The following is a 144,179-nucleotide window of genomic DNA, read 5'->3' as shown; positions in this document are numbered from 1 at the left end:
TTCTTTTGCTACAGCTGTAGTATGTTTGTGCCTTCTGTCTGGTAACAGATCTCTGCTGGAGCTGGCAAGACTTCTTAGCCATGATGTGGTGTGAGGGCAGGTTCCTTCAGGAGGGACAAAATCCTTTGGTGGACTGTCATAATGGAGTGACTCTCAGGTCTTGCCAGGAGATTGAAAGTACCCCAGGCACTGCCTGCCTCCTTGCATCCACAGAGTGGGAGAGGGACCCCTGGGAGAATTCACACCCTTTCCCAACTCACCTATTTCCAAAGAGAAGGTACCTGAGGAGCAGACTCCATTTTCCTCCATGCTGAAGCTCTTATTTCTTTTAGCCATAGCAAGGAGAAACAAGGAAAACACATCCCCTTCAGGTTCCCTCAGTAACCACATTAGCCAGCCACAGGGGAGCCTTAACTAATGGATTTTTCCCTCATGATGCCGCAGCATGAGGGGCAATCACACAACACTCTGCAATACAACGTACATTGGACTGTCATTGAAAAACAGCAGCATTAGTAATCCTGAACAAAATTATGAGCTTCTGTCTCCCTTATTTTTTGCAGAAAAAGTTGTTTTCAGTATTTCTATTTCAGAAATTGCTCACAGTCTTTTAAAATAGCACATGACTGTACACCTCTTTCTTAAACCCCTTCCACAAAGCCCAGGTATTAGTCCAAGTTAGGTATGCAGCTGCCTCCTTGCTTTCAGAACTCTGCTCTGGGTCATGGCCAAACCCCTTGCAAATAAATTGTTGGAGGTTTTCTGCAAGCAGTAAAGAGAGGCTACTGTAACCACCTCTGTTACTCATCAACTAATTTACTAGAAACCTGCAGACTTGTGTGACTGGCCAAATATTCTTTCTGCGGAGAGCACAACGCTCCCTTACAGAAGATGATTTAAAAGGCATTGCAGTTTGCCAAATGATGTATCCAGATTGATAGCTGTGTGAAGAACAGTCTTTTTGTTGACTGCCTTTCTAGAAAACTACAAATTCTGCCAAAAGCTTAAAGTATATGGAAATGGCACCAACTATTTAGTCATTCTGAAGCTTAGCACTCGGGATGAAATTTTGGCTCGTGAAACAAAGTCTGTCTTTTCTTCTTTTATCCTCTTGTTTTTTTAATAGGAGAATGTAGAATCAATAAAAGTTCAACAATAGTTCAATAAAACTTCAGGAGGTGAAAGTAAATCTAACAAATTGGATATAAGGAGTTCTAGAGGATTTCTCTCTAAAATATTCCTCATACGTTGGCAGGGTAGAAAGGCACAGACTGATAGCAACAAGTATTTGGTGCTCTAAGAACTAAAAATGTACTTGGGTTAAAAATAAGAAAAGCACATGTTTTACAGCAGATATAAAGATGATACCTGGAAGAGGTGTTTCAAATTAAGTCCAGACTAGCTGCAGAGTGCTTGCGTATTGCAGACTTTATAAGGAAGAACATCCTCTGAAAAAGCAAAGAGGAAAGCCCATTTAAAAAATGATAACTGAACATACAGAAATTTTCACATGCATGATGTGAAGTGAGGAGTGTGTGTTACTAAGAGGCAGTGCTGTAGCTGATTCTGAGTCACAAGGGGCCTATGTCAGACTCCAAATCACTATTCTACTCTAACCTAAAGTAAAGAGCTCACGTCTCAAACCAGAGATGGGTTACTAGTCCTGGGGAGACACTTTATAATGATGTTCAGATATGTGTGTTTTGACCTAAATGTTTATTATTTGAAAGTGTTCCTTTCATCTAGTAAGAAGCTATGGAGAAAAAGCAAACAGGAATGCTCCCAAATGGCCAGAAGAAGACCATTAACCAGCAAAACCTTGAGATTTCATAAAGGAAAATGCTCAAAGCACTGACTTTGAAAACTTTTGCACCAGTTAAGAGCAAACTTGGCTTTGCTCATATAAGCTGAGACTAGGAGCATCCAAAAGTAAAGAGGATGTTTTTGGAGTGAAAAGGACTTTCAACAGGGTCTCTCTAAGGAAGGAGAGGAATTTGGAAAAATCAAACCAGGAGTATCTGTAGAAGGCATAAAGGTTCCCTTTGCAGAGGCATTCTATTATGTGATGTCTACAGCTGCGGATACACTCCTGCTGGGCTGTCTGAGTCACAGGTTATCTGCCTAAGCTCTAAGGCCAGAACGATAAAAGCACAAAACCCTGAGCAGCAGGATCCTGTGCAGACAGCTCAGCCTCAGGTTATCCAAATGGATAATCCAGCCACAGCATTGCTTCTGTGCTGCAGCACGAGCTTAGCATGAGGTAGCCCAAGAGGTTTCCACAGGGCTGCGCCTTTGTGCTTGCTGAACTGCGTTAGTGGGTATAGCAGCTACAGCTGCTCTGAGGGAATGCACAGCCTGCCTGCTGTGCACATTTGATAGAATTTTAGAAAAAACCCAAAAGAACTGTCTAGACTGCAATTGGAGATTGTTGCCGGTGCTGCCTGTGTGTGAGACTGGGCTGCTCCTCCGTTCAGTCACTGAGATGCTGTTATGAAAAGTTGTCCCTCCTCACTTTTTCTTATTTCATAGGCTGCAAGTGGATCAGTTTGATGACCAGCTGTGTTCCTTTAGACCAGATGATACCACCATTACACAGAATCACAGAATCAATTAGGTTGAAAAAGACTTCTGAGATCATCAAGTCCAACCTGTGTCCCAAAACCACATTGTCAACCAGATCACAGCACTGAGTGCCATATCCAGTCTTTCCTTAAACATCTCCAAGGATGATGACTCCACCATCTCCCTGGGCAGTCCATTCCAATGTCTAACCACTCTTACTGTGAAGAACTTTTTCCTAATGCCCAGTCTAAACCTCCCCTGGTGCAGCTTAAGAATGTGTGCTCTTGTCCTGTCACTGCTTACGTGGAAGAAGGGGCCAAACCCCACCTGACTATACATTCCTTTCACACAGTTGTAGAGAGGAAAAGGTCATCCTTGAGCCTCCTTTTCTCCAGATTGAACAACCCCAGCTCCCTCAGCCACTCCTCACAGGACTTGTGCTCCAGCTTCATTTCCCAGTGGCATCTTATTATCTACACACTTTATTACATCTTCTACTCCACCCTGCACGTGTTGAGGCGTGTCCTAAGGACTGGGATTTGCCCCGCTGTGGTGGGAGTGATGTATGTATGTGTCTAAATCTGTAAGTAAATATATGTATTTTTTTATAATCTCAGCTGTTGATAGGAGCCCCTCTGCCAGTCAGGGACCCCAGCAACAGCCCTGTCCCCGGAGCGCCGCCGGTGCAGAGATGCCCGGGGCAGGCAGAGGCATCGTGGGTGGTGCACGGGGGTGGCCGAGCCCTGTCCCGGTCCGGTTCCGCTGCGGCACCGCCGGGCCGGGGCTGCGGGCGCCGGCAGAGAGCGCTGATGCCGCTGATGTGGTGTCCGGCACCTGCTGCACATACGTGTTTGCACACACTCCACACACCTTCTTCCTGCTGAGCTGATGGGTTTCCTTCTGTTTAACGAGGTACAGCCGTGGCCAGCATTCCTCCCCCTCCACCCAGGGCTGGGCGAGAGGACAAGAGCAGAGTGGGAGCTGGTGCAGGGACTTTTCGGCTGTCCCCATCCTCCCGCAGGGAAAGGCTTCACAATTCCTCTCTCGTGGCAGCTGTTTCCAAAGAAATGAAACGAGCACGGCCGTTCTAATCTTTTAAAGGAGTTTTCTACCAAGCATCTGATTAGTAAGTAATTACAGCGATTGCCATCACCCCATCCCTTCTGGACCCCGTTTTTTTTTATGGAAGTGTTTGGCGGGGTAGAGGTGGAGAAAAGATTTTTGTGCTGGTCCACACCTCGCTGGGTTTCGTACGGCACTCCTTCTACTCCCCCTGAAGTTTTCCAGACTGCTGCTTACGATGTATAAGCCTAAAGTATGCCCTTCGTGCCGTTTGGGGCTGCTGCAGGCTGTCTCAAGTGTGTTTTGTAGAGGCTGATTCTAATTTTGCCACCCAGGAGAGTAATAGTCCCAAGGAAACGAAGCGTCTTTCTGCTATTGTTATATATCTGAAGGAAAAATCCTGGCACATAATTGGCTAAAAAATAGTAGTGTGATGAGTCAATAAATTTCTATTGTGTAGCTTTCTCTTAGTGAACAATGCTATGTTCTGGGGTAGTGTTAAACAATTAGTTCACATATCATGCAAATAAGCACATCCTAGATGGATACATCTGGGGATAGTAGAAATTATTCCTCTCTGGCCAATCAGACAGCAGGTTTTTTTTATTTCAGTGTTTAACAGAATACCTCTCTGAGCTCTGGGAGACCTTGTGAGCAATTGAAAATACAATAACTTTACAAGGAGAGCCAGCAGTTTTTCCCCACTCTCCATCCAGAATAATAATACATGACAAAATACCCTATTCCCATAACAATTCTATGCTCAAGTGTTCAAACAGATAGCTGGGCAGGACTGACAGACCTCTTCACGGTCCTGCCATTGGGCCTCCCTACCCTTTCTCTAGTGGAAGAGTTCAGCAATACCATTTCTATGAGTACAAGGCAGAAAGAGAGATGAGTCTGTCCAGGAGTCCTTCAGAAATGAGCAATAAGGACAGAATCTTGGTTTGTGTAAATGCAACTGGCTGTGTTCAGGAAAGTAGGACAAAACAAAGTGCAAATCAGCCATATTGTTTCTTTTGTATTTCAACCATCATCCCTCTGTAGTTCTATTTCAAATTCTATTTCAAATATTTTATCTTTGATTATACACAGTGAAAGCATTTACAGGGAAGGTACCTTCATCTTTGGTACTCACCATTATGCTCGAGTGGTTTGGAGTAGTTCTGTGTAAATTCCTGCAGTTATTTTTATTGTTTCGTGTTACAATAGTGCCTAGAAATCTGAACTGTGTTTGTTAGACACTGTTCAAATATGTACTATGGGACAATCCCTCCCCAGAAGGTTTGCAGCTCTTTACTGAGAATAGAATTTAATTCCTGGATTTCGTTTCTTGGTACATTTGAGTTCTTGAATCTTAAGAAAACTTAATTTTTCTCTGTTCTCATTTAATCCCAGTTATTGCCTCATTAGAAGTTGATGTTTTTTGAAGGGGGACTACCAAGAGAGTTTTCAAACAATGTGAAGCATGCAGAATTTTGAATTAAGTCTCTACAGATGGTGCATGCCTACAGACCCCACTAGATCTCTCTAAGGCATTAAGGAAAAGTTTAGTATTTTTCATTTTGTGCAGGGAGATTAGTGGTCCCCAGCTGTGCCTAGACCATCCATTCTTCACAGCTGGCCCTTCTTATTAATCCCCAGGAAATAGCCTATGTTCTAATTTGATGATTTTTAAATACAAACTGAGCAAAATTCATTTAAACACAATAGTGGAAAAATTGAAATCATACTTTGTGGTGGATCACATTTGTAAAGAAGCAACTTTTGTGGGGGTAAGGAAGCAATATTCCAGGTTCACCTTTGGTGTTTATTTTGAAGTATCATGGTAAATGTAATGAGAGAACATAGGCATCCCACGCACACTTCTTCATGGGCCAAATGCATTTTTATTCTCCTATTGTTTTTTTGACTTTACGTGGGAAGAGAGATGTCAACACAGAAAAGCACTGAGCATTATGACAATTGAATTAACAGTCCAGAGGACTGTTATTGTTAATGATGCCAAAGCCCAGGAAATGAATGCTTTGTTTTTACTCATGCTCAAAATTTTGAAGTGGATTTCCCTATGAGTGTTTCCTGAAAAGGTGCAGTTTCTTAGGACTGTCATCTCTGACAATGAATGATCAGCAGTTAATTACAATGGAGAGCTCATTAGAGTCCTGTGTGCCTTCTGGCCAGGTAAGTCTGGCTAAAAACCAGTTCCAGCTTCTCTGTTGCCTCAGTGCATAGTCTCCAGCCGCAGGGACTGTGCCTGGTCATCAGTGTTGTGATGGGGGTCCTCTTAGTTTATGTCTGAGGGCTTGAAGCAGACACTAATTTTCTCCTAGCTCATTCCCAGCTGGTGCTTGCCTTTTTCCAAAATTCTAATTACTTGAGCACTTCAATTTGTCATCCTGCTGGTCAAGAACAAGCCACAGTTAAAGCAGCAAGTGCATGCTTTGCAAAACAACTTGTTAAAAACACAGGCTTTTCTCTTAAGACATGTAAAAGAGTTGAAGAGTGAGTTGCAGGAGAATACAGTCTCTCAGCCTTCACCTTACAACTCTGAGGGCTTTTGTCACTATGCCTGAGGAAAATATGCCGAGCTGTTCTTGTATCCCCAGATCATTGATTTCTGTCCAGCCCCAGTACAACTCACATCCTTAGGTAGCATCTGCACTCAAAGGTGTTTATTTGCGAATGCACTTCTTTTTCTTATTTTCTGTTGTGGAATTTTTACTGAACCAGTTCTTCCTTAGGGATAGCTGGGCAGAGAGTTGGGTTCTAACAGTGCTGAATCCTTGCCTTCCACCATGGCAGAGCCATTCAGCCGTCAATTGCCAATGATGGTTTAGTTTTATTTTAATAGCGTTAGCTGTCAAGGGGAGGCTTTAACACACAGTGAATGGGATTTCCCCAGGAACAAAAAAAATTCAAGAAACACTCTGAGACTAATTTATTTTTCTTTTTCTCCTTTTTTGTTTGTTTGTTTTCCTAAGGCAATTGAAATCTGGATTTTCCAGTATAAAAAACAAAAACAACAAAACAACTCTCTGATCTCACCATCACTGAAGATGCAAAAATGGTTGTGCACTAGGAAATAAAGGACCCCCACTTTTCTTACACTTGTACCATCTCTCTTGCAAAAACAGCAAATCTGGGAGAGATCTTATTAATTGCTAATTAGAACAAAGTGCTCTGACATTGCTTAGATAGGATACATTTGTACCTATTGTTTGTCAATAAAGTGTTAAGAATGCTTACCAACATCCCTGCAGTGTTAGTTCAAAGGTAATTATTTACATTTGTCAGTTTAAATCTTAGTAATGACACCTTGTATGGACCAGCACTTACAACTAATTGCCCTTATTATTATTATATTAGCTTTTTTTTTTTTTGCATGTACGCTCTTGTCCTCTGGTTTACCTTAGAAAGTAGCCTCAGAACTGATTGTATTGCTGCTGTAAATGCACAGAGAGTAAATTGAAGGCATACTGTGCCCCCAAATTAACTAAGTTAGCATTTGAATTTAATTTTTGTAGTTTAAAATACTATGAAAGAAATGCATAAGTACATAATCATAAGATCTGCACTTTAGAGTATCAAACAGTGATTATTAGTCTTTGAAATAACATTAATAAAAATGGAGGAATTCATTTTTACATGGTGAATTTTCACCAGACTTTAAATATACAAATTAAGTGAGTGGAACTCAGTGTTTCTGGGCAGTAAAAGTCTAAATCCAATCTTCATGTCAGTTTTGAGAGAAAACAGATCTGCTTCAGGAAAGTAGCAGATCAAACACCCAACCTAGCATTACAGTTCTAAGCTTGGAGATGTCCAGGCTTTTGTAAACTAGTATTCTCCAGTGAAGTTCATTTTGCTAAACTTAGTGAATCAAATGAAAAAGCAAATGAAAACTTGAATGTCTTTATTTCGGTTTATACTGAAAAATAATGTAGTCAACTTTATAACAGCTTATTACCTGGTGACTGCAGATAGAAATACCCTGCTGGTTGCAGCCTGCTGGGATCTTAGCTTTTCTGGGATTTTTTTAAAATTAAAGCCATGTATGTGGCAGTATAGCTACTAACAAGGGACACATCTGAGATGTAAGTAATGGAATTATTGAATCATAGAGTATATTGAGTGGGAAAGGACCCATCAGGATGATTGAGTCCAACTCCTGGCTCTGCACAGGACACTCCAAGAGTCACACCATATGTCTGAGAGCATTGTCCAACATTTCTTGAACTCTGTCAGGCTTGGTGCTGTGACCATTGCCCTAGGGAGCCTGTTTCAGTGCCCAACCACCATTTTGTCCAGAAGGATCCTGTGAGAGACAGTGTCAAAGGCCTTGCTGAAGTCCAAAAAGATTACATCAACTAGCTTTCCCATATTGGCTAGGTGGGTCATTCACCATGTCATCCTTCTCAGAGACACACAAAAATGTAAGTGCATCAGCCTTTGGGTTTGTCATCACATGAGCATCAGAGGAAACAGTGTGGAGCTTCAGGAAGAGCAACTCCCCTCTCAGCCCTGGAATGGTTTTGTTCCTTTACTCCAAGAAAATTATGATGTGCCAAATATCTGTAGACAATATCTTCATTTGCCTCCATAGAGTAATAGACTCTGAATTTAGCTGTTGTCCTCTTCCCTCATGTCTTGTGGTTCCTGTAGTGACAGTCACACCACCTTTGTTGCTTCCTGAAAAGCTAGCTAACCCCAAAACCTTGAAAAACACAGATATTCCTGTAACTCAGAATGACATCATATTAATTGCAAAAATATATGTATTCCTGATGTTGCCACCTTAAAAAGATAAGTTACAAGATTTGTTTGTTTACATTTTGTTTTGTGGGAAATATTTTCTTAAGTTTTGGATACTGATGGCACCCTACAACAGTTTGATGTCAACAAATGCAAAATTACTCTGCTTCTACTTTGAACTAGTCTGTCACTGTGGCCTTTTGGCTCAGGCAGAGCTCCTGTCTGCGTGCCTTTGGGACAGTTGCTGTCTTCCTTGGAGTGTGCGGTAGAGAAAACCTTTAACTCTTTGCAGTGTCTGCATGAGCATGGCCTGACATACTTTGCATATACACCTGTAATGCAAAGGAGTATTGACCACCTAACCAGAAAAAAACAAAAGCCTTTCTAACACGCCTCAACTTGAGCATTCTGAAACAAAAGCACTGTGAATGTCAAGTGTAGTTTTTGAAAACTTCTTCTTGAACTTAACTATTCACTTTTTCCCTCAGTTTCCAGGCTGTTGCATATTCTATCTTGCAATTCTTATGACACGATCACAATACTAATGTGTTAGCATCTATTCAAAAACCACGTCACTTATTATCCTGAAAGAAAAGAGATAAAAGAAAGGAATTGGAAAGCACTGGTGTGGCAAGTCCTAAATATTAATGTACAGTAATTTCACGAATACAAGCCGCAGCAATTTGACAAAAATTTTGGTGGAAACCCGGAAGTGTGGCTAATAGTCGGGGGCGGCTAATATGTGAATAATTTTCTGACATTTACAACCCCAGACGTGCCAGCCAGGGCGCCGAGCCAAGCACCTGCCAGTAAAAGCCGGCATTCCGCGATTGTTACAGTGTTACTGTGTTGCCCTGGCTCCCTGTAGGCAGCACGGGGGGCGGGGAGAGAGGCAGGAGAGCTCTCTTCTTCCCTCCTCTGCCGCAGCCCAGGGGAGGACAGGTGGGGGGGTGCGCCGCCATTGCCGCGGCTCAGGGAGGGGGGGTAAGTGCGCGCCGCCATTGCCGCGGCCCGGGGAGCCGACGGGAGCCCCGCGCAGCCATTGCCGCGGCCTGGGGAGGCGGGGGGAAGCGCGCGCCGCCATTGCCGTGGCTCGGGGAGCCGACGGGAGCCTCGCGCAGCCATTGCCACGGCCCGGGGAGGAAGTGGGGTGCTTTGTCCACGCCCGCCGCCGGCGCCACGGGCACGGGAAAGCTCCGTCCCCGCCCGCCGCCGCTGCCATAGGAGCGGGGGAAGCTCCGTCCCTGCCTGCCACCGCGGGGCAGCGCCGACCCGGGGTGACCGAGCCCAGTGGCAGCGGCGGCCAGCCCCGAGCGGCAGCACCGGGCTGGGCCACCTGGCCCCGTCAGCGGCCCCTAGCGGGCCGAGCCTGCACAGCCTTAGCTCAGCCAGTAAACCCTGCCCTCCCGCAGTTCTGTTACTAATTGCACACGGGTCCTCGCTGCGAACGACAGAGCGGCTTATATTCGGGTGCGGCTTATCTATGGACAAAAACCGAAATATTTGCCAACACCCAGAGATGCGGCTTATACTCAGGGCGGCTTGTATTCGTGAATTTACTGTAATTTTGTGTAATAACAAAAACAACGTTGGAAAAATTAGGAACTTCTGTGTGATTTGCAGCTTTATTTTCTTATATTATTTATTTTTCTTATATTTCTTATAGAAATTATATGAAGTGAGAATATTGAAACATTGACCTTTGTAGCCATTTACAGTGATTCCATCAGTTAAACTGTGCTAGTAAATTCCTGCTTTCCTCGTATGTTTTGGAGAATTTGTGTTATTATACACTCTGGTACTAAAGTATATTGTGTGTTCTGACTTTCACCAGTGTGGTTTAATCAGCATCTGAATTTTCTTGTGGAACTTAAAATACCTTAGTCACCCAAAACTGGATTTAGTCTTCTGTCTGGCCTGGTTGCCTAGATAGAGGATATATATCCCCAGTGATGAGGAAATATTGCTGTGGATTAGGAAGGGATATAATTCTGGCTTACCCCGTCAAAGGTCTCTAGAAATGTGTTCAGTTTTCACTCTGTATCCATCCTTAAAACACAGGGAACATGGCTCTTCCCTGCCTGCTGTCTCCCTTTATATGTTGTGGTATGTGGACAGCCCTGAGAAGTGCATACCATCCTCCCTTGTGGTCCAGAGTGCTCAGATTGCACCATTTGCCTCACCTCCCTTTGGGTGCCCCTTCATCTTTGCACGAGTCACTGCAAGGCTTGCTTTGGCTCTGTGCTCGCTCTCTTTTCAACATCTTTGTGGAATGTAGTATCTCTTCGGGGCATAATCAGTCAGGGTGCAAGGAAAGAACATGGGATAGATTAACAGAAAAATCACTGCAATGCTGATAACTCGCTGATAGGCAAGAATCTCCACCATCAGCAGAGCAAGTGATTTATTTCATTTAATTGCTGTATTTGCTTTTTGGGAAGCAATGTCTTAATCACAGTGAGTGCATTCTATACCTCTCTAGTCTTGTCACAGCTCTGGTCATTGAAGCACTGGGACTTTTTGGCAACTTCTGGACCTTTCAGGGAGCAACGGTTTTTGTATGGATACTCCACAGTGACAATCATGTCTTCCCACTGCTTCCTTAGCAGGAATTTCTGGCAGAGCAGGCTGTAGTTCAGATGTTCCATATGGTGGACACAGACCCTTTGGGGCTTAGAGAGCCTGTCCTGTGGGTTTATTCAGGACACAAACTGGGAGTTAAAAGTTTGGCCAGTACATCCCTAGTTCCACAGACATCCTGGAAAGTTAGAGTTTTGTAATTCTTAAAACCCTCTCACTGCTCTTGTTCAGAAGCAGAGGGAAAATGCCTCTTTCATGCCACTCTTGAATGGGAATTTGTTCTTTAAAATCTCTTTCTGTAGCCCTGCACATATAATCCATGAGCTTGACTCTGTGTCCTTAGACATTACCCACAGTTTTTTAGAGAGGTGTAAGAGAAACAGCCCTATAATATAATATAATATATATATAACAAACTTTGGTGTTAAATGTAGATCTAAACTCTCAAAAACAGAGGTAAGGAGTACTCTACAAAGAACTGCCTTTGCCTTTCATTTACAAAATATGTTGTCTTGGATGACCTCTAAGTTTGTTGGCCAAAACACTTTAGACCTCCTTTGGTACATTATATTGTTCTTCCCAGTTCAGACAACTGGGTTTAATTTTCAACACATAATTATTCCACACTTCTTTGTGCATTCCCTCTTCATCTCCCCAAAGTAAATGCATTTTGACAGTTACCACCAAGAAATAAAAAATGTTATATTCCATGGTTCGTTGGACGCAGTGCTGGAAAGTGAATCATTCCCTTCCTGCATGTTACCATATACTATATTTCATTACATTGGTAGAATATATGTGTGTGTGTATCTAAAACTGTGTGCTTTGCCTGATCCTGTATGTCCCTAGGAATCTTCTAAGTTTAAAGGCCTTGGCTAGGACATATGCTTGAACATTACTAGATCTGGTCCACGGTGAGTGGTTTTATAGCCCAAGAGTCTCCTTCAGACGCAGTAATTTTAAAAGCCTGTTTATCCAGGTTTTTATTTAAACACTGTTGAGGCATTTTCACAGTAACAGATTTGATACTCTTGAACAGTAATTCTTGGAGACTCAGTCAGAATATGCACTATTTCTTTTTTTCCCCCATTTCCTTCCTTATTCTAGTTTTCTACACCCCTTATTTTCTTTACTTTATTCATGCTGTAAACGTGAATAAAAACTTAATTTTGTATCAGCATCTCTGACATTCAGGGGTGAAAAAAAAATCTTGGTTATCTTTTAATCTGTTCTCAATTTGGAATGCAAGTAGATGTTTAGGTTTACACAGCTGTTGCTGACTCTCAGCATCATGCTAATGAAGTGCTCCTTTTTAATGTCTTCCAAAGTTCCATGGGAGATTTGCATATGCATTTATTAATCTGACACAGCACTGGAATGAACTCGTATGCTGAAATATTTTTCTCTTCTCTTGAGGATGTTTTTGAACTCTGTTCTGATCATATCAAGGTTAAAGAATCAGCACAACTTGTTTATGTGTGGTTTTCCACTTTCAATATAAGAGCCTTTTCCTTTGCTCAGGGGAATGCGTCCTCATCTTTCACAACATGCCCAAGAATAGTTCAGAAGAGAGCCCTAAGGTGAGAATTTATTCTTAATCTATTGGAGGAAAAGAAGCCCTCTTGCAGTCAACACACTGTGTTTCCAGGAGAATTCCTGTCCTGTAGCAGAACATCCCTCCGTGTTCATTAAGGAGCAACATGGCTTTGCATTTGTCAAGGTGCAAGAAAGCAAAATCTCTTTAGTCTTCTGGATGTTATACCTAGAATGAAAATGCTTCAGCTCAATATACACTTAAAAATTTATTTTAAAAGACCAAACCAATTGTTTCTATCTATGTTTGTAACCTGTTTTGAGATGGTCTGTGAGATTGTAACCCATGTGGACCTCTTTCTTTCATCTGTCCTTTATGCATCTGTATCTGGAAAGGATTCTTTCTTCCCTGGGGGACGATGAAGTACTCACTCTCTTCTCTCACTATTATCCCATAGGAGAAGTAGTTAAGTAATAGGGATCCCAACAAAGAGGAAGAATACCATTTATCTGTGAATGGAGTTTGGATGGGTTCACCATTCCCTGGAAAGATGTGCTTTTTTCCACCCATCCATCCTGTGTTGTTGAGATCATGGATTTGGACTTGTCTGCTTGCAAAGAACTGGGTTGGATTTTGTCTTGGTATGCCTTGTCCCACCCCTGTAGAGGGGATATTCTGGCTGTTGGCAGGGCAGAGCCTTGTACAGAGCTTGCGCTAGCTCCATGGACAGAGCTGTTTGCTTGGGGTGAAGGCAGTGCTGTTAATTTAAAAGTTTAGGAGTGGTGATTCATGACTCCTGTAACAAATGCTGAGGCATGTGCTTGTCCAGCCAAAAAGGCCCTCAGGTGGTGGAGAACATCTGGCAAACCCACATTAGAGAAGAGGCTTGCCCCCCTCATTGCTGCCTTGGGTTAGAGAGCACTGAAATGAAGACTGGGAAAAGGAACAATTAGTCTATGGGAGTGAGGAATTAAGGCTGCCTGTGCAGCTTTCTAATCTGCCCTCTTGTATATCCATTAGTGCTTAGAGCTTGCTTCATTACCTCTCACTAGTTCTCCAACTAGCTGTTTAATAGGTGTAAAAAAAATCCTAACACAAATATTTAATACATTACAGTCTTAAGGAAATGAATGTTATGGAGCATGTCATGCTGTTAGTGAGAAATGGAGTAATGTAGCAAGTTGCTCAAAATATTGTATGACTCTTCCCTGCATTCTTGAGATTTAATACACCTTTATAAGGAACTTTGTGTTTCCATGGTGGTGTAAATGCTTTTTAGTGTAAGTAAGAATGGAGTACTTTTCCTTCTCCTGTTACACTTTATACAGCTGACAATGAGCCATATTAAAAGCGTTACTTCCCATTTAATATCTCTACTTTATGAGTCAGATTTCCAGAGAGTTTGAATTAGTATAATCTCAATGATATGCCAAAGAAACAGCTCAAATCTACTGGCTCTACATCTCTAAATATGACTTATTTATGCAGCCCAAAGCCATGCGGAATTTTATAATTCAAAAAATTTCCAAATTAAACTAAAGCACTTGAAAGCAAGATACATTATTAGAATACACTTAAGAACATGCTTCTAGCTGTTATCATTTCCTATTACATTTTTACAGCTCTATCAAACATTATAATTCATTATGAAATGCTGTAGTCTGACCTAAAATCAGTTTCACAAGTGAGGAAGCTGCTTCTGCAGAGAAGCAAACACTTAGAGAATTACCCGTGGAGCCTGAGCAGGGTTCAGCTGGAGAAGATGGACAGTGATCATGATGAGGCTTTGACTGCCATGGATCTGAAACCATGGGAGTGTCAACCTGGCATCACTGGGAGCTAAGGCTGGTCCTGTTGAGGCACAGCTACATCTCTGGGTAATGTATTTGCAGATGTTTAAGACTGGGACAGTTTGACTTGCTATGAATTAAACTGTAGGCTTTATTATAGACAATAGACATCACTGAACTTTTTTATTAATTTGTTTTGAAAAGAATGCCTTCCTAGCTCTATGCTGAAGGCAGTGAATGGGTTGGAAAAAAGTGATGATTTTCTAAGATTTATATGCAATGTTTTCTAATCCAAATCTGTTCCTTTAAATGTTCTTACTTTATTTTTTTCCTCCCCCAAATTCTGAATTAGGCAATCAGGGCACATAAATTTCCAAATGAAAGTGAACAGCGCCCTTTCAGCCGCCTCCAAAACAGTTCTTGGACAAACTTTGAGGAAAAAAATGTTATCAATGCTTAAAGCTGCATTGACCCCAAAATGAAGTTTTCTCAGATTTGCTGCTCTAGTCTCACTTTTCTGCAGTGTTCTGTAGGAGGTAATTTCTGTGCTGGTTATGATTTGAAAGGCCTGGCCTGCAACCCAACCTCAGTCAAATTGGAACAACATGTCACCAAAGGTCCTGGTCCCATGGTATGTGCTTGGAAATACAACTCCCCAGTGTGGAGAGGTTTCTGGCAAGTCAGTGAAACTAAACTCGATTTCCATGGCTAGAAATTGCTGCAGGAGTATTTCATTGTGCTGCAGTTGATGTGCTCTGTATGTTTGTGTGGGGGTGTGGGGGAGGTTGCAGGCTTGCTTGTGGGTGTGTGTGTCACTGAGATAGGGCAACTCTGAAAGCTGGATTTGTGGACAGAAATGACAAATTTCTGTTAAATTATTGACACAGAAGGAAAAATACTTTTGTCCTTTGAAGCTAACTAAAACCAAATGGGATTGTTTCCTCAAGGGAAAAGTAGGAGTTTAGTTATGATGCATCCCCTCCCAGAGATCTTTCAAATTATACATACTGTACCCTCTGTTTATATAAATATGAATTACACGATTGTGTGTACAGGGTCATTTGTAGTTCAAATGGAAATGCAATGCTGCTAGGCAGAGGCTATGGAAAGATCGAGGGGATTCTCAGATCTGCCATTTAACCCTTTTCAAATATTCAATGACTTTGAATAGATCTGCAAGAAAGCTTTGGCCTGGCATTACAAGAAGACATCCTAGTTTTGCTGGTAAATCTGGATTTCTGTGAAGCTTTAAATGGAGAGAGGCTGATTGTCTCTCATTTGTGTGGGGTGCTCTGATTGTGCATTGTTGTGGATGGTGACAACCAACAGTTCATGCTCTGCATTAAATTTGCTTATGTGTTCTCATCCAGCTGTGAAGTTCAAATTTTGTAAGGGATGTTTTCCCACACGCAGGATAACAAATTTGTCATATTGACCTAAGGGTTGTTCTTTTCCAATTTGCCAGTGATTTCTTTTTCACTTCAGCTAACTTAATAATAGTTGGTTTAATTGTCGTTAAGCCATAAATAAATTGTCTTCTGAAACACTTGGGTTTTTTCCCTGTCATAAAATCGTGTTTCTGTATGTCAGCAGAAAGAATATTACTGACTGGGTGTCCTTCTATCTTTTAAGCTGAGAGTTTATCAAATTCAATTTTACCATAGGGCATTCAGTTATGGTTTTGCTCCTTTTATTTACATCCTTGGACTTTATACTGCCTTATGTCTTCTTGAAAATTCTCTGACGAAACTTAGACAAAATTGATAAGAGTTCCTTAACTTAATATCTCTGGGCAGTCCAAATATGCTTATAAAGTAGGAATGTCATGACTATTGCCTTGTATAAAAGTGTTTTGCTCCCAATCTATGCCATGCCATCTGTATCATGTCTTGTCATGTTCCTGTCCACCCTCCCCTCCCCAATTTCAGCAGTTTTTCCAAAGGCTTTATGAGCTTTGAGTAGTCTGTGTCCTATTTCAGCTCTAAAAGGCTTCCTCTACACAAAACTTCCCACTTAGATGAACATTTCCACTGCAAATGTGAAGTAATTACCATTGTCTATGTGCAGTGTCACGTGAAGATTTTAAGGATTTCTATGTCCTATCCTCCTGACACTTAGACTAAAGCCCAGAAAACTGTTTGACATTGCTCTTGCTAATTGACATCTTGCTAATTGGTTTTAGCAGGGGCAAGGAAGGAAAAGCATACAGCAAGAACCCTCAGCCAATTCTTCAGATGGCATCTTTGGGGTTTTTGCAGTGTTTGTGGCAAGCAAGAGTGCAGGGTTTGTCTGGTGTTTGAAAAGACATAGTTCAGCCTTCTGCTCTTATGGGTGGAGTGCCTTCCACTGTGTCTCCTGTGTCAGGAGAGCTGTCCATACCTCCTCACAGTGGAATAAAGGCTGATTGAAGAGCCAAATGCTCCTAAGAGCTTTCAGAGCCGGCCTCGGAAAGACTCCTGTTTTACCAAAGAGATTTGGGACAAACCAGCCTGTTACCAACAGGGAATGTTGGGTAAGTTACTTTTTTGTCACTGCTTCTGACCTCTTCACTGGCACGTGTGCCATTATCTGTTCTTTAGAAATCATTTTAGACAGTATCAAGGGACACGCCAACATTTCCATCAGCTGTGAATTTGCCAGAGGCACATTCATAATGGCCTGTTAATAAAAAGCAATGCAGGTGGATACAGTTTCAGAAAGCAAACTCTTGAATTAGATACACAGGTATCAGTATTGGATTCACAGGTATCAGTATCTATTGACCCAACACTGTATCTCTTCTGGTCTCACCTCAGGTAATGTTAGAGCCAGCCAGGTCAGTAGGCTTTTCCAGTTGAAATGGAAACAGGGCAGTTGTATCATCTGAAATTTGTAGCAGCTCCTCTCATTTGGAGATCACTCTTGGTTTTTGACAGACAAAGCTATGTAACTAATACAGAGGGTTTGCTTCCTCAAAGTTAGTTTTCCAGATGCTTTATTCATGTTATCCTAAGAGTCCTAGCCTCAACATCCTTCCACTGAGCAAAATAGCTGGGCTGTTTAAAGGTGTACATGGATCGCTGCAAACAGTGTCACACTTCTGCTTCTTCTCTCTTAAAAAAATTAATTTCTCAAGTATTTAGCTATATTAATGAACAGACTGTTTGAAATGAGGATGGCAGAAGTGTAAAACTTGGTGGGCTGCCTATGGGCCGTGATCATATGGATTATTTCTCTATTAAGTGATCAGTGATTCTTGGTGCTTGGCACTGTCCATTTATGTCTAATTACTGCAGAGATGCTGCAATGTGAAATTGGAGCACAACAGGAGAAATCAAGCCAAGCTGTTAAGCAAGATTATTTTTATCAGTTATTTTTGTCTTTCGCTGTGGTAGAAAAAGGGTTATAGGTTGGGATATTCAGCCAAAACCACAATGCAGAATAACACCTGATTATGTGAATACAGTCTGTACCACCCGGCAATTTTATATCGCCATCCTATTTTAGCCTTCCTATTTTATATAATGGCATTGAGCTCCTGCAGCTCAATATCCAGCCCCCTCTAACACTCCCAGCTAAAGCCCATTGTCTCCACAAATTTTTGCACTCTGAGCTCAACGGGACTAGCCATGGTGGTGCTCAACTTAAGTCCTCTGAAATCCACTGCTCCCTCTCCCTTTATCATCTCCCTGCGACCCCTTGTAGCTTGCCTGATTCTTTCCAGCTCCAGATGGGCAAAAATGGCAAGATTCATTTCATCTGTGAGGGGATGTTAGGGAGAGCTTAGATGGGTTGGAAACAGAGAGAATAATCCTGCCTTTTAAAAGTACAATCTGAGCATTTTACAAGCATTTTCACATTTGCGCAGTAGCTCTCTGAACCTTAACTCTCTCATCTCCTTCATTATTTAAATCTACTTTAATGGAACAGTTTCTTAATGAGCCACAGTAGAAGAAGTAATTACTTTTGGCTGGGCATTTATCAATGGTAATTTAAATGTTGTTTTGCCCTTTGTCAGATTTGTGCATTAATTCAAAGCTCAGTTTGGTTCTGAAGGGTGAACCAATAGAAAAGGCAGCAAGAAAATCTTCACATTCATGGACCTTCTTGCCCAGTTTTCAAGTGAAAAAAACAACATTTTCTGACTGCTAGTTCATTATACCTTAAACTGGGCTGGGAACAGTCTGCCTACATTACAATCAGTTACAGTCCCTATTGTCCCACTGAGTTACCTTTTCTCCCATACAGCTCTGATTAAATGGGAGTTGGTGTTACTGAGTTTTATTGCCACTGGTAGGTGTTTGGGATGTGTCACAGTCTCCAATAAGCTAAGCAAAGTGTCCTAATAAAAATAGAAACTACTCAAACCAAACTCAGGATCAGCATGCATATTAGTTGCAAACTGAATTACTGCAAAGGGTAAATTTGCAAATATTCCAGGTCAGGCACAGGTCTGAGGTCTTAGATGAAATCTCTGAGTCCTCCATTTCATTCTATTTACCCACTGAACTGTGTTTCTGTAAAATTAGTTTCTTCTTACTTTACCAAAATAGTATATAAATGTATATATATGTATGGGGGTTTAGAACATTTCATGAAAACTTTCCTAAGCATGGGGCTATTGAAAGAGGCAAGCGTGCAATGCTGGTGGACTGGAAATATCTCTTCTTGCCAACTGATGTGTTTTGGAGAAAAGAACCCTTTGGAGTCCTCTGCATCATCCCAGTGCACTTTTGAGAAAGTTTCTATAGAAAAGGCATATGCAAAGTATGTGGAAATGCACTTAGGTTCACAGTCACTTCTGTATACAGACGAACATACACAGATTTTACATAGGCAAAACCTCTATCTTGCTGTAAATGCCGTTCTTAAACTTACTGGTTTCTGGTTTGTATGTAATCTAGGTTTTCAAAACTTAAGGTTGCAAACCCATTTGAAAATAAGTCCTAAACCCTGAATTGGCACCCATACTTTTTTTTTGTTTTTTGGGGTTTTTTTTGGTTTTTTTTTTTGTTTTGTTTTTGGGTTTTTTTTGTTTTTTTTGTTTTGTTTTGTTTTTGGGTCAGCTTTTTAAATTGTCATTTTCTTAAGGTAAGCTTTGAAATTAAGAAACCTCACAATGACTTTTGTTAGTGCCAAGTGGCTGAATTTGAGTTCACCTGGAACATGTGTTGGCAATATTAGCAAGGGATTTTCTGAATATGTAGTCATCAAAAGATGAATGTAAGTTCTAATCAGTCAAAGCCATCAATAGGGAAAGATAGAGACAATTTTCAAGTGCTATTAGGCTGAGTTTGGGGAGGGATGTGAGAAAGGTCTATCATTAGTCCACTATGCTGTGGCCAAGATGCTGCTGAAAAGGACAAATACACTAAAAGTGACACAAATTAAAATTGGTTATTAATTGAGTTAAATACTCTAATTACTCAATGACTTTGAATATAATGCTGAAAGTATCTCTTATGTTTGCAGTTTGAACAAATAAATTTTGAGACAAGAAGTTATTTCAGTAGCTTGCTTTACTGAACTCTAATTTTTTTGTGGAACTCCAGTGCATCTCTGGTGATATCCACACTCAATTTTCCCTCCTGATCCAGTCCCTGCAGCTCTTGCACTCCTTGTATCTCATTATTCTTCTGCAATTCTTCCCATTTTCTCTACCCTGGAAAAGATTCAAAAGCAAATAGTTTACTTACAGTGTTACCATGTTTCATTGATGCAGTTACTGTTAATTTAAATTGATCAACTGTTAATTCAAATTCCTCTAAAGGTGTGCCTAGCAATTGTAGCCACAACTAACAAATGTCCTGCAACTAAAATTCTGTTAAGCTTTTTTTCAGTTGGGAGCAGACAATGAAAATAGAAATCAAAATTGTTTCATGTGTTTAATTAAAGTAAGGCACAAAGGATTATGATAGTTTATTCACAACTGAAACTAAAGGTCATTTGCCATTTTAATAATCCAGCAAAGCAAACCCCTAGTCCCAGTGTTTTCCTTACCACATCCTTGAAGGACAAAGATATGTGATAAATCCTGTGGAAGCAGAGTGCATTAAAGCATATTATTGATGTATTTTCTTCAATTGTGGGAAATTTGGTATGGAGGGGTTGGAGTTTTAAGATTATGGAGTCTCAGACGGGAATTACAGAAGCAAAGACAACTTTGAGGAATGGGGTGCTAGGAAGAGGCAGGGCTCAGGGAGGGGGCAGACACTCTCAGTCTCTCAGACTTGTGCAGCAATACTCAGTTCTTCTATTTTGAGCAGTAAAGCCCATGTCATTTTTGGAAGGAATCTCGGATGAGAAATAATAGCTGTTCAACAACTGCTGGAAATTATTTGGGATCTGGGAATTGATGGATCTCTGTCTCTTAATTTCCTGTCTCTCTTCTTTGGAGAGTGGCATTTTCATGGCTTATTGTATATACTTGAGTTTCCCACTGGGTCAACATATCCAGAGGTCACATTGTCTCCCATGGAACCATGCTCACCAGCAAATGGACAGCACTACCTACCGATTGTCAGAGGAGTTCAGAGCTTCTTACCAAACCAGTATCTATTTGTACCTCAATGATAATTTACCAGGAAATTTCATAGAGTCTACACCATGCTGATATGCCTTAAAAAAATTGTCTGAGAGCAAGAAGGGGAGAAGTATAGTCTGTCTCCTATGGAAATCACTCATTTGACATTTGTGAAGTTCCTTTGGTGGGTGGGGTAGTTTTCATTAGTTGTTACTATTATTTGCTTAGTGTATCTTAGCTGAATTATCTTAAATTCACGTATCATTTGCACAAAAAATATCCACATTTCTGAAGGTGGATTGCTCTAACTATACATCATATCTCAGAGTGTTGAACGCTTTGCCTTAAACAGCCAAAGATTTTAATGATGACAGTGTAGTATAATAACCATAATGGCCTCTGTGTAAAGGAAGTAGTTGATCAAGGAGGTATTTAATTATTCAATTGTTGGCAGTCTAGTTTGTTCTAATACTTTCTTGGATCTGAGTTATGGTCAGATATTGAAGATGATGATGACTGTAGGGGTTCCTGGGAACACAAAGCACTTTCACCACACTGACTTCAATGTGTTGTCATGTTATAATGATTACAGTTTATTCATTGTCACTAACCTGCTCAAATATTTGAGAACAAAGTGGTGTGGTTAGTGCAAGAAAACGCAACTCTCAAGATCACTTTTAAGCACTGCTGTTGTCATCTGCAGTCCCCTTTGATCCCAACCACATATGTGCGTAGTAGCCCTGAGGATCTGTGAACCATTTCTCTCTTTCTCCCTGTTTTGTGTTGCAGCTGCTTGTTAGAACACTTCAGGACATCTCTTTGAAGAAACATGGTGGTGACAGTGGCTTATCAAACCCCAAATGCTCAAAAACCTTGGGCTGCAGGAGGAAACCCATATGTCAGAATCCTCTAACATCTTGAATCAGTTATTGGAGGAAAAAGAGGCAAATGATTAGGAAACCATTTGGGAACCAGAAAAATAGGATTTAGGTCTTCATTTCCCATCTAACCAAGGAATAGATGTTCCATTCTTCTTATTCCTTAGTTCTCTGGGTGAAAATAGATCATCTTTCCTGCAGAGGCTTGTAAGAATAACTTCATTAAGTGCTGGGACATCTGAGTGCTCTGATGATGGCAGGAGCTCAGACGGGTGCAGTTGAAGGCCTAAAGGGTTATCCTCTGGTGTGAGAGTGATCCAGCCCCAAATTATGTTGGACAGAGGCGTAGCTGTGTGCCTACTGTTTGCAGCTCCTGAGAACTTTGATGTCAGAGCAAAGAGCACAGATTAGCTGCATGGAGGAGCATGTTGACCCTTGGAGTAATTCCCAAGAGTATAATCTCATCTCAGCATGTAATTCTAATACATCTCCAATCTGGAGAGTTTTTGTGGAAAGACAAGTCTTACTGCATGGATTATAGAGACTTACAGCAGGTCTCTATATTTTGCTTCTGACAGTTTCACAGAGCCAACAAGCTGGAGAGGATGTGAGCTGGAAACTCCTAGTCTATAACACAGATCCTGCATTTTACTAATTTATGACTTCTGTAAAATTTTGTTGATGACATCAAGTCTACAAAAAATATATTTCAGGGCATAATATGGACCAATGATAAATATTTAGGAAAGTCTGTGAAGGGCTTTGTCTGAGTCAAGAAATCCAGTCTTAGTTCATACGACAGACAAATTACATGGAAATGAGTATCAGATATCACTGGTGGGAGGAAAACACAGAGGTCAACAGTCCTTTTCAGAGTTATTTCTACAACATGAACCTGCAATTGACATTATACATAACTTTTTGCCTCTTCAAATGTAAAACTAAAGGGCAAATACTAAAAAAGCTTCCTAATGATAGTGCTCAATTGTGCAGAGCATTCCTGACTAATGTAATTCCAAGAAAATGTCTGTAATATATGTATGCATTTGTTCTTGGAAAGGATTCCTCCAATTGCTGGTGGTACCGTCTGACTGCCCAAATGAAGTGATCCCCCAGGAGCTTTGGATCTCAATCCAGGCAGCCAGCCTGGAGTCAGCACCTTGCCAAGCACTGCTCCACACACCCAGGCTCAATGTTGGATGACCTGCACAGGGAATTAAATGAGTTTCATGTGAATATTTTGACAATGCCACCTTTAAGGATGCTCTAGGCTATGCAAAAGTATTTATATACACGATAAAAATAACTCGTCATTTCTGTTTTTAGGGAGAGTGTGCTGTTTTTGCGTGTGATAATTTTTTTTTTTCACAGTAATTAGCATGGAGCTATATTTTGAGTATGTGCAGGAAACAGTGTCAGTAACATAGAGATGTTATCGTTATTGCTGAGCTGTGCTTGTACAGAGACAAGACTTTCTCTGCTTCTCAACTCCACTCTGTCAAGAAGTAGGCTGGGGGTGCACAAGAGGTTGTGGAGGGACACAGCTGGGACAACTGACCTCAACTGACCAAAGGGATGTCCTGGGTCATATGGCATTGTGCTCAGCCCAGGGAAGGAGGAGGAATATTTGGAGTTACGGAATTTGTCTTCCCAAATAACTGTTAGCCATGATGAAGCTCAGCTTTCCTGGAGATGGCCAAACACCCGCCTGAAAATAAGTAGCTGATTAATTCCTTGCTTTTCTTTGCTTGTTAAATTGTGTTCATCTCAACCCACAAGTTTTCTCACTTTTGCCCTTCTGATTCTCTTCCCCATCCTACCAGGGCAGAGTGACTGAGTGTCCGTGTAGGGCTGAGTTGCTGGCTGGGGTTAAACCACGAGAAAGGGATTGCATTCTTGTCTGCAGAGCCCAGCCTCAGAGGGCCCTGAATCCAAAAGTGAGGCCTCTTGGCCCTCTTGTCATGCAAACAGTAATTCAAAATATACATCTGGCACACTGCAAAGAGAGAACATCCAACATCTGTCACACTCCATTATCTTGCTTTGATGCTAATAGGCTATTATTAGTATTTAAACTAAATATATTTTCTCACAGGCTGCTGACCATAATACCTCATTCGAGTACCCATTCCTTTTATTGCCACAAACTGTTCTGAACCTCACATAAATGAAACTGAACATCACTTGATGGACTGTTATCATATTTTACTGCTTTATTTTATTTTAAATGGGAGGAAACAAAAGTCACCAAGTGTTGTCGTATGGTTTGAAGAAGATTAAATGGATTTCCCTATCGTTTTGGGTGAGGGAAGTGAACAGAGGCTTCTCTAATGGAGATCAGATGCAGGCATTTGGTTCCACACTAACAGGGGCCCATATGCTGTCACTGGTGTATCAGTTTTGTCTTGGGGCTGCAAGACTCTGGAATGACTGGTTATTTTTTTTTTTAGACTGTCTTTTATAATTAATTATCTGACTCCTCTATCTCTTCAAAGCTGAGTGAAATAAAGACGTCGTAAGAGAATAGAATTACTCTGAGCCAGAAGTTAGCTTAGAAATGTTTCCTTCCCCAGCCAAATGCTGTATTTCTAAAAGAAGATCTGCTCAGCAGTTTGAAAATAACTGTCCCAACCCTCAGGTAGCATTTTGAAATGAATAGTGTTTTTAATACATATCAGCACAAAATGCAGCTGCTTGCCCAGAGCCAAGAGCAGTGCCCTTCCTGAGGCTGCCATGAAAGATGCTCAGGAAGCATCCACCCTGCATCACAGGCAATTCACACTACATCTGTTCCCATACATTAAGCAGTGACCACTTACATTGCTTGGTCCTGGGGCAGAATTGTCCTTGTGACTGAACACAGTGGTCTCAGGTATTATTTCAGCCTGGGAAAGGCAGTGACATCTCAAATGGCTCCCGAGGTGTGTGGATGCTGGTACTGACTAGAGGCATCCCTTACTGGGGAGTAAGGGAGGAGTGCTGTGGCCATGAGCCTCCCCTGTCTGCTGGGAGGTCAGTCCCAGAGAGCAGTCCTAACAACATTTAATTTCAGAATGGAGAGTGTGAGAGTCCTGCAGGCATTGGTGTGCCTTCAGAGGCTGTCCCACCACCCAGCTCAGTGAGATAGAGAGTAGTCATCATGCTCCATCCATCTAGAAAGCCTGAGCAGAGCATCACGTCAACACAACTCTGCAGGTACTGCTGTCTGACCTCTGGCATCCTACACACTGGAGGTACTCAGTTTTAAGCTAATCCTATCTTCTCATTGACATTATTTATTAATTGTTTTACATTATTTATTTTAGTACTGTACTTGTCAAATATGAAAACAGTAACAATACATTAGGGGCTATTCTTTCCACCCCATGTGAGTCATCCTTTTACAAAGACCCACATGGACCTGGAGCAGATCAGCCGCCCAAGTCCTTTCTGAATGGCTTGCAGGGGCTGGGTCTGGCAAGGGAAGGTTTTACCCACTTTTCAGTGCTGTGACTGTGAGCCTGCACCCACAGCCCTGCTGACCTGTGTGGATGGGCTGGCTCCAGGGAGCATTCATGCTGCCCAGTGGCACCCAGCAACCATGTCCCAAATGGTTTACCCATCCTGAGTTGTGGCAGCCGTGGCTTCTCAGCTGCATCCCCTGGGGACCCAGCAAAGTCTGGGTTGCTGGCATTCTGCAGGAGGGATAGAGGCTTCAGAGCTTGTGTGCAAACTGGCTGAGACAGAAAATTTGAGCTCTTCTTTGGGCCAACAGTGCAACAAAGACAAGCTCTGCATTACAGGCGTGCTGTCGCTCTGGAAACTTGAAGCCTCTCATAAGCAATGCAATTACTAGCTGCTTATCACTTTTGCTTCACCAAGGAGGAAATTTATTAATTTAGAGAACATTAAGGACACAGAAAATGTGTTTATTTCTTCTACAAGGCTTCCTTCTAATAGTCTCTAAAGAAACCACATTTCTTTCTCTGTGGTTTCTACCTACCTCCAGAAGTCAAATGTATAAAATCTCTTTTATCAGCCTCTAAATGTTTCCTGTAGAAAGAAAAAAATGGCTCTTTTTTTCTGAGTTACCTCATCTTGAGCTGGCATGGAAACTTGTTTAGTGCACAATGGCAGCTGCCTCTTTTCAGCTAAAATTGATATACAGCTGCCGCTTACCTCAGCTCTTCTCCTGACTTGTTAAGAAAATAATTATTGCAATGTGAACCTCTCAAATCTAAATGTTAAATGGTGTTTGGGAACAATTCATGTCCTCTTTCTTCTTAGATGAATCAGTTCCCTTAAGGAGCTAATCCATAAGGCTATTAACTGTCACAGTAAGTACAGGTAATGAAAAATATTCTCTTTGGGGCATGAGGGAATGTTTGCAAGAGAAGTGTATGAAAGAAAAGGCTCAGCTATAAGACAACAGGGGTTTAAAAGTTTTTTTAAGCTGCTACAGTTCTTGATGTCTAAAAATGCCTTTGTAGACTTGCTGCCCTATGCAATGTCTTCTGGGACCCTGCTTTTTCCTAAAATACCATGTTTGATTTGGCACTGTATGAGGTGCCTTTTAAAGCAAAAGTGAATGAAAGCTAGTGGTGTATACTGAATGTTTGTAAGTGGCAAAGAGCTGTAGGAAATGCGTTCTATTCCCCAGAGCTTGAGGAGACCACAAGGCAGAAATCCCCTTGGTGACAGCTCCGCTGTAAGAAGGGGTAATGATGGCAGTGGGGAAACCTTGGAGATGGCTGAGGACGGGAAAAGACACCAAGTTGCCCGTCAGGCTTCCTGCATCTGCCCCATCCAGGAAGGAGATATCCACTGAATTTAGGGTAGAATGGGTGTAAGGCCACTTGGCTTTCTGGTACAAAACAGCAACTGAGCCTAAAGCAGCAGGGAATGGTCTCTGACATTTATTTTTGGAGGGTGCTTAGGACCCTTTGTCTTTGAAAACTTGCCCCTGTGTGCAAATAGATAAGGGAAAAGCAGTCTGAGTACAGTTGACCTTACAATAGGATACTGCTGGGAATGGCATTTGCATTTTCAAACTTTAATAATCTGGCAGTCCCCACTGTGGCCCCATGCTATTTGGGTCTATCCCAATTTTATTGAAAAGTGTTGTTGAAAAGACATATTTTGCACACTGGTAAGAGCAGACCTCATCAGAGTTACTTTAAATAAGATTTCAGAACCTCTTTTTTTTTTCTTCTCGAGGATATTTTCCAGCCCCATTCTGCAGTGTTTGTGAGCAATTTTAACATCTGCTCTTTCCTTAACCATTGTCATTAATCTTGATTTTTTTTTTCTTTTTTCTTTTTTGATCCAAGGCAGAAGGTGATGGCCAGGCCCTTGCATCAATACACATTTTTTCTGTTGTATACAAATGTGCACCTCTGCAGGTGAGCGAGTTCAGATGTTCAGCCCTGGGAAACAGCTGTAGGTGCCTCTCTGCAGCACACCAGCCACAGAGGGGTGTGCGTGCTCACAACTGGCAGCAGGATGAGGCAGAAGTGGAAGGGAGTTGTTCCAGTGAAGTATGCTGCCCAATCCTCCTCTTCTGTTGACAAGGAGCTGGATAGTCAAAGGGGTGAGCAGTGAGTACCCAAGAATCATGACGTGGGAAATACAGCTGGATCCTTTCCTTACCACCTTGAGGTACAGATTATGCACTAATTCCAGTAAGTGGTTAATGCAGAGTGCTGCAAAGTGCCACTTGCTAAAACCGGAGTCTTACAGTTCATCCTCATGTGATGAGCTACCACCACTGGTGTTCATTTTTTCTACTCAGTATGCCAGACAATGGTCATGGAGGGACACTGGCTGATTGATGGCTCACCAGAGGACACCAGCAGAGAATGGACTGAGTGCCTCTCTTCCTCTTGTCATCCCTTTTTGCAACATTCACATTCTTGCAGCCAGGTACCTCTCTAGTTTTCATCGTTCAGAAGAAATTCAGTTCTTTCTCTGAGATACCACTAATGAAAAATGCAATTAAAAGCAAATAGCATGAAAATACCCAGAAAAATTATATCAATGTTAATATCAATCCAAATTAGATCAATGATGCAATATATTAATATTTACTTAATTCCTTGAGATTCCCTTGATACTGTTGACTTCAAATAAAATTTAAGGTATAATTGTTCATACATAAGTACATCCTTGATAGGGTGAAGATGGTGGCCAGAATTGGAACAGAGTTGGAATTGTTTGTGAACCTCCTACTGGGACTTATTTCACTTCTAACTGTTTGCTTTTGCAGGGATAGCAGTCCGGTTGTGTTGTTGAATTGATATTTATAACCATTTTTTAAAGCGTCCTGATTTGGGAAATTACCATTGCATATTTTTAGATCAGATTTCTGAGTAAAGAGAGTAGTGGTTTGCTATGTGCAAATAAGATGATGTTACTATTTTTCAACTGCCTCTACTTGCAGTGGAGAAAGTTCGTTCAGCAAGCAAAAAGAAAAAGTTGAGCTTTCATAGCAAATGCTGTTTTTAGCCTGCTTCAACCTTTGAACTAAGATTATACTCAACCACTCTTTCTCATTGCACAAGTAGACTTTGGAAACTGATACACTAAAATTAGGAGGCATGTTTGCATTTTCAACCTCTCCAAGTGCAGCGCTCCAAATAGTTCATTCCAGCTATGTCATTATTGTACAACATAAGGTTTGGGGTTTTTTTTAGAAAGCAAATGCCATTACTTACATCTCTTCCACATGGCTTTAAATAATACACATTTTGTTTGGCAAAGTGAGTGTGAGGACCAAAGCTGCCCTTACTGCAGTGTCCTTGCTGAACCCATAAGCATAGGAGTCTGGGTTTGTCACAGGCACTTTGGCAGCCAGTGGTTCATCTGAGGAAAGGTGTGAATGCAAAGTAGTGTCTTTTCTGTGATCAGGAGATGGAGAAGGGATCACTAGACTAGTAAATTCTCCACCCTATTCAACAGCATATTATTAGTCCTGGAAAAAAATTTAATTTAACATGTATCATTCTGCTAGGGTTGTGTAATCCCTGTTCCTGGGACGATTGACGAAGATTTTGCATAGTTCTCCTCATGAGTACAGGTGAGATAGTGTATTTTAAGGCATTGTGATGAAAACTCTATTTTGTTTTGTTTGTTTGGGGGTTTTGTTTTTTTATTTTTTTGTTTGGTTCTTTTCATTCTGAAGGCTTCCAACTAAAGTGAATTACCTCTTTACCCTTTTGGTGCTTCACGTGCCTTGATCTGCTCCTCACAACTTTTGCATAAAACAAAAAGCAAAATTAATTTGCTTAAATAAGAGCAAGGAATGATTTGATAAAGGTAGACAATGAAAATCCATTCAATTTTCTTTGACTAGAAACAGGTAGCCCAGCTTTTAATTGCATATGACCTAAACACTGTCACTACCAAAAGAAATTAACTGCTGTAGTTAATCCTTGCTGGCACCATGCCACACCTTGGAATGGGTATTCTGTGGGGTACAGGCTCTGTTCATGGTCATGTATAAAATACTTTCTTCATGAAGCACTGAGCAGGTGTGGGATTGAATAATGACTAAAGTTTGGCTTAAGGAGAGACAATTACATAAGGATTGGTCTGGGGGAGGGAGGAGACCTTTGCATTATATAGAGGGGAGGGTGCTTATATTTGGTTTGGGGTAGTTGGTTTCTTTTTTTTTTGGTTTGTTTTTTATTTTTTTTTAATTTTGGTTTGATTGTGTTGTTTGTTTGTTTGTTTGAGAGACAAAGAAAAAAAAATTCTATTGCTAACTTGACAACGAGGAACTTCGAGGAACAGACCCGAGTTTCTCCACTTTGCCACCAGATGTCCGTCATGAGCAGGGAAAACTGGTGACTTGCACGATACCCAAAAACCTGGATTGGTAGCATTTTTGAAGATCTGACAGCGAAAACTCGAGTGAAATTGTGTTTTACCATAGAGTTTTGAACTGCCAGTATGCTGCGAAGGCTTCTTGGCAGCAAAAAATCCAAAATCCTGCTGATAGCTCTAAAATATATGTTTAACACATAAAACGTGTGTCTCAGCCTGCAGCAGTTGTAGAATACAGAGCCTTTGCGCTCCAGAGAATGAGGCACGCAGCTCTGATCCAAAGTACTAAAATCCTTTTGGGAAACTTGCGCTTTCAGGTGGCAGAAATATCTGAAAGCAGTCACTGCACGTAGCCTCTGTAAGGATATCTAGTCCTTCTCAGCCTCATTGAGCTGCTGAGTGATGCTGTAACTTTCACAGCATTAACTGAATCCCACAGTAAAGCATTCACATCCACAAGCAAAAGGCATTTCCAGGCATAAGTAGCGTACAAATCTGGAAAGCATTTCTGGGAAAGAAGTGGAACACTTAAACCTAACTAGGTGCAATGACTTCTTAAGGAGGGCATTAGCTTCCCACCTAGACGAGGGAATTTACCTCCAGAATAGGGAAACTTAAGAGGCAAGCACTGGAAGGTGTGCTGTGTGTCCCTGTCCTCAAACTTCTTTAAACTCAGATGCCCGAATGCTTCCAGCTTTGTGTTTATTGCAGTAACCCCTATTCCAGATTAAAAACTTAAAGGTGATACGTGTTTGAGAATCAGAGGAGCAGAAACACCCAAGAGCTGCTCCAGAGTCGCTAAATGTGCACCATCTCCTCCTATCTTCGAGAGAAGCAGGGGACACTTCGGATGGAAGGGTTCATTCTTCAGCAATAACCGTGTAATGGGACACTTCCCTCTCTCATTGTCAAAACAGGAAGCCGAGGCTACAAAGCTCTTCTGGACACAGCGACAGCAGCTACACCCAAACAAGCTCAGAGACCGGAAAGCGAATGTCTATGGGAAGTGGCTGCTCTCCTCCCCCACCACCTGCGGGATAAGTACCTGCCTAGCAAGCGTCCCTCACTCACCTAAGGGCTCCTGCACTTCCTCCCAGCCTCCAGACGCCCTTTCTAAGGGACATAAAATGTCCTGCGTCCCTCTCAGCTCACCGACGGGACAGCCAGTGCACCAGGCTCTTCTCCTGAAAACCTGCGTTTTCCTAGCAGGATCCCACATTGCCTTACAGAAGGAAAGGTATGTTGCTCACCTCTCTGGGAGTGAGCCCTAGTCTCCTCATCTAATAAAAGCAGCCTCATTGCTCTATTTTGAGAAAAGTGAATAAATGAACCAGCAATACAAAAATTTCCCTGGACATTGCCTTCTTGGGTCCTTCCTGGGAAACAGACCTCTTTCATGAAGGTAGTGAGATCCACTACAGCAAAAGGAGCATGTTGGGTCCCTCCTGTCGCATGCACCCCCACTTTCAAATTTTGAATGTCTTCACAATCTGGGGAAAAAAAGAAAAAAAAAAAGAAAAAAAGACAGTTGCAAAAGCAACTTGCATACTTACTCTTCCCTCCCACCTCTGTGACTGCTATGCTCAAATCTCCTTATAGATTCGCTTTTTCCTATCAAAACAAGTTTTGAAATTCCCAGCATTACAGTGTTCCTTGACTGGTGCAGTTAAAGCACTCATCTGTAACCTCGCTTTCAGAGATGTGAAGGCTCAGTGTAACCTTCACTTCTGAAAATACCGTATTCTGCCCTGAATATTCTCAGCTGTGTCTCTGGGAAGCTGAGTATGAGCTTATTGCCAGATTCTGATTCTAATAAAGTTAATGGAAATTTTGCCAGTGACTTCAAATGGTCCAGATATTATTCTCGGGCCAACTCCTACGAAACCTAGAGCAATTGCACTGAAATCAGTGAGACAAGACTGGCTTTATTCATCCAACTCGAGGAAGATCCATGAACTCAGAGATCAGGGTATGGAAGAGCTGCCTCTCACTCAACTAAACTGCTGTTATTGGAGTGTTGTATGGTGTCTGGGTTTGGGAGGGTTTTTTTCACTCTTTGATGAAAGTGATGAAATCAGAGCCTGCAGCATTACTGTAGGAAGGGGTATGTTCTTTTCTGGCATTATAGCCTTCTTCACAGGATGCAGACCGGTACTCCATCGATCAGGACTGGCGGGGGTAGCTGGGTACACCCAGCCGTGTACCACAGTTCCCTGTTCAGCTCTGCAAGATACTCCAGAAAAAAAACCCCATGGAGTATGCCGTAACCTGCTAAAATGAACCGCAACGCTTATTCAAATTTAGAAAACTCCACCTATTTTCAGGACAAATAGCCAACACCCTCTGGGGGCAGAAGGGGTGGCCGAAACCCTTCCTTTAACAAGGAACGAGCCGGCAGAGTCCGCAGACGGCCGGAGCCGCAGTTTGGCGGAGCGCCGCTCCAGCGCAGCGAGCCCGTGACATCCGACGGGGCCGGCGCTTCCCAACCTGCTCGGCCGCCCCCTCCCCGCCCGTCCGCCCCCGCGGGGCCGCGCTACCTGCGCCGCTCCCCGCCCCGGAGGAGCGGCCGCCCGCCCCGCCGAGAGGCGGGCGCGCTGCTCATTTGCCTTCGCTGTCAGCAGCCGCGCTCCGGCCAGCCCGCGGGGACCGGGGCTGCAGCCGCAGGAGCCGCTCGCTCGCTCTCTCGCTCCCTGGCAGCGAGAAAAGTTTGCTGCTCTTCACCCTGCTCCTTCTGCCCCCGTACGCAGCCCCCGCGGCCCGGCGCGGATCCCCCGGGCAGGGGCATGGCGAGCTGAGCGGCCGGAGCGGGCCGGGGGCGGCCCCGCCGCACCTGAGCGGCGCCGGGCGCGGGGGGCTCCGCAGCGCGGTGCCCCGCGGGCGGCCATGCGCGGCGGCGGCGGCGGTCAGCGCTGAGCCCCCCCGGCCTGGCCGCCCCCCGCCGGCCCGGGCCGAACCCGCCGCCGGGGGGCAGGGCCGGAGGGCGGCGGGCAGCCCCCGGGGACAGCGGGGAGCGGGGACGTCGCCCGCCCGCGCCCGGCCGAGCGCCATGCCGCGCCGGCTGGCCTGGCTGTGCTGCTGCTGGGCGCTGCTGAGCGGCGCCTGCCGCCCCGCCGAGCCCGCGCTGCCCGCCGAGGGCGGGGAGCCGCCGCCCGCCGCCGCCTCGGGCTTCCTCTACCGGCGGCTGAAGTCGCACGAGAAGCGGGAGATGCAGCGGGAGATCCTCTCGGTGCTGGGGCTGCCCCACCGGCCCCGGCCGCTGCCGCGGGAGCCTCCTGCCCCGCCGCCGGGACGGCTGACGGCGGCACCGCGCTTCATGCTGGACCTCTACCACTCCCTGGCCGAGGGCGCGGAGGGCGGGGGCCGCCCGCCGACCCCTGCCCCGCCGCTGCCCAGCCCGCAGGACAGCGCCTTCCTCAACGACGCCGACATGGTCATGAGCTTCGTCAACCTGGGTGAGTGAGGGCAGGAGGGAGCGAGTCCTGGGCTGTGCGGAGCCCGCCCGGCCACTCGCCCGGGCAGTGCGGACCGGCGGCCGCTCCCCGGTGGGGCGCGACGGGGTCGGGCTTTGCCGGCTGGGACCCACCTTGGAGTGCGCGGGTTTCGGCCAGGAGGGCAGCTCACTTCGGGGAAGGGCAAAATCTGTCGCGAACTGTAAAATAAGAATGTACTCCAGCATGCAAAACTTTGGGGGCGGGTGCGTGAAAGGAAGGAAGAAAAAAAGAATTTTTTTTTAAAGTAGTTCTTGTTCTGATGGTAGTGGTCAGAGCCTGTAGTTCAGAATTAAACACATCTTCCTCCTCTGCTTCTTGGGCAGCTGAGCTGGGGTCATGCCAGAGTACAGGTTGAACTCACTCTGTGCAATGTCCAGCAGTGCAGAGATGCCTTTCGGGCTTGAATGAAGTACAGTCACTCTGTTTCACGATGTCATCGTCTTCTCCTTTTTAATTTCTTTTTTTTCTTTTTTCTTTTTTCTTTTTCTTTTTTTTTTGTTTGTTCTAAGGGATCAGGGCTAGTGTAGCGGTGTAGGTTACTCTGTGTAGGTTATTCTGGTCACTGAGTACAGGAACGTGATTAAAATCTGTGTCGTGGAAATCTTGAATTAAGTTCTGTTAGACGTCAACCTGCTCTTCAAACAAATCATCTTGTTAGCGTTGTGAAGGGCTCTGAGGCGGGCATTGCAGTGGGAAAGTCATTAAGCTTTTTTACTTAAAGGAGCTCTTAGTACTTTGCAGTTATAAGGAAACAGTGTAATTAGATTCAGCCTAATCTGGCGAATGAAAGTATTTCAGTTGGCAAATTACAATTCCATTTTTTAGGGAATTCCTGTGAAGCTCAAGTGTCTTAGCCGATCAGCTGAGAACTTTGCCTTTTTACTTGTGCTGCCAGAGCTGTGTGCCAGAACGAAAACAGCTTGTCTTGTTTTACAAAAAACACAAAAAGGACCAAACCCAACTTGTGTGTTTACTCGTTTGGAGCAGGGATATGACACTGCAGCAGGAAATTTCTCAGAGCTCCTAGTGCTGGTACAGGTATTCAATAGCTTTGTACCATGCTGTGTGCACCTAGAACAAGTGCTGATTAATTTTTGTACCTGATGGGAATCACGTAGTAGGTCAGAAGCGTTGCAAATAGTTGTTGAAGGATTTGTCTACATCGAAGCCAAGGCGACCACTACTCAGGCAGCTGAGCTGCCTTAGGTGCTCAGGCCTCCCAGGAGTGTGGAGCCCCGTTGCCTCCTGGTACCTCAGGTGTGTACCTGTCAGGGTCTCAGCTGTCTTGTTTAAAGTCAGCTCGGGGATGTTTAGGTGGTGCTGCCATCTCAGAATTTGGGTGCTTTTGAGACATCCTGAAACTGTCCATCAATTAAACCAGTGGGGTGTCAGCTCAGAAGCTGAGATCTAGGAAATACTGTACAGGTTTCAAATCCAAAGGGCACCTGCCTCTGTTTTTCTTCCCTCTCAGGCTCCACAAACCTCTCTGTCCTTTGAATACAGGGAGCTGCTGCTGTCTCTTTTCTTTGCTTTGGGGACTTTCAGGACCTTTACTTGGAGCTGTGAATTTAAGCAGTGTGCTGGCTGTAGCTGTTTGTAAGCAATCCCCATGGCACATTTTACCTGAGGGATGTGAAACAAGGTGCCTGCAAGGAGCTAGGCAGCTCCCAAAAGAGCTGATTTCAGGGATAAGTGTGAGCATGTGGTGTTTTAGTAGGTAATTAGCTGTTTATAGAGCACTAGGAGAGTATTAGATGGTAGACCTGAAAGTATAACCCCTTCCACTCATATGATTCAAATCAGTTCTGATAATTTGGATCCAGACACTTATGTAGCAACAAGGAAAATTATTCATGTAGTGCAGTAATATAGTGCAATTGCAATGCTAGTTATGTGTCTCAGGAAACATGAATCAACTGTAGAAATTTTTCATCAACTTCCAAATCCCGAGTCATAAACTGTAATGCCATTTAATGTGATTGTTTGTTACCAGAGTGTTGACAAATGGATGGGCTGGGACTGAACAGCTGTTTGGCTGTTTTCTGTGGCTTCTCTGACATACCAGGGATTTTCTGGGGTCTTTCACCTGTGTATTGACATTTACTTTTCCATTTAACAGCAATTCAGGTCAGAAAACTAGAAGAAGCCTAAGGTTATATTCCAATATGGAAACCAAAGGTTAGATGGGAGAAAGCCAGCTTGTGATCTGTCAAAGTAGCTTATTAGATGAAGTCAGAAATGCTGCAAAATATGGTGGGATCACAGCAGAAAGGGAATAATTCTTGATTTCAAGCACACTGGCTATTCCAATGAAGTACATGTCAAACAACACTAAAAACTCACAGCTGGAATCTGCTAATAAGTGGACATTGCCAGAATTATTTTAGTTTGGGCTTTTTGGATGTGGCCATACGTACAGTTACTTCTGTTCAGTTAAAACTGACTTCTGAAGAACTTTGTGTTCAACCTTAAAGACTTCCCTTTCCATTATTGAAGGGACAGCTACCAAAGAGATGTGAGGGGCCCTTGCTCTTCTCTCAGGGTGAGGAGTGTATGATGTCACCTGGGGATGGAGGTGCATGTGACTGTGTGGGTGTCATGTCAGCGTGGGTGACCTGCCTTTAGGTGCTGATGCTGCTTCTGCTGCAGCTCAGAACTAGACAAAAGTTTGATGCATCTCATTGTGCTGGAAAACCATCATCTATGCCAGCTGTGCAGAAGAGTCCTACTTTGTCATGAAAGTTTGCAGGTGTTGATGTTCTTATAAAAGTGCATTTAATTTTTCCAGCCCTGTAGCCCAAAGAGAGTCACTAGCTTGGAGTCACTGCTGATTTTAAATATGTAGAGCTCCAGCCCTTCCTGACCAAACTACATTCTTCATTCTGGGGCAGCAGATATGTTTTCTCTTTGGGGAAGGCTGTGTTTCCATATGTGCTCAGGGTATGAATCCTCTTTGCAAAGGTCTTGCAAAGCTGAGGGACTTCGGTTAGGTCTCTGATTATTCAGGCAGTGCAGGTTTATACCAGTCTTAAAGGTGATGGTGTTCTTGGAGATGGTTTCTATTTTGTTTTGGGGGGTTGCTTTAAGTGAAAAAGGAAGGTCACAGAGGTGTGGAGATTCTTCAGACACAGGGAGTTGCTGTCTTACAGGGAGGACAAGAAATATCAGTCTTTGAAATGGGGAGTCTGGGATTTATCTTGCTTACCTGGTGGTGTCTGTCTTGTAGTATGGGCTTGCAGGGTGTGGACAATGATTCCCAGAGGGGCTGATTACAGGGGAGCTTGGTGTGTCCAGGGTTTCCAGGAGGTGCTTAGCACTTAGCTTTATAAAGCACCTGGACAGCAGTATCTGGGAGGATAAATAATTTTTTGTTCCCATTGCAAGCAAAATCACACGAGATATAAACCAGTTCAGATAACTTAGATAATAAATTTAATCTATCAGGTTAAATACCAAAAATAATTTGACAGAAACATAACTTGTCCTTGTAAATTTGATCTCTTTTTTTGGGAAGATTATCCTAGAAGTGTCTATTTTGGGTGTTTTCGTTAGGATGAGGCATCCGACAAGTGCCTGTTTCTTTTCATTTCCCACATAGGAAGTCTGGATAGCCAGAACAGATGGAAACATCTGCATGAATTCCCTGACTAAGCTGGGTACCAACTTCAGTGCTATGGAAATGGCTGTAAAGCAGGGTTATGGGGCTGGGGTGGGGGAGTGCATTATGGGCCAGCAGGCATTTTTGTGAAACTATTCAGCTCTTCTTGTAGGAACAGCCTTGATATAAATGTGTGGCATGTCTTGACACAATACTGTTGGGAGAATAGCAGGTATTTATGTTTCCTATCTGGAAAATATACCTTCCTCATGGCACGAGATAAGGTTATCTCCTCTTGGCAGAGCAACCTGGGGTTGGTATGGAGATCCCTCTTGAGGCAGGGATGCTGGATTGACAGCTTGACTCCAGTGTTCTCAGGCACATCAGTGCTGATGTGAAGGGGATCTGCACTCCATCCTCTGTTTCACCAGCTGGTGTCTTTAGAGTAGTGCATGCTGTGTGAAGCAGCAGAAAACAAGACTCTCAAAGACTTTGCTACTTTACCTGCATTCAGAATTATTTTTGTATCATGAAAGGTGCTGTGTGAAACAATCCTATGTCAGAACACGGTCTTCACCCATGTCTTCCTATCCTGGCCTCCAACTGGGAGGAAAAACAGCCATGTACTTCCTACAGTCAAACCCAAGGAATTCAGTGGCAGTCTGAGTTTCTGCCCTGACCCAAATCTGGGGCTGTTGATAGCTGTGCAGGAAAAGTCTGAACCCATCAAACCCGCCAAAGATAAGGAATCATAAAAGGTGTGCTTTGGGGTGTGGTACCTGGCTATTCAGCATTGTGGCTTTTTGTGGCAGACTAACAGCACTGATTCACTGTATCTCTACTTTTGGAGAGAAGGTTTTCCTTTTTATCCTACGACCAACAGGTCCCTTGGGAGGGCTTCATGCAAAAGGTTGAGGGGAAGCTCACCTTTTGCCAGGCAGTCCTGCAGTCAGCACTGAAGCTTCAGCACTATCTGAATTGGAGTTGTGGTGAAAAGCCTCTTCTATTTTTGAATCCCTGAACTCCAGGCAATCCCCATCTTACCTGCAAGATTTCAAGTGTCTGCTGGGGCAAGGGTGCACCCTGTCAGTACAAGGAAGTTGCTTGGAGGTAAATATAAGATCTGTTGTACAAGTACTCTGTCTCTCTCTTTCAGTCTCCTTGCCTATGAAGCAGCACCTTATGGATCTGATGTCTTACAAACTGGCTTTTCATCTTTTTGGCAGTGGCCAACTACCAGATTTCCTTCTAGGAATGATCTTGCACAAATCCATAGCACCTTAGGTGCAAGCAATATGCCTTTATTCTGCACAGCTTTTCACAGGAGGGAAGCAGTGCTCCAACATCCTTACATGTGTTTTTAAAGCAGGTGAATTTTTTCATCTGAAGGATTTTGATCAGCCCACCTGCCTTTTTCCCAGTACCATGCTTGCTGTTGGGAGATAGGAAATTAGGCAACCAAGATGCATCAGGGATGTTGCATGATTGTATTGATGGGACCGCACCATTCATACTGTCATCCCATCTGTTTATACTCTTGGCCACGTGTTGTAAAGGTCAAGACATCTACTCAGAGGGAATAACTGGAGTGTGTGATGCTGCAGATCTGACTGTGCTGCCAGCTGGCTGTGTACAGCCTCACTTGCTCGGCATGTGAGCAGTGTCCCCCACGTGTGTCCAGAGCAGGCCAATACTAGAAATCATGAAGCTGATGATGGGAATGAGTTTACTGACTTCTGCCAAGCCTTGTATAGTGGGCTTTGATGCCAAGACAGTTTCCCAAGTGCTGAAGAGCGACCTTATATTTACTGTTCAACTGATGCAGTTCGAGATCTTCATTTATGTAATCTCCTTGAAGTAGCTGCTACTTGCAAGCTGCCTGTTAGTGTGAAGATGTCTGACAACATGATTACAGAAAGGGCAAATGGTCTTTTAGAAGTCCTCAGCTCCTCTGGACTTGGAGTTTGAGGGACTGTAGTCATCCTTCTGCCTTTGGCTAGGAGCCCTTGAAGATGTGTGGCTCCTGGAAATGCCACTCCTCAAAACCTGTACTGTTGAAACAAGAGGAGGGTCATGTTCATGTAAGCAATTTGTTCAAGTCTCATTGTCATCTGGACTAAGCTACTGGGACCAGACAGTGACATTAGTAGGATTATTCTCTGTCTTGTGAAAGCTTTTCAGAGCTTGAAAATTTACAGTCTTAGACTTCAACATTTCACACAAATTTTTCTTCCAGCAACAACAATAACAACAGCAATTTATTTTAATTGTAAAAAGCTAGTATTGCCAAACCAGTCTTGAGTACTTCAAGCCAAATTTTTAATCTGTAAATAAACGAAAATTTGCATTTTGAATTAGAAACCCAGGTGTGGGGCTGGGTTGGTGGTTTGGTTTTATTTCATTAGTTTGGTTTTTAAAAAATTTTTTGTAAAAATATAAACAGAACTTCCCAGTTCTTTCCCTCAGGAAAAAAAAAAAAGCTAAACCAGTTCTTATAAAAAGGTTTTCTTTAGGCAGTTTTCTTCCAGCTCAACATGGCTTTAGCAGAAAATCACTTGGGCAGCTGTCATGGATGTCTTGTGCTGAGCTCCTGCTGGGACTGCTTACTGCAGACTTGTACCTCTGCCAAGGAGCTGTGGATCCTTGCTGGGTCTAGCCCGGTGCATTGCAGTGGTTACACTCTCTCTTGTAGTTTTAAATATAAACTTCTAAGTGATGTTTGTGATTTAGGAGGAAGGAAGGTGGTGTTTAGACTTTCCATGCCATGGAGTCACAATTCTTTTTAGATCATCTTGCCTCATTGCTAACTCATAGGGGGTTAGAGGAAGGTATGATTTACTTGGGTCGTAAACAGTCCCATTGTGTGTTTTTGCTGTATCCCAGCAGATGCACAGCTCTGCTGTATAATACAGCCCACCTACTAATCATTTAACATTTCCATTTGACCATTTATGTAGCAGTGTGAAGCAAAGAGCAAGCACTATTGCCCAAATGGAAATATGGGTTATGGGTGAGATTCCCATTTGTTACAGCAAGTATCAGACCTCAGAGCCTAGGAGATGGAGGTTGAAGACTGGAAAGCTGTCTTCTGCCCACTTGATTCTTGGAGCCTGGTGTTGGGTCACACCTAGATTCCCTGTTTGATGGGGAAACAGTTTTTAACTCTAAAAAGGTAGGTTTAGATTGGATATAAGGCAGAATTTTTTCAAACAGAAGTAGTGAGACGCTGAAACAGGTTCCCCAGAGGAGCTGTGGATGCCCCATCCTTGGAGCTGTTCAAAGTCAGGTTGGGTGGAGCTTTGAGCAATCTGTCTGACTGCACAATGTTCCTGCCCATGGCAGGGGTTGGTCTGGATGACTTTTGAAGATCCATTCCAGCCCAAACTGCCTGGAATTCTAAGTGGGAATTGAGAGGACACTCGGGATTGGGATTCTGTAGCTGTGATATGCTAAGGCTGAGGAGACATGCCTGAAGAACATTCAGTGAGTTGTTTCTTTCTGTCTTTTTTCAGTTGTGGCTGGCAGAGGATGAGGAGTGGTGCCTTCTGCAGAGCTGCAGCACTTGCAGCAGGCGTGGTTGGACTTGCAGCAGTGCACAAAGTGGCCTGGTGCTTTGCATCCAGAGCAGGCTCCCACACAGTGGCTTTGGGAAGGGCATGGGGCTGCAGCTGCTGCAGGGCTGTTGCAGGAGAACAAAGCTTAATTAAAGAAGCTGAATCCCTGTGGGGTTGCAGGGGTGTTTAATACCTCGTAATGGACTTTGATTCTGAAAACCTGCAGTGGACTGGGGCTGGCATTTCCTGAACTTTCAGTTACTTAAGAAACAGTCTTGTAGTCTTGGGCAGAGTTTTGGAATGGATTTTTTTGTTTGTTTGGGTTGATTGGGGTTTTTTTGGTGATATGATGAGATGATTTTTTTGTTGTTTTGTTGTTAAGGGCACAAAGATTTTGACAACACTGCTTTCAGCTCTTTTTATTTTACGTAGCAGTGTTCATCATAGCACAATGACAGAATTGAATCAGTGGTAGCAACAGTGGGAACTTTTGGCAAAAAAGGATAATGTAGACAGAGCCGAAGTGTTCTGCTAACTAAAACAGTAGCTGTATTTTTCAGAGAGCTAGACATGACTGTTTTGATCCAATGTGGTGTTAATCACAAGAATACATAACTGCTTTCCTGTGAACTTTCCCCTTAAAAATATCCAATGATATCACCTGATGTTTTGCACGAATGCTCAGTATAACCAGAATTTAGAACAGCTGGCTCCATATAAACTTGGAACATTCATAGGTCAAATATTAGTATATAAATAAAAAACATTTTGAAAATGAAAACAGAAGCACAGTATTGGAAATATACTGAATGTGCAGATGTACTTCATGGCTTGAATAGCTTTACAAATTAATCAAGACAGTGTTAACACTTGTTCTGAAGAGTCAAATTTCCTGATAGTAAAAGAGAGAGTGTTTTCAAGCAGTATTCCAAAGATGTGTTATTCTATGCCTGTTAATGGTTGTTTGCAAGTGGGAGAAATGTATGAATTGGCTATTTGAAGCACTCTTTTAATGAATATATATTTGTTCAACCCAAAATCTTGTCAAATGCAGATCTACAGTTTCTTTTATCAAGTGTAGGTTGTAAAATGTGCTGTGTTTAAAGCACGCACAGAGATGTTTATGTTGAAGTGTACTGCTGCAGCTTTCTTATCTTGTCACCCGCCGCATCGCATTCGCGTGGTGTGTTATGGTCAAGGTATTAGACACTCTGTTTGTACAAGGGCTAAGGGGTGACATAATGTCTATTGAAGCACAAGTGTTAAGCTCCGCACCAGGCAACAAAGAGCACTTAAAAAATGAGAACAGATTAGAGCTCATGAGCAGGGCCTGATAGTTGCACATGTAAGCCAAGAGGTGTTGGGCGGAGGAAAGGGTCGGCAGCTGTGGAGTGAAACGTGTGCCTTCTTGCATCCTTGTCTCTCCTGGGCTTTCCAGACCATTTGAGAGAGAAATCTGGAAGAGTAAAACTCTTAGCAGTCAATTCCAGTCTTTTTACAGGGAATAAAATTATCTAAATAAGTTGGAAAATAAGGTTTAACCGTAACTAATGTGTACAAGATGCAAAAGACTTGTCTGCCTCTGCCTTTGTAAACACTGTAATAATACAAAGTTGGTTGAACATGAACACTCACTGTGGCCTAACTTCCCTATTTTTCAAGCTGCTTTAAAATATCTGGATAAAGGTTCTGTATCAGGAATTAAAGAAGTGGTCAGAGCTTTAATTCCTCATGGCACACAGGTGCAAGCTCCCTCTGTTCAAATTCAAATGAACAGAGATAGAGGCAGAAGTCTTTAATTGCCAGAAAAAAGGAGGAGGCATATCCTTTGTCACTTATCATGGGCTTCCCATTCACATTTCTTCACTTTTTTTGGCCACACAGGCTGTATGGTACAGGAAGAGGCCTTACACCCTTTTAATATATCTGAATCTTCATAATGATGCCAAGCCTGGTTCTTCAAAACATTTGTGTGCAAGCAGGTAGAGGCTTCTCTGCAAGCCTTGACATGTGTGTGGAATTTTGATGCAAAATAGTAGGAGGATAGGCCTAAAATTTAAGCCTGGTTTGAAATTCATGTTTTAATATCTACACAAAGATTTGATCCACAAGTACAGAATCCAGGTGCTCAACGTACATGATGAAGGTTGGCAAAGAAACCCTTCATTTTAGAAAACCAGCAGCTTCTCTTGCCCACAAACCGTCATCCTGAGACAGCATTTCAAGCATGCAGACCTTTTTGCTTAATTATTGTAACATCAAACATCTTTGACATGAAAGGGACCAAGCAGTGGCTATGCAAGATAATGACTTGTTTATAAAAATAATTTAAACAGCATATGAAAAGGATAAACATGCATGTCCTGCCAAAATTCACTGTATGTTCTGCAGGCTTTGGTGATTGTGAATCTCTTGGCTTGCTCTTTAAATTTTTTTAAATTTTTTTTTAAACCCACAAAGAAAAAAGGCAGAGGGGGAAGGGAATGAAGAGAAATGACGGGAGACTTTAAAAAAAATTCTCATATATAAGGAAGTTCCAACTTATTATACTATGGAAGATAGCTGGAGAGAAAACACATTTGTTTAATGTACTACAATAGATTTTCTCTTTGAGATGTCTGTGTCTTGTCTCTTGCATGTGATAGTTTTTACACTTTAATGATTGTAGCAGCTGTACTGTCCAAAAATGTTCCATTCTGCAAGATATGTAATGCTCGTTACTTGCTAGACAACGTCAAGATACTGCTCTGTCTCTTATTCAGAACCTCAAAACACTTCATAAGCATTGAAGTTTCACAGTGTGCTCTGACAAATGTAAATCACTCTTATACTGATTTTCCAAATAACTAAGCTGAGGCTCAGAGGTTATGGCTGGACCAGGGCTGCGATGAGGTCCCTGAAATTCTTGCTTTCAGTCTTGCAATCTCACCATGAGCCTGCGTGCTGTTCTACTGACCTGGCCAGTCCTCCAGGGCTCATGGAACCAGTGAAACACGAAGATCTTTTTTGGTGAAACCTGTCTTTTCTTCAGGTGGCAGTATGAATCAGCTGGAGCCTGCAGGCTCTCACTTGGCTTAGGCTTTACTTCTTCCTGCTTGTGAACCTTGCTCGTCAGTGTTGGACGGTTTGTGCCTTCTGCAGCCATGCTCCATTAGGGACATGGCTCTTCAGACATGCTTGCCGACAGCTGAACATAGGAAAGATGAAAGAGGGCACAGGCTAGCATCACATGTTTCACTTAAAACTGTTGAAGAGTAAAGGTTTGGTTTACTTTTGGTAATGTCTACACTGCAGGGAAGTGAATAGTAGATGTTCTTCTGACTTAACTGACAGTTTTGTTGAGAAACTCCCCATAAAAATGCAGTGTAACAGCTGAAGCAGGTATAATGACTCTTTTATATTTCAGAAACTATTGAGATTGGGTCTGCCTGATACTTTTGCTATCTCTAGTCTCAGTAAAAACAGTTTTATGGGGTCCCAAAACAGTCTGTTGCTTCTGGCAGCCAGAGAGCTGGCAGCTCTGATGCACTGAAGCTTGAAGAGATAGTTCATTAATTCATGGCACTTTCCAGAATAAACATGGCAAACCTCCTCTGAAATAACACACGGTAAATCCTCCTTGTCACTCAAGACTGCACATTTGTCTTCCAAAGGGGGCTGTGAAAGAAGCTGTCCGTCTCCTAATGAATGAAAAAATAAATAGAAGAAGAATTGTGCATTGTGTCGTACTTGACATGGTGAAGCTTTGGGGTGGAATAACAACAAACCTTTCCTCCCATCTTATCCCTGTTGGTTGTGGACTGAAACCAAGCAATGCCCACTGGGCAGGCTATCAGATGGCATAAACTATTACAGCTCTTTGCCAGGGATCTCTGGTGGGAATGGCAGCACTTTTTGCTCCTCCTTTGACTCTTTTTGGAAAGGTTAGGTGTCAACATCTCTCAGCTTCAGGTCCTCAGGGATAGACCTCTGGTCTCTGTGCTGGGAGACTTGTGAAGGTTGCTGCAAGCTGGGGTTACTCGCAGCGCACAGATGTTTTGTGCAGCTTGTTATTTTCTATGTTGGAGGTTATGAGTCAGATTACTGTTACCAAAATGTTTATGTGAAATCATTTCTGAGTCATATATTTGCATCATATACAACCTGTCTGACAATCAAAACATTCAGCACTCGGCTAATGATTATACTAAGTTTTCCAACACTCTGCTCCAACATAACATAATTACACGGCAGAGTGCAATATATTACTTTGACAGGGTTCTTCATGCATCTTGTGATGTCAGAACATCATCATTGCTATTATTTTAAATTATCAGAGTTTGTTGCATGAAACAAAGTTAAAAATAGTGAGAGGCAGTTCCTGAGAAACAAAATGCCCTGCAAATGTTCCTGGGTTTTTTCAGTTCCCCAAAAAAGGTATTTCAAGAGATTGCATGGTACTTCTAACATTATTCTCTCCAGAGTGGTGCTTGATCAGGACTTATTGGTTTAATTGACAGATTAGCTGTGGATATTTGCCTGCAGGACTGTTTGGTAATTTCTCTAAAATACAGTAATTTCATGACTATGACGCGTATCCTTTTGACTAAAATTTTCCCGCGAACCTGGAAGTGCGCCTTATAGTCCGGTGCACCTTATATGATCTACAAAGTTGCGAATTTTGCCGACTCCTGGGGGGTGCACCTTATGGTCGTGAAATTACTGTACTTTTTAAAGATAGAAGCAGAGTATTTTTAGCAGCATAAAGTCTCTCAATTACCACTTAATGCGCTTTATGATTGTCTCTTGTGTGAGTTCTAACATAAACAGGAAATGCTTACAAATGTATTCTAAAAGGCTGAGGCGAGCATTTAAAACTGCACTTACCTTCAGTTGTGTGAGAACTCAGCAGGTGTGTTTGCTACCCTGCTCCAGTGAATTCAGTAACTCCTCTTTAACAGTTTATTCTAAAGCAGGATGGGGAAAATTCAAGCATCCCTCAGCTCTGTACTAAGGTAATCGTCAAGGAGATGGAAAGTGCATAGGGGCAAAGGGCTGCTCTTTTGTTTGTTATGAAATACATGTCAATGAAAAAGCACATGAATGTTGAAATGGAAAATGATGTTAGGGCTGACTTATCTGAATTTGGTTTACAATCTTTTGGAACTGGCTTTGGGAGCTCAATTATAAGTGTGAAGGGCACAGGCAGGTCCCTTAAAATATAAAATACCATTGCATTTCATCGCTTTTACTAAGCTGGTAGAGTGCAAAGTGCAGGATGGATTATGATGACATTCTTTATGTTCCTAGTGAAAAAAAATGTATGGACAATACAGTAGTGGACTTTCCTGGCTACAAGTGACTGGGCTGTGCTTAGTAATTAGGGAGCCCACGTTTGGAGCAATAAAAGCATCCCTGTGTAGTATTAGTGAGCACCATCTTTGCTTATGCACTCTCCTTGGCCAGCGTCAGTGGCAAATACATAATTGGTCTATGAGGACCAATATATTGTGAAGTGTAGTGGAAAATGCCAAAATAAAATTTCAGTTGGATGAAGTCCATTTGTCCTGTGCTAATTTTTAGCCCTGTAAACAAACACAGCTGCTGAATGTAGAATCAGTGCTCAGAGTGGTTAAAAACAGTGATGCATTGCTAGTGAGATCACAGCAGAAAAAAATATGTAACACATGAGGCTGCAGTAAGGATCAAGACTATCCTCAGCTCTGAATAATTGTTTCTGTTTATATATTTTCATCTATTTATTATGTTTAGAATGTAAAGATTGCCACTGATTGTCAGCCCATTCAGCTGGGACAGTCAGAGTATTGATGAGCCAGTCATCATGAATTTTTGTAAAAGAGTGAATTGGCAACCAAAGGCTTGATGAATATATGTGTGTATATATTTTATATTTCTCTCTTTTATACCAATGTATCACCCATTTGGTTGTCTGGGCTTTGTTGTTATTTGTTTATATATATGAAGGATCCATGCAGGTTGTTTTGCCTGTCACTTCATCTTAATTAAAATGTCTTTAGAAGTACTGCAATACTGAACAAGGAACGTGAGACTTCAAACATTAGAAATCTCAGGGTCAAGCCTGCTAGGTCATTGGCAAAGTAGCAGTACTTACACTGTAATTTGTCTCATGGCCCAGTTATATGTTTTGACATCCCTTAGCTGACTAATTGCTCTGGAGAAAAAAAAAAGAATCTTGGTTACTGTAGTAGAAGAGACTGTTTCCAACCTCTTCTGTCCATCAAATCCATTATCTCAGGACTGCTGCCTGGTCATCCCCAGAGCTAGCAAAGTGAACAGCATTAGTTTTAACGTTTTGGCCATTTTGTAGCCATTCTGGGGCTTTGACTTGTGGTAGGTGTCTTCATTCCATGCTCTTGTGCAGCACGAGTCGGTGCCATCCTCTTCAGAAGCCTCCTGGGGCTTGAGGAATTATTGGGTGTTTGCATGGCTGTGTACTGGACTCATGCCATCATGGGTTTTATCGTGTCTGCAGAACACAACTGGGGTCCATCAGTGGCCCAGGTTCTGGAAATTTTCCTAGCCCCTACCCCAGTTCAATCACAGGCTGGCATGGAGCATTTAAATCTCAAACTGTCAGTCTGGCACGTTCCATAAACACTAAATTGACTCAGAGTGGCTAGGTCTAGTGCTATAAAACATACCGTTCAGGTATTATTGCCAAGGGAAAAAAATTACCTGTAAATAGCAGACTTACAGCATAGGGGCTTATTTCTGTGCTTATGCTTTTTACATTTCCATTTTTGCAAGCTTGGCAAGAAGTTAACTTAAATGTCAAAACTATTTTTATGTAAATATATGCATTATTGAATCTCTTACTCATAAAGCAAATAGTACTTTAAACCCACACAAAACTGTTGAAGCTATATATATTTTCTCACTACTGAATTTGGCTTTTAATAACTTGGAGTGAACTGTCCAAAATAAAGTTAGGAATCAAGGGCACTTTATTTTCCAGCTAGCAACATATGTATTCTTGGCTTTGCACTGTACCAATCTGAGATGGAAGAAAACCTGGATTTGTACTACAGATCCTCTCAGCAATTGAGGAGAGAAATATCATAGTTAAATAAAATCATTATTTTAAAATTAACAAAATTTTCTAAAACTGTATGAAACTACAAAAAATATGAAGGGCTATTAAGAGACTATGAAGGCTTTGATATCAAACAGCAGTTTTCTAATGTCTTTCTCCTGCTGGAAGTGCAACCTTGTGCCAGAGTCAGAGGCAGTAGTTACCCAGAGAAAAGATTTCACTGCTGCTATTTGAGGAGTAAGGACAGAAAAACTTGCCCTCAGCACGTACAGACCAAACCTCAGCTGAAGTTAGGGATTGTGTACTAAGCCCAGGTCATAGTGGCCTGGAAGGAGATGCTTGCTGTCCTTTATGGGTTGTCTCCTTGCCCCATTGCCCTCTTGCCTGTGGGAAGTTACTCGAGGTCTGTTCTGGATCCCAAGGATAAGGTGGGAAAAGTCACATTGGGAAGTCATGCGGACAAGAGCTTGTTGCTGAAGAATACCTGGCCAGTGTCCTGGTGGGATCCAGCTTTTGCTGTCTTACTGCTCCCTGCCACATGCTCAGTGTCAGAGCCGCTGTAGCAGAGGTCTCCCCTGGTTTTGCCTCGCCCTCTGCTGCAGCAGGAGTTCCCTGAGCGTGTGGGTGTGTTCAGGCTAACTGGGATGCAAAGATGCAAGAGAGAGGAAGAGGGGAATCCTCAGCAGAATTGCCTGTGATCTGCCATGCCAGATTTCAATTCAAGCTTTTAAGTCAATTATCCAGCAGATAATTATTCAGATGATCTCTGACTGGGTTGCAGGGTATTTGCCTGCTGCTGTGTGTGGCATGAAGGGCACACATTGCTACTTCTGCCCTTTCTTGTTGAATAAACCCGAGCTGTACTCGAGGAGGAAAAAAAAATCCTGGAGTGCTTTCTTGGGCAGCTGAGCTGTGAACGCTGCTTTGGTTATCTGAGGCTGAAGTACATGTGAAGCCCCACTGGGGAAGATCCCTGAAAAAAGCCAGTCCTTGGAATGGTGGATACAATCACAAGCGAAATATGGAAGGCTCCACCAGAGTTGTAGTAAATGCAGCAGCTGGTCATGGGTGGGTCTTGTCCAGCAAATCACTTGGGCTGGCCATGCATACCTGATTTCATGGGCTTGAAGGAGAGGAGAAACTCTGGAGAAGGAGGAATGAACTGGACCAGAGAGAGGGGTCATGGCTCTTGCCTGTGTAGGCAAGTGAATTTGAGGGATGGTGACTAAGAGATTCTGGTTTTCTAAAAATAATGCTTTCCACTGACTGAAACCACAGCTCTTGCTGATGCAGCTTTTGATTATTTTACCTCTTATTCCATCTTTCCTAGTTTGCATGATTCAGACTTATGTAAACACTAGTAATGGTGCCTCACCGCGGTGAAAGCAGCACTGTGTGAAAGAGACAAGGCTCGTGGGGGCAGGAGATTTATCCTGAAAGTTTTTTTTGTCCATGAGATCCCCTGTGCATTCTCAAGCAGCTGCTGGAGTGAGGGGTCAGATATCTGTTTAGTGGTGCTAAGAAGAGAAGTCTGAGGAAAATGATGCTGCTTTCTTTTCTTGCCCTGTCCTCTCCTGCAAAACTTCATCACAATGACTTTTGTTCTTTCTATTTAAATGCAGTGTATGTGGAAAGGCTGCTGAGAGCAGGGTGCTTCATGTTGTCTCTAAACATAAGCCTTAAGGAAAAATTGAAACAACAGATGAATAATGTGGTTATGATTTAACTTGAGCCATAAATACTATTTTCCTTTTAAAATGCATTTTTGGAAGGTGAAGGGAAACCAATTATCATTGAGTTCAAAGCAAATAGACTATTCCCTTTTTTGACTGAGATGTGTGATTCATCTCGACCATCTTTTTCTTAGTTTTTAAGTATTCTGCTTGTGTTGCATTCATTCCCTGAGCTTATTTTGTTAACCTTGCCACCTGAACAAATTAAGCACGTGTCTTCATGTGGTGTTCCCTTAATTATGTACCTGCTGGTCACAGCAATTGGGACACCTGTATTTGCATCTGCCTCTTTGTGTAGCCAGAGGACAATTAATGATGCAGGTTTTTTTCCAGCCTTTGAAAACTTTTTTGTGTATTGTGCAGATTATGTTAAATCACTTCAATGTCCTGTTTTTCCATCGCTTTGGTATTTCTTTATGTGCTTGGAGTGCAGAGGTACTGAGCTAGAGTACAACAGTTGGTACTTTCATTAGCAGTGGTGGTGTACACAAAAAGTCCAAGTCTGACCTAGAAAGGCAAATTCATGGTAAGACTAGTAAGGACCCTCAGAGCTATTGAAAACAAAAGTGTCGTAGGCATTTTATCCAGCAAGCTCCACAGAAATCTGTTCCAGTTTTCCTCCATGTCTCGCAGGTCACAGGACTCTAGCCAGCTGCCCTGGAAAAAAAAAAAGAAGGAGTGAAGAAGTGTAAACCAGCCCTTGCAGCTGTAAGCTGCTGGGGAGATGTGCTGGGAGCAGGAGAGATCAGCAGTGTCACTGGTGTCCTGGCTCGTCCCAGCAGTGCAGCAGCTGTTAGGGGGTGCTCCCAGGTGGATGTGAACTGTTCTCAGTGTTACAGGGGGGAAGAGAAAATACCTAACATGAAAACTCCTCCTGCTGCTTTGATTTGAGGAAAATTTCGTCGCTGGTCCTAGCCTTAGAATGTGAGAGATTGTCAGTAATTCAGTAATGGGGTCTGAGCAGGCTCTTGCCCCACAAGAGACACTGAGGCTCTCTAGTTTGGGTCAATACCTGATGCTTCTTCACAGGACCACAGGAAAAGGCTCAGATTGGTGATGTAAGTCGTGAAATGTGGGACTGATACAGTGTAACTATGGGCCAAATGAGCACGGGAAAAAGAATGATCACCTCCCGCTTCATTGTGCTCTAGCAGTAAGGACAAATTTGACACCTCTGTCCTCATTTCCCAAGTTTCAAGCTCCCATTTCAGAAGCTGCAGGAGCAGTGGTTAAGCAGGACAAAGCACACCTAGCTCTTCTCCCAGTTTTTCACGTGGATGCTGTGTGCATGCTGTGCTCACGTGCACTTCTCCTCCTGCTGAACACCATCAGCTTTCTGTCAGGAAAATCTGAAGTTTGCAGTGTGAAGGTGTTGGAGGTAGCTTGTGAGAGATGCAAAACACAGGTACTGTGTATTGGCTGTGGGGGGAAGGCTCTGCTACTTGAAATGTGGGTTTTTGTTCTGACTTGTGACATCTATATTGGTATAAGAATACAGGCATTACTATTGCTAGGAGCAGTGACTGAACACTGTTCAGTGAAAGCCCCAGAGACAAGCGTTGGTTTAGATAAAGTTTGACTTTATATCCTTCTTAGGTATATGGTGGAGAACAGACTCAAAGATCTCCAACTCCATGCAAAATTATTTTGAGTGGTATGTGGCCAGTAGGTACCCTGTGTGAGAGTAAGTGGTGTGTCAAGAAAATGAGATAGTGGGGGGAGATGCCCTAGAGTTTAACTGGAACAGCATTAACAGATTGTCTCTTGGAATGCAGTCAGCAAGCAGTAAGGGTTGTTAAATAGATATGAAATTCAAGTGGCTTTACTCTTAATAAAGAAACAGCTAAATAAATATTTCAAGAAAACAGTGAAGTCAAATTGCAATAAATTTTATTATTTAGTGCACTTTTAAAGCCCCAGGACGGGAATATATCTGCATTCAGGAAAGCACTTAAGCACATGCTTTCCTGAATAGGGACAGTCTAAGGCTTATACTTAAGTGCTTTCCTGAATTTGGGCCAAAGCCTCCTAAGAGTTTATTTTAAAGACACTCTGCCCTTAATTAAAACACTTGGTCAAATGTAACAATTAGGTGTCAGCTTGCTTACTGTCACACAGCAGCTTTCTGTAACAGCAGGCGGTAGCACTCTACAATGACTGAGGTCAGGAAGCAAAGACTACTTCATCAGTTGACACTGAGAGGAAACTCAATTTTTATGGGCCTCCCAATAGTTCCCTCTGGCAAGTACTGGCAATCTAAAATAAATTGAAGAGCTCTGCCAAGAAGTGGCCCAAAACTGTTTGCAGGGTCTGCAGTGGAACCAGCCTGAGCTCGAGGCTTCTTCTCGCCGCAGCAGTGCTGAGCTGCCCTGGAGCTCTTGCTGGTGCTGCCAGTACGTGTGCTTGGACCTCAGTCGTTCTGCCAGGTGTTCTGTTCCATCTATTCAGATGTTAAATTTTTATTTGATCATTCCTCTCAAGCATCCAGTTGTTCTTTTTCTCACTCAGGTGGCTGGGAGCCAGTTGTGCTAATGGCACTATCAGATGTGCTGGGGAAAGTGGAGTCATTGCAATGCTGCCTCTCCCCAATCCAGGGTCCTGGCTGCCTCTGAAATGTAGATGAAGCAGAGATGGCTCCTCCTGCCCTTTCTTGTATTGGATGTTCGGTGCTTCCCACCTGGAGGAGCAAGAGTTGCTGAAGTAGTTAGGAAGTTGCCTTGCTGGGAGGGACGGTGTGACCTGGTCACACTAGTAATCATGGAAATTAAGTTGTTTTGGAACATGTTTTCAGGGAGCTGGCCTACAAGCATCTCCTGTGGTGCCAGGAAACATGGAAAAGTAAGGGTTCTGTTCTAGCACCTTGGAGGCAGACAAATAACTTTGAAGAGACAATGTCCATACAGAGCTCACCTCAGGTCCTGTACTTGGAGCATCCCTGTCCGGAAACCATTTTGGTGAAGTACTGGAAGTGGTGGTGGATTCCTGCCTTGTAGCAGTCTCAGCTGTCCTATGAAAGAGGAAATTCACTCTTGGGTTTTCCTGAGGAATTGTACTTTATAAATACAAAGCATGTATGGTTTGAAAGCTTATTGCATTTCTTTCCCTCATCTCAGGATTAGTATGCCTGCCCTCTACCTCATAATGAAAGCAGCACAGTGTCTTCCCCGCTTCTGCTGTCTCTTTGAGTTGACTCAGTTATTACTATGGTTGCCCTGACTCACTTGTTTTTATATTCTTTGCTCCAAATTTGTGATCTGTAATTGTGGGACAGTTCACAGCAATCCAAGCTGTTGCCTCTTTGCATGTGGTTCTTCTGAGTGACCCCTCCATAGAGTTTTCATCAGGTTGCACTAACCTTGATTTTTACATCGGTGTTTAATTTCTGACCTCCAGGGATGATAGATGTGGCAAGGATTTAAAAGGTAAGGTGGAAGCAAGTCCATGCCACATTCAAAACTACTCCTGAAAGATTTTCCCACACTAAGATTTTCCTGCATGCAGTTGTCCCTTTCTTGTCCTTTTGGATGTGTTTTTAACTTGAGCTTAGGAGGACCTAAAGCTTGCTCTTGGCTCTTCCTGGGAAAGGGGCAAAGAACAGAGGAGAATTTTTTTTTTGTGGAAAAAGATGAAGAAGGATGTAAGATTTGGTAAAAAAAGTCTGAAAATTACATCCCTGATAGGTTGAATTTTCCATTTTATGGAGAATGTGCCAGAATACAGTAAAATACATAATGTGTTTCCTCTGCCTTCCCATTGTAAAACTTGAGAGTCATGGCATATTAACCAAAACCAGATACATCCATTGAGTTTCCATACTCTGAAGCAGTATAGGGTGGGGTGAAGCTGGTATTAATAGGTCTATTCATCACAATAAATGTTCCTGGTAGATGTGGGTGGTTCAGACTCAGTGAAGAAATGGCTCAGAAGCGATCAGTCTCCACCCAGGGAAGCAAGAATTTTTAGCAGGGAGTGTCCCACATACCGGTAATAAAAAAATGATGGCTAACTGAAGAGTCTTTTCTTGAAGGGTTTTATTTTAAATTCAGGTGATCTGAGGTTTCATTACCACCAGGAGTCATTTTGGTTTTTGCTAATGCAACTTACTAATTATTGGCCTGTGCTCCATAGGTAAATCTGCATTCGATTAAGGGCTGGCTTTAGGCTGTCGTCTTCTCACTTCTGTCCCTGAGCGCCATAAAAAACCCTATAAAATATGGAGGTTCTTGAGGGAGTTGGCATCTGCAGAGCTGACTGACACGAAACCAGCATTTTTGTGAATTTGTGTCATTATGTAAATTGTACATTCTCTTCAGAAATTTATCTATTTATTCATGGGCTTAATTGCTATTTCTTTTGCAGCAGGGCTCGGAGTTCGTAATGAGAAGTCTGTGCTGGGCGTTGTACCAATACATAACAGAGAAGGCAGCTCTGCCCTTGACTGCTAAGAGGACATGACGGGATGACAGGAATAACAAAAGGGGTGGAGGACAGAGGAGCAAAATGCTCAAAGATTAACAGAAAAATATGTGTCTAGCCACATGAAATAAATTATTTGAAATACAGTGTGTTATGTACCAATATGCAGGAATATGCATTTTACAGTATTTCATACCACATTTATGTATTTACATGATTTTTAAATATTTAAGGAAAAGTAAGGATTGTACAAAGTTTATTTCTGTACAGGCAGAATAGTCTTCTATACCTAATCTTACTTCCATGTTCCTGGGAGATATGTGTACATGGAAATCATTTTTAGACTGGTGCAGCTGAAACAGAAAATGAGACATCATTGGTGTCTGGGTTTAGAACTTGGGTATGTGCTCATAAATGGATGTTTTGAACTCTCTGCTTGGTGGAGAACAGAGGGATCGTTTCTCGTGTTGAGTGATGGACCTGTATTGATGGTTGGTCTCGGCAGAATACTCAGAATCACGTGGCATTTTGGAGAACAGCATGTAGGGGATTGAGTCAGTCAATCTGAGCAGGAGAAAAGCAAGCACATTTCTATTTCAGTGCAAAGCCTAAACTTGGACAGAAAAGAACCTTTCCCCTTAAAGGTATTTTTTTTTGGGAGGATACCAAGAGTTCATATAGGGTTTGTGACACAAAGCAGTCACTGAGGTAAAGATAACCTGTCATTTGCTGCCCACATTGTTTGCTGTGGGCATTTTCAGAGGCTTGTAGGCATGGCTTTACATTTAATGATATTTTCTACAGGGGAGCTTATGGACTCCCTGGGAATGAGAGGAGCACATTCTTCCTGTGTCTGCTAAATGGGCTTTCTGGTCATTTTGAAGTCCATACTGAGAAATCACAGAGACCAAGTGGGTTGAACAATGGACAAAAGTTGCCTGAGACGGCTGGAAATGCAAATGCATTCCCATTTCTTACACTAATGCGGATGTTTGTCTCAGCTCTGAGTTTGTTTGCTGTGGGCTTTCTGCAGAGATTGAGGACAGCCCATGCCTCGGTGGAGAAGCATTGTCTGTTCAGCTATGCAAGGGCTTGTAATTTGATCAAGTAATTCTGAGGTGGTCGCATTTTTGTGGATGAATGTGGGAGGCTGTGTGCCATGTCGCACCCTTGCTGTCTTGGGTTTTACCATTTAAGCCTCCTGTTTGCTGATTACACAAATGCTGAGGTGTCAGTCTTAGGGCTTCATTTCTGTGTCTTCCTGTGCTTAATTTTAAAGAAAGCAGCAATCTCCACCACAGTCCAGCCAGTGTTCACAATGTGACTTCTGGGTTGGCTTTGTACACACTGTGGTTTGCACTGATGAACTGCTGGCCCTCATGGGTGAGAGGTAGCTAGTGCCAGGGTGAGTTTGGATGCTTGTGGACTCCTCTGAAATACGTGGCAGTGAAGAATTCAGATGGTAAATCATGTTCCTCGTTGTTGGTGGTGAGCACAGATGAGTAGTAAGTCAGGATGAAGTGGAAAAAGTGGCCAGAGGCTGGGGCCATGATTCTACATTGGTCAGTGACGGAGGGGAGAGAAATGTGGGATTGGTGAAATAGATGAGTTAGGCAGGAACGTTTCTGCACAGATTCCTGGGTGGAGGAGTGAGTGAGGTGGATCACTGATGCACTGTGTGAGCAAGTCGGGGTGTAAGGCTGCTGCTGAGCTTCTGGTCATAGCTGGCACAGCACTGCAGAAGTGCAGTGAGTGCTTTTTGTGGAAACAGTGATAAATGGTGGCATTAAAGAAATTGAAAGAGTATTCTTATGAGTTTAAGATGCTGAATTATCCTACAGGTGATATTTTGAGGGAGTGGATGTTTGCAAAGAAAATTGGAGTAATTTTGCTGCTGTTGGCTTTCATTGGTACTCTAATCTAATCTAAACATCTGCAAAAAGGAGGAAAAGACTCTTGAGCGCTGGGTGCCAGAGTTCCTACTCTAAGTCGTCTTTTGTCCTGTCTGTGGCCAGTCCTACTTGGGGATGAGCTGGGTGCCTGGGACGAGCCTGAGCATCCCTGCCATGGATATAAAATTATTCTGAACCTTGTTGCAGCATACCAGATTGAGGGGGAAGGCTGGGCATGACCTTTGCTTGCCTCTTCTTCTGGAAGTGCTGGGGGCCACCAACTTGCAGTTATTTTGGAGTCTGAGTTAACTCACAGGTACCAATTGTGAGCAGATGCAATTTGGCTTGTAAGTAACCCTCCTCCCCAATTTTTTATGAGTTCTAGCAAATAACAATTTTGGTATTCCGTAAGTATGTCTTGTCATGAGTTGCATTTCTGGGTTTCAGCATTATTGTTGGTCAGTCTTTTTTAAAAATTAACATTTTGGCTTTTTTAACAAAAGAGCTAAAGTGTTACGGTTTGGACTTTTAAAGGACATTATTCTTCTTTCTATTGAAATAGAAATTAAAAAGGGGAGAAAAAAAAATTGTGTCCCATTAAGAAAGATTCTTTTTCTGTCCTTTTACTGGCATATGAGATGGTTATTTGCAAAAGTTTCTTTCATTTTTTTTAAGAACCCCAGCCTCTTTTTCTTGAAGGAAATGTTTTAAATATGGAAAACATCATTTTCATTAACTTGACTTTTCATTAACTTAATTTTGGAGAGTTTTTCTTGCTGTGAGCTCACTTTACCAATTGGAGCTACCTAGTTGGTCTCTTGAATCTTTTCTTTTTCAGTGGATCTCTGCATAACAGTTTCCCTCTTCTTTTTTTTGCCAGAGTAGGATTAGAATGAAAGAATCAGCCAAAAGATAGAGAGTGCGCATAGATTAAGCTGTTAGTCCAGATGAATTATGCAGAAAACATGCATCTGATGCATTATGAAAAGCACTGGGGTAGAAAATATCGTCTTTTGAAGGTTAGCTTGGAGAGTGCAAAGAAAATAACCAGATTGCAGCACCTTGGAGCAAATTTTTTGCTTCCTTTTTAAAATAACTGAAAAATCAGTTATTTTCATACAGTCATGCAGAAGTATTTTAGTGTTGATCTTGCCTTTTCATAACTTTTTCTTGCACAGTTCTTCAAAAATTCCTTTACTGTTTTTCTCTGATTTTATCTCAGAACATGTGTTTTTGTCATTAATGTCATTCTTATACCTTCATTGTTTTACCAACTTTTTGTTGGCTTACAGCCTCTGTGTGTGTCTTACTATCAGTTCCAGTTCGGTTTGTCCTGTGAGCATGATTTCTTCTTCTTCTCTTCCTCCCCCCTTCTTTCCCTTCCAAGACTCCCTTTGTAGTGCTAAGCTGATGGTTGAAAGGCTGTGACTGGGTGCTGATCCTCTTGCGTTTGTCCCTGAACATATCTTACTAGCCTCCTTTGGAAACAAGGCTCTGTGCTTCCTGAGTTGTTGGTCTGGTCTAGTAAAGCTGTTTCTGTGATCTCATCAATCTGACTCTGTCTGGATAGGGCTGTAAATAAGTGTGACTTGCTAAGTGCCATGTCACAGAAGGATCAGCCTCAACCCTCCATCAACCTTTGTTATTTTGGTTGAGCAAATGAAAAGGAGGCAGATCCTTCAGTTTTTTAGCTTGTCATGGAGCAGTATCAAGAGGCTTTATTGGAAGTTGTCCCTTTGCTTGCATGTTGCTGGTTTTCTTTTCTGAGAATCTTTGCTCACATATTGCCTCACAGCACCTGCCTCCAGGGCACAAGCTTGTGAGCAGACTGCCAGGGACCCATAAGTACTTCTGCGCTTTTTGCCCCCATCAGCCCTTTCCCACATAAAATCTGTAGGGAGTGGATTGCCAGCCTTTTTTTGTGTGTATTTCTAGAGCAGAAATCTGCAACAGAGATCAAACTCCTCAGGCAGCTGTCTTGACTGAAAAGAACAAGTTGGTTAATATCTTTGTTCTTTGCTTTTCAGTCTTTAGTTCTGAATTCTCCTATAGAAATCCGAAAGATACCTTTCTATGTGTCATTTATTACCAGAAGGAGATGGGCTCAGTTTAGTGGCTGACTCAAGGATTTTGAATATATGGCAACAAATATAAGTGTATAATACAAGACTCATGATAAAGCTTCTCAGTATGGGAGTGGATGAAGTGCAGTATTGATGGTACAAGGGCATCAGCTGTACCATGGCTACAGGAAACCCCTTCCCGTTCTTCTGCTGGACAGACTGTGCACCAGGCAAGCTGTGTTACACTGATGAGAAAAAGAGGGTACCAGTAAGAGCTGTTTCAGTTCTAGACCTGTTCATTAGAGGTCCTTGAGCAGATACCCAAATGGTGAACTACAGACCTAGGAGAAAAATAAACTTGTTACCAATGTGGACTTTGAGTTATGAGAGCACTAACAGGGGGTAACCTTTTGAGGCAAGATTGTTTGGTTTGGACATACGTACAATTAGAAAAACAAAAATGTGCAAACAGATGTTTCAAGGTTTTGTTTTGTTTTGAATGAAAGTATCCAGTTCTTGCTCAGGGCTTTTTTAGGTTAAGTTCTGGTTCAAGGCAGATGGGAGATCTTACAACTGACTTAGAAAGGCCTGAAATGACTCAAAAAAGTGAGCACCAGCATAAATAGTAGTGATACCTATGGATTCAGAGTGGAGAGGGGGGGTGAGCCTCTGCCAAGTGGCAGTCCTGCAGTGGGGCTGCTTTCCCTGATGGTCTATGCACTGTGCATTATCTTTTGGGAAGTAATGCTTTGTTTCTGTGTGCTTTTTGGATCCTGCAAGAATTTTATTGTTTTGGTTTGGGGCTTTTTTGTAGTCAAGTGAGTGGACAAAAGAGAAATCTGTTGTTGGCATAAGATTTTGGTAGGGTTGTATATGTGAATGAATAGGAGCTGCAGATTTAGTGTCCATTGAACAAGTCAATGGGATGGCAGTGAATGGCTTGTTTGCAGCTGACAGGCCCTGGAAATTAGTTGTGAAAAATAATGGAATGAATTATTTCAACTAACAGATCTGGAGTGTTCACAAGCTACTCACTGACAACTGGAAAATGGAATAAGATCTTTTGGCTGGTTAAATCATTGAAGGATTAGTAACCTTGAGAACAGTAGTACTTGATGGTGGGAGGACTGCTTCAAATAAAGAAACTAGTTCAAGAGTTTTTGTTGCTTTTTTTTCTTTCATAAGTTGAAATTTGGAAAGACACCTTCCACAGCAACTGTCAGGAAAGTGAGTGTGATATGAACTGCCCTCACCCCCTTGAGAATCCTCAAAGAGCTGGCTGATGTCAATCTGAAAACCTTTCCTGATCATTTTGGGCGATTGTGTCCTGATTTTAAAGGGCAGGAAAGAGAATGCTGGAAATTACAGGCCTCTCAGTCTCACTTCAGTGCCTGGTACAGTTGTGGAGAAGATTATTCTTTGAGGTATGGAAAAACACCTGAAAGACAATGCAGTGATCAGTCACAGCCAGCACAGCTTCATGAGAGGAGAGTCCTGCTTATCAAACTTAATTTCCTTGTGTGGCAAGGTAACCCACCCAGCTGACCTAGGGAAGCCAGCTGATGTGACCTTTCTGGATTTCAGTAGAGACTTGGTACTGTCACAGGATCCTTCTGGACAAACAACACATCATGTGATGGGTGAACAAATGGCTCACGGGTCAGGCATAAAGGGTTGCAGTGAATGGAGCGACATCAGACTGGTGACCTGTCACTAGTGGGGTTCCACAGGGCCCCATCCTCAGCCCTGTGCTCTTCAAAACCATCTTAATGACTTGGATGCAGGGCTGGAAGGGACACTGAGCAAGTTCACAGATGATACAAAACTGGGAGGAGCTGTTGAACTCCCTCGAAGGCAGAGAGGTCCTGCAGAGAGACTGTGACAAATCAGAGAGGGGCAATCCCCAACTGTATGGAACTTAATTAGGGAAAGTGCCGGATTCTGCACCTGGAACACAACAACCCTGGATGTACAGACTGGGGAATGAGAGGCTGGAGAGCAGCCCCATGGAAAGGGACCTGGGGGTTCTGGTCCACGGCAAGTTGAACACGAGTCAGCAGTGCCCTGGCAGCCAGGAGGGCCAACCCTGTCCTGGGGGAATCAGGCACAGCATGGGCAGCTGGGCAAGGGAGGGGATTGTCCTGCTCTGCTCTGAGCTGGGGCAGCCTCAACTCCAGTGCTGGGGGCAGCCGTGGGTGCCACAATGTGAACAAGAGATCAAAATTTTAGAAAGCACCCACAGGAGGGTGACAAAGATGGTGAAGAGCCTTGTGGGGAAGCCTTAGGAGGAATGACTGAGGTCGCTTGGTCTGTTCAGCCCGGAGGAGAGGAGACTGAGGGGAGTTCTCACTGCAGTTACAACTTCCTCATGAGGGGAAGAGGAGGGGCAGGCACTGATCTCTTTCCTGTGCTGACTTGTGACAGGACCCAAGGGAATGGCCTGAAGCTGTATCGGGGAGGTTTAGGTTGGATATTAGAAAAGGTTTATTCACCCAGAGGGTGGTTGGGCACTGGAACAGGCTCCCCAGGGAAGTGGTCACAGCCCCAAGCCTGAGAGAGTTTAGGAAGTGTTTGGGCAGTTTTTTTGGGCACATGGTGTGGGATGGTGCTGTGCAGGGCCAGGTGTTGGACTCAATGATCCTGATGAGCTCCATCCAACTCAGCATATTCTGTGATACTCTAGTTCACCTGTGAACCATCAGAAATGTATCATCCTCACTGGGCTGATTGATTTCCAAGATTTACTTCTTCCATACCTACTTCTCTTAGATGTTTCTGACACTTCATCTCAGACCCTGAGTTTTGTTTTGACTGTACTTTACTTCTGTGAGTTCAGAATATAGATGACACAAGTTTGGGTTGCAGTTTGGGGGATGTGAAAGGCACTTTGGAGAACTCAGCAGAGCACTCTGATCTACTCAGGACAGCAGGGCTTTGCAGAGGCGTAACTTCTCTGTGGATCAGGTGTATTACCCCAAGGAAATACTTGCATGGATTAAGGTGGACATGCCAGTACCTGACCTTACATTGTTTCACTTGAAATATCTTGGGGTGCTGAGCTGCTGGTGAATCTAGAGTCCAGGAGAAATGTGTTGCATGTGGCAGCTCTCCCCTGTGGCAGGAGGTGCTTGGGAGTGTTGTGGTCCCCAGTTCCAGCATAGGTATTACAGGAGGATCTCAACCATGATCCCCAGCAGCAGAAAAAGTACATCCAATTTAGCTCAAAACCATACTCAAAAGAAATGAAAATTTCCTGACAACTGGAAATGCTGATTTTCTGCCAACTCTATACCTGGCTCCAGTTTCATCTCCTAATGGAAACAACCTGCAAGATCCTAATTACAGGCTGACAGCCTGGGACAGAAGAGGTAATGGCACTGCTAAATGCAGGAAGGAGATTTCATCAGGGCTTTGTCAACTGCCCTGCCTATTCATTGATGTGAGGCAATGACTCCACTGTGGATCTGTGGTCTGGCTCCAGGTCCCTGTCTTGGACCGGATCACTCTGCAGTATGGATGTGATCTGGATCAGCTGTGAACAGATGACATGGGATATAATGCTACCTCGGTGCTTTTATGTTGGCCTCATGTTGCCTGTGGAGAGCATAGACTGACAGATGACTTGGCCAGGAGCCTGCCAATACAAAGTTGAATAGCTAACAAGGAGTGGAGCAGGCTTCAACCAGCAAAGGAAATTTTTTCTGTATCTTGGTTCTTTATTACATTTCTGAAAATTTGGTAGTAGCAGATTTAAAGCTGGATTCACCACACCAGTAAACCACAGCATCAGCATTACTACTGATTTTCATCCCCTTTCCTTCTGCTTTTTTAGCTAGATTGTTTTGCAGGTCTGACCTGGAACTTGGCTTCACAAACACTTCACTCAGCACAACAAGGGGCCAACAAGAGCCATTGAGGATGTGATGTCTAGAATGGCATCCTGGAAGTAGAAAGGCAGACAGCAACCTCTAAAGTGTCTGTGTCACCAAGGGATGTAGAATCTGCCATCCTATCTTTCCAGGTGGCTTCAGAGGTGCTTCTTCTGGTGCTGAATGTTATTCCTTTCAAAATACAGCTTGTCTTTCCTCTTCTTCTGTTCTTTTTGGGGTTGTTTGCTTTTTTTGCTTTTTTTTTCTTTTCTGGTGCTTAAAATCAGTTTTGCATATTTTTTTCTTGCTGGAATTCTTGACAGTTTATCACTAGAATCACAAGTGATATATTTGTTTAGAAGCCCTATCTAGAGATCTTTTTTTGTTCTAATGAACCTGAAGAAGTTAACGTAAGCGATTTTATAGTATGATGCAAGAACCTTAAAGTGGTTTTTGTAGGCTCTTAGATGTGTTCATAAACAGTTACCCCAAATGTTCTCTATTAAATTTGTGCCCCAGAAAATGGTAGGGTGGGTTGGCCTTACTCTTTCCAGAATTCTTCATTCCTGCTTGTAGGCACACGTGTACAGATATACTGATGTGCCTAATTTGTGTGGCAGCTAAATGTTTACGTGATTTCATTGCAGCTCTTGTAAGGTGACTCTCTCTTGCTTCTGCATTGCCAGAAAATCTTGTTGGTTGTGCTGTTTTAAGATTAAATATAGGTAGACCTAGTAAAGATATTGCACATATCAATCTATGTAAATGCATGTATGTGTAGAAAAATGAAGTACAGCTGTGCAGAAGGCAGAACCTTGTTATTTTTTTTTCTGTATCAGCATTGATACATTAAAAACAAAGGGGAAAAAAAGAAAACAGAAAACCAAAGAAAATCTCAAACCCCCTCCCAACTCTCCTTGACATCCTGTAGTGTGAAGACCCTCTGGGCTTTGCTCAAATCTGTTCTCCAGGTCTGAGTGAGAACAGGCTCAGAGATTTGTTGTTTCTTAACTTCTTTTAAGAGGGTTTCCTTTAAAAATCTGTTTATGGTTGGGGAGGACATGCCTGAAAAAATATTTGCACATAAAACAGCTGTTAAGTGAATCTCCACACACTGAGATCAAGAGAACGTGAAGAAATATGTACTTCCAAAGGCCTCTCTGCCAACTTGGAGCCTTCTTCAAAAAGTAAATAAAATCTCCCTACAAGTTTCTGGTAACTTAGTTACTGAAAAATAAATTGAGCTACTTAGACCCTTGAACCTTTTTATTTTTTTTCTCCCCCTCCCGCTAGGCCTGAAGCTAATGCATAAAATTGTGCTGGAATGATATGCACTGAAGCCAAATAGATTGATTTTAATGTTTCTTTGGTATGTTGTCAGCTAGTCAAGTGCAGGCAGCAGTGGAGTTCATCTGTGTGTGAACTAACCACTTCCAGTGGTGCAGCTGCCAGCCTTCCAGCAATGAACTAAAATGTCACACAGCCCTTTTTAAATCTCCCCTTGTTGCCACTCGCTGAAAAGATCATCACCTGTGCAGGGCTGTTGGAGGTGCAGTACAGTCTTATTAAGGACTTTTTCTTGTCTATAGTTTTAACTTGTCTTTCCTTCTTTTGACTGACCCCAAAAGCAGAGGGTTCACTGTGGTGGCACGACTCAGTTTTGCTCTGTTTTTATTTGTTTGAGGATGTCACTTGGTCCGGGTGTCCTTCTAGTCAGGGTGCTTAGGTCCCAGGTCTCTGCTGGAACTTCATGGCCCTTTAAAGCACTCTGTGGCCACAGCCAGAAGCAGTTGGTGGTGCTACAGATGTTTTTACAGTTCGTTTCCGAACAGCTGCTTTTTCCTTCTTTCGTCTGTTTTTCCTTTATTTATCAAGTCCCTGAGGAAGGCTGACTGCTCACAACCCTGGCAGGGGTCCCTCTGTAAGAGCTGTAGCACAGAGCCTGGGGGCAGACCCCCGGCAGCACCTGCTACTGCTGGAGGGGTCACTTCAGCAGGTTGCAGTGAGCCAAGGCATGGGGCTCTGCAGGCTCAGCCCTGGGCAGATAAGCCAATGTACCCACAGCTTCTGGCAAAATGGTCTGGAAAAAAAATGGAAAAGCACTTGAGACAAGGGTCAGTCATGCCAGGGCCCCTCTGTGGTGGTTGGAGCTGTCCTCTGCCTTGAGGGCACGCTATCTGAATAGCTTTAGTCCATCTAGGACCAATCCAGGTTCTTAAATGAGCTCCCTGGATTAAAACATCAAGGCATGTACCCTGTCTGTCATCCTGGAGAGGAGTGCACGCTGGCTCACCTGCTGCTGCCGTCCACCCACAGTGTTCCCTTGTGCGCCTTCAGTAGAGATTTGCCCTGTACTGAAATTAAGAGTTTTGATTGCAGGTAGTGGGCAGAAGGAAGAATAAAGCCAAGCCAGAGGACCCTATTTGGCCAGCTGACAAAAATCCGTGGGAGTTTGCAACCAGTCCTTGGCTCGTGAGACGGATTTTTCCCATTCATATTCCCTTTCAACAGGCAGATTTCTGTGGTTTTTTTTGGGGGAAGAAGTCCAAAGATGAATCCTTTCTCCACTTTCCTGCTAGCAAAGTTGTTTGTTTCTTAACTTGTTTGCAAAATCACAAATGTATTTCGTCTACTGTTCTTTTTTTTTTCTTTATGGCAGTTCCTTTCTTGTCCTGCACTCCAACAAGTGAATGCTATTCGGAGGCTCCAGGGTTGTCACAGCCATGTTTGCTTCTGTTGTGTGGGCCAATAAATCCAGGGCTGCTTTTTCCCAACAAAGTTTCAGATTTTATAACAGCAGATTTCAGATGTCTCCTGGACTGGAGGATGCTGATGGAATTGGCTGGTTGAGGGTCCGGTCCAGCTTTGTTAACTCGAAGGCCTGTCAACTCTTTCGCCATTGTTTTGTCAAGTCTAGGCTGGGCAGATAATTACTTGTGACAGCTTCACAACTCTGAGAGATAAGGCTGATTTTTTTTTTTTTCAGTTCAGACTCTCAGAGCAGCAGCTGGAAGGTTGGATGCCAAACCAAAGGGCTTGCTGGATAAAGAGACAAGTGGTAAAATGATTTTGCATTTTGCGATTCTTTTGTTAAAGAGCTCAGCTGGCCACCCCTAATGATGAGTTAAATTAGCTGTGTGGTCTTGCAAAAGGAAGTACAAGACACTGCCATTCTCTTTTAATAAATGGCCATCGTGCTCTGGCTTCTTGCAGAGCATGGGGAGTGGGGGCAGCTCTGGCATGGAAGGAAGAAGCACTGAGAAATCAAATTTGAATAGAGTCGATTTTATGGAAGCTGGCAGGGAGCTTTGTGTCCTGGAGAGGAATGACAGGGGGCCTGAAGGATAGTCTGCTGGAGCTGATTTCTGGGGATCCTCAGCAGTGGGTGAGGTGGAGGCTGCCTGTGCAGGGGAGCAGCAGACAGCACCACTGCTGGGGGTCCTACCTGTCCAGGGACAGGGGGGAAATGCATGAGGTTGGGTGAATTGGGTTGGGCTCCTGTCCAATGTGTGCTTGTGCAGCAGTGAAGCCAGAAGGTTGCAAGGATACCTGAGAAGAGAGTCAAGGCAGGAATGTGGGGCACTCATCCTCTGGACTGGGGTCAGAGTACCCATGAGAGAATGATGTGTGCGTAAGTTGTGGAGGATGTCTGTCCTTCATGCCTGTTGCCCTGTTTCCTCACTTAGCTGGATCAGAGATGGACCCTTCTCTTTCTTCCACTTGAGCAGACTACTGTTCTGCAAGTGGTTGGAGGTGATTTCTTATTTGAAACACCTTCCAGCTTAGCTTTGGAAAGAGAAAGTCACTTTTTGTTGGCATTTGAGTTGTGTCACTCCTGTCAATACTGCCCTTTCTACATCACTGTCACTGATCTGCATCTCCCATGCCACATTAAATGGGTTGAAGCTGAACATGCCAGACTCATGTCGTGTCATGCAAAAATGAATGCCATTTCTTTGTCTGCTGAATCAGGAGGGCCAAGAACAGGGATGGCATTTGCTAGTTAACTCATTTCTATACTTTGGGTATTTTGCAGTAGCTTTGAGCTCTTTTCTCTTTCTGTTGAAGCAGCTGATTTATTTCAGAGCTTATCGCCTGTTGAAGTAAACTCTTCAGAGTTAGCATGGTGGAACACATTTTGATATTAGCAAAAGTTACGCAGCAAGTTTTTCCTATGATTTTATCATTTTTATGGCATTTGCAGCATGAGGAAAAGCGCTATGAAAAATATTATAAGGCTGGAAAGGTGCATTTGGCTTTTTCATTTTTAAACGTTCTTTAGGACAAAACCACTTTTTAAGGTTAACGAAACAGTAAAAGTTGGGATTTTTTCATATCCTGAAGTGAGGTACCTTTATTCCTAATAAATAAGAGGTCTGATTTCATTTTTCAGTTTGTGTAGGTTTACCAGTCTTGCCCAGATGCTAGCTTAGCTAGACAGCTTCCTTTTGTCTTTGAAACCTACTTGCTTCTGATTTAGGTTTGAACACCACAGAAACTTAAGCTGATACTTAAACCTGTGTACTCAGAAAAGACCCATTAAAACTTGAGTGGATTGTAGATGACTTGGAAAGTTGTGCACATGAATACCATTTTGGAGGACCGATGGAGCATTTGGGTTCAACTGAATGAGAGCACTGCTTTGTTCTGTACTGCTTAAGAAGCATAACCATGCATCTTCTTGAGAGCCTCTTTCTGCAGCCCCTCTTATAGAGCTGTTACCATCTGACTTCAGTGAAAGAACCACACTGAGAAACTTCGTCACCCATGATTGTTGCATTTCAATTACTATTTAAAAACACTGTGTGGAAGTTCATCCTTTAGAGAAGACTATGGGAAAGCACTTAATATCACTTCTGTTCAGGATTATTTTTGACCAAGTTTTTTTACCAAAAAGGGCTTAGTTTCAGAATACTAAATGTGAAAATCTGTACTGCATGACTTCATTTATTAACAACAGAAAAACTGTCCCATATGCTTTACTGGCAGGGAAAACATATTTTTACATAATAGAATTAGAGTATAAAATATTGTTCCCTCTTGGAAACATCATAGCATATTAAATATGAACTTGGGAGCTACATTTCCAAACAGTTTGATTGTAAAAGCTTATTACAGTTTGATGTATGCCGTAGTATCTTTCACTTATGTTGGTTGCAGGCATATTAATTAGCTAAGAAAATCTCAATTGATGTCTGTAAAATTATGAGTGTGTATCTTGCCACTCCTGAGTCTTCAAGCATTTCTCAGGGACTACTTTTGCTTTTGTGGGGCTTAAAAGTGGAAAGGCAGTTTTCCAAGCTAAATGAGTGAAGGAAGTACATACACAACTGGCCTTTTACGCCTTAAGAGCTACTCCAAGCATTGACGTTTATGAACATACTGTCTTGTTTGGTTTGTGCTGACATCTGGAAGCCTTGATCTGAACTGGCTCTCTCCTGTTGTGCAAGGCACTCTACATAAGGATCAGTCCTGGTCTAGGAGAGTTCACAGTCTAATTAAAACTAGATGTAAGAAGTAGCTTTGCCAGAAATTCAAAAGGGGATTGGAAGAGGGAGATGGTAAGGCACTGTGGTTTTTGTTGTCTCTGGATTCTCATTTTAAAGCCCCCAAATTCATAGGAAATGGTGAAAGCAGTATTTTAAGTTATGAAACTCATTGTTTTGCTGGTACACTTTGCATTTTTTCACAGTTGGATTTCTACAGCTGTGTTCAGAGGAAGGCTTAAAGGTTGCAATGGTAGAAAGATTTCCTGGTGGGCGCCTGGACAAGTGCAGAGCTCATGGAGACACATCTGCTGGGGTCTTGGACCTAAGTGCTACAGCCTCAACTGTCAGCAGCACAGTCTGCAAAGAAACACAGGCAGAAAACTAATAAAAGTCTCTGCATTATTACGCTTCCACTGGGCATCCTTGACCAGACATTTAATATATGTCTTGACCTGTTCACAATTCCAGTTGCTCCTAGTCCTCTCTCTGCCTTTGATTACAAGCAAGTTGCAACCCATGTTGCTGGTAGGAGTGAGCCCTGCTGGAAAAATGTAGGTGTTGCCTTGTAAAACAGGAGGGCTAAACCTCTACTTGGTCCTCCTTAGGAGTGCTGTGGAGCAGCAGCAATACACACTCTGCGGTGTTGTTCCACTGGGGTGTCTTCTCTCCTCCACTTGGGGACATGGTGGCTGCATCCCTCTTGTCTATTAAGGAGCCTTTCCACTGGGATTGGCAGGAAGGACTTCTTCTGAAATGGCTTCCTGAATGGCTAGAACCTGAACTGGGAAAATCCACTGCCCTTGCCATCACTGTCCCCCTCTAGAAAGCTTACAAACACTTCATCAGGAGTTTATTTGTTCAGGGCATGCTTCAACAAAGCAGGGCCAGTAAGGAGAAATCTTTGTGGAAACACCTGCATCATTACAAACCTACTGTCATTAAGAAAAGGATGAAGTTTCTTGTGACTCTGGATGTATGAATTAAATTTTCTATTCAGTTTTTTATTTAAACCCCCACTATTTTTAATATAAACTATTAAACTATTGGAGATGGGGAGGAAAGAACTCTCTTTGGAGATATGCCTTCAGGCAGTAAATGGAGATCAGAACAAGTATTTAAAGACTGGCCTAAGCACGTTTTAACAATACTAAAAGAAACCAAAGGCAAAATTCATGGTGTTTTTTGTTAGCATATTAAGTGAGCTTTTGTTATCATCCTGACTGTCTGGTCAGAGAACGTTTTATTCATTAGGCAGGACAAGTTGGTTATAAAAAAGTTATAACATTTTTTTTGTTCTGTCTTTGTGTTGCATTGTGTGTTAAATGCTCACATGTGCTTTCATGAACAATGAAGACAGTATTTTGGGTCCCAAATAAGGTAGGATTTGAATTAAAATTTTTGATGCAGAGCATGCACAGATGAGAACCAATGAATGCCTCTGTCAAATGGGATTGCAGGGAACTCCTTGAATGGCTTCAGGTGTTCTTACAATCACATCCATAAAAGACTTCCAAAATACCTCTTCCCTCTGTCTGTCACAGAAATCTAGGAAGTGGTGTGAATTGTCATGAAGCTGTTTCAGTCCCAGGCTCTCTGTGACAGCAGCAGCTTGCAGGCAGATGGGTGCTCCTCTGATTTCCTTCGCTTGCCCAGACTTCAAACGAGGCTCTGTGTAGAGTGAGATTTAAGAGCACCAGAAGCTGAGCCCACATGGCTTGACTTAAGGAGGTGCTGGGTCCCTGTGACCATCCGTGGTGGCAGTGGGGCTTGTAGGTGGCACTGCTGCCCAGGTGTGTGTAACTGAGCCCTTGTTAAGGCTGCTGTGGGCATATTTGTCCAGACTAGACCCTGTGTTTGGCAGGCTGTAGTTAATCATGCTGTCACTGAAGGACAGCCTATTTGTTCTCCACAGTCTTCCCATTACCCATGTTTATGGACTGTCAGCAAGTGCCGTAGGCTGTTAGCTGCCTCTCCGTGCCCACGCTGTCTTCATAACCAGATATTTCCACAACAGAAAAGGGGATTAGTCACAGGACGAAGCAGGTGTGCCATATGTAGGAAAGAGCATGATTGAGCAGTGGTATTTTCTGCTTAGGCTTCTCCGTGAAATGGAGAGGTCATCCTCAGCACAGCATCCCCTGTGGTTTAGCTGTGAGGCTCAGGGACAGGAATACCCTCAGGCTAACACCTGCATTTTAGACAGAAGCATGCTGCCTTTAACTAACCCATGGGAAGTTTTCTCCTTTCTGCTTGTGAGCCTTTGGAGGAGGAGAGAAAAAAAAAAAGTTATTGAATTCACAGCAAACATGTTATAATTCTTTTGTCCTTTTTTATCTAAAGGCTTTCCCTGTCTTCTTGAAATTGTTGGGTTTTTTCCTGCTGAGTTTTGCCACTCTGATGATGGCTTGGGATCTGAGCACTCCTGTCTGTCCCTCATCCTTCTTACTTTTCCCTATATCAGAGTGGCCACATATTTCTGCTTTTCAAACCTAGACTGCAGTTACTGTGGAAGGCTTTGGTTTTTTTCATTTAAAAGCTTAATTTTTGATTGTTATGTTGCTAGACCAAAGTTGAGCTCTTTGTCATTGGTTTTAGAGATGTTGAAACATGTTAGAGAGAAACAATTTGCACGGTGAAGCTGGTTTTTGCCTGGTTGGGTATGGTATTGCCTAGTATCTTCTTAAAGAGAAGCAAATCCAGATGAAGGGAAAATTGTTTCCTCTTTACCATCACTTTAGGAGTAAATTTCACCTTCAGCTGCACTTGTATTACAACTACTCCCCTGGCAAAAGGGGGCAGAATTTAGGCTTTAATGCTCTGATCTACTACGAGACAAGGTTCAAATGGATTTTCTCTGGTCACGTATTGCTTGCATATTTATTTTTCTAATATACTCGTCAATAGTTTTAAGAAATGTCTGAAAAGGTTCAGAATGTAAGTTTATTGTTATACTACTGTTGTTCAGGCAATTCAGAGTAAAATGCTACATGTATTTTGAAGGAGACAAAATAAATAGTAGAACTCTGTACCTCACTACCCTTCCGCACTTGCTCTGTATATCAGCTGCAGTAATGAAGTAATAACACAAAGACAGTCGCCTCTCTGGAGTGATTTCTAATGTGCAAGCAGAATTTGTGGGGGTGCATTGTTTAGGAAACTTATTTTGTCTATAACAGATACTGTAACCAAGTTTATGAAATTATGCGTCGCTGAAAAGAGTCCCTTGTATTTTGACTGCGGCTTCTGAAACCCCCTACCTAGTTCCAGGATTATCTTAATCTGCATCAAGAGGTACAGGTAAGAGTTTGTAGAAGGCAAAAGGTATTTAGGGGTGTTTTATGTACTTCAGGCAGCTAAAGAGAGGTCATGGACAAATTTTTCTGATATCTGAATTACAGTGAGTATCCAAAATGAATAAGGGTAGATGCCATGATTGGAGTGTGTACTTAATCCTCTGATACAAATGGATATTGCTAACAGGGTCTCTCTTCTGTCTGATGGTCATCCTGGGACCACTGTGCCATGCTTGTAGGGGAAGAAAATGGTGATAGAAGCAACAGGGAAGCAGCACCTGGGAATGCAGTTATGTTAGGAGGTGTTGTTCTTGTTCAGAGGAGGCATGGGAAGGTAATGGGATGTGTTCAGAGACCTCCCTGTTGCTGCTTTCTCCAACCTCCACGGTTCAGAGATCCTATCATGAACATGTGGCCAAAATATTAGGTCACTAGTAAATGAAAGATGATTATGAGGAGCATGGCATGACACAAATGATATGTGGAGGTTTGAATGCCAGTAGCCTTTCACATTAGTATGAACTGGGGGGTTTTGCTCATAAAGCATAGCCAGTCAGCAAATGGGATGGATGGCATTCAAAGATGGTCTCAGAGTAGTTTTGTATTCTTTCCATCAGGGGCGGGAAGCAGGCCTTCTCTGTCAGTAAAATTTTATGGAAGAAAGAGCCTTGTTCTAGCTGGTGACAGGCCCAGCATCATCCCTCAAGTAATTGTATGCACCACAAAAGGGATTTTGTGTCAAAGGAGCCTGACCCGATTCATCAGGTGGGTGAGGGGCTCCTTTAATTGGTCTGAAATTATGATTTTGATGATAGACATGGAGAGCAATGAAGTTAGGCTTGGCTAATTGCAGGCTTTCTGAGCAGCAATTAACATGTCAGAAATGTAGTTATGCTTGAGGGAAATGCTGATACTTTCCTTACCCCCTATTTAAAAAAAACAAACCCAAAACAACAAAACCACAAATGGAAGTCTCCTGTAAACTAATGCAAACAATCTGGTAGTGCTTGGGTACCTGTTTGTCAGTGGTGTGACCCAATGGCTGTAAAGTGGGCTACCAGCAGCTCTAGCTAGCTTTGCTCTTACTGAAAGCAGAGAGGATCACGCTGTGTGTATGAGCCTTGTTAATGCCCCTGGCAGCTGTAAGAATTGCCAAGTCTAAAAGCAGCTTATCTCCTGAGGAGGAGAGCCCCCTCACCAACCCCCTTCAAAATTAGACAGATTAGCTTCCTAAAGAAATGGAGAGTTATTCTGCCCCAAACCTACACTGCTCATTCAAGCTAATCTCTGGAGGACTGAAAGGCCTCTTGTCTGTGATTGGAATCATATGATAAAGCCTTGCTTGCTTTCTCTTTTATTGTGCCAAGAAGTTTTTCTTGCTTTTGATCTAGCTGAGAGCTGAAGTGGCTTTTAGTCTGTTTATGTGTCATGTGGAGCATTTTGAGACAAGAATTTTGGGTCTTGTCTCTGAGTTTCTGGCATGGTATGTCCTCATACCCCATGTGTGCTCTCCTCAGGCATCAGCTGTACCTTCCCCTTCCTCGTGATGGTTCAGAGCACCTCCCAGGGAGCTTTTCCACTGACACAGTGGGGCAGAATGCAGACTAAACAAGGGTGAAGTTATCTCCATTTGCAGATTATATTCTGTAGTCTGAGAAGGAGAGAATGCTACAAGAAATTGTGGTCACTCCTCCTCTCCTGTGTCCTGACCCCACACTGGGGAATGATGCTTGTGTCTGCTGCTGTTCTCAGGCATGACCTGTAAAAATACTGTTAGTAAACACTGAATTGCACTAGCTGCATAGTAATCAAGAGTAATCTTTGCCCCACTCTTCTCTGTGATCTCCTAATCCTTGCCTGATGAACACCAAGTTCACTTATGAAGAGGTCTAACTTTGGCATAGATGTGTGAAGGCTATAAATGTTGTGAGGTTTTTTTTCCCAAAAAAAGACTAACTTTCCACTTTGTTAAATGCTTGAGAGTCTTTTACATCAAAAATCTGTTACAGATTTTTTCCTAAGAACAAGCACTCTTTCCTCCTCCCACACAAAAAAAGTCCCAAGGAAAAAAGAAATCTTTCCAATGTTCAATACATCAGGGTTGTAAAAAGGCAACAAGCCCTGAGTGCATGGGTGACTTCTATGCTCCCCAGGACTGGATCCTCATTGCTCTGTAGAGCTATAGCACATAGGATTTGCTTGGATGTGCTAAGATTAATTTCAGAAGGGCAGGAGAACTTCCTCCACACTGTATTTTCAGTGCTGATGCCAGATGCTGATGCTGAGGTGTCCCCGGTGCTGCTGCAGCTGCATGTGTCTGTTGTTGCAACCTTCCCCTTTTGGCATGAAGAGCTGAGCTGGCAGGTTTATGGCAGAGCCAGAGTGTGCTAATTCTTGGCTGGTGCTGGGGGAAGCTGAGGCACTGATTATGATGATGATGATGTGGGCTACTGAGTCCCCCCACAGCTGGTTACCCTGTGCTTTCCCAGGATGCAGTAGATTGGTACCACTCCTGCTTGCTTTATTGCCAGCTGGGATTGAGGGTCCTGGGAAACACTTCTCCCTGAAACCCCTGAAGGGAGCAAGAAAAGAGGAATTGCAGGACGTGTGGTTAGTTGAGCACTTAATAATTTGGGAACATCAAGGCAGACTCCCAGGCTCTCCTCTGATAAGATGAAACACTCTAAACTGTGTCAAAAATGAAGCTTCCAAAAACATCTGAATTTGGATCATGGCTCAGACCTTGGCTCCCTACTGACCTTGTGTAAATCATGTAATTTCCCCTAAGAAACATAAGGGACCTTGCCCTTTGAACCTGTGATTCTTGGCTCATCCCTCTTCTGGCTTTCCTGTTCAACTCCTGGAAGCCATTCTTGTTTGCTGTCAGGTTGGGGAACTGACTGCTCTGTCTTCTCCTTGCAGAGCGATGGGAGAAGAGTCATTCATTCATCTGTAAGCTGGTTTCTGTCGCAATGAAGTTTTTGCCTTCCTCATTTTTTTGGCCTGCCTTGCTGGTCTAAAGTCTGAAGGAAAATTAAAAGTTTGCCTAGCTAATGTCACATGAGGAGCAGAACATTTTGGAATAATGGAGGGAGGATTGATATTGTTTTCCTGTACCCTGGAGACATGTGATGTTTTGGGTGGAAGCCTCTTATCACTCACTGAGCATCCTGACACTCCTCTCTGTATCAGGAGAAGAGCAGAACATCTGCCTTGCTCACTTCATTTGAAAGAAACAAAAATACTTTTTGCACACAGTCTGTCCCATGCTGTATGCACATATTTGTACCATTCAAAACCACAGTTTTTTAAAAAACCTTTGTTGTTTGCCATTAATTGATCAGAAATACAGTAACCAGCATCACTTCAACTGTGCTTTGCTTCCTCCATCAGATCTGTGAAGGCCAGCATGGATGCTTTGGTGGTTGTTTTAATGGAGGCTGTCACTGAGGGCTTGCCTTTCTTTTTTTTCTTTCTGTGATGATTATAAAAGCTTGATGTTTCTTAAACCATCTGTGACATTTAGTGCCCTATTGTTTTCCTGCATTGGAAGCAGGAAGGGAGAAATGTATATTTTCCTTTGCAACAAACTGACCTTTGTCAGATGTTGACTCACTTAGTCTTGACGAGCTGGACTGCCACAAATGGGCTCATTGTAAATGTCTAACAATGTGTAGTTCATGCCTCATGTTTTTTGAGTTATGAAATCATATACTGATATACAGGTATGAGAAAGGCTCTGGATCCATTCAGCACAGGTGAGATTGTTATCTAGACTGTAATTAGCTTGAATTGGAGACTAGACTTAACTGTTTCCCTATGATAGCTTTGCAGAGTTCAGACATCGAGATGCTGATGTTGGGGGTTTTTTTGCATTACACAGGTTGCTTTTCTTCTCACAACTTATCTCTCTTTTAAATATTTCAACATAGATGGCATTTTAATTGTACAGCTGGATCAGATACTCTGGAATGAAACCAGATCTTTCCCAGTGAGGGTCATGCTGAAGTTTTCATGCAATGTGAATGACTATGAATCAATTACTTGGGAGTTCATTATGACGAAGGAAAACAAACATGGCATCAACAGTGAGCTTAGCAGCCTTTGTTTCAAAAAGGAACTTGCAGAACCATTTAAGGCAAAATAGAATCCCAGAGAGAAGCATCAAAGGGTTCAAATGAGAGCATAAAATACTGTACAATGAAAAATGTCATAAGAGCTTCAATGCCTTAAATATGTATGTGAAAAATTTCAGGCTGAGCCTTCCCACACTATGGGAGGTCATCAAGTAAGGCAGAGCTAGCTCTGTTTATCTCCAGTCAAAGCGACACATGACTTCATTTGGGTTTTAGTCTCATTATTGCTGAAGTGTGAAGTGTCAGGTTAAAAAGACTACACGCTTTTCACCCCCAGGGATTGCTCTGTTTTAATGGGTCAGGTCAACGCTATGGCTCAAAACATTTCAAACTATTAATGTTTAATACATTTAAAGCTGAAGTCCTTGAGAACACAAAATTAACCCTGTGGATGTCTGTGATTGGGGCTTCTTGAATATTCAGCTGTTTCAAGGAATATGGTGTGCTATTACTGCTGGCAGTGGAAGGCTGAAACAAAACCAGAACATATTTTTCTCAAACCCTATTGTTCTTCACAGAGTGGTCCTGGCAGTCTCTGTTCTCTTGCATCCTCAAAGGTTGCCAGGATGAATTACATTACACAAACATGTCAGTCTAGGGCTGTGAGAGGAGAGCAAGTGTCCAATCTAAGTCAAGCAAGAAGGTGTTGCTACTCTTCAGCCAGGAGTTTTCCATTTCTGACTTTACCTCCTCCTGTCATATACTGAAAAAAAACCCCAAACCAAACAAAACCAAAGTCCCCAAAAGCCCTTAACCAGAAAGGTGAAGGTTGCAGTTTCTGTTGCCATTTTAATGGCAAAAAATAGGGGACAGAGTGCCCTCCTAGTGCCCACAGTATAAAAACCTTCTATGAGCTTTTCCAACATACCACTCAGTATCTGTGGTGACTTTTGGAATTGTAACTGTAGTGGTAGATGTCTACAATGAGTAACTAAAAGAAATTGGTGTCTTCCCCTATCTTGTCAGGAGTATCACTTTTGTGGTTGTTCATCATTCCTTGCTAAGTCTAAATAATTCAGGAAAGACTGGCTAAGAAACTGCTTAATATACTGCCTTTTTTGGAGTGGCATGTGGACAATTTGCCTTAGTCATAATTTTAAAGGAATGCAATAGTCTCTACAGTATAAAATCTTAAGAGGAACACATTTCTATGATGGTAACATTCTTCATTCAGGCCTTTTCTTTAACCTAGACTACTGGCACATTTATTTCAGAAAGGCATAGTTTATGTCAGTGTTGAGTTTGTGGCTGTGTAACACAGTGGGAAGATGAGTTAAATTCGTGTATATTGCTTTGTGGCTTACTTTTTATATGATTTAGTAAAAGGAAGCACAATTAATTAAATGTTTCAAAATTTAAGATCAATGTTCTTCTAGGTGTATCATCTCTTAAGGTCCTCTCACAGCTTTTGTTGTTGAATGTCAAAGGAAATATTCTGATCAGCAAGGCCTAACGGAGGGATATTTCTAGAACAGGATTATGAATCTTATAAATTTTTCTTTAGGAGCCTTTTTCACTGTCTTGAACATTAAGCTGCTGTGTCACAATATGTTGCTCTGGAGTCAGTGGAGCAAATAGCTCTGTTGAGATCCTGGTTTTGAATTTTATTTCTTTTTAATTGAACATTTGTTCTTAGGAAACAGAAAGGCTTAGAAATACGTTGATATTTCCCCCTCACCACCAACAGTGGAGTTGTCTATTTTTATTTACTTTGAGAGGCAGGGAAATTGGACAATTGGCTGAACCACAGTAACCAGCATCACCCGCTTCTCATTATTTCTGATGCTTCCTTAAATTTCTGAAATCTTGAGACTCTAAGGAAAGCATAGAGTCTTCGTTTTTTTTTTTTTTAAATTTGAAAACCACATATAATCTGGCAAAAATTCCAGTGCTTTCAAGCAATGACAGGATATACACTGTTGTCTTTGATCCATACATTGAGAAGGGCCTCACCCCCTACCCCATCCCCCGTCCTCCTTTTTGCTGTTTAACTTGGACTGTCAGAAGTGGTTGCAGTGTATAATCCTTTGCAGACAGAAATAGATCTACATCCCTACAAGAGTAATTTGGCTGGTAATCCTCAGAAAATAAAGCTTATGGTCCTGCTGTTTGCATCCCATCTTACCTTGCTGTGAGATGAAGCACTTTTTAGCAGATTAGCTGTAGAAGAAGTAGAACAGCAGCTCTCAAGCTGGGACAAGAATGCACAGTGTGGATGTTGTTTTTTCTTTGTGGTTGGGTGCAGGCAGAAAAAGATGAAAATGTGGTTCAGAAATCAAACACAGACAACCTCTGTTCTCCTTGGAGGACTGCACAGAAAGTGTGTGTGTGCAGGAGATATTGCTGACCACTGACCACATCCCACTCACCACCCGTTAGGGATTTCCAGAGTCCACAAGAAAGGCAATGGCAAGAGACTTGTATCCTTTTATTTTTATTTTATTTTTTTTTTTTTTTTTTTGTGTGAGGGGCAGTTTATTGTGAGTATCTCTTCTAAGCTTTTGCAGCTGGCGAATTGAGTTTGTATCTGAACTTGTGGACTTATCTGGGCTGGGAGGGGGTGGGAAAGGTTCCATAGACAAAGAATGGGGAGTTTATTCTGGGCATTTGCAAGTTCTTCCTGGGGATTTAAACTATTTGTCGATCTAAACCTCAGATTCAGCTGCCCTAGGGAAGGGGATTTGTCTTCTCTATTTTCACTGCATCCCCAGCATTTTGAGTACAGTAGCATAAAGCTTTGAAAATACTGCACTGAATAGTCTCAGTCTTAAAAGGCTTTATTTCAAAGTGTGGTTGGCTAAGTCTAGACAAGTGGCTTAACCCTGTTCAACTCTAACATGTTGTATGTTTCTAAACTTGCATTTAGAAGTTAAGCTCTACCCTCCTGGGATCTGGGCTGGTGCTTCCAACCCATGTCCTGGCCCTCCAGCATGCCAGGGGCTTGCACTGAGTTGGCAGAGCACTGGCACCTCCCAATCACCCCAAGCTTGCATGAGCTCTGGTGTGGCCAGTCAAACCTCTGTAAACAGACTCTAGCATCAGTCCTCTCATTAGCCTTGACCACATGTAAAAGAGGCTAAAATTCACATTTTCACGCTCAGAGGGTTTTGTCAGCTTTATCAATTCTATTTCATGTGCTTTCCAACTGGGTTTGCATGTATCATAAAAACCTTTTTCCCCTTGTCCAATTAGTCAAAGCAAAATCTAGTAAGCAGAAGAAGTTCTTATTTCCAAAATTCCTATTCCCTTGATGAACCTCTGTGCTCTGTGCTCAGGTCCTTGCCACTGTTCTCCTGGTGAATGTGCTGGGGGTGACTAGGGAACCAGTAACTTGTTTCCCTCTCTGACTTTTCAGGTGCTTGAGAGAGGCAAACATCCCCTCCTCCCAGTGTCTCAGCAGTGGTCCCTGACAATGCAGTATGCAAACATCCTGGTCCAGGTAGCCATATTTTACTTGATGTAAATTTAGTTTTCAAGCAGTTGTCTTAATCTCTTATTTGAGAGGTAATAGAAGTGGATGGGGTCTATGTGCCACAGAGGTGCTTCTCCCTTCCCGATGGAGGCAAGTATCTGCTGCTGGAGCTAACGCAGCACTTTGTGCCAGCTGGGTACAAAGCCATTGCCCTCCCTAGGTGATAATTGGTGGTATGGAGGACCTGAGACCCTGAGTGTGAGTGCCAACTGACAGACAAGACAATGGTGAATTTGAACATCTGTGCAGACCAGCCTAGTGCCAGTCTCTCATCACCCAAATGAAGGCAGGAATTTCTACCCTGTCCCACCACTGTTGGTTTAGTGAGTGTGTGTGCAAGAGCAAGGGATCACACACTGGGAAGGAAGCAGCTCGGTTGGAGGGTGGAAAACCCACAATGTTTCATGAGTCATGGCGAAGGTGCAGCCATTGGGCAGGAGGAAGAAATTTAAGAGCTGCAGGTCATCTGTGATTATGCTATTGCAGTATATGCTGATCAAACCAGAGGGAGAGTGCCATTCCTTTATTATGGTGGTACTTGGCAATACCCCCTGCTTCAGAGCTCTTTCCCAGCTATAAAACAGTTAAAAACCAGTATTTTTCTACAGGAAAAATTGGGAAATGACCTGAAAACACATTTTTTGCGCTATGACATTTGTAACCTGGATAAAAGTTTAGCAAGTGCCTGCATGTATACTAAATGAGAATAGATTTTTAGGAGTTAAAATAGCTATTGAGTAAAGTAGATTATGCAGTATTTGATCACTTATTTTCTAGTCTTTCTGAATGTCTGCTCCTGTGCCTTGTGATGTGGATGCTATTTTCTGCAAATGCAAACTTTTGTTACAGTTTTCTGCTATCTATAGTAAAGCAAAATGTACTCTAAATATATGGAAACTTTCTATTACCTACATAGACCAAAAAGCAGATGTTAGTCTTGAGTTGGTGGAGGTGAACAGCCAAATAAAGTTCAGCCAATTTTATTGGGAAATGAGGAAAATCAAGTAGAATATTTTCCACCATTAAATTGCCTTGCTTCTCCATCATGCTACTGGTATTAAAAATATAGATTTGCTATGGCTGCCAGCAAAATATTTCATCTTGTAGAAAGAAGAGCATTGTGAGGGAAGCTGCAAAATAATTTACATTCTGGTTTTCCAGGGTCTTTCCAAGGTCTTTATTGAGGGAAAAAAAAAAAGGCAAAAAAGCGAAGTCCAGTTGGTAAAATAACTTGGAGAGAGTTTTTTTTTTGTAGAAGGGGTTTTCACAAGACCCTTAACAACGGTTTAAGAATGGAAAGAGGTTTTCATGGGAGTCTTTACCTGTCCATTGCAGTTTTGTGAAAGGTGTGGCTATCCTAGCACTTAAATAACTTGTCCTGAAGAGCTTTTAATTGGGGCACAGTTTTGATTGCAGAGCTTCAAATAACTTAGAAGTGTCAGGCATGGTTTTGGTTGAGCCTTCTTGTTCAAGCCAGAAGGGTCAAGACCTTCTGTATTCCTGATAGTTGTTTCAGCTCAGCTGAATTCTTTATGAATTATCAGGAATGGTTTAAGTGTACTTTTGGATTCTACCTGATAAAGCAGCAACTTTTGATGAAACCAGGACAGGTTTCCCTGACCTCTGTCCCTTAGCTTGCTCTGCCCTCTAATGAGGTGAACTTAGGCCATTTGCATATCTTCATCTAGTGATTTGTGTTTTTCTTACAAGCTGGAGTTTTTATGTACTGTTAGCATGAAACCTTTTGCTTTGATGAAATATGATTTCAATGGTTTTGATTAATTTAGGAATATTTTGGTTCCAGTCTGATATTAAAGAGCATCCATTTGGAAGTGTTGAGGTTTTGGGAATGGAAGCTCCATTCTAACCCTATCATAACTTCAGGATCCCAAGACTGCTGGGTGTGCTCCTGTGACGTTCATCTTTTAATGCTTCCCTGGAATGCATCTGAGCTGTGATGGTATCCATAAACTTTGTAAAGTATTTCAAACTGGAATATAAATAAGAAATATTTTCTCCTCATTCAGTAACATTCCCTGTTGAAGCTCTGTTTTCCAGTTATGTGGAATTCAAGCAAGACCATGACTTTCCTAGCAAAAGTGGCAGCATTTGAAAGGGGTTCTGAAGGGCAGTTTCTTGCTGTTGCTTAATGCATGAACTTGTAATATTTGAACTTGTAAGCTGTATCTCCTCGGACAAGGAATGAAAGGTAGGGATAGAAGAACTATTTGTTGTATTCTGAATATGACATCAGTCCAAAAGACTTTTGATTCAGCCTGTGCTGGTTATTTAACGGTGTGCAGCCTTTCAGAAACTTTTAGTTTTAAGACGAAAACTATTCCATGCCAGAAAGTAAAACATTAAAACTGCTTATAGAAGAAATGCAAGTCTTTGAAGAAGAATATAGTGAAAATACATACCACAGCTGTACCTGAGCCATACAGAAATGCAGCTTTAGCTTCTACTGTTGTTCTGCATGCAGGACATCATGAATATGGAGCACAGAATGTTAACTTGAGGATTGGCTGTTTGTCTCTAACAGCAGGTGGCAAGTGTTAAGGCATTGAACTATTGCATTCAGGTTTTTCTTTATTTAAAGATAACAAAACATTCTTTTAATTCAAAGTGGATTGGCATGTACTTGATTCCACACTTACATATGTACTAGTTAGGGAAGTTTATCAGTGCACATTTTGCTGTTTGCAATGTAACCGAAACAAAAAAACTTAGCAAATCCAGCTAAACTTGCATTTATTTATGGGTAGACTAGATGATATTTCTCCCTTCATCCATTCTGAAAGCAGAATTCACATTTAACTATCTCTTCAAAGCCTTTAAATCACACTTCCTTCTGTGTGCAGAGTACAGTTGACTCCTTTTTTAAAAACTAAATAGTAATAGTCCTACTGCTTCAGATACCTGACTAAAGACCTTGATGTTTGTGCTTTGTAATCCCACAGTACTCAAACAGGGCTGGTCTGTGATGCACTGAGACAATTGAAACATTTGAGTGTAGCAAATCTCAGAGGGGGTAATAACCTTATCTCAGGTCAGTCAAGCTGTCAGTTTTCAGACCACTGCCCATGCCCAGACCCCTTTTGGGTGAAATGTAACTTTGGTAGATCCTATGACAAACAATGCATTGGGTGCAGGGCAGCCATCCCAGCTGCTGTCCTGCTGAAGAAACAGCAGAAAGGCAGTGGCAGAGGAAAGAAACTTTTCATAAAATTGAGCTGGATGTATGAGGCTAAAATAGGTACTCTAAAAGGTATCGTTTTTGCTGTTGAGTATCAACTTTTTTTGGTATAATGGAATAAAACCTTGTCTTTGAAAAACATTTCTTCCCACAAAAAAACTGTATGTGCTTTTTTTAAAATTTTGTTTTCCTTAGTAGAAAAAATATTTCAGATTCCAAAATATTAAGAGCATAATTATGAGAGAAGCATTTCTTATGGAAATACTTCTTAGAAAATATTTTGTCTTTGCCAGGATTTTTTTTAGGTCCCCAGCCTTATCTCAATGCCTAGAGCAGAAGCTGAGAGCTCTTTTTCACCCAACCTCTTTCTGGCTCAGCCTAAAGCAGAGTTGCTCAAGCTGTTGATATTTTCCACATGGTAAAGGCAGAAACTTTTCATCTCATAGAAAAGATTTTCTAATACTAGATGGAAAGACCTTCTATCACTTTGAATGGATGCTATCCCCAGTAAAATAAACCTTCTATCTAAAATATTTTCCATCTCAGATTTTCCTCTGATGAAAAGATATCGAGTGATTCTTTCCATGCATTTGAGCACCGGGGTGAAAAATAATGTTGCTATAAGCTCTTCAGGATCTTGAAATACAAAGTCGATATTATTCAGGTTAGAGTTGTTGGTTTTTGGTTTTTTTTTTTTTATAATGTCTTCAGATGAAAAGTGTGGGTCAGAAATAATCTCAAAAGTTATATACATCAACACCTCACTAAGACATCAAGCATGTGGAATTCAATATTGCAGTGATTATGCTTGAAAGAATGCTCAAAAGAATTCTCCTCAGCTACCAAAACAAGTGCACATAGATCAGGTAGTCACAGGTCTCCAGAAAGCAAACAAAAAATTCTACCAAATAATAATTTCTTGAGTTGGTTTATTTCCTGTAATTTTCTAACTAGCACAGAGTAGCCACATTCTGTGGTCTCGACTGGTTTGTTCTGCAAATTTTTTTTTCTTAGGGATTTACAAACCACAGAGAGTTGGAATGGATCAGAATAAATATTTGCTCATGCACCTACTGATTAGAGCTTTCAAAGTCCCCAGTCTTGTTACAACACACGTGAGCATTAGCATTCATATAGGTTAGGTAAATATGAGGGGTTTCTTCTCTCCCACTTCTCCCCTCTTCAATTTCAGTTTCTTGGAGACAACACTTTAAATGTGGTGTGTTTTCCTTTTGGTATCCCTCAGTGTTTTCTGCCTGGCAATTATCTGAGACTGTTACTGTACTGGGAGCACATTTTTAGAATCCTTTTTGTCCCCCTCCCTTAATATCAAGCATATTATTACTCATCTTGGGGCACTTCATCACTGCTGTTTCTGAGTTGGAGATTTCTCAAAGTATGATAGCAGCTGCAGCTAATAACATCAATTATACAACACTGAGGTTCCTGTTCTCTGATTATGACTGGAGGAAGTTCTTCACTAGGACATGCCATATAATTAATTGCCTTTTTGTCTGCATGCAAACATTATAAAAGCTTTAGTCTTTCTGTGTCTACAAGAGAATAGCCGTATAAAGATTCATATGCTAAAGCCACAACCCCACTTGTTAGGGTGGCTTAGTGTGCAGGGGTGAAAAAGATTTAGTAAATTTGCATTAAAAAGGTCTGGTGCTTTTCAACTCTCCCCGCTGTCTATATGTTTGTAAAAAGAGTGCTTTGATGTGTTAACCTGATCCAAACTTTCTTATGGTTGATGGTTTTCTTATTAAAACACAAATAAAAACTGTGTAGGTATGGCAGATGTCTCCATGGAGTTTTGTTAATACTCTCAGATACATAGCATTACCCTCCTGCAGTAACTTTAAAAAAAAATATTTTAAAAGACTTAAGAAAAAAAAGCAATTCTTTTAACCAATGTGTCTAAAGTCATAAACTAAAATAAACAGTCACAAACTAAATCATAAACTGAGTCATTAACTAAAATCTGTGTCTGGGTAATTTAGTTGTGGACAACATTAAAAACACTTCAGGCACGATAAAAGATGTATTTTAAGAAGAAATTTGTTGTAGGTATTTATTTAAATTGATTTCTCTCCATATATTTATGTATACTCAAATTTGAAAGAGTTTTGGTGTTTTTCTCCAAGGATGGCATGTGACCAGTCAAGGCAAGAGAAGAGGGCATTACTAAGAGAGAAGAGTGGAAAAATAAAATCAGTGATGACAAGGCTGGATTGGGTGGGGCAGAAAAATTCTGGAATAGCCAAACAGCCAGGACATGATTGCAAGGAGTGAAGATATAGAAGCCAAATGTCAAAAATGCTGAAAATTTTAACACATTCTCTCTTTTTTTTTTTTCATTTTAAATTCTAGCTCCAGGAGTCTGACAACTTACAGAAAAGGGGCAAGATAAAGTGAAAGCCAGAAATGGCAATATTATTTTTTATTATTTTTTAATTGTTATTTTGTATTGTTTTTTAAACCAGTGAAGTTTATTAATTTCCTATTTGTTAGCCTGAGACCTTTTGGAGTCAACCTATATGCTTTCAGAACAACTGTAGATAACTTTTGATTTTTAAATGCCTGGAGCCCCAGGATTCCTTTGGTTATTTGGTAAAAGTGAGGGGGTAGGGAGAAATGGGAGAAAAAAAAGTAGTACTTGGCAGCGTCTGTAGCTTTTCCTGCTGGATGTTTTTCAGGTGAACTACCCAGCTATGCTACTGTATGTAAGTCAGGCCAACTATGTGAAACTAAGGATTATTCCACAAATCCTCTTTTAGTAGTTCTTCTAATGGTGCTTTTCCTCAAGACTTACTTTTTCCCTAGGATTTCCTACCCTGACTGGAAGTCTCCCATCATTCCCAAAGCATTGCATCTCCCTGGCTTTCACCCGGGCTGGGTACTGAGCTCTGAGCTGGGAACAGGAGCTGTGTCCCCCGCAGGCACAGCGCAGGGCTGCTGCCACTGATGGCTTTATCAGATGGACAGAGACATTCCAAGTATGCTTCTGGTCACTGTGGGATGTGGGAATATAAAAAATAATGAAAAAGGAAGGCTTAGACCAAAGTCGTTAGTCAAACTAGGCGTTTTTGTCAAGGTATTTTTTTTCTTAAATTTTTTTCTTAAAGAGTGAAATTCTTTACTCTTAAGCAGATTGTTAAAGCTGTGTGATGTCATTTTCTTTTCTTTTCTTTTTAAAGCTGTTTTTTGAGCAGCTGAAATCTGCAGGTTAGGTAAAACTATTAATGACCATTTTTTGACCTCTGCTCCAACCGCCCACAGCGGCTACAAATTTTTAAATGTCTGATGGCTGCTTGGCTCTCTGCAGCATCATTATGTTGGTTGACAGCAGATGAGGTTTCAGAGGTAAAAAAGTCACTTCCCAAATTGCACCCTGCTGGCATGACCAGTAGACAGATTAAAAAATGAGAGTTCAGTGGCATGGTAAGGCAGGAGAACTGGGTTTTTATTGGCAAGGCATGCCAAGAGCTCCCTCTGGTTTTCTCTGGCTGTGCATGGTGGGGGCAAATCAGGGCTAGTATGGGGAGAGTCCTTTGCAAGATGTTATTGCCTCAGAAAGAGGAACACTTACCTTACATTGCTGTAAAGAGCTGTAAAATATCCTGGGATTTCTGGGGTTTTTTTCAGTTTTCATGGTTACTGCTCTTGAGCACGTCCCAGATGTGTTAGGGTTGCACAGTGAGCGGCTTCACAGCCCTTCTGCCTTTGCTGGAGAAAGCTGTGGAAGTGCTGAGACTTTCTTTTGCCTTCTGCCATCCCTCTTTGCTCATCCTTCCCTCTTTGCTCATCCTTCTCTCTTTGCCAGCTTCCTGGGCCTGAGAGAGTCTTGCCTGAAACTTCAGAGAACCTGTCAGGATCACCAGTACAGAAGGATGTGGAGAAGGGTGTGCTAAATAAGAAGGGTGACAAGAGGAATAGTGTGTTTAGCGAAGGTGCTTTGGTATTCCTGTCTAGATCAATGTCTCCCAAGGTGCTGTCTTGTCCAATTGGTACAAGGAGTTGTCCTAATGCTGTGGTGGTTCAGCCCTGGTGGTGGTTGAGAATCTCCCATCCCAGTGACATGTTGGAACCCCTTCCTCTGGATCAGTGTGCCAAGCCAGCACATAGTGAATGGATGCACTCAGGGGAGGTTCACTTACAAACTGTGCTGTTCCTTGGACAAATATACAAAACCAGGAATAATAGTCTTTAAAATACTTCATTGTTTCTTCAGGCACTTCTTGCATTTGCTCTCCTCAATCTTCAGAGCTGTAGCATCTGGTGTCCTTTGTGCTCTATTACAGAGTGCCCTGTCTGTTCCCCAAAGCCCATGATGCTCTTTTGGCTGGGTGCTGCTTAATTCAGTCATTTGAAATTGTGTAAAACACTAAACACTGAACAATAAGTGAGGCAACAGCATTTCGTGGTATCAGCTGAAGTCACAAGTCATGTCAGCAATGGCATTGCCTTTACAGTGGTGGCGCAGTCTCCAGGACAGACAGCCTGGCAACCTCTGGAGTCTTTTGTGCATCTGAGTCTTGAGTGCTGGATTAATTTTTTCGAAAAATTTATAAAACCTTAAGTGCTTTGGACAATATTTTTATGGGGAGTGGTTGCATTGTGCTCAGGAGGTATCTTTCTCAGCTGGGCTATTACATGAAAAGCTGAAACCTGCCTGTGATGCCAAGAGGTGAGTGCTCAACAAAGTGGAAGTGTGAAACTTAAATTGCAAACATTTGTCTCTTGCCTGCTTTCCTACTTGCTGCTTCACAGTCATACTGATAAACATAAAACCTCACCTGCAAGAAAAGCAGAGAGAAGAGAAACTTCTCCACTTTGCACAACCTGCATTTTGAAATTTAACTGAAACTTGCAAGTGAATTGGTTTGTCCTGCCTTGAATTCCTGCAGAAGAAGAGATAATTTTGAGACATGGTGCAAGATGGCTATGGCCATTTAAAAAATTCTGAAAATATTTCCAGGCCCACTTGGTGCACCCAGGGCAGCTGTGCTTCCAGGGAGCTGCGTGCCAGTGGCTGTGCCAGCAGGAAATGCAGCATGACCCGTGGCGAACCTGGAGGGTGGGAAACGCTGCTCTGAGTGTCCCAGGCAGTTACTGCGTGGGTATGGGCACAGGAGCCAATGCTAAGCCAAGGAAGCAAGCAGGAGCAGTAGGAGAATTCTCTTCCCACCACGTGCAAGCTGCAAAGCATTTCCGATAGTGTCTCTGTGCCAATGGGGTGACAGCATCGCCTCCTCCCCTCCTACGAGCTGGCTCTGCACGCATGAAGCCTGGCTGTGAAATAGAAATGCTTTTTGGAAAGCATAATATTATTTTAATCATAAATTATTTGGAAACACAATACAGAAATAGCTTCAGATCACTTCTTCCAGAGGGGTGTTTTTGCAGTCAGGGTCTTTATCAGCTTCTCAGTGGGAACTGCATTAATATTGCCACAAAAATGCAAACAGTAGTGCCTTTGATAAAGCAATTTGGCATCGCTTAAGCAAAAAGATGTTTTGTTTTCCTAAGATACAACACTGTTTGCAGTGCAGGGACCTGCCGTATGTGCCAGCATATGGAAAGAAAATACCAGTTTTGTTAGCATTTGTGCTGGGGAGCTGTGGGGAAGGAACGAAGGAGGTGGCTGTGGAAGCAGTTGCAAACTGATCTCTGTTATTGCAAGAGGAGCAACCCAGGAAGCCCAAAACTGAGTGTTGGTGGCAGAGGTGCTGGTGGACTGCAGTCAGCCTCCTGGCTTAGCTGCCCCCAAGCACTTTGCCAAGAGCTCTCCTTCTCCTCAGTTTTGCTTTAACTTTTCCCACATGTGCTAGAGCAAGCCTGGTTCCCACTGCTGCCTCTTCCCATTGCAGAGTGGAAAAGCTTTACTGGCCATACAGAAGGCACCTTTGTGAAAATGTGAGAATGCCTTTTTAGTACTTTCTGGTGTCACATGGGTATTATGTATTTGATTAGGGCATTATTTTGGTTTTTAGACTGCCTTTGGTTCAAGAATCCTGAAAGGAAGCTGTTGTGCAACTATTTTAATCTGATTTTACAAGCTGATTCCAGTCTGATTCCCAGCACAAAGAAACAAATAAGAGCTCAGTTGCATTTTTCATCCAAAAGTAAAAACCCCCTCCTCCTTTGAAGCTCTTCTGTAGAGTGTTATGTTTAGAGAGAGATTTGCTATTGTTTAAATTTAATCTCCATAATTACACTGGGATTGGATTAATGATGGGTTATTTTCTGAGTCATTATTTTCTGGCACACACAGCTGTTGAGCATAAAGCCAGGTCTCCATTGGCTGTAAACTGGCATCACTCCACCAAAGTCAGTGGAATAATTCCACTTTATATTGTGTTGGCCCAGATGTGATATTAGAGCTGTTTTGAAGAAAGCATCCTTTTGGAGTTTTTTGTCTAGGATTAATTTAAAACTGCATTAGATTTATGGTCATTGTGTCTAACCCACCTCAGCTGGACCCAGAGGGATCAGCAAATGGTGCAATGCCAGACTGAACCATACGTATCTTGACTTTTTTTTATGTTTAAAAACTGCCTTTTATCCCTGGGATGTGGGACAAGTTCATCAGGGAGGTCCGGCAAACTTTTACATGCTCTTATCTATGAGAACAAACCTTGATCAGTTTGGGATACTGTACTGAAAATCTAGGGGAGATGCCTGAGAAGCAGATGGACTGCTTCTTTTTGGAATTAGTTACTTTACATGCTGCTTTTCAGAAATGGGTGAAGGAGGCAGGGGGAATTTGGGAAAATCTGGCATGTAGAAGAGCAACACCAGGAGCAGTAGGCGGTGGACTTAATGTAGGTGATGAATCCCTCATCGTGATTGGGGTGATAGAAAGAAACAGGGGAGCTTTCTTGGGAGATTCAGGGAGGCTGTGCAGAGTTTCTGTGATCACAGAAGGTAGTTGAAATTGCTCGGCTGAGACCAAGGCGGTAAGAAATTATTTCCCCACCTTTTGTGCATTTTGACCAGGGAAGGATTTTCTTTCAGACCTTGTCTCACCTAGGTTTCTTTTCTTTTAAAGAATTGTTCTTTTCACCACCTGTGAAATGACTTGTTAATAAATCATAGTTTTGAAAAGGGGAAGGTTTTGCTTTCTTTTGGGTCTTTACAGTAAAGTGGTCTGTCCTGTCTGTAAGCAGTACTGGATTTAGGATGTTGCTGAAGTGGGATAGACCACTTACCTCTTTATCTTAGTGCCCAAGTGACAGTGGCACACATTGGGTATATGTAAGTGTGAAAAACAGGTAGCAGTGATCCTTTTCTGCATCCTCACTACTTCCAGGAGCCATCTGTTTTTGCTGCTGGCCTGCTTTTGAGCTTGCAGGTCCACCTAGAGTAAGGGAACTTCAGAACAGTAGAAAGTACCTGTGAAGCCTTTTAGTCTTCTTCCTGTTTGAAGATATCAAACTGGTACATTTTGCTCTTTGGGTTGTACTCTGTAGTTTTAGGAAATGCTGCTTATTTTAGGAAGAAATGTCAACTTTAATCTTTAGCATTAACAGTGCTTCTGCAGTTGTGATCATCTGTCAGAGATGTGGGACTGGATGGGAGACTTGGTATCTTTTTTTAGATTGACCTGATGGATTTGGAAAATGCAGACAAGCCTTCAGGCACATCGTGGGTATCTCTTCAGGGTAAAAAGAATGCACTACAGACCCCATCCATGTAGATACACTGTGAAACAGAAAGCAAATAGTAAGTCCCAAATGAAGGCAGTCTTGCTCTGAAGCTGGGCATCCCTCAGACTGGCTGCACAAACCTCCACGTTCTTGCCCCCTTTTGCTTAAAGAAGCAACTAGCAACTATGAACCAAGATCAAGGAGGAGAGGTTTAAGCTAACATAAATTTTGTTCTGTGCAAGCTATTGTCAGCCAGTATTGAAGAAATTCTGGTGATGCCACTCTAAGTTCACAGCAGTAGATCAGTCACATGTGTACATGGTCCATTTATTAGAGGGGACAGTTGGAGCTTTAGTAATGCTGAAAGCATTTGAGCCTAATACACTGCTTCATTGCTCCAGATGTGATAAATGATGTTGACTTAGAGCAGAAATTGGTGATGTAATAAAGAGGAATTACCTTTGTGCTGATTATGTAGATGTGGTGGTCAATCTCCTGTTAGCAATTCCAGTTTTCAGATGTTTTCTCATTTTATTTGGGAGTGGGTCACGTGTGAAGGCTGAGAAGAAATGGATAGGAATAGCTTACATTTGTTCTCAAGCTGAATTCAGGAACACTTATGCAAAACTCACTTTGCATAAGCAGGCTATGAATCCTGGCTGCTTTTCCTGGACCATGGTAGCTGTGGCTCTGCAAAACCAAGTCACCATTAAAGATCTTTATGTCCAAATATTATTCAATAGTTTCAGCTTTGCTGGGGTCAGGACAGATGCAGAATGACCTGTCCTAAATAGTCCTATCTTAATTAATTTGCAGCCCCACTCCTTCTCTGCGCCCTCCAAGGAACCGCATTGTCATGGAAATCATAATTACTTATATAAGAAATTTATTTTTAAAAAATTACTTCTGGAGTTGTAGGTTAGTATTTTATAACCTAGAGTTTCACTAGAGACTTTCTAAGCCAATATTTTAATTCTCACCTGAGCACTTGACCTAACACTTTTCTCAGCAGCTGAGAACTGGAGAAAATCACCACATATCATGGTACTTGGTGCTGCTGTTCTAAGTGAAAATTGTGTTTCTTCAGGAAAGGCTCTTGACTTGTTATTTCTGCATACTGGTTTAATTTAGATCCAAAAAGAAATGCTTAAAATTCCAATGCAGAAGGAGAGTTTATTTCCATGATTGTCACTAGGCTTATGTTTCCTTTGGTCCAAGGTGTGTGCTACGCAATCAAATGGAAGTAGGATGGGATAGTTGCCAAAATAGATGTGTTAATTTCTCAATTAATTTTTTTTCTGTACTGTGTTTTTAAAGTAGCAAGTATTGTAAGCAACATGCTATTTTTAAACTAGGGACATTTTGTGCTTGAAATTGGCTATTGCAACACTGGGTTAGAATTAGAATACACAAAATTCAAAACCACAGTAACCCTAATTTTGCCATTATTGCCTTTTTAACTGCTCAACAATAGTGCTGTGTTTGTATAGTATTTAAAAATATTTGTTAAGGGGAATGTAAAGAACTACTGGCAGGCTTCTCTGTTAACTCTGCACACTCTGCCAGTCTGCTCAGAAATGGCTCTTGTGAAAACTCAGGGTGAGTCCAATGTCCAGAGTTCACACCTTGGTTTGCATTGCAGGCAAAGGAGCAGCCACCAGCCAGGATGGGGGAGACTTTCAAGGTGGAGTTGGCAGTCCCTCTGACTCATGATGGGCTAAAATCTGTTTGACATCTCCTTTCCCAACTCACCCTGATATGTGCAGACCTGGATTTGTAACCTCCAAGGACTTACTCATGCAAAAGAATAGTAATGTTTGCGATAATACAGTCTGACCATGAAGATGTATTTTATAGGGCTATAGTTCATGCCGTGACATTACAAACAGTGATTATGACTGGTTTGGTCCTAACATTCCAGCCAGCACCCTGGGAAAAGATTATGGAACCCCAACACCACTGAGAGATTCTACCTTGCAACCTACCCCGGCTGTGAGCTGCCTGATTTTCCCTGCAAGAGCTTTGCACAGTTGAGACATTTGTATGTCCATCGTCAGATGGAAATTAGCTTTGGATTTCACATCACCAGTCAGACTGACCCAAATGTACTCATGTGGAAAAAATAATAATGGGAAAGCAGCTTGAGAAATGATTTCTGCTTTTTGCTGTTGCCTTGCATTTTGGTGTATGCTGTCTGTATTTTGAATACAAACTCATACAATGCACTGTAATGCGATAGCAATCCAGACTGGGTAATCCTGGGAACCAGCAGTTTGAATCTTGCCTTTCCAAATTTTACTGTTCTAAAACTTGACTTCTTTGTTAAAAATGGAGAGTTTCCAGGGGGCAAAAAGCACCCAGAGAGGGACTGTTGGCATTTTATATTTTTAAGCTGTCTTGCTGAATGAAAACAGTTGATTATTAGCTTGATGGGGTGACAATGAGTATATAGAACTTAAATATCTCACCACTCCCACAAAGAAAAAAAAAATCCACCCTCCATTGTATCATGGGAAGATACATAGCCAGAAAAACTTTCCAACTCGTTAAACTTTTATACTTGCTTCATACAAACTTAATGTAGGCTTTTTTCCATCCTGTGATGTTGTTGGGCTGCTTCTGAACTGATCCCAGTGGAGGAGGACACCATCAGCTTAGCAGTATTTCTTTCTTATAACAGAAACCTGCCTTTCTTGTAACAGAGTAAGCTGAATTGCTTAATCTGAAGGATTAAAAAAAGATTTCCTTGTTTGTGTGTTTCAGGTTGTTTATTCTGCCAAGCCTGATAACGAAATCAGTCTGAATGTTTCCCCTGTAATCAGTTTAGTCAGCTTCTATGATTGTGTGGTGTATTCGGGCAGGGACGGGAATAAAGGAAGAAAGTTTTGAAAAAACAGGAAAATACTATTGTGAATATATCAGGCAAGTTATAAACTGGAAAAGGGTAATTGGAGTCAAGCATCATACCTCCTGCTGCCTGTCATGCTCTGTGGTAGCTGTTTTGGTGGACTTTTCTTCCTCTTGTGACTTGTGTTTGACTATTCAGGAGAGGAGTGCAAGAAAATACTGATTTAAAGGACTAGAGTTTGGTTATACCACTTTTAAACTGCACATTTTGTAGTGATGAGTGGAGGTCAGGCCACTGTAGCTGACTTGAGGTCAGAAAGGAACCACAAAAAGCGATATTTGGGCTCATTTTGAGCTCTGTGTTGTGTGGGACAGCTCCAGGCTCTCTCTTGTGCACTTGGAGAGACAATGTCACATGTTGATGTGGGGCAAGAGTTGGCAGGAAGCATTAATGACTCCTTTGCTGCCTCTGGTTTAATTTTAGCTTTCTGGCACCCTGATGGAGTTCTGTTGCTTATCCTGGTTGTGTCCTTCCCCTTGCTCTTCCTGCTTCTTCTTTATCATCCTCAGCCACGAGCCTGGGGAAAAGCCGTGTCACTGCACCTCGCCTGTAGGTCAGCTCATCCCTGTGACAGCACGGAAGGGGGTGGGGGTTTCAACTGGTTACTGCACCCATGAGCGAGGATGTAGCGAGTTCTAAATCAGGAATTCTTGCTTCATATGTGTGCCTCTCCAAACCCATGGATTTAGACATTCCCTCACCATTAATTACATCCTCTCGTCTTTTGGCGGCGAGTGAATGGGCCAAGCTGGGCACATCCTGCTGCAAGCAGCCCCATGCAGTTTCTCATTGGTTGGCTGCTACCAAGTTTCTCAAAGTAAATGGCTCCTCTCTTCTGGGAAGTGTATCCTGTGGGACTCTCCTCAGATGGTCAGTGATGGGGCAACTCAGGTCCTGTCTCGGAGGGCGTATGTGCAAGTGACACCAACCAGTCTGGTATTGCCAGAGTTGATCTGCATTAAACACAGGGGCAGGTGCTGCTAGGGAAAGCCCAGGTCACCCATAGCCAATAGCCAGAGAGGTAATTGCTGTGGCACTGGAATTGAGTGTGTTAACCACCATTTGCCTTGGTGCAATCTCTGACGGAGATGCTGGGATTTCTGGAAGCTGTGGAGCCCAGTCACCCTCATTTGTCTGTTGTTTGACATCTGAGCTGCTCAGACAGATGCAGTGCACGACTAACTAAATTGGCAGTGGTATCTGACCCTGACAGTAGTTTGGGGATTTGCCTGTTTGCCTTGTGGTAGCCCTCAACACAGCATCCCCCGGTGTGGTGTCCCACAGAATGCTTGGCAGTAGTCATGCAGAGGTGAAAAGATTTCCAGGTGAGCTTCAAAGAGAAGGACGTGACTAACCGTCTCACAGGGAGCCAGGACGTGGACCCAGCCAGATGAGGCAGCTCACATGGAAGGGCTGCCAAAAGAAAGGGAGAGGACAGATGGAACTGACTGGAGAATGAGGAGGAACAGGCAGCTGGGCAAGGTAGAGGGGAAAGTCTCCATAGGCTGTTTCCAGCAGCTGGGAGATGTCTGTTCTTCAGGGAGGTAACCTGTGGGTAAAGTGCCGAACCTCAAGCACGCTGGCTGTCATTCCTGGCTCTGCCGCAAGCCTCCACCGCCTGTCCTTGGACAAGTCACTGTGCCGGTGACTCAGTATCCCAGCTGGAGCACAGGCACTGCTGCTTACCTCATGGGCATGTTGTAGAGTAGCCTCGTGGACGCCTTTGCAGTCTGATGCATTGAATGGGGGGGGACAATAAAAAGTGACCACAAAGACAAACATTAAAAGGGTTCTTCCCTTCCTGCCTCTGCACGTAATCAGGTCCCTAATGATAATGTAATGGTGACTTATTCATCACTGACATATACTCCTTCCGTTCCACTGGTGGGAATGGCTTTTTGTTTTTACTTTTTGTCCCCTCAGGCTTGTAAAGATGCAATTTTGTATGTTTATATAATGTGTTAATGTTTTAAGCTATTTCTAGTAGAAAATTAGAAAAAATAACAAACAATTAATCAAAGTCAGACTGAACTAAGATGCAATCAAGTAATACAAGTGTTTGCAAAAGGAGCCTAAAACAGAGAAAATGCAAATTCTGAGACCTAAAGAAGGAGGAATTCTGTTTTGTGTCTGTCTTAAATCCTGTGTGTGAGTGTGTTCCCAAGGAGGTTTAAAACCAGAAACCAAAAGTGATCTGCAGCTCTCTAATTCTAAAATAAGTTTCTGCAAAGGAAGGGGAGCTCTGGTTGACTTTAACCCTCTAAATAAATGTCATGTTAATCATATTAACTCACAAGGTGACCCAATGGCTAGTATACAAACCTGGGAGCCAGAAAACAGGATGTTTTAGGACACTTAGTGTATTGCTTGACCTGGTGTTGTCACTTGGTTCTGCCTGGGTGTGCTAAAGCAAAGTGGAACTTTTTGTCTCCTTGCTTGGAAGAGGACTGTGAGACTTAGGGAAATGCTGTAAAGAACACAGAGAGCCACAGGTGGAAAATGCTGGGATTGGTCACAAACTTCAGAGTTTCACACAGGAGCAAAATGCATGGTCATATTTCACCTGTCAAAGCTGGCTTTTCTTTAGCAATCCTAAAGGAATTGGCTAGAGAAGAGGAACATTCATCTTCACTTAGTACTGTATTTGAAAAGCTTTAATTGCATAAGTTTTCCTGACACTTGCTACGGCTATCTTTGGAGAAAAAAACCAAGATTCTTGGTTTTTTTTGAAGGAACAGGTGGCAGCATGCAGAAACCTTTTGTTGTTAAATTTTAGTCATGGTTCCTTTTTTTTCCTTTTCTTTCCTTTTCCCATCTGCAGTTGAGTATGACAAGGAGTTCACGCCTCACCAGCGGCACCACAAGGAATTCAAATTTAATTTGTCTCAGATTCCTGAGGGCGAGGCCGTCACAGCCGCTGAGTTTCGGATCTACAAGGACTGTGTTGTGGGAAGCTTTAAAAACCAAACCTTCCTTATCAGCATCTACCAAGTGCTGCAGGAACATCAGAACAGGTATGCAAGAAGGGGCTTGCTCTGTGCCACCAGCTGCTGTCCTGGAGAAGGCTGAGATTATGTATTAGTATTGATAGGACTGAAAATAAATATCAGGTTTGTTCATGTTAACAGGGTTACGTTATTGCGTGGTCCTTTCCTTATGGGAAATGGGCATGATAGAGTGTGAATGAGGGTGTGACTTATCTGCAAGCTTTGCCTTTAAATAAAGAAAGAATCTGCTGAAAAGCAGTAGATTTTTAAAGCACTGCTGGCATTGCTGTTGTATACTGAAATTCACATATCCCCTTTCAACTTAATATTACCAGCCTGTTAGAAAAATACTGGTAATTAGTTCAGACTTGATCTGCTCTCAGCTGGACTTATATTAAAGTAAATAAAGCAGAAGAAAATTCAGCATGCTGACCACAAGCACAAAATAATTTCTGGACTTTCAGTGGCAATGAGAGAGGAAAAGTGAGAGAGGCAGGGTAGAAACTGTGACACAAAAATCCAAACAAGTGTAAATGGAGTGATTAATTTTAAAAGAGTAATGTTTCAGATGGAGGAATCATGTAAGGCTAAAAGATGGAAATACATGGTCAATTAAATGTCAGAGTAATGCTGTGGTACAAAAGTGTTTCATTACTTCTACCAAAACTTGTCAGGGCTGCAACTGTTCCTCTGCTGCACGCATTAAAAAAAACAAAACAAAAAAAACCCAGCAGTGTTTAAAAAAACTCAATTTGTTTTCTCTGTGAAGGCTTCATGGTTGTTTCCCTTCTGCTCCTTCTTTCTCCAGCCTTTCCACTGGTACCATTTTGAGGGATCAGCCTTTGATGATTGGCAGTTCTTAGGGCAACATTAAATGGCTTGTGGTTGTTCTGTAGGGAGTGTGGCCTCTGTGGAAAAGAGAGAAAGATTTGGCTAAATAGGTGATGGAGAAGAAGGTGTGGGGTTTGGAAGATCAGTGTTCCCTTTGTGTTTCAACTTGCAGATTGCTGGAGTGCCTCCTGGGGTGATGTGCATGCTGGTTAGGATGTTACATTGATGTAACATCAATGCCCACTTGAAGAACTGATCAAAGTCCAGACAGTCATGCAGATTTCGTAGATGTTAGATGTATTGTTCATTCAGAGCCACTTGCAGGAGGAATGGTGAGTGTTGGTCTGCTTCAGATTCCACAAGTAGAGGTTCCACCTCTGGAGCAGGAAGAAAACTTCCGTCAAGTGTCTGTAGAAGAAATTGATAAACTGCCCTGTGATAATCACCAAAGCAGGGCACAGAGTAGGAGAACTGTCAACTTTTATGTGGATATAACATTTTTTTTGGAGTAAACTGAGCAAGCAAGGCAATGTGGGGAAGAGAATAAAGTACTGGATAAATACAGGATATGGCCCCTAGAATGCCATGTTTCTAAAAAATTTACAAACTCTCTGTTCTGAAAGTGGCTGTGTGCAACACTTCTGCTGGGACCTGGTATCTGTTTCACACACCATGCCAGAAGCATGCCAAAATGGGATTGCACTGTGAAACTGTGCCATGTGTCCTTTGGCATCTGCATGTCTTGGCCATCCTTGGGTGCTAGAGACCTCCCTATGGACAGAGCAGAGACAGCAGCACCTGGGTGGGGATCAGCAGGGTGGTCTCTCTCCAGGACCTGGCAAGTATTTTGGGTCTTTCCATTCCCTTCTGCCACGTCCCTTTTGCTGCTGCTGGCAGCCATGCAGAGGAGATCCCACTGCTGGGACTGGGAATCGCAGGGCGGCTTCCTCCAGGCCAGACTGCCAGCATTTCCCTGTCCCTCCTGACAGGGGCTAGGCGTGAACCGCTGACCCAGGGATGAGTGTCTGTAGTTCATTACTAACCTCTGACTCATCCAGTCCCTCAAGGCTCCCTTTTTGTTTCTTTTCCTGCTTTATTTATTTACTTTTACTGGTGGGAAGGAGGGAGACGTTTGGCTAAAGCGTTTTGTGCTTCAGATGAGTCTGCAGGACTTGTCACATCATCCTCGCTGAGGGGGCAAGATGTGGCTCAGAGATTCCTGCAGCTCTAGGAAGGACATGCCCTTTTCCATTCTTTTTTCCTTTCAGCTTAAAGGACTGTTTCTTGTGTATGTAAAATATAAAATAGTATTTGACAACATATGCTTCTCTATGAATACATGGATGAACTTGTATTTTCTGTACATATCTGTATATAAGAGTGCATAAATATTTAATTGTCCCCTTTATATTAAAAATATGCAGATGCTAAAAGAGCTAAGATAGTAGAAGCTACATGTTGCACATTCAGTGTTATATTCAGTTGAGGTCTGACTCCATTGGCTACAGCTGCCGTGGGTTCAAATGTTCACCCTCACTGGTGACCTGTGTGGACTTTGGCCTGTAAACATTCTTGAAAACAAATACTAAAAAATTGCATTTAGCTATTCACTAATATCTCTGCATGGAGGGGAAAAATGTCTCAGATTATTCTGGTATGCCTGAAGAAACTATATTATTTGAGAGGTTATGGGTTTTGCTCATCCATTCACTTGCTTTTGCTGGAGGAAAAAAAGTCCAAAATGTTTTTTTCTCCCATCTTGTCTCAGCAGATTAATTTGGAATACAATGTTCTCTTTTCCAGTTCAGAACACTGGAAGGTTAAATTATAAGGGAAAGAAAGCACTGGATTTTGAAGGAACTTGCTAAATATTTGTAAGGCTTCTATTGAATTTTAGAAAACATCTTAGTGCCAGAACATAACAGCTGCCTTTGACTTAAAAACCAAAAATTACTAAAAATGTTCTGTCACACTTCCTTTAGATTAACAACTTTGACTAACAGCTTGATATTTCCTGACATTTTATGAGATTTTATTGAGGAGGAGTCTGTACAGATCTTGAAGTCTAGCTGGTGAACTAGCAGGTGAGAGAGAGGAGTTGATGTCACATCTTTTTTCATCTTTTTCTGCTGACAAATATTCCTTCTGGTCAGGACAATTCATCTCTAAGGACTGCAGAAGGTGCCTATTCAGTTAACATATGCAATCTTCAGAGAAAGTTCAAAAACACTATGTTAATCTTGACTTTTATGAGATTAACAGTTGTCTGGGGCAATTATTGGTTGCTCCTAGAATACTTTTGGGCACAAATGATTCTTAAGAGGGCGGCTGGCATGTATAGATTTAAACCAGGAGTTTACAAGGAAAAGGCAGCATGCACCTCTGGGGGAAAAAAAAACATAAAGAAAAAGGATCCTGCCTGCTTCTGTCAAAGAAACAAGTTTGGCAAGGCAGGAGATAAGAGAAATCTTGAGTAAATACAAATCTTCACCAAAGCTCAGAGCCTGGAAGTATCCCTTGGCTCCAATTAAGTGTAATGAAGTGGCTTAATTCAGTATTACTTGAGCAAAGGGAAAAAAAAGCTCATCTGGACAGTAACAGCATGAGCGTGTGACTCCAGCCCAGATGTGCGCTGCTGCACGGATTTGTGAGGCATTGCTGGCTGCTCCCTGATGGCTAAAAATGGAACCAAGCCTGAGGCTAGAAGTTCTGCCAGTTACTGAATTATCAAACTGATTCTTGCCCTGTAGACAAGGCTAATATCAGGGACTATGTGAGCACACATGTATGGAAAGAGAGCATGAATGATTAGAGATCAATGCTGATTGAAATAGCATAAAGCCCCTGGGCAGAAATGTGACCTTGTCCCATCAGAAATATGAAAAATATACTTGTGGGGGCTCCAGACAGTGAAACTCACATTGAAGACAGTGTGGTCTATGTACATTCTCTCTCAAAAAAGAAAACATTTTTAATACTGACTCACTTGTGTCAGTTATATTTTCATGTCCCCATTCCTTCCACCCTTTCGTAAGGTAAGAAAAATAGTGCCTAGAAACTAAGCTTTTGTTTTTTAACCAAACTGTGGTTAACAGCCACATTTTGTCATAACACAAACTGCTGGAGCTGTCAGTGGGATGCTGCGAGGAGGTTAATAAAATCCTCAGGATGGATGGGTCAAACTTGTGGCCAGTCATCAGTGGTATGCATTTTGGATTGTGTGGATAAGAGGCTTCACCAGGCAGGGCTGAGGTGACATCTGGTTTGCTTTGAGGGGGATGACTGGGTTTTGAAACAGGCTGTGGGCTGTAGGGGTTGGTGCTGGGAGAGGGAATGGGCGATACATCTGGCAGATGTTGCTGCCCTTCAGCTTCTGACCCCCCAGAGTTTTAAGAGATTGGGCTGTTTGAACACTAGGGTGGGATCTTTTTCTTCTTCTTCTTCTTCTTTTTTTTTTTTTTGCTCTCCTTTGGAATCTGCAGAAAACAGAGACCTTTGCCAAAACACCAGTTTAGGAAGGCAAGCAGTGTCAGCTTCCAGGTGCTATGTCCCACATTGGCTGTACAGATACAGCCTGTTTAATTTCAGCAGGCAGGAGTTACACAGCCTCAGCTCTCCTCCCTTGTGTGGTACCAATGCACAGCTAAACCCAGCACCTGGGCTTGAGTCTAAAGTGCAGGACTGATTTTGTGGAAGAACCAGCAAAGCCCTCTGTGATTTCTGGTACCTCTTGGGAGTGGAATGACATGTAAACAAGACCTTTACAAGGGAAGGGAAGAAATGAGTTTGTCCCTGAAAACAGATCATTATTTAAACAGTTTCTTTCTCGAAAATTCCGTGCCCTCACCCAGAGAGGTGTCAGGTCAGGACTAGGGAAGGCAGTTTATGGTTGATCAAAGATGTTAGTCCTTGGTTTGGCTCATCAGTATGTTTTCAAGTGTAAATATCCTGCTAATGCAGACCTCAAAACACTCCCACACTGTCCAAACAACTGATCTATGAAAAACACAGTGGCCTGTGTTAGTGATCAAAGGAAGATACGGTACGTTAATGGTCAGTTTATTAAACAGTTTCGTTTGCACCCAGAATGAAATATGGGAACATGATGGTCAGGAAGATTCCTCCTACATGAAAAGACACATGTGGACATAAATGTGCCCCGCAGAGCAACTGCCTGGGGACCATGTTCCTGTTCTACTGAACACAATTCCTGAAGGGTTAAGGTACTTGTTGGTTTTAGCTGCCAGTTATAGTGGTAATAAAGTCTTCCTCTTTGCAACAGGATATTTATACAAATGCGATCCGAGCTTCTAATCTAAAGGGCAAATTGATTCAACAGCAGTGTTTATAGCTTGGAAAATAAATAACCCTCCTCGACTGGGTTTTGGAATGGGTTGTGTAACACAAATGACAAAGCTAGCATCAATCTGTTTCAAGTTGGGGTCAGATTTGTGTATAGTGTGCATATATTTGTATATGATAGAGCTGTTTCCATGATGCTATAGAGCAGCGTCTGTCCGCATCTCAGTTCAGCGCCCGCTGTGGGTGTGTGATTTGTTGTGTTGTACGCTGGTTGGTTTAAAGTAGTTGGAAAGTCAGAGTTATTCTGGGTGAAACATATTGGTTCTGTAACCAGCTGGCATTTTCTATCTAAACTAAAGAATGCCATATCAGTGCCTTATTTCTTTATTTAATGGACAAAGATGAACATTACCCCTTTGTTCTTTCTCCCATCTTCGTGCCTTAAACTGCATTTAAACTCTGAAGTATAGTGCTATAGCTGTCACTACAGCTGGAATACCCCTTTTTCTTATAGAATTGTAGTTAAAGAAAAAAAAAAAGGTAAATACATTTCTTATTTTTATGACTTGGGATAATTTTTTCTTTTCTTTAACTGTTCCATTTGGTAAAATATTAATTCCTCAGATCTGTAAAGCTCAAGACCTTAAACTGAGTGGGTTGGGACACCTTTGCACCTAGGTATCTGTGTTGACTTCACTGGGGATTATCACGGACCTGTAGGTTGAACTTCCTATGGTTTGGTGTCTTCTAGCTCTAGGCTCTGATTTTCCACTCTTTGCCAGAGGCAGCTCTGAAACCTGGGTTTCACCCTGCTGCTCTCTGGTCTGGGAAATTTAACCCTCAGAGACTTTGCTGCCAGGGGCAATGGACACTGTTACAGAGCAACCTTTTCAGCACAGGGTCACTCATTCATTACATGGAGCAGCGGAGCTGTGAGGCTGTGCTTATCCATTCCTTCTTGTACTTTTCCATGTCTGGATGCATCCAGAATGGCTTTCCCCTCCCTATGCTCAATTGCAGACCTCTTCCAGAGTGTGCCAATGTCTCCATTCCATGGTTGTTTTCCTCTGCTGGCTCTCGGTCCTTGCAAATCAATGCCCGGCTGCTGGTCTTCTCTCCCACCTTGGAAGCAACTCCATTTGTAGGTTGACATTTCTTCATATTTCCTTCCTTCTTTCTAAGAAACTCTTACAGGCTGTGTACGTCTCTTCTGGCTTTCTGGCACACAGGCGGCATTACTTCTTCAGGACAGTTAAAATGAACCTCACTTCTCATGAAACAATAGAGACTGCCTTTGCTTTCTGTGGCAGCTCACTCCAGGTGCTGGCATTCCCTTGCCTGAGGCTCTCTGTACAGAGGAGCACCGATAGATTAAATTTTCTATGCTGTTAAATGTCCTTTTCTGCTGTTAAATCTTTTGAGTGCTGGTCATTTAGATACACTAAGTTGTTAAGGTTTTGTATTACATCTCTTGGCAGTACCTGATGCCTTGGGAGCTCCACATAGGGTCCATTCTATAAGTAATAAACACTTTTAAAATTGAAGTAGTACTTACATCCACTGCAAGACAGGAGATCTACAGGTCTGAAAAGGCTGCAGTTTCTAAGTTTTATCTATGTGGAGCTCCCTCCAGCTCTGGAAGACCAAGCCAGTTGTGGCTAAGAGTTATTTGCCCATTGAAAGTAGATAAGAGCAAATAATCTTGCTAGTTTGCTCTACGCAGGATATTTTTTACAGAAAGTTGATGTCACCGCAAACTAAAGACGCTGATCCTGAGGTATGCAGAGGAGTATTTAGAAAGTGTATTAATTAAAATGCGCACACTTCTGTGCAAAATTCCCTTTTGAGAAACTGCTGCTAGGCAGTCTAGACTATTATGTCAACTTGTCTTTGAAGAAAAGTAAACAAAAAGGTTGAGCCGAGGAAAGTTTTAGAGACTTATAGTAATTAATGCTTTGGTAAATGGCTGTTGATGCGTAACAATCCTTTAAACACCTGGGTAATTGCAAGCTTTGAAGTTGGGCCAAAAATGTTGTTCCAAGACATGTAATTAAAATACGAGACCTTTAACTTGGTCATTTGGAAGGTGAGATTTCTGTTTGTTCTCACTGTCTCCCTACTAAAACTTCTGTCTGCTCCGGGAAAGAAGGCCAGGGAGGGTGGGAAAGTAAAAAAAAGTAGTTCAACAGATGCTTCTTTAAATTTAGCTTTTTATAGCTTTGGTGTTTTTCCTGTAGCAAAGTTCCATGTTGTAATGTGTATCCAGAACAGAGAAATTATTTTAATGTGAACATTTCACTAAGTATAGTATCTAAGAGAAACCACTTGACCTGGTTACTAATTTGACTGAATTCTAATTTAATTAGTGTTCAATTAAAGAGAATTAACACCCAGAGACATTCTGTTGAAAGGTTTACACAGAGGTTTCAGTTAGAAAAATATTTATCTAAGAGGAGGAAAAGCACTGAAGTTAAATGCAAGCTGTTTCTCCTTAATGCCCTGAGCACATGGTTGGGATGCCAGCATTAAGAATAGTAGCTATATTTGATATTTATATCTGACAAATCTGCTCTCTGAGGACACTGGAGCTAAATCCTGCCTTCTGAATTACACAGGCCATATTTCCTCCAGTAAACTGTGTACTCCATTCTGTTTATTGCAGCCACTTGTGATTGCTCTGTTGACCTTTGCTTCTCTGTCCTTCTCCAAAGTCTTCTGAAGGCCATGGAAACACTCCCATTTACTTCTTGAGACTTGAGTTGTACTTCAGGGTCTTGATGCAGAACAAAGACTTCCTGTTTCAAGTTGAGAGTTTCTAATTTGTATCTTCCTGTTCAATATCCTCTCTTGTATAAGGAAAGTTGTTCCAGCTCATCACCTCAGTTTCTCCCAATCACTTGCTTCCCTTTTATTACTAAAGGTTAATACATATCATGCCTGCAACAGTTTTCCTATGGAAATCAGTAACTGGACTCATCCAAAGGGTCAAGCATACTGAAAATAAAGATGAGACTGTTGAGCGCATTAGTGACAGTGAGATGGCAGTAGCTGCATAAAAACACAGAGGCAGGTTTAGACAGAGAGTATGGTGAGAAGCTGCCTGTCTTAGTGATTAGATTTATCTTCTGTACACTGAATTTTAATGTCCTATGGAGGTGCCAGAGGTCCTGTGACATGTGAGGTTGCTTGGGTATGAAACCTTTGGACTGACTCTGCTTTCTTCAGCCTATGTTGAGAGCAGATACTTCTTCCTCTCTCTTCAGTGATGCTGGCTCAAAAATTTCTTCCAGCCCCTTTACTTTGCTAGTTTTTCTTTTTCCTCACACTCCCTTCTTGTTTCCCTCAGGTTACATCTTGCTTCTGTTGTTCTCAAAAGCTGAAGCTTTCAGACACCTTTCCATGAATGTGAGGACATTCACAGTTGCTACTTCCTTTCAGAAGGCTACTGCCTGCCTCACTGCACAGGATCAGTGCAGATCACTTAATGGCTAGAAGTTAAATACTTTGTTTTGTGTGACTTGCTCAGTATATGATCCATTTCTCACTTTCTTGTCCACTCTTAAATTTTGCTTTGACTGTGGGCTTGCATTTACTTATGTGTAGTGGTCTTCAGCATGGTGTTTAACTGCTTCCTGAACTATTTCTCTTTTGGGCATGGCTATGAGGCCTCATTCTTGTTGTGCAGATGAAAATCTTTGTAATCTGTTTTCCCTGCAGACTTTTTATCCAAAGTTTCTCCATCTAGTCCTTGCATGTCTCTGAGTCCCCCATGACTGCAAAAAACCCTCAATTTTTCCCTGTCTAATGAGATATTCTTTCCCTTTGACCTGGGACTGAGATAACATAGTCTTTCCCTTTGACCTTCCTTCCTATTTCCCTTTGACCAGAGGTTAGTCTGGGAGATTTCCCAGTTTCCATTTCAAGATCAGCCATCATATGGCTTTTTTTTTGCAGGGGTAGCTGGGGCATCTCTGAGCCACGTGGCTGTAGGAGAGACCAGATTCCCCTCAGGTGATTCATGGTATTTGGTTTACCAAGGGGGGAAAGGAGGGGAAAGTATGTTCCCTGCGTGCAAAAAGTCCAGGGGATTTTGTTACTAAGAGCTGAATCTCTGTTGAGCCTTTGTGGGCAGCGTTTTTCAAGTATTTACTGCTTGACCAAATTTGAGGTGATTTTCTTAAGGGAGGAGGGACATAAAAGATTTCCGTTCTGAAAAATATAAAAGAGTGGTTAAAGACACATAGTTAAGTAGTTGGGAACGTTTTTTATGTGAGTAAATGATTTCTTCTTCTTCCTCCGCCCCCGCCACCTTTCTCCCTAACTGTGTCTTTGGATATAAGTGACCAAATATTTTTTTTAAAACTTCGTGCCAAAATGGAAACTAGTAATGATATACAGTTCTGCACAGCCTGCTAAGGCTTGGGTGACAAATGTTGATTGAAAAGAGGCTTAAAGAAAAAGTATTCAGATGTGTTGCCTACACATCCACTGTGCCACTGTGGGGTGAACCTTCAGCATTGGCTTCATCCAGTCAAACAATGCAGAAATCATCTGAATAGCAGAGCTGATTGAAAACCAGTCCTGTATGAGACTCCTTGCAAAGACTTAAGTGGACTGGAAAGCCTGATGGTCCATTTTTCTTCATTTTACAAAGGAATCGAAATCTTTCAAAAGGGAGAGGGACAGACCGAGATAAAGTTGCTCATTCTTGTTTGGTAGAATTGTACTTTGGTCAGGCAGTTTTCTTATTATGTTTGTGGAGGACACTGAAATGGGGATAATTGATAGAAGGCAAGTCTGTATTTTAAGTAATCTAAAAATTATGGAGATTCAATCTGAGGTAGGGTGGGGTGGGGGTAAATTTGATTTGGTGGAAACGACAGTTGCATTTGGACATGAAAAATTCTTGATGTAGATACACCCTAGGGAATGGCTGTGTCCTTTGTGGTTCAGCAGCATGAATCTAAGGATTATAGTAGATCACAAGGTGAACATGAGTTAACAGTGTGAGTTTTGTGAAGAAGCCAAAATCATATTCCGAGGCATATGAGTAGAGGCACAGTCTGTGAGATGTATCAAGATTATCCTTCCACTGTACTCAGCATCAGTGAAGTCTTGATCTGAGTTGGGTCAATAAAAAGCAGTGAGAGAAGTCAAAGTGTATAAAACAGGGCTTGTTAAGGAAAGACTGAAGATATCGTTGTAATAAGAAGGGGGCATTGTTGAGACATTTAAGTTGGATAATAGAGGGGAGACAACAAGATTACACAAAGTCCATTCAACTTCCTGGAAAGATGAGAGAGTTCCTGAGGCTGGAGATATAAGAGACCAGGTCAGGCAAACATCTCTTGGGAACAAGATGGATGTAGGTGATCCTGGCTGGAGTTGAGGGAAATGGGTTACATGATGCCATGTGGACCATTTTGACTTTACAGCTCTCTGATGTCCAAGTGCCTTCCCAAAGGTCAGTGCAGTGGAGAATGTAAACTTTCAACCTCCCCTTCGTGTTTTTTCAGACCTGACTACTCCTATGTGTTTGTTTCTATATTCAGGAGGTTTGCTCTTACAAGGTTCCTTGTGTAGAGGATTTAAAAAGTACAGAGATCAGGAAGCAACTGGTGTGAGGAGAAGGTTGGAACAGGTGCTAGGAAAACCTCTTTTCAGATGTAGTTGACTTCAAGCATTGGAGAGACCCAATGTTTTTAGTCATATTCAGAGGTGGGAATGATCTAGAAGTTAATTTCTGTCTTAAAACTGGAGAGAGAAACAGTGGTCACAGCTGCAGCTGCTGTTTGCAGCTGCCTTTAAGCGACATTTCAGTTTATATACCCTGCCTGGGAAAGCCAAAATCTCTCAAGGTTTCCAAAACATGTAGCAGCTGACCAGCCATAGTTGCTTGCTGCTGTTGGAGGTGAGGGTCAGAGTTGATCCTGAGCCCTCTTCCCGCTGGAGGAACGGTGGCAAAGACTCCTGTGGGAAAGGCTGCTGAGTCAACCACAGTGTGCAGCTACCAGTGAGGTGGAGGAAAGCCTCCATGCTGTAAAAATAGCTGCACTAGGAGCTCTAGTGCACTTAAGTGCTTATTTTTCCATGTGTGATCTCATGCAAACCAAGCTGCTGGGCAGTATGACATAGCAGTTGGCCAAAAATAAAATGTAGCTCAATCAATTTTTTTTTTCTGAACTTAACCTTTGGTGGGTAGGAGAGACAGGTACCCTGTTTCCTCATTTACATTGTTAGAAAAAATAATACAGAGGGGAAAAGAGATGAAGGTGGGATTGACACCTGGCATCCATTTCGTGGTGATGGCCACAGGTAAAGGGTAGGAACTGTAGCTTTCTTGCAAAGGAAAGCTGCATCTCTAATACAGTAAGAAAACGTACATGGGATTTCTCTGGGTGCTTCTGCAGCTGATTTCATTGAATAGAGTTTAGGTGAGTACTTGGTGATGCAAAAAAGTGATTGACTTAAAAGCACTTGAAGGTGGTACAAGACCAGCAGCCTTGGAACAAGGCATACAATCCTTGTTGATAAGCCTCAGAAAAATGTCTTTAGAGGCCTTTAGAGGTCCATTTTCCTTTACTGTTTGATGCTTGGCCAGTTGTTTATTTGGTTCTTTATTTTGGTCAGTTGAGGTAAGCCTGTGTTTGTGTATGGTGAGCTTAAACCATGACACCCCTGTGGCAAAAGCTAATCAATGTCTGGTGGCTCCACTGGCTATGAATGTAATAAATGTATGAATGAAGTAATGTCAGGGTTAGCAGTACACTCTTCAGGAAGAAGAGTGCCTTATTAATCCCTTGCTGGTGGAGAAATGGACAGCCCTGAGGAGCAGGATTGCTTTCCTCTGTCTTAGAAAATGGTGAAGACCTTTATATTCCTGAATTTCACGTGTGGAAGTACGTGCCCCTCATGGCAAAACTCTGGATACAAACAGGCAGATTTGAGACATTGTTTTGTTTTAGGCATAAACATAACTTAGAACTATTTCAGATTTTGTTTCTGTAACAGCAAAAGCCAGGAGAGGGAATCCCTAACCTCACAATCTTGTCTTTACCCTTCTCTGCAGGGCCTCTGACCTGTTTCTGCTGGACACGCGGGCGGTGTGGGCGTCGGAGGAGGGCTGGCTGGAGTTCGATGTCACTGCCACCAGTAACATGTGGGTGATGAACCCCCAGCACAACATGGGGCTGCAGCTGAGCGTGGTGACCCGGGAAGGTAGGTTATGGGCCAGGTAACACGAGTCACCCCTCAGTCTCTGGGATGCTGTCTACAAGTGGTGCTAACAGCACTCAGCTGGGATGGGGCAGGGTGAGCACTCTGCCTTCCTGAGGCAGCTGTAGCCAACACTATGAGCAAGATGTCTGAGGATGCAGGTGGTGGACTGTTCTGGCTGTGCTCCTGTGATGGACATGTCTTTCCCCACAAGTGAGGTCAGGTGTCTCTCGACAGTACCAGGACCAGCTGGTGGAGGTGGGTTTGGGTAGGGCACCAGTTTCTGGATTGGAGGTGGGAAGGGACATGGAGCTGGAATGCCATGTGAGGTGAGGTTTAGGGATAAGAAAAGAGAAAAGGCAGAGGTCTGTACCTCTCCATATGGGTTTATGTCAGCCCTTCTGGCTGCTGTGGCTGATGTTGACCTCAACAAAGCTGATGTGGGAGCGCTGCTGGAGAAACTATGTGGTCACTGTGTGGGGCAGCTGTAATGTCAGCATTTCACAGCCTACAGAAACTTTGAAAGGTGGAAAAGAAAAGAGGAGACTGCAAAAGAGCATGAAATTGAGTATTGGAAGATAAGCAATGGAGAGGATTTAGATGAGCAGGAGGTGACAGTGACATTTGTCCTCTATAGGAACCAGTCTCCCACATTGTTTTCTTTCTGTTGCTTCATGCTTTGGTACACCTGTGACGTCAAGTAAGACTAGAGGAGCTGTCCACTTCTCCCTGAGGCAATATTAGTGCCAACCTCTACCTCCCCAGATGAACTGAGAGCCCACCATTGTGCCCCTGGGAAAAGCACACCATCTCTTTGCCCTCTGCTGCCCCTAAATATCTCCTAATCTCATGTCTGCTTCTTGTGTTTCACAGGCAGCAGGATTAATTTCATCTGAGTTTAGTGTTTTACATATCTAACTTTACTGTCAAAACGGGACTAGAGATGCCGAAGGGAAGCCAAGGAATCAGATGCTGCAGTCAAGTCTTGTCCAGCATGGGTGGAGCGCTGTCATAAAAGTGTCCATAAGTTGTGGTGGCAGGAAAGGAATGTTTGTTGTTTAAAGAAGAATATGAACAAGAGGAGAGGACAAACTGCCTATAGGGATACCAGGTTGCTGAAGGGAGCAATGCAACTGCACCCTTTCTCTGACTTTTCTCCCTTCTGTGCTTGAAGGTTTCAGTGTGAACCCGAGAGAAGCAGGGCTGGTGGGGCGAGATGGCCCTTATGACAAGCAGCCTTTCATGGTGGCCTTCTTCAAAGTGAGCGAGGTTCACCTACGCACCACCCGGTCAGCGACCAGCAGGCGCAGGCAGCAGAACCGAAACCGCTCCACCCAGACCCAGGATGTTTCCAGGGTGTCCAGTGTCACAGGTAATCATGGAACACGGATAATCAATCATGCAGCACAAGCTGGGGTGACTTCTTGTAGTGGCTCTGGTTGCTTTGGAGGGCAGAAGTAAGAAGGGGATCGTGAGGTGGGATGCTCTCCCTTGGGGGAATAGGTTACATCGGAAAGGTTGTGGAAGAGGAGGTTTCACACAATGAAACTTTCAGGAGTCCTCTTGAATCCAGCATGGAGTCCAGTCCCCCATGGGAAGTTGCATCCATTGAATTCAAGGTGGTGAGATATTTTAACCACAACTCTTGTGCTTGTAGGTTGCTTGCTATGCAGTATTTGTCTAGAATTATGCCCTGTGAAATGCAGTATTTAAAAGACTCTTTCTGTGTATACACTGAGATTTATGATGTTGCATGTATGCATTCCCACCAGAGTCCTCTTTCAGTTTTCTTTGGAAAAAACATGGAAAAACAGCACGAGATGTTTGTTTTTTTAATCTTGTGAGCGCATTGGTGTACACATGGTGAACAACCTTTCCAGGCAGGCAAAGAAGTTTGCCTTTTTGGAGTGGAGAGGTTGCACGTTGCAGGTGTTGTACAGCAGCCTGGTGAGTGATATTGTGGGCTGGTGGGATAGTAGAGTAACAATGACATTTTACCAAAAACTGAGAGTCTTCTAAGTCTTGTCTCACGAGTGTCATCACCACAGTGCTACAAGCCCTTCATCCACTGAGTACCTTCTTTCCTCTCAAACGTTTCAGCCTATTCCAAGTTCTTGATTAATTTGCTTATGCTGCCCCCTTCGTTTCCAATAGGAACCCTGCTTTTCCTGTGCCTAGAAATGAATATGCCCCAAGGAAGAGAGGCAGCTGTATTTTTTTAATCTATGTCCAAACACAGCAGAGGGAGATGAGCCAGCATTGCTGACACTTAGCTGGTGGGAATCTGTAGGCTGTTCCCTGCTCTTGCATGCTTGGATTGTGGATGAACCACACTTTCACCCAAGGTGGCTCCATGCTGCAGGGAGCAGAGCCAGGTTGGGAGCCCTTCCAGGGCTGGCAGCCAGGGTTTGTGCATGGCTGTGTGTTGACTTAGCTGAATTGCTGCAGCCCACTGTGGTGAGGGACTTGCCCTCTGGGCTAGTGTGTGCCAGCAGCAGTTGGCCACTAGTGGCCTTTGCACGTCCTTGTGGTGGACATTGCAGCATGGCTGTGGGTTCTGATGCCATGCCATGCAAGTGCCTGACTCAGCTGGGTGTGAGATGTCCCTTCATGGATTTTAAAGGCAGGAGAAACAACTCAGTTCTGCAGCCTGACCTCCCCAGGAGAGGCTGGCCAGTGCCAGCTTGGCATTTCTGGAGAAATTATCATCTAATCTGCCATGGTAACACCTTCTGTGGATCTAAGTTGCTGAGACCTGCTTTGGTCCTCCTTCAGGTTTCCACACTGCAGTTTTAAAGCTGGGCATCGTAGCTGCTTACTGAGTTACTTTCCCACATGATGAGCTTGCCAAGGGCACAGGTAGTTTATTCAGCTGGGTGTTGTAAGCCCAGCTGTTATGCAGGCAGTTCTCCCACTTAGGTAGGCTCAGCTCTCTCCACAAGAGCCAATTTTTTAATGCATTCACTTTGGGAAAGTTACTTGCTGCACTGCTGTTATGTGGTGCTCATGACACTTGGAGTCAGGATAAGCTCCAGCTTTCTCTCCTTGGCTCTGTAAACTTTACAGTGCTAAAACAAAATTTTCACACTATTAAATCAGGTGATGTGACTCAAAGCCCCAGAGGGAGCAGATATGTTGGGCAAAAAGGGCCGTTTGTACTTCGCTGCTTTCTTGACTACACCACACATCAGGTCATAAAATTCTAAAATGACAAAAAGGGAAAATAGCTGGCATTCTGTGGTCTCGAGGGCTTTTTTTGGGCCAGCTTTAATTTAAAACCTGGAATTTGGCAGCGCAGTAGTCAACAAGGTATAGTTGAGACTGTGGATTTAAGGCAGGGGAAAGGAGGGGAATTTAAAGTTAAGATGTATGTTTGGTTGGTTTCTGTGTTTAGAAAAGAGACTACATCATCTTGTTTTCCTTTCGAAGTGTGACACTCTTAGACTCTGTTCTCTCTAAGAAGTGGTTGATTTAACAGCCCAAGAGGCACCAATGACCAAAAAGTGTTTTTAACATTACAGATCACAGGGAATTTCTCTTTTTATTAACCTGGGAGCATAAAAAATCCTGGTGCATAGTGGGGCTGAGGAAGCGTTTGCCCCAGGATGGAGCAGAAGGCAAACCCAGGGATTATCCTGAAGTCTGCCTAGCTCTTCTGAGGGTGCCCTGATGCATCTGGACCCAAAGTGGGTGCAGAACTGGGATGCTGCAGTTTTCTTCTGTGTCTCCCCTTGCCTGTGAATTCTCTTCTCATGTTGTGTCTCACATCTTGTCAGATTTTTGGTCTGTGCGCTTCCCCAAGCTAGGATTGCTGCTCCCTGTCAGGGCTTGAGAGCAGTTTCTCTTTTTCAGAGCAAGGCAGTTTTTGGTTTTGACAGGTTTACTTTTGTAGATTGCAACTTCCTTTCTCTGTTAATCAATACATGGGGTTTTCTTTTTTTAATCCAAAAAGGAACTCCTTTCCCAAAAGATGCTGTGAATTGTTTTTGGGGCAGTATGTTTTAAAAAGCCCCAATTACTTTCTGGATATTGCAAGTATTTCAATCAGTTTGGAGTGCATGAAGTGTGCTGCTGGGCTGGATCTGGCGAGGCAGGAAGTTAGGTGATGGCATCTGCTGTGTGTGGGAAAGGGACCCAAGGGGACCACACTGTACTCTCTTTGTTGTGCAGTTGTTGTCCTGCAGTCAGTAACAAAAGCTCAGATGCTAAGGCTGTGGCACAAGGTTCTCAATGGTCTGTATTTTTTTGCCAGGAATGCTTATTTCCTTTTGTTATAAACACGTAATTATCACTGGCTTATATAAAGCAGAACTGAGCAACCCCCACAGTTATAAACTGCTTTGACATAGAGTCCTGCGTCAATGCATTCCTGGAGCCTCAATTCTTCTGCAGAAGGAGGATGAGCAGCAAGAAAAGGGAGTATTTTCATCTGCTGGAGCAGAAAGTCATATGCCAGGTCTGGCCCTGGACATGGAGGAGCACAGTGGGTGGGAGGAGTGTGCAGGTGCTTGTCTGCTGTTGTCTGCAGGGTCTGGAGGCCCTGGCTCAGCTGGATCTTGCAGTGGCTTGAACTCGTGCTCTCACACTCGTGCTGACCCTCCAGCTGACCAAAGAGATGGGACTGTCCAGTGTAACAGGCGGTGAACCTCTGCCCTTCAGCCAACTCCATGATTTATGGGTTTTGCATGGGGTGTCTCCTTGTCCAGTGGCGATAATCCTTCTCTTCTGCAAGTCAGCCTCCAGGCACATCCCTTCCTGTCAGCCCCTCCTCACTGAGGGAATTTAAATGCCTGACTTTGGGCTGCACTTGCCGCTCTGAATGAAACTCAAGCCAAGTCCCTGCTCAGGTCCTTCTCTTTAATGCCCCCTGGACTGATGTGAGGTGCTCTGTGAAAAATGGAGAGGACCTTCAAGTGGCCTTTCCTTCTAGCAGACGTGCATGGTACCAGACAGTGTGTACAGGAACCAAATATTGCAAATGGCAGCATGCACAAACACTGCAGGCAAATAAGGCCAAGTGCTTTTGCGATGGCAAGGGCCTTGTTAGTAAACTTTTTTATCTGGCAGACAATCTTCCCTTCAGTGCAGTGTTTGGATGCAGACTGGAGCAGTGTGGCCAGCATTTCTGTATGTGCCTTCACATGTGGGTTCACGTCAGCCCGACATCTCCCCTTTTTCCCACCCAGGCAGATCACTTTCATGTGAAGTGGGCTGTTATTAACTGTGTGATCAGTTTACACCAGCTTTATCCGGACAAATCACCAAAGTCAAACACCAAGAAGAAGGGGCTGGCCTTGGAGACCTCTGTCAAAACTATTTTGAATCACAGAAGCAATTAATTACTGTGTGGAATTTGGTAAACTGGCACCTTGGGAGCAGCGAGGGTGTTCTCAGATGGATCAACCTCAGTAAATATTTATATGTTCTTTGCCAGCACTTAACGTGGGAGAGGTTGTAGGAAATCTAAGGTGGGTGCATAAGTAGCTGTAGGAGGAAGACCATTAGGGTCAGGCTGTTCTCTCATCCTTTTCAGCAACGCACATGCCAGTGTTCAGCCTTAAGAGAAACATCTGTGCTTGCAGAAAGTCAGACTTGGGTCCTGGTGAAGCAGACAACATTCAGTGCAAACACAACACAGAGACAAGCCATCTTAGCTGTGCTGTTTTAACTGTGATGCTCTGGGAGCTATTTTAAGCGCAGAACTAGGGGTTTGGGCTTTTTTTGAATCTCTGTTGTAGACAAAATTGTTTGCAGTATGGTTAAATGCAGTGCCTTGTGAGTGCCAAGTTAGCGTCTCTGAATTGGTATGTTCAGGGGAAAAAATAGAGACAATTTTGCTAAACCCACAATGAGCCTACAGGAGCTCCCAAAGCAGCTCCCTAAACTCTGAGAGATGTTGAAAGCCTCTGGTGAGCAGCCCCTGCCAATTGTGCCATGGCAGCGTGGGCCAGCCCTGTGGCAGTTGTTTGCAGCACCTCCCCTCTGCAGGCTGCCTGCTCTTGGCCCTCCTGGCTCCCTGCTGCAAGGCTGGCAGGAAGGAACACAAACCCTGTTGCCTCTTGGCAGTTGGATCTTGCACTGCAAACCACCTCGAGTGGCAATTTGGTCTGAAACAGCTGAGCATGCTGGCCTGGGATGGCTGATGCTGCTTTCCAGGCTTTGCAGAAAATGTGTTGTGGAAGCCAAGTTCAGTAGCTCAGTGAGCTTTAGCTCACTGCCAAAACCCTGTGACTCTGTGTATTCCTCTTCTTTTCAGTCCCATAACTAGACGTATGTTCAAGGTAGGGCATATGCTGAACCCCTAACTGTAGGGAATGGGTCATGATTATCTGCATCTGTGTTGCTGCATCTTTTTCCCCAATTCAGAAAGCCACTGCTAAGGGCTGCTTAAAGGTTTGTGACTTATCTAAAGTCAGGCTAAAATAGCTTCCATAAAGCAGACATAGTAGGCAAACACATAACAAGAAAAGAGGGCAGAGTATCTTGGGGTGAGGGTAAAACAAGGAAGAGTGTAAAGCCAGGGAGACAGGATGTTTAGTGTGTTGACATTTAGGAAAGCAAAGGCTGAGGCAAGTGAGGAGGTAGAGCTGTCTGCATCTGCCCTGGATGGAGAGCAGCCAGGGTTCCATGCAGAGTGTGAATCAGGTGACTCTGACCAGTGAGCTGGGGCAAGTTTTTGGGGGGTAGTGTGAGAGAGGACACGTTCATAACATGTTCTTCTTGGTGTAGCTTGTTAAGCAGCTCTTTTTTTCCACCCTTATGTTTTCTTAAACTTGTGATTGCTTGCAGCCTTCCTTCCCACTCCTGTTTTCTCTGCCTCCCTTGCTTTCTCCCCTTTCCTGTAACAGATTTGGGTAAATTGTAGTTGGATTTGGAACGTAGCACCATTTTACCCACGCAGTTGTGAGTAGAGCAACTCCACTGTCAAATGCAGATGGTTTTCCTCTAAACAAATGATATATTTTCCATTGAAGTTGTGTTTTCAGGTGCTTTAATGAAAGTCATTGATCATTAAAAGTATCTTCTCATTTTTTCCCCCTCATTATGACCAAGTAATTTCAAAACATTTCATGCTAGAAAGTTGCTCCTGGGCTGAGCCAGGGCCTGGAAAGCTTCATCTGAAATAAACCACCACACCCTGGTTTCTTCTGGGTATGTCTGGTTTGAAAATGGAAAGCTTAAATAGAGAGACTCGCCTCCATTCTTGCTACTGTGTGCTCCTGGAAGAGCAAATGTTTATGCTGCAGCAGGCTGTTAACCAGCTCTGCTCACCTGATTAAATCCGTGATTGAAGCGAAGCTATTCAAAGTCTGAAATGCAATCCTTAGAGTTTAAAACCCAACTGCTTCTAAAAACAACTCTCTAATCTTTGGTGGTTGGGAAGCTGGGTTTGAGGTATAGGGTTTTTTCAGCCCTCAGTGTTAACTGTACCCAGCTGTACTGCTGTGCTGCCCTTAATGTCAGTTGGATGTGCTTTTAGTATTATAGTTTTTCTTTTGAATAAATATTTGCATTTGTAGTTCCCAAACTTCGGGGCGGGGGGTGAGGGGGAAGTTTGTGCTGGAGGGAAGAAAAAGGCTTATTCAGAGCCAAGGAAAAATTCACTAAAAATATTTTTCTATCCCAGTTGCTGCATCTGGGGAAAGCTGCACTGGGAGGGTGCCCTTTCAAGCCATGTTAGGGGCACCAGAGGGCTGGTAAGCTGAAAGGTCCTGGGCAGCAGGAGGCAGGGACACCAGCTTGTGGCATCTGCCTGCTGACAGGAGTGCCTTTATTTGTAAATAAGGGCTCTGAGGGAGGAGAAGGTCCCTTGTGGGAAGGCATGGGAGGAAAATATGGATGGTAACCTGGGCTCCTAAGCTGCTTGGCTGAATTTGTTGCCTTCTCTTTCTCTCATGCCTACCATAGGGTGCAAAGCACAAGATCAGCAGCTGTAGGTGGTGGCCAAGTCATCCCACTGCAAGGGTGGTTTCTGTGGCTGCTTTTCTGAGTCCAGCAGCCACCTGAGGTGTGACAAAATCAGCAACCCATCAGGGTGGATCTGTGCAGCCACCTGGAGGTGAAAGGCCCCTCTGTCACAGCTCAGCTCCTCTGCTCACTGTGGTTTCAGGTGTTCACATGCTGAGCTGTGTCTCTTTCCAAATATAAATGGGAAATTCCACTCACCATCAAAATGCTGTAATTTGTGGGATCATCAGGAGTAGCTCCTGCATGGTTGACACATCCCCATACATTGTGCCATGGGGTCTTGGTCAGGGCTTTGCATCCTGTGTCCCCACGTTTGTTGACAATAACAAGCAAGTGAATGGTGAGAGCTTGTCAAGTGCAGTGTCATATGCAGATAAACAGTTTATGGAAAGGAGAAATGTGTTTTTCAGAGCGTAGTTTGTGAAGGTCCAAGGGCAGAGGTGGTGCCATGGGTCACACGAGATGTGTGGGGCAAGGACAGGGCTTCCCTGCGTACAGGACACCTTAGCTGTTGGAAGACTTCTGCAGATTGGTGCAGGGGCACAAGGTGATGCTGATTAACCTTCCTGGGGCTGTAATTCTCTCCCTCAGTGAGTGTGTGCAGCTTGAGCTCCCCACCTGGGGCAGCACACAGCAGAAATGGGAGCCAAGGAAGTGGAGTGGGTGTGAGCACCCAGTGGGGATGCAGCCTATGCTGGGCTGAAGGAGTAGATTTCTTTTTAAGAAGTCATTTTACTGGAAGTGTTTTCCAAGCACTTTAAAGACAGCTGAAGTAACTATAACTGAGTCACTGTTACTTGGGTTCCTCCGTTCTCACAGGCATCTTAAAAGCTTCAGCCGTGCTTTGGGTGTCTCTCAACACCCTTATCCTTTTGGCTGCTGAGGGAGCTCATCACTTCTCACTGCTGAGCCCACAGCATGCACACATCTGGCCAGATGTGCCCTCCAGCAATGCTCTGCCTTTTTTTACTTTCTAAATTCTTGTTTGTTTTTTTTTTCTTTTAACAGATTACAACAGCAGCGACTTAAAAACAGCGTGCAGAAAGCATGAGCTTTACGTGAGCTTCCAAGACTTGGGATGGCAGGTGTGTGATGTTTCTCTCTGGGTAAACCAGACATTTTGTTATGAAATGTTATCTAAACAGTGTCACGGTAATTCCACTCAACTCTGCCATCATGCTTTAAAATGTCCCTTGTGCCTCCTCACTAAAACCAGTCACAGAGAAGGGCAAATAAATATTGATAGTTGTGACATTTGATAAGACCCAGAGAAAGCTTGATACTTTATGGGATTCAAGTATACAGTCATTCTCTGTCACTCATGGGAGTCATTGTACGGGCAAGGGCTTATATGTGTGTACCTCTAATGATAAGGAAAACAATCTGATGTTAAGCAGTGATTTTGACTAAATTTTTTTCTAGCAATCACCCTGATTTTAACCTTTGCTGTTGTTGGAAATCCTCCACTGTCCCTGCCCCACAATTAGCACTGCCTGCGGTAGGTAGGCTGAAGATTGAGTTTAGTTGCAACACCATGGGGCCAGAAAGTTGTTTAGAGTAAGTAATTTAGGATAATAAATTAGTCTAGGCTATAGTGCTATCCACACTTTAAAGAATGCCCTCACTTTCTCTTTTTTTTTTTCATTCTTTCATTCAACAGTTGTGAGGGAGGTCCCATTTCTACCAGCTAATGTTTTTGCCAGATTATAATTCAGGGTGCCAGGGACGTTGCTGATGCCTCGGTAATACCCAATACATGAAAGTTCTCTCTCAGCTAATGGGACAGCAGCATTTTTTGTAGCTTATGTGTCAACTCCAGCCCACTAGCTGCAACTGTGGTTGTGTGCTGACTCCATTCCCCATTACTTATGGGTGGCTTTTCACTTGAGCAGTCTTTCACCTCTTCCTTCCTCTCCTTGCCCTGCTTTTGGGCAGGAATTGGATCCAAGTTGGGAAGTTCATGATCTTGAAGGCACTACCTTCACCTTTCTAGTTGCAGAAAGGTAAGAGGCTGCCAAAGGAAGGCCACAGAACAGCAGGACTCATTTTGAGAACTGGAATCTAGGACCTACTTTTTGTAGGAAGATGAGCAAGGCAAAGTAGAGCCCCCTGCAGTTGTTGGGTGCTGTTATTTCCTTCAGAACAAACTTCAAACACACACAGTGTGTGGCTGCTCAGGCCTGCTGTAGCAAAATTCAGGCAGACTCAAGTAATTGTCAGGTAGAGTGGAAATTGCCTAAGAGATTCAAGCAAGTGAAACATCTTTCTGCAGGGTAGCCTGTAGAGCCCCACACCAAGGGAGGTCAAGTGTCTCCTGTTAGGTGGTGCTGCTTTTAATTTTCCTTTGGCTCTTTTGTGTCAGCAGCAGACAAGCTGTACTTTTTTTACTAGCCCTTTGGTGACAAGTCCCCTCTTTGCCTAGCATGGCATTCAGATTACCACCAGGGCCACCTGCTTGCTCATGCAGCTTAGGCTGGCTGTCCTGCCCCTCCTTTAGAAGTCTGGCAGATGTGGAGAAGCTGTCACACTGCTAAGATTTCCCACAGTGTCTTTAGCAGAGTAGTGTCCCTGTAGAAGAGTGTATAAGCTAGGCTGTCTCTGAGGCAGTGCACCAGGGTTTTAAATTCCTGTTGCGGAGCTCCCTGATGGAATTATGCCTGTGTGCCTGCTTATATGTGATTTTCTCCATGAGAGGACACCAGCTGTGGCTGTGACTCAACCTAGAAAAGGTATTTCAGCCAGATGGCCTGGAGGAAATGTTGGAACATAAAGGCCTCCAAACCACAATCTGCACACTGCAACCCAATGAGAATTTTAGGGATAAAGTCCTCTTAGTTAAGTGTAGTTGAGCTGCACATAGATGTGCACCATTCTTTGGACATTAAAATCAATGTATCCATGGAAAAGTGATGGCACACAAAAAGAAAAAAAAAAAACCCTAACTAAAACCCGAGCAGTTTCAGTGAAAACACATTTTCACCCTCAAGGAAGAAGTTAGTGGAAAATTTTCAGCTGCTCTTAATTGCATGCAGTTGTCTGTCGAACCACATTCTGTTTGTTTCCCTAAAAAGGACTGGATAATCGCTCCGAAGGGCTATGCAGCCAACTACTGTGATGGGGAGTGCTCGTTCCCACTCAACGCCCATATGAACGCAACCAATCATGCCATTGTCCAAACTCTGGTAAGTCTCCAGGCAGCTCAGTGCCAAAGCACCAGGTGAATTTGTAAACAATATACCAGTGTCTCAGTTGTGTTTTCTTTCTTTGCAACAGGTTCATCTTATGAATCCTGATTACGTTCCCAAACCATGCTGTGCACCTACCAAACTAAATGCCATATCTGTCCTTTACTTCGATGATAATTCTAATGTAATCTTGAAGAAATACAGGAATATGGTAGTAAGAGCTTGTGGATGTCACTGACAAACAGTCTTCACACGGACTCTGTGATGCTGCCATGAACTTTGACAAAACCCTCCCTGTTTTCATGACCTTGGGATAAAAACCATGTGATGAACCACCCTTCAGAAAACTTTGTATATGCCTTGTGGGAGGAAGGGGTGTGGGGACCCCCACCCAGGGTGGGCACAAACTGCTGGACTTCTTACAGACTGACCTGACACCACAGTGGCTGCTCAGCTCAGCAGCAGCAAAATGCCCACACACTTTATTTGGCTGCGATGGTCTTAATCTCACAGAGAAGCTTGGCCTGTAGCAGGTGCTACAGCTACGTGCTGCAGTTTTACCAGATCAGCATTCAACACCCAAAACAAGTGAGGTCTCTTTTTGCAGGCAGGGAGGGAAGATGAGAGGGAGAGGCAGAGAAGCTAAAGAAAGTGGTGTTAGCACTTCAGACGTAGAGTGTACATCTTTCTTGTGCAAGATCCTTTTGGCCAGAATTACCAGTTACTGCATGTAGACTGTTAGTCTTCTCCTGACATCTGTCATGACAGTAAGCATCTAAAATTGTGCCAAAGCAGATGTTTCAGTTCTCTTATGCTCCCAGCACTGTTTAACTCTGATCTTGCAAGTGTAAGATGGCTTGGCTGCACCCTGTTTAGAAACACTACCATGAACTCAGACCCTGGCTCATCTTCCCAGTTCACCATCTGACTGAGCAATACAAATTTATACACTAGTTCTTATGCAACTTCCTTCCACTCCCCACGTGGAGCTGCCTCATCCACTACCACTTGCCCAGGAAGGAAGTCAGGACACCTCTTCAGCTGTAATTCAGATGTAAAAGCTTAGGGGCCATTCATTCTCTAGCTGGACAGTTTGTTTACAGGAAGACAGAATGTCAACAACATTTTCAATCTTTCAACTCATGCAACTAAGAAACTGGTATAAAGGATATGCAGCATAGACCCATGGTTTGTCTAGCAGAAGCTAATAGCAAATTTTGATCAATATTAAACTTGTATTAAATGCACTTACCTCTACTTGCATTTAAAAGGCTTTTTGTAAATACAAGCTATAATTTATTGCACTTGTCACTGTATATTCATTGTGCTGTATCATTTATAGAAAGACTGCTTTTTTAAAAAGTTTTTATTTAGAAAAAATCTCAGTGTAAACAATTGTACCACTTTGATTTTATACAAGAAACTCATGAGATTGTGCTTCACTAGAAAGTTGTTAAAAACATAATAAAGGCTTCCTGAAAGGCAGAAGTACACACGGTGATCCAATACATCTGCCAGTACAACACTTAGCTTTCACTGTGGCTTTTTCACCTTCACACATTTTCAGATTGAACAGAATCAAAAGTTCTGGACAGACAATGAAGTGAAGAACCAGGAGAAATTAATTGGTTTAAAAGTTCATTGATGATTTGCCTTTTTTTTTAATAATAAAAAAGCAAACCAACTTACTCCATATGATGGACAAAACCCAGCATCTTGACAGATTAGTCAAATTAGCCTGTAGCAATCCTCATTCCATGAGTTTCTTTACACGAGACAGCAGAATTCAGTCCTTGGTTTGCTGTTGCCTTTGTATCATGACAGTCTCTGCAGTGTAAATTCTTTGGCTTTCAGTTAAGTCTAACATGGAACATCTTATGCACCAAAGAATAGATTCATACTATAATCCAGGACACCACAAAGTGTGTGGTCCTAGCATTCAAACTTATCAATGCTTACAGCTTGGAAAAATGTTAAGGCTCAAGAAGAGGGGGGGAACTATTTTACACTACTGCAGAAGAGCTGAATGGAAAAAATATTTAACATTGTACTACTTGTTGTTCTCTAGGTACTCTGACTAAGGAGCAGGTCAGCACAATGTCTGGATTCAGGCAGGGGTAGGAAACATGTCATCAGCTCTGGAGTCTAACTGATCATTTACCATTAATGGAGCAGTTATAACAGCACCTATTTTTTCACTCTGGCTCTAGAGAAGTAGAGCATAGTTGTGCCTCTGGAGCTGGATGGCAGCAGCCTATGGAAATCCACCTGACACGTGCACACTATGGCATCGATAACGTTCAGGCACATGTTACAGTACCATCACTTTCATTATGGCTAGACCTCCCATGCTGAGAGGATTAACTGGAAACAACCAGCTCATGGTGGCCTGGTATCTTCCAAAGGTGTGTGTGTTTTCAACCATTCAGCAGCTATATTAAGACAAATAGGGATTAAGTACAATTATAGAGGAAAAAATGACTCCACATAGCTGTAGCTTTTGCCTTTTGAGTAATGGTAAGCAATTTGTAAGGATTACTTTTTAACCAGATCTAACTTGAAGACAAAAATATTCTATTGCTGCCCTTCAGTTGGTTTCTTGACATATTCTGGTCTCAAAGGAAACCATTTACACTTCATGGCGTGAATGCAGAAATGCAGTGCAGCTACCAGTGCTGAAAATACTCTTGATTTGCACAGTAACTACTTGTTAGCTTTCCTTCACACACAGAGGCATGTCTCTAACACACACACAAGGGGAAGATACCAAAGTTTAGTACATTCAATTTCCTAGAAACAGAGAAACAAAAAGAGCCCCACCCCCCCAAAATACACTATTTGAAAATTAGCAAAGATAGAAATCCCTCAGTACTGTACAGAGACAGCCAGGGACACAGCATCCAGACTTTTATTATAATTCATCCCTTGCCTGACGCAAGACAAAGCTATGCAGTGATTCAAGGTCTCTCGTTCCGTTGTGCTCACTGACTTTCTTTCCACCTCGGAAAAGCAGCAGTGTAGGATAACCACGTACCTTCAAAAGACACACACAAAAAAAGAAACTTGCTTGATTAACGTTCACCCTTGTATCCATCACTCTTATTTACCTGATTCTGAAAAGCCATGAAACCCCTCTAAAACAGTAAGCCATTTTAATTTAAAAAGCTAAACCCACAGCAGAACTTTCAATGCCAACCTGCAATTTCTGAACATTTTTAAGAGAATGGGGTTCCTCTAGGCTTTTGGAACGAGAGCTTCAGCTCTGTCTTCAATTGTCTGCCTAACAGTACTGAAAGACTTTTTTTTTCTAGGAACAGAATTCGGCATTGGATACCGCAAGACAGCCTTGATGCTTTCAGAGAGGTTTCCTGAAGTAGGGCCTTCTTCTGCTTGTCCAATAATGCAAATGACCAAGCCCTAACAAACAGTTCAGGAAAGAAATGGTGTCACCAGGTGCCTCTTTTTGGCTAACAGAGACCACAGCTGTACTGTCACCAGGCACCTGGAGTGCAGCAGCCAGTTGGGTTGCACACTGGAACCTCCAACATCTGGTACACAATACTGTCCCCTTCATTTCAGAACTTTCACACTTACAGAAAATCTGTTGCAGACATTACGTTCCACAGTGCAGTCCACTTCAGCTATTTTGACATCAGTCAAACCTGGAAATTGCTCTTTGGCAAGGTTCTCCCACGTTGGAGCCAAGTTCTTACAGTGACCACACCTAGAAACAAAGGAGAGAGATTTGTTTAGCAGATACACTTTCCACTTTATCTCTACTGTCTTGCTGCAATTGCTAAGTTTAACTAGCAGCCTTTCCTATCCCCTCATGATTTGTCCCTCCAACTCCCCTGCACTATTATGTCAGTAAATGAGCTAAGAAAATAAGTGACTTTATTTAAGTTAAGCACTGAAGAACCTTCTGGCCTTTGTTAATCTTGCCTAGAATGGTATTCTAGATGTCAGTATACTTTAATACTTTAGCCCACAGAGGAATATGAAGCCAAATGAAGACAAGCACAGAGAATATTTAACTGGAATAAAAGATTCTTGGAAACAAAAATGCTTTTAGGAAGACACAGAATGTCTGTAGTATTAATTACTTTTTCAGGTAGCATATTCCAGCTATGCTAAAGCTACATAGCATGAGTTTAATTAGTTAAATGAGATTTTAATTTCCCTATTAAATTTCTTCCAGTTCCTAATGGCCTCCTTGACCAATGCATAATAAAGCATTCATTTTGTTTATATTTTGAACTTGGCTTAGCCAAGTTCCTAATGTGAACTTCTTACTGCCTTCAAGAAGAATTCCCAAAGCACTTTAGACTTTAAAGCTGCATTGCTCATTCTGTTCTAACCCAGCTGCACCTTAATTGGGTTATTAAAACAGACCCATAATTGCCTCAAGGCTGGATCAGGACATTTACAAAAAATAATGAAAGATGTCTCAGCAGAAATTTTCTTAATGCAAGCCAGTGTATATTTAAACCACCTTGTTAATGCACAAGGACAGTATAAAAGCATTTCTGATCATGCACAAAAACTACGAGAACAGGATGGTTTTGTGCTTACGATGCAAGTTAACATTAATATTTATCCAAAACTAACTGAAAGGCAGAACTAGAAAGCAACATAATAGTGTTTGCTGAGCCCTACATAAGTTAATCCACTTGGAAGAGAATATGGTCATTTATATGTGGAGCACTACAGGCAGTCACAAGACTTTCAGAGCCAAAACTAGGATATGAGCTACATAAATATAGGAAGCATTTTCCTAAATGGTGGCTTTCTGAGCATTGCAGCCAGGCAGCACACACTGATAACTCTACATCCTGAAACCGCTGCTTCTCAGCCTGCCATCCAACACTGATCCTATCTATGAGATCCAGCAGCATCTCATGAGAATCTCATGAGATAAGGACATGGTATTGTTAATAAATGATAATCAAAAAAGGGAGCATTTCTTGATCTCAAACTCTCCCAGAAAAAGCTGCCCCAGGTAATGAACTAGTAGGTATACCAACAAGCCCTGGCTCAGAAATCACACTGGAAGCTGCTCTTGAGCACAGGTGTGAACTCAATTTCCCAGCCTGCAGGTGGGGCAGAAGCAGCACAGACTCAATCTAGGTCCCTCCCATAGTACAGAGGGGATAAAGGTAGTGAGGAAAGAGCAGTAAACGATGAGGGGAATGCGTGTTATGGGCAGGGTATTTCTTAACCCAGTGGTGGCAGATACTTGCTCACATCCAAAAGCAGATCTTACAGATGGAAGAGAGCACAGAAATTATTTTCAAGCAGCAAAGGGTGACAACACTGGAAAAGCCTGCAGCATTGAGCTTAAGTGAAATGAAATGTTCCCAGGTAATTCTTGCCTTCACTAAGAAACAATCATGCCTACTGTCAAAGTTAAATTGCAATATTTTAATATGCCTGAGTACACCTAAATATGGGTTGCATTTGCTTGTATTGCTTTGTAATGGGGCCTTTTGTAACCCAAACAAAATCTCTTTTTATATTTTACACACTGTGTTAATGGAATGCTAGTGATTAAGTCAGAGATATGTTATCTTTCACACAGTGAAATACAGCTTAATTTTAATCTCTCCCCCTACACTAGGCTTCCTGCTGTTGGCTAAAAGACCAGCACTGGATGAGCAAGCTGGCATGTGAGTTTCACGAAATTCAGTAGAGGCACAACTAAGATGAATTCTATAAACCAGAGAGAGAACCATGAAACTTTCTTTTTCTCTTAGAAAGGAAACAGTAAGAAAAAGGGGGTTCTTCAAGTTTGCTATACAGAGATCTTAACCCAACTGGAGTCCCAGGCTCTGCTGGATACAGCAGGAATGGCAGATGCCAGACATTACTTTCGTTTCCCCCTCCATTGCCTTCCATTGGGTATCTGCACCTACACAATCTGCAGTGGGCACTTCTACCTTAGGTCCCTCAAAGAACATACTACATGAACATATACTCTTAAAACATCTTAAAATTGTCACTTGTGCAAATTAGTTTTTTGACAGTTCTTTGAAGAGTAACAAGCAATTAATTATCCACAGCTCAACAGTCTGTATCAGAACTCAGGTGCTCAAATGAGGCTTCCAAGCGAGGCTGGGGAGTGCCCTAAGGCCAGCATCCTCTCCTTTCTCAGCACTGAGATATGGAGATATACTCCCCTCATCTTACCCTAATCCAGGGATAGGAGCACACTGTACCTGCAAAGAAAGCTTCACTCTCCCTGTTCACCAGCAGTACCCGAAGGCTGATACAATAAATCTTCTGTGTCAGCCTTTCCACAGAGAAGCAGCTCAAGGGAGCTAAACAAGACTGAGATTTTTTTTTTTTTTTTTGCTGTAACTCTTACCGACACACACATTCTTCAGCTAATTCACAATTTAGATCAAGACAACAAATACAGTACGACAGCTCAAACATCTGCAGCAACTAATGCACTCATAGCTTAGACCAGCAATAATCCTGAACAGCAGCAGCTGCAAACTTCTTACCATGGTGCGTAGAATTTAATAAAGGTGATCCCCCTAGCAATGGTTTCATCAAAGTCTTTTTCAGAGAGAGAGAGCACTGCAGCCTGCCCCTAGAAAAAAAGAAAAAAAAAGAGGAAAAAAGTCAAAACTTTTTGTATATACAACATCAGCCTACTGAGAGGGAAACTGCAATTGGAAAAGTTAATATTGTGGGTGATATAAACAAGAGTAGTAGCAGCAGCAGACCCGCCTTTTACTTCTCAGCTACTTTCCTTCCCTAAAGAGATGCAGAGAATAGCATTTTTTATACTGAATCTCATCCATAACTGGAGAAACAAAGCTTTCCTATTTTCAAAGGATTTGCCTGTATCCAAATTTTCAGTAATTGTGAAAAATTGTCTTGATTTTAATACACTATGTTTCAAGGAACAGCCCTTAGAGGAGTTGGCTTCAAGCAGGTAATGGCTGAGATTTTAATGAGGTTTTCAAGGCACACAAGTGATGTCTCAAGAGCTGCTCTCTCTGTTCTTTCTTCCCCTGCATTGCATGCACAGAAAAAACTGTTACCAGAAACATAGATTTGCCTGTCAAAGGACATCACAACACCACACTTGCATGGGTGCCAGGAAATGTTTCTACCCCTGATAATATCAGGAGCAAGGGAATGATGGGAGGAAAGCACATTGCTTACAGTCTCATATGAGAGCATAGAGCTGAAACTTCATTTTTGCGTGAGACCTTTAAGAGTAGGAGGGATTAAAATCAAATAAATGTACCTCATGCCTATAAAAGCTTAAAAAAATTATATATTATAAAATCAAATGAGAACATAAGAAAAACAAGATCACAACTAACAGTATTATCAATTCTATTTTAACCTCAGTAAGTTTTGAAGCCAAAAACAAATTTGAAAAACAAAATTATCCAGTAGCTTTAAACATTTCTATAAATAATTGTTAGTTCACAGGATTATTTCACTAAGCTGAAGTGTTGTTACCTTTAAATAATTATTTAGAAATTAGAAATAATACTTTTATACTTTCTAATTATTAAATAATCAGAAATAATTAAATAAAACAAAAAGCAAGCACTATGCTTCTACTCTGATTTTCCTAAATGGATATCTAAAACTTATGTTCCAAACATAATACACAATCTAAGATACAAAATTTGAAAACCTGATTAGTAACAGCTTTCCCATGATTTGCACAGTAAAACTAGTTTTCAAGATCTGTAGAATACTATCAAAATAGCAATGTGTACTATATAACCACAAAACTAAATTTAATATCAGATATCTCAATTTTAGCTTTGTGTCTGAAAAAGAGACATCTAATGCAATCACATAATCTGAGCATCTGCTGCTTACACTGCCTTAATCCACCTAGATAATTTTTTGAATTATTTTAGCCATGGCAGGCAGTAGAGAAATATCACACATGTCAAAGTACAGCTTCTGTAAAAGGGCTGGCAAATACTTGGGCTACAAAAAACATCCAAATAGGGGCTCAACAGTACTTGTAGGGACACAAATTTGGAGTGGGAACTCATTGTTTTGCTGTGGTACCAGCTGTGGTCAACTGATGAAAAATGCAGTCAGTGTTTGCTGGCTACAGGGGCTGGCCCCTTGTTTCAAAATTCATGAAAACAGAGTCAAGGGGTCTGAAGCTAAATGCTGTAAGGACAAGTTGAATCCTACACTATTATTTGGAAAAAAAAAATCCCCCAACAATCCTTTCCTCCTCGGTTGTGTGCTGGTGAATGCAAGGCAGAAGTGGGAATTTGTGTCACATGTGGTTTGTGTTACTTCTATAAAAATAGAAAGGCAACTAATTACTTTTGGCATTGTACTAACACCAGCTCATTGGGATCTTCCAAATATGAGGTCAATTAAAAAAATAAAAATTGAAGAGTATGAAAATTGCAAATCTATGTGGTCTGTAATGTTTGGTAAGCCACTTTATGCAAGATGGATAATGCTGCTGGAAAAGTCAGCTGAGAAAGGTAATATTCTCCTGTAAGAAGCTGCATACAAACTGTATTTATACTAATAATGATGTTGCCTAATTACTTAAGTTCATTCTATATCACAAGAGAGTGTAAATCCCTGTCCCTTACTTTATAGGCAGAAAGTATATTTTGCACATTTCATGAAAAATTGTTTGAAATCCATCTCCAGTTTCTGAGCCTCACCAATTTTTCATTCATCTCCAAGAAAAATAGCAGATGAAATGCCAAAGAGATTAGAAAAGACGGAAAACTATATTACATGAACTACAACTGTGCAAAGGTTATTTCTGCCGATTTGTTCACAACATAAGCCTGTAGCTCCTAACCCCAAGGAGTTCTCTTGTCACAGGGCACGTTACCTTACTGTATTGGTACTGGTCTTCATAATCCTTGTTCATTGTTTCAGCAGATAGATTTCTAAGTATAGAACCCTGGCTTTTTTTAGGGGCTTAGCATATGCACCATCCTCCTGGGTTCAAGTGATAATCTTGCAAGAAATGTTCACCTCTATAGTGGTGAAATATGCTGTCCTACAAACCCAAGTGCCACCATTTCCATGGGCCAAAAAGACTATATTTACACCTGTATCTAAATAACTTATTGCAACCATAAAATAGAAATCAGATTTTTTTCCTTCTCCAATTCATCAGGTCAGTAAAAGTATTTCTAGGATTTATGCTCTGATTCCACTCATTAATTACTAAAAAAAAAAAACCACCAGGGGAGTATTTGGTACAGTTTACATCCAGAAACTGTCAAGCTATTAGACAAACACATGGGAGACTCAGACAGGCTGCTAAAACAGTCTGAACACCTTACATTGCTGCAGATTGCACGAGCACTTACCTCAACATGGGTGGGCTCTGCAGGTGGCTGTGGGGCTTCAACAGGTTTATCTGCTGGTGGCTCTTTCCCAGAGCTCTGTAGTTGGGAATCCACGTATTCTTTTAAGGAATCAAAATCCCTCTTCCCTTTGTACTGGTCACCCTACAATTAGCAAATAGCTTGTGTAACCTTCTATATGCAGTTGACATAGTAAATAAATAACTACTAGCAAAACACAAGATTGCCAAGTGTAAGCATATATATAATAAATATGATTATCTAGTTCTCAAACTTATCTATGACATTCCATTCACTCCATGTCTTCAGCTCTTGCAATAGATTATTCAGTACCCAAAAGGAACCATCTAAAATTTCCTTGAAATGAAAGGTATTTTAGAAACGTAGAAGCAAATTTTTGAAACTTTTCCACTTCGACCTTCTGGTCTCACCCTAGTCAACTTTTTCAAAGTTTTATTTTTTTGAATCTAGCTCTACTACAAAGAACAATAAAATACCCACTGTGGTTTGTGTGTGGTCTCTGTTACCCTGTGAGCTCTACACACTGCTTTGACAGAGCTGAAAACCTTAACTTGCATGTCTCTGGACTACACAGTCATTCCTCTGGCCTACACACTAGCCACAAATCCTTAGAAAACCCAAACAGTAAAGCAATGCACTCTGGGCATTTAAGTTCATCTGGGAACAAGAGACAGCAGCCTGCTGCTCAGCAGACATTTCCAATGGCACCACTCTCACTAAAGTCTAATCCTATTTTTTAACCTGCACATAAAGCAATCAGGTAGCCAGATCTTTTGAGAGGCCAGTTTACCTTGGATGCTTCCCCATATTTTAGGTACTTTCCAAATCTAGAGAAGAAGACAATCAAGAGATTGTCAGAACAAGAAATCAGAGCACTTGTGAGTAGCTTCTAGTCTAAAGTCCACTGTCCAACCTCTCCAATCTGGCTCTTGCATGATTGCCCTCAGGGCTGTCTGTGAAAATTAGTACTAATTTTCCTGTTCAGAAGAGAGATCATATCTTTGAGGCATTACATATCCATTTTGGGTAGGCCTCTTGAGACATGGTCCCATGCGGTGTGGGCTGCAAAATGTATCTCTTCTTGCAGACGAGGAAGACTCTTTAAGAAACAACATATAATCTTCCATACATTAGAAGGAAGAACAGATATCTCTTCAACTTTCCTTTATTACTGGAACTCTTCCTACACATTTTCCTTCTTTTGCAACTAATAACATTTCCTGGAATTATTGCCTCTTTCCTGGCACTGGGTGTCATTCCCTAAGGAGCAAGAAGTCTGCACCTGTTTATTTGTACCCATGTCAGCAGGGCAGGGCCATGGTTCTTCTCAGGGTGTCTATCTGCTGCATCTCACCATCAGCAGTGGTGTGATTATGTCAGACTTCAGTAATGGCAAAGGGGATGAAGGTATTACAGACAAGGCTGGATGACTGAATTAGTTCTCCTTCTTCCCCTTACTGACCTGTATCATAGCCACCAGAGAGAGTTTCAGGAATTTCTTCTGGGCCAGATTATTGGAACATTTTTGTGGTTGTTCTATGCTTTTTCAAGTATGTTGTATCAGCCCAGGAAGGAACATGTGATTTTCGTCGCAGTATTCCACCAAGGAATGCCACACTGCCAGTGGGGAAAGGCAGTTTGATGTCAACTGAAATACATTTTTCAGTTTAATGGCAGAGGTTCAGCTTTACCAAATACAGCAGCAATGATTTTTTCTTTCACTGCACTCTTGATTGAAATAACTCCAAGGAACTCCTATTTCAATTATTACAAGGTTTAAACTAAAGTTTAATTAACTGAAAACCTCTACCCTTGGATGTGCCACCATGCCAGTTATGCTGCTGACATGTGCCTTGAGAGGTCACAAGGCTGCACACTTACGTGAAGCTGGTTGAGATTCAAAAATGCAGGGGCTGCTTCCTTTAAATTCCCTAGTGTCTGATCTTATAGGGATGCTTATACCAAACCTCATATGCACTGGTATGTACTTAAGGCCAGTTTCTCCTTAGAGCGCCAGAAAACTGCTACAAGCAGCAGCCACTAAACTGTTTCAAGTTGCTGATACTGTAAATGTGCAAAAGGGATTGCAAGATGAAGAGGAGAAAACCCTCTCTTCCTTCCCCACTGCCCAGAACTTAGCAGGTAAGAGCTAGAAGCGTAGTTCTGGGTTCTCTTGCAGGCCTGTTTTTAATATCCATTGAATATATCTAAATAAACTTGAAATTGCGAAATATAGCATAAATAACACTACAATTTGTAATATGTTTATTTACTGCTGTTCATACTGTATGTGGCATTTATAAATGTTTTATCTCCCCATAATTTCAGAATATTTTAGTTCTCTGAATTGCTGCAAGGAAAAATGTCAACTGGGCCCACAAGATTCTCACTCGCAGTGTCATGTGAAATGTTCAGGTTTATATAAGAAGGAAAATTTGCATCTCCAGACATCACTCAGCAGATGGGCACCACTTAAGAGACGAGAACATTCTAATACACATTGTGAAAATTACATACATTATTATTATTTCTATTTCAGTTATGGTTTTTTGTTCCATACAAAGTAAAATACTATGATAAAGTAAACCCAGAATTGTCTCACACAGCAGCATAACTAGAGATAATGCTTACAGATTTATGAACATTATATCAGTTGTTTGCGAAACACAGTGAACAGAAACCTTTAACTTTTATCTGTGGACAAAGTTTACCTTTTTTAGTACCCAAATTAACCTCCAACATCTTTTCTCTCTTTTTGTATATGTCCACTTGATTTTTTTTTTCCAGAATGCCAGCATAGTCCAAATATTATTTAGAGAAAAATGAAATTCAGAGAAAAATTTGTTGAAGCCGGAGACTCACCTTTTCACCATTCCTAAACCAGAGGAGTGTGGGATAACCACGAACCTGGGTTTCAGAGCAAACTTCATAATGTTGGGTACAGTCAACCTACATTTTGGGAGTAAAACCCAAAATTATTCAGTGCCTAAAATAAACATACAACAAGCATCACAGCCTCCCTTGTTCAAAATCTCAGAAAAATACAGGAACAAGCAATACAAGGCTTTGCAAAACTCAGTACCAAGTAGTCTTGAGAATGATTATGTCTGCATTCCAAACAGTGGTTTGGTGGTATAATTGGGAGGCTCTGGGTATATTTCAATTATTTATTTTTTTTAAAACAGGATCAGGGAGGGAGGTATGGCTAGAAGGAAGTATTAGCAGTTACAAAGAACAATGAAGACATAATTAAATATTTCAATTAAAAAGTACTTGGTATTCTCAGCTAATAAAATCAGTGCATGGACAATGAAACACAAAACACTAATGTGAGAGAGCTTTAAAGTGAAGACATACTGGCTCATCCATTTTTTAAAAAGACTACTCTTTAAAGACTTCAGAAGGCATGTCAACAGCTATCAAGTGAACTGTATTCCAAGGGAAGCTCCAAGTGCATAGCAACATTCAATTCTAACATGTCACAAACTAGTCTGTAAAGTTTAGAGTTTCTACACTGAAGATCAGTTTTAAAGATTAAACAGTGTTAAGACATTATTCCCCCCGATTAGATGAAGGTCATGGTTCAACCTTCTTAGAAACAGTTGTGTTTCCTGTTTACTTACAGACTTAAAATCTTAGCCAAGACATGCTTCAAAGGATATTTCACAAGCTATACAGTTACATAAAATTGTCTAGGCATCAAGACGAATCTTAGTGGAGGTATTAAACAGCAACTCACAGAAATACAAACAGCAAACGCCACAGAGACCCGATTAAAACAGAAATTTTTGAGATTTATTGTTTATTTTCCACTCGGTACCAGAGAATGGTAACTTCATAAAGATACTTAAGCAACGATTTCATATGACAGCAACCAAGGGTATCAAAAAGTACTGAAAGATTCAAAGGAGAAAAAGCTTTTGACATTTCATTCTCAGATGGAATCTAACTTTAAATCCACTCGGTCTGAAAATAGATATATACATTTGTGTGTCTTCTCTGACATTCAACTGTGCTTATATATATGTATCTATGTCTCCTCTAAAGTTCAATTCTGCTGGTCTGTGCTGTACACGTACAGCATACCTGAATTAAAAGATTTTCAAAAGCATTAAAAAAAAAAAAAGTCAAGCTCATCTTTCCTACTACAACAGCTGAAAGTGCTGAGGGGCCAGAGGCAGGGGAGACAGTAGAAGGAGAGTCCCTCTGCAGGACTGACAACACTGCTTTCATGCAGCATTTGAGATCAGTGGGACCACTGTGAAAGTTTAGGGATGTGAAGTTGAGCCCAGCCCAATTTCCACTGTTGGCAGATAGAGAAATTCCCATCATGAGCCACCTGGACTAAGGTATGGGTCAGCAAATAAAGCCAATAACTGCAATTGCCAGACCACCTCCATACCTCTGCACAGAAGTCACTCCATGTACAAGTAACAAGCTCCCATGGTAAATACACCACAGAACCTGGTTATCAACCCTAAGGGAAATAGTAAAGCAGGACAATATATCAATTTTTAAGGTGTAAGATCCCCTGAAACCTTTCAAAAGTTTTATGGGGGAAAAAGAGGAAAAAAACCAAAATCAACAAAGAAATAACTCATCATAAATACCCAGCAGGGCTAAAGCTTGCTAAGGAATCCTATGCTGCAAAGAAAAAATTAGAAGTAACTTTCCCACTTAAAATAAATACTGAAATCTTATCAAGTTCTGACAAAGCAAATGAATAATAAAAAACAAGTCTCAAAATATTACTCTCTGCATCTGAAGTATCAGACTTATTCCCAGCTCTCTGAAATGGAGAGAGGTAGATTTGTTTGCGACAAGGTTTTGCTTAAAATGGGGGAGGTCCTGTTAACTGTGGATGTGTGAGGAAAAAAATGACTGTCTCAAAATCAAAATACAAACTATGACTATTAAAAAATTCAAGAGGTGACAAACAAAACAACTGCTATTTGCAAAATATCATGCACAAAAAGCATGATTCTTGACTGCAACCTTTGTTGACACAAACCATATTTTCAGACTAGGAGTACTTCACCTACCTTACCAATCTTGACAGTTTCTGAATGCTCAAAGACTTGAGCCAGCTGTTCCCAGGTTGGGGCCAAAGCCTTGCAGTGACCACACCAAGGGGCAAAGAACTTGATGAAGTGATTACCTTTTAAGTTAAAAAAAAAAAAAGAAAAAACAAAAAATATTTAGCTCATTTGGAATGGACTTGGCTGCAATTAAAGCCTAGGAAGGCTAGGTACTAATCTCAGGCTGCAAATTTATCATGGTATTTCCTGAGTTAAAGATAGGAAACACTGTGAATCAAAGGCCAGGACAAAATACTTCAGCAATTAGGTTTTCAATACTGTATGCAGTCCCACTGGGTTGCCAAATTTCCTGAAAATCCAAACAGCTTCATAATCTCAAGCCAACAAGTGAGATATTAAAACTGATACTTTTAACCAAATCATTTACCTTAGTGTTTAATTCTACCATGCTAATCAGTGGCCCTGTTACAGAGTAGAAAGAACTACCAAGAAATATATGTTGATAACAGCATAAATTGAGGTATTAAACTTCATGCAGTGGTGTTTCCTAAGAAATGCCTAAGTCCATTAACAACCTGAGAAATGTTGTTCAGTTTTCCATTCTTCTTTTTCTGCCCTGCTCTTTGAATTTTCATGTCAACTACTCAGAAATTTCTGCCTTTAGTAGATGTTCATGGCATTTTTTGCAGTCTCTGTGCTATCTCCTACTAATGCTTAGTTTAAGAGTATATATTATTGATTGCAAAGTACCAGAATATGCAATTTCATTCAATTAAGATTAATTAATTCAAATTGCTGCACATTTTTGCACACATCAAGGCAAGGTTCTGTTAAATGAAATAAAAATGAACTTAATTAAAATAATGGGGAAAAAATTAATTTGCAGGAAACACCAGCAACTGGAAAAAGCTCTTTTTACCAGAAACATTGACAATCCTTTGAAGGCTGCTTTGGGGCCGGTATTACTTGAATTATTTTCTAATTTGAAGGCTCGTGCACAAATGAAGGTCAGAGGAAAGGCAGTACAAAATAACCAGGAAACAAACTGCAATAATAGTGTACCCTAACTTGACTGGTCTGCATCATGTGGAAGACTTCCAATCTGAATGACATGCTAGATTATCCATGATTTAATAAGAAAACTTGTCAAAATCAGCTATCCTTTACCAGGTACTCTGACATACTCTCCTCAATAGAAAACAATATAATTAATTTTTGTCCCAGAGAGCAAGAAGTTAAAAGGAGGTTATTTAAGAACAGAAGTCAAGCTTGCTGGAGTAACTGCTAAGCCTCATGTTAAATTTAAGCACTGAACTTCTCGTAACTGAAGTCAAGAGAGGACAACAGATTTATAGATGATCATAAACCTGCTTAACCATCAGATATGATCATGAGAACATCTCCTCTATGAAGGCCAGTGGATACATAATAAAACACTAAAACATCTACAATAAACTGAACTTTACAGTCTGAGAAGGTAGTTAAGTTTACAAATGCTTAGCATATCGCTGATGGCTTAGAGGAAAATTAATTGAGAATTTTGATAGAATTCCATGTTAAGCCAGTCATGCTGGAAGATTTTAAGTTAGCTGCACAAAATGCTGTTTTACACATTAAAGTATTTCTAATCAGCTAATGGTTACTTTAAGAAGTCCTAATTCAACTTCCCTAGTGATATCAAATCAGCAAACATTTAATTTAATCCAGCCTTTTTCAAATAACAGATGGAGAAAGTAGGAGCCTCTGTTGTCATGCCAGCCCAAGTTTGTATTCTAAGACTTTGCTCATTGTCTAAAAAAACATCATGTGAGGGGTGAAATTTCCCATATTAGATATCCCTCCTGGCATTAATTTTAAAGCTTCCATACAAAATATTTTTTGAAGTAGCCAAACAGACAAAGTGTTTTGCCCACATTAAATTCTGGAGGAAGTAAGCTAAACAATATCAAATAAAGGGCCAGACTGGAGTGGGATGGGAGCTGGAAGGAGGAAGCGGGTGGATTATACTCATCTAGAATAACAGCCTGGGAGTAAGAACAAGCCAGCACCTAGGGAAGGAGGAAATGGGACTTGCAAAAACACAAAGTGGCAAGTCTGTGACTTGAGCAAGGAACTCGGAAAAGAAGACAGTTCACTTGAGCAAGCCCCATTAGATTCCTCCCTGGGTTAAGGAGCCACAGTTTTACTGCCTTCTGAGTGCTGTTGAATGCATAATCTGCAAGCAAGTTACCTTCTGCTATGTGCATCTTGAAATTGTCTGCTGAGAGTTCATACATTCCTTGCTTAGGTTCAGGGGCTTTTGGTGGTTCCACATCAGATTCTGGGTCCTATTCATGAGAAAAAAAATTAACTTTTATTTCTCTTCTACAGTAAATACACAACATCTGTTTCCTGTATCACACCATTCTGTGATAGTGCCATAGACTCTGAAATTTCAAATTCCTAAAGCAATGTCCATATTCAACTTGATTTAGGTACCTTATGTTTCCTAAAAAACAACTTGAAAGTAAAAGGTGAAAAGGATTGCCACATAAAAGAGAATTACCAGACTGTGGAATACCAGTCTTTCACTGTGCTATATTAAAGTCACAGGGCACAATAACTGCTGTAGCATTCATTGCAGTGCCATATATGAACATGCTTAAATTATATAACAGTGCCTCCAGAGCATCACACATCAGCCACAACTGCCTTCACACCCATTTCAGTGGTCTCTGGACTATTTAAAAATAGTGCAAAAGCTATTTTCTGCTCCCCTACTGCCAGAAGGAATGCTGTCTACCTAATGGCTCCATGAAGACAGCAACAACAGAAATAGAGCAAACAATATATAAAATTTGCAAGAAACTCATGAGCATTTCAGCAAAAGCAGGTGAATACTTTCCAGACTCTAACCATACCACTGAAAATAATGTTTTAGGAACCTCAAAGTGTATTTCTTAAAATAATTTAGCATTTAAAGCTCAATTTTTAAAAATACCATGTTTGTTGAAATGTAATCACATTCTAACTGTGGTTTAGCAATCACTAAAGCTTTCTCTTATTTAGAAACGGAAATCTCAAATTTAATTTTAGGCAAGCTTGGCTCCCATATCTGAATTATACCCCTAAACTGAAGGATTTTCCTAGTGATGGTATTAGCTTATCTTAGGAACTGATCATTTTAAACCTTCTCTTTAGGCCACAATATTATCAGAAAGTAACTCAGCTAAAGATGGCAACCATGTTTTAAGAGGTAATTAAGCCAAACAAAAATGCAATTTATATGTATTAGAGTGAAATTGCTTTTCTTACTCTAGAAACATTATAGCCTACAGGTGTCAGATGAATTGACAGCAATGACTGTATCCTAAAATACTAAATGTATAAGCATTAAAACTGCATTAAATACTTTTAAAAAGCAGGAAACAGAGAACGGTCACAGGATGACAGTTTTAATTACTACTTTGACTTACACGTAAGCTGTTTCAGATTGATACTGCAACCTGACTTTTATTCTCAGGAGCAGATTTCCTCCTGGAAATTGAAATGTAACTTAGAGAAATGACAGATAAGTAAGCCTGCAGAAAGGAGTACTTCCTTTTCACTTACAGATGGTTCCTCATTTAGCTTCTCCAACATCCAGTTTTCCAGTGCCTGGAAGTCCCTAGGGCCTTGGTATTTCAGAGGTTCTTGTCCCGGTTTAAGCAACTTTAGCCTAAAGGGTCCAAATGCAGAGAAGAGTGAGGCAAAAATTTTCACATAAGAAACATTCTCAGAAAGATAATGGGCTTTGCTAATCCATGGCAATGCAGCTCAGGCTACAGTGACAGATCTCTTGACTATTAACATCAGCATCAGTCACCCCTCTCAGATTAAAATGTCATAGCTAGAATTTAGAATGCTTTTTCATTCCCATGTAAGCTCTAAGGAGATTTTAAAATGAGAAAATAAGACATGCAAGTTAAAAATCAGCATAGTGTAATATTACTTTGACAATAAGAAATAGAAATTTAAAAATTGCAGCATTCAGTTCTATGAATCCTATTTCAGTTTGTCAAAGAGCATAAATTTTGTTTCATTCACCTCTCTCCATCACCAAAAGAAAAATTTCTAGTGCTTATTTTCTCACCTTTTGTCCCTTGACTGGTGTTGTAGTGTAGGAATTCTCGTGTGGTATTAAACTGATTATAAACACACTGAGAAGTCAATAGGACAAGAAGATAAGTGACTGCTTGTAGGCATCCAGGTTTCATGATTGTAACATTCAATAATCGCTATCAAAACATTTCCATAGACTACATAAAGCTTCTGCTACTAAATTTTAAGTCAAAATTTGAGGTATATTTAATAGGTGTGATACAGGATTCTGACCTAGTCTTATTTTTTAAAGCAAATCAGTTTCAATTACTACTGTCACCTAGCCCTCAGTTCTCCTTGCCAAGCCGTCATTTCATATTGCTTCTTTAGTTTCTTGAAATGTTTTTCTCTCTCTTCCTGTTCCACAGTTGGAAGAAATAAATATATGAAAGTGTTGAAAACCACATAACACAAATAAATTCAAAAGAGATAGGAGCTCCCACTATCCTTTCTGTTCAAGGTATTCTTGAATGTTCCTTGTAATAATAGAAAGTCAGAATAATAAGGAAGTAACAAAAATTTAAAAGAACATCTAAAACACACCTCCTGGCAATACTTTTGAAAAGTAACAAAACAAATTCAGGTAACATCTTAAAAAAAGCTTGCTGCACCTTTATTTTCTGCAAACAAGGGTAAGTTTTTTCTAGTTCAGTTGAGAGAGTATTTATTTTACAGTACCAAAAAATAATCCTGAGACAACTGTGACAGGCAGTGCAAGTACCTGCTCAGCCACTTTTCCTCTGAGGAAATGAAAACGGGATGCAGCCTTTCCTTTGACAGGTGTTTGGAAAAGCAGTGCAGGCATCATCACATCCTGGACTTGTGACAATACCCCTGGCCTGGGGAAGCTGTGAAATTTCCCTTGCTGGAGGTTTTCAGAAACAAGCTAGTTCAAGATTTGACTCAGATAGGAAGAGAGTTGATACCATGAATTCCCCTTCATTGCTGTATTTCTATACCTAGCAGATTACTGCCTTATTATTTTTGACTTTTCAAATAGATAAAAGCAAGCACTAACTATTCCTATATATTCAATGACCTTAAAGAGGAAGAAAGGAAAAAACCCTCCAGCAATTACACATCCATTGATTTTTTCCTATTCAAAATTCTCTGTCATTCTATTTTAAGAGGAACAGCACCACAAAATAATCTATGCAAATATGCAATGACAACCAATGCTCACTTCTGCAGATATGAAAGCAGAACTGTAATATTCATTCTTTCTTGGTATTTGTAGTGGAAGCAAGACACACACTGCCCTTAAGGACAATTCCTATCTCAACAAGGACTATGCTATTTATAACTCTCAACTTCCACTCAGTCACACTCATCTGCGTCCAAGTAGGTGCAGCCAGGAGCAAATGAAAAGTTCAGGCTGTTGCTGGGGTTGGCAAAAACACCAGACAAAGAGAGCAAAGGGAAGGAAACTGAAAAATACAGGCTGTGGAAGGGCTACAGATGATTACAATCTCCACTTATCTCCACCAAGATGAGTAATTACTAAAGCAGTTGAAAGGATCCCATCCACATTTGCAAGAAGCTTTAAAGAAGACACAAGTGAAAAATAAATCCTTTAATACCTTTTCTGTCAGTTTAAAAGGGAACACACATCTAACCCAAAGGCACTGAACTCTCATAGATACTCTAGACCATATCCTGCCCACCAAAGCTGAGGTAGACATGCATCCTTGAAAACAGCATGAGCATACAACTACCTTAAAATACTAGATTAATACAAGCAAATTTAGCTAGAAAAAAGTCCACACAGTATCACCACCACTATGCTAAGTGATACGATTAATTTACTACTTCATGAGCACTAAGTTCACTAAAAATCTAAGAGACCACCTATAATGCAATTATGAAGGGTGCAGTGTATTGAGAAACTTGTGGCAAGTTACTTTTAAAAGTACTGTTAGTAGAAACCAGCTCTGTCATGCATATCACAGCTGCACAATGTACTGTTGCTTCAGAGAGATACTCCCAGACAAAAGAACAGGAAAATTCTGGACTTCTGTTAAACACAGCCGACTTCAAGACATATACCAGCTTCTTGAAAGAAATAAAAAAAAAAAAAAGAAAAGCATAAGAGTACTATGTATCACATGATACTTGGCAACATGGTAAAAAGGTTTAACATGTATGTATTAGGTCCAAAGGGCTACAAAGAAACCCAGCAAAAAATAGAGCTTAGAAGTTGCTTCAAGAAATTGGCAGAAGATCATGGAAAACTGAAGAAGAAAAATAGGAGCAGACTTCTTTCAATACTTACGTGGGGTATCCTCGCACACCAAATTCAGAGCACAGTGGAAGATCTACAGTACAATCCACTTTAACAACATACACCTGTGGGTTTTCCATGTTGTTGTATTTATCTCCCAAATCATTCCAAGTTGGCTGGAGGCGCTGACAATGTCCACACCTGTGACAGAAGGAACAAGATACTGTTAAATAGCTGCTCACACTTAGAGGGGAATGAGGAGAATGGAAAAGTCATATGCAGAATGGTGATTTTGATAAATTTAAACAGATTTTTAAATCAAAGGTTAAATCGGTTGCATCAGAAATCCTCCATACTCTAGCACTGCTACGCTAAGCAACAGCAAAAGGTATTAAAAACTGTAGCATGCTGCAAACACATCTCATGTAAAAATCATCAAGATTTGAGAACCTCTTGCTACTCTCCTTTTACAGTACAATGAATACTCCCCAAACTTAGTAAGGCTATTAATCAAAGCACTGTCAGCCTTCCAGCTTTTTAGAAAAATCCTGCAAGGTTGTCCAGTTTTCTTTACATTTTAATATTTCAAAATTCCTTTTTTTTTGCAGTAAGTAAGAAGATAATAGTTTCTAGCCTCTTTGTAATGCCACTTGCACTTCCATGCTTCAGAGGAATTGTAACACACAAGTCAAGAAATATCACGACTGATTTTGCAATACGTTTTCCCAAAATTTTGATGACCCTTGTGGGTCCTTTCCAATTCTGAATATTCTGTGAAAATCCTCCCATCCTATGCTCTGCCCCAGGAGGACACCATCAACTCTTTATATCTGCACACACACAGAAAACTGGCCTCATACAGTTCCCACAACAGAACCTCCCCAGAAGCAAAAAAAGTAGCTATTATTATTCTCACTGTTTTCCTAGTCTTTCAAGTCATTATAGCAATAGTCTGTTCCTCAAAGTATGATGGAAAGTTTTAAGGAATGGATTTTCATTTCTCTTTAATGGCTGCTTTGGCCAGTCCTCCAGGACGCCTAAAAATACAAAGTTGGAGTAACAGAAAAAAGTCTCAGAGTGACAGTATGAAAGCAGTTATTGCTTGGCATGACCTACAACATCTACTTCATAAGTAACAATTAAATCACCATTAGGACTTCAGAGAACTTTGCTCTGACTTAAATAGTTTCACTCATATGAATTATTTTGAGTACACTTGTAGAAAACTTGCATGGATTCACACCTTTCCAGGTACTCTGAGATAATTAAGAGGAAAAAAAAACAACCAAAAATAAAAAACCTTGAGATTTAATTTAAGAATTTTTTCTGATCTTAATAAAGTCCTGTAACAATCAGGCACAGTGGGTCACACATGCTCCCATGATGTGGCTGAATACAACCTTCCATGTGATCTTATTCTGAATTGTCCTGGTAAAGCAATACAATGTGTTATTACTAAAATTAACTTCTGACTGAAATGTCTCCACAGTCAACTTCTTCACAGAGTTTGAATTAAGAGAAAGATTTTAGATACCCTGATCCCTTCCCCTAGCGGATGCAGTGATTTAAAACACCAGAGAACAGAGCATGGAAAACTAGGTAAGAGAATTCCAATTAATTAACCTCCTGTGTTTTAAGCACAATAGAGCTGCCTTGTCCCAACTTAACAGTGTGATCTCTGCTATACGCACCCCTTCCCTTCCTTCTTATGGTAGCTAAAACTGAGAATAAAGCAGGGAAAATGCTCCTATCTGAAATCAGTAATTAGCTAGTTAGTCATTCCCAGATTGAGAAAAAACCCAAACCAGTATTATATAGAAGGAAATACATGACAGTCCTGAAAATGCTTTTTCTGAAGTTTACACGAAAATATATATAAAACTAAGGAGGGTAAAAATCAAAGAGCAACACCTTGCAGTAACATGATTCCCTCAGCCTCATGCATCTACACAGTCCTTCACTGCTGCTACTCTACAACACATTGTGGGGCTAGAGGAGCTGCTGGGGACAGTGGACACCTGGATGTCAATGAGTTCTGCTCTTCTAGCCCTACATGGGCTAGAAAGTTGTAAGCATCCATAACTTTCATTGTGAAAAGAGACTTCCATTCCAAAAGAGACTAACACAAATGTTTCTGGGGGCCACTAGTAGAGCTTGAGCTCAGCAGCCAGCAAGGGCAGCTCCACAGCAAGATACAGCTCAAATCCTTGTCCAGTTAAAACATAGACATGGATAATGGTATAAGCATCCCAGGACCAGTCTTGCTCTGCACAGAAGAATTCAACTGAAGTAAAATCCAGTCAACAGAGTTTGATTCAGCAACGAACTCTGGTGATCAATTCTGCTGCAGCTTTGGACTTGCCAGGTTTACCAAGAAGAACGTATGCTGAAAAAAGCTGTAAGAGTCAAAATAATGAAGTGAAACTACTCAGTTGAGACTCCTTCCTGCTAAGGAACCAGGAGAACCTCACTGCTCTGTAGAAACGCAACTAGCATGGCAAAAAACTTAAGAATACTTTGTGCCATCAAGAGAGTAATGTGTTCTGTCCCCAAGTGCATCTAGCAAGTGGGACAGCCTTCTGAACAAAAACCTTATGACATCTCATGGTAAATGACTTGGAATGCTGTCTTCTTGGAATATCCAGCCATCTCTGAAACAACTGTAGGACCCCATGTGTACCACCACTGTTTCTGAGTGAGGTGCTCAGCAACATTTGTTTCAAGAATCTGGAAGAGAAGGGTGGTGTTGGCTCTAATCCAGCTCTAACTGGTAGCATTGATGATGCAACATTAGCAGCACCCACATAAATCTGAAGTCGGGCTGTTTGCCTTGCAACTACAGACAACAGCCTGTGGGAAGCACTGGAGATCGGCACAACACCTTGGAACAGGGCAAGAGGCTTTAATATAGACTCCAGAACTGTCAGGCTGCCCCCCTGATCCCACTGACAATAAAACTACTGGTGTGTATAAGCACCTCTCTCAGGCACCTGGATGTTCCCTTTGTTCTGCTCTCCCCTTGGACCTGAAACCTGGCCCTAGTGCTGCCTGTCATCCAGACATCCAGACCAAGGGCCCTGAAGCCAAAACCAGAGATCTGGAGATTTTCTAGGGATGAGGAGAACATCCAGAGAAGCTGCAACAAATCCAGTAAACAACACAGTTCCCTCACACTTAATTGGGCAGAGATCCTCAGCCATCCCAAGGGCACTGTGTGATCCAAGTCTTCAAGGCCAGCATTCTCTTTGACCTGTACTGAGGATGTGCAGCATATCTGCAACAGCCCTTCTGGCAGAGGGTCTCCTACAAACAGTGTCTTGGGATAAGAGAAAGCTCATTTGGTTTTAGGGATGCCTGTGAAACAGTCAAAGTTTGGACAGACACGGATATCATCATCTGAGTACAGAAGAGAAAAGAAGCACTCCTGGGCATTTCTTAGGCCTTACTGCACTCTCAGGCAAAAGCCCTTCACCAGCGAGTCAGGCGTCCTCCACTTTTGTGATCTTCAGAGAACAAAGGCATCTGTTCTTTTGAGCTTTTACTTAACATTTTCACATGGCATAAATAAGTCAATGTTAATAACAAAAAAAGTTTTCAAAGGAAATGCTTTCCTGCTACAGATTTCAAAGACTCTCATATGCCTAAATGGCACCATGTACAATAACTGGGATCAAAACATAACTTTTGCACATTGTTCCCTTAATTTATTTTATCTAGATTAAAGAAAACTTGGGAAGAAAAAAAAAGTAAAAAAGAAACCTAACAACCCTAACAATAGAACTCCCAATAACATCTACTGGATATCAACAAGATAAAAAAAAGGGTAGGGGAAGAGGCAAAGAAAAGAATATGAACAACCACAAGAAAGACTCAGAGATGAGAAGTACTGTCCTCTTGACTAGGAATATGCAGTAAAGCATAAAGTCTCAACCATTCTCGTGCCAAAGTACCAGTCCAGGACAAAAGCCCTCTCTCAAGAGCTCTCCAGCTCTCCTACCGCTACCTGTGGCCTCGGGGACACAGCACGGTGGCTAACACGGCAAAGTTACCCTTACATTTCGTGACTGCAAAGAGAACATAGGTTCTGCAATGAAAGCATCGGCGAGCTTGGGCTGGGGGGCACAGGGTAACTAAGTGACCCGAGCTGCAGCTGCTCTGGGTCTCTCTGAGACACACCAGAGCGACTCCCCCGCAGCCCCGGCTTCGGACGCCGGTAGGTTGGACCTGATGATCTCAGAGGTCTTTCCCACCCCAACGGAGCCCGTGCCTCTGTGGCGGGGGGGCCGCCGAGGCCCGGGCCGGGCACACGCGGGGCTCCCGCTCCCCGTCCCGGCCCTTCCTGGCCCCCGGGGCCGCCCCTCTCCCCGGTCCCCCCTCCGGCCCCGCCGCGGGGCCCGGGGCAGCGCGACCCCGCGGCCTCCCCGCCGGCCCGGCCCGGCGCCGCCGCCTCCCGCCGCCACGTCAACGGGGAGAGGCGGGCGGAGGGCGCGGGCCGGGCCGGGCCGCGCCGCGCTCGGGCAGTACCCACCACGGGGCGAAGAACATGACGAAGTGGGGGGCGGCGGCGGCGCCGTGCCGCAGCATCTCCGCGCTGTAGACGTGCCGCCCGTGAGGGTCCCCCGCCGCCGGGCCCGGCCCCGGCTCCGGCTCGGCCCGCGCCGGGCGGCCGCAGAGCACGGGGCCGAGCACGGCCAGGGACAGGACACGCCACCACGCCGGGCCGGAGCGGAGCGGAGCCATGGCAGCACCAGAGAGAGAGCGGGCAAAGCCCCGGGCGGCCGCTGCCGCCTCCGCCCCGCCCCGCCCGCGGCCCCCGCCCCCGTCCGCCTCCCTGCCGGGCACCCCGCACGCACAGCCCGACCCTCCTCTCTGCAAACACACCGCCCTGCCGAAGCGTCGTTCCTGTAGCGCATCTATTTTGTCACGTTGCTTATTAATTAAATTGCTCTATACATCCATATTATAATTCAGAATAAGTGCAGATTTTATATAATTTTTTTAAATATACAAACTTGCTCATTTCTGGAAATCCTTAATTTTATAACAGCATTCAGATATTGATTAAGATAAAAATTAAGATTGATTAAGATATAAATACCAAATAATATATGTATTTCTACTATATTTTCATTATAAAGATCTGTAAATCTGTATGAAAATTTTTTAAAATAGCCATTTTTACATCTTTTTATACACAAGCTCGTTTCTGGGAATAAATACTTTTATAAAGGCCTTAAAATATTATTTCTGTAACATTTAATATCTACTTTCTGTTGTATATTGATTATATGGATACATGGATTTATAGATATTATTTATATTATATATTATATTATTTTCAAATATTAATTTTTTGATATAAATTTATACATGCACACATACTGCAGTGAAGCTTTTTGTACCATACATGAATGATGGGAAGGCAGGAGTGCTCATACCAGCCAGGTCAGTAATGGTGCTATGCCTCTGGGAGAAAGCCTGGCCCCCAGGGTCCTCAGTCCCAGCCCCATGCCCAAGTGGAAAGAGGTCTCTGCCCCCTTGGCTTGGTTCCCTTACTTCTGAGGGAAGAGAACAAATGGGTGCTCACACTGCTTGAAGGCTTTTGAGCTGCAACGGAGTAACGATGATCAGTAAATAGTAGTACTAGCAGTAGCAAACATTAGGACAAGAAGAT

The 144,179-nt window shown here is 42.3% G+C and overlaps 2 protein-coding genes across 3 annotated transcripts; one reads left to right on the top strand and one right to left on the bottom strand.

Moving 5' to 3' along the window:
• The first annotated feature begins 32,509 nt into the window (after positions 1 to 32,509).
• Positions 32,510 to 119,067, top strand: BMP6 (bone morphogenetic protein 6). Its single transcript, XM_033066038.2, has 7 exons — positions 32,510 to 32,915; positions 94,101 to 94,293; positions 106,469 to 106,617; positions 107,789 to 107,986; positions 115,591 to 115,667; positions 117,654 to 117,764; positions 117,856 to 119,067. Exons 1-7 carry the CDS (start codon positions 32,510 to 32,512, stop codon positions 118,003 to 118,005), a joined length of 1,284 nt encoding a protein of 427 aa, XP_032921929.1. The 3' UTR covers positions 118,006 to 119,067.
• A 48-nt stretch (positions 119,068 to 119,115) lies between these two features.
• Positions 119,116 to 143,281, bottom strand: TXNDC5 (thioredoxin domain containing 5). Of its 2 annotated transcripts, none has more exons than XM_033066054.1 (10): positions 143,034 to 143,281; positions 138,557 to 138,706; positions 135,757 to 135,862; positions 134,396 to 134,492; positions 132,169 to 132,284; positions 129,989 to 130,075; positions 127,109 to 127,249; positions 124,274 to 124,362; positions 121,362 to 121,491; positions 119,116 to 120,801 (listed from the first exon to the last, which is right to left on the bottom strand). In XM_033066054.1, exons 1-10 carry the CDS (start codon positions 143,243 to 143,245, stop codon positions 120,679 to 120,681), a joined length of 1,251 nt encoding a protein of 416 aa, XP_032921945.1. In that variant the 5' UTR covers positions 143,246 to 143,281; the 3' UTR covers positions 119,116 to 120,678. The 2 variants fall into 2 exon arrangements, with proteins under 2 accessions (XP_032921945.1, XP_032921957.1); XM_033066066.1 differs by having other exon boundaries at positions 124,274 to 124,356.
• Between the last annotated feature and the right edge of the window lie 898 nt (positions 143,282 to 144,179).

Source organism: Catharus ustulatus, chromosome 1 (genome assembly GCF_009819885.2).
Source record: "Catharus ustulatus isolate bCatUst1 chromosome 1, bCatUst1.pri.v2, whole genome shotgun sequence".
NCBI lineage: Eukaryota > Metazoa > Chordata > Aves > Passeriformes > Turdidae > Catharus > Catharus ustulatus.
This window is presented reverse-complemented; position numbering and strand designations above follow the sequence as displayed.

Coding starts and splice junctions, on each gene's coding strand:
- TXNDC5 (XM_033066054.1), bottom strand. CDS start 143,245: ATGGCTCCGCTCCGCTCCGGCCCGGCGTGGTGGCGTGTCCTGTCCCTG. Junction 124,363..127,108: donor CAGAGCCCACCCATGTTGAG/GTAAGTGCTCGT, acceptor CTTTTTTTCTAG/GGGCAGGCTGCAGTGCTCTC. Junction 121,492..124,273: donor ATTAAATTCTACGCACCATG/GTAAGAAGTTTG, acceptor CTTTGTTTCTAG/GTGTGGTCACTGTAAGAACT.
- BMP6 (XM_033066038.2), top strand. CDS start 32,510: ATGCCGCGCCGGCTGGCCTGGCTGTGCTGCTGCTGGGCGCTGCTGAGC. Junction 106,618..107,788: donor GAGCGTGGTGACCCGGGAAG/GTAGGTTATGGG, acceptor CTGTGCTTGAAG/GTTTCAGTGTGAACCCGAGA. Junction 115,668..117,653: donor TCCAAGACTTGGGATGGCAG/GTGTGTGATGTT, acceptor TTCCCTAAAAAG/GACTGGATAATCGCTCCGAA.